Genomic DNA, 144179 nt, shown 5'->3' with positions numbered 1-144179 from the left:
GACAGACTGTAAGTTCCCGAGGTTGTGTTGTTACCGTATTGGTGGACTGTAAGTCTCCGAGGTTGTGTTGTTACCCTACTGACAGACTGTAAGTCCCCGAGGTTGTGTTTTTACCCTACTGACAGACTGTAAGTCCCCGAGGTTGTGTTGTTACCCTACTGACAGACTGTAAGTTCCCGAGGTTGTGTTGTTACCGTATTGGTGGACTGTAAGTCTCCGAGGTTGTGTTGTTACCCTACTGACAGACTGTAAGTTCCCGAGGTTGTGTTGTTACCGTATTGGTGAACTGTAAGTCCCCGAGGTTGTGTTGTTACCCTACTGGTGAACTGTAAGTCCCCGAGGTTGTGTTGTTACCCTACTGACAGACTGTAAGTCCCCGAGGTTGTGTTGTTACCCTACTGACAGACTGTAAGTCCCCGAGGTTGTGTTGTTATCCTACTGACAGACTGTAAGTCTCCGAGGTTGTGTTGTTACCCTACTGACAGACTGTAAGTCCCCGAGGTTGTGTTGTTACCCTACTGACAGACTGTAAGTCCCCGGGGTTGTGTTGTTACCCTATTGGTGGACTGTAAGTCCCCGAGGTTGCGTTGTTACCCTACTGACAGACTATAAGTCCCCGAGGTTGTGTTGTTACCTTACTGACAGACTGTATGTCCCCGAGGTTGTGTTGTTACCCTACTGACACACTGTAAGTCCCCGAGGTTGTGTTGTTACCCTACTGACAGACTGTAAGTCCCCGAGGTTGTGTTGTTACCCTACTGACAGACTGTAGGTCCCCGAGGTTGTGTTGTTACCCTACTGACAGACTGTAAGTCTCCGAGGTTGTGTTGTTACCCTACTGGTGGACTGTAAGTCCCCGAGGTTGTGTTGTTACCCTACTGACAGATTGTAAGTCCCCGATGTAGTGTTGTTACCCTACTGGTGAACTGTAAGTCTCCGAGGTTGTGTTGTTAACCTACTGACAGACTGTAAGTCTCCGAGGTTGTGTTGTTACCCTACTGACAGACTGTAAGTCCCCGAGGTTGTGTTGTTACCCTACTGACAGATTGTAAGTCTCCGAGGTTGTGTTGTTACCCTACTGACAGACTGTAAGTCCCCGAGGTTGTGTTGTTACCCTACTGACAGACTGTAAGTCCCCGAGGTTGTGTTGTTACCCTACTGGTGAACTGTAAGTCTCCGAGGTTGTGTTGTTACCCTACTGACAGACTGTAAGTCCCCGAGGTTGTGTTGTTACCTTACTGACAGACTGTAAGTCCCCGAGGTTGTGTTGTTACCTTACTGACAGACTGTAAGTCTCCGAGGATGTGTTGTTACCCTACTGACAGACTGTAAGTCCCCGAGGTTGTGTTGTTACCCTACTGACAGACTGTAAGTCCCTGAGGTTGTGTTGTTACCATACTAACAGACTGTAAGTCCCCGAGGTTGTGTTGTTACCCTACTGACAGACTGTAAGTCCCCGAGGTTGTGTTGTTACCATACTGACAGACTGTAAGTCCCCGAGGTTGTGTTGTTACCCTACTGACAGACTGTCAGTCCCTGAGGTTGTGTTGTTACCCTACTGACAGACTGAAGTCCCCGAGGTTGTGTTGTTACCCTACTGACAGACTGTAAGTCCTCGAGGTTGTGTTGTTACCCTACTGACAGACTGTAAGTCCCCGAGGTTGTGTTGTTACCCTACTGACAGACTGTAAGTCCTCGAGGTTGTGTTGTACCCTACTGACAGACTGTAAGTCCCCGAGGTTGTGTTGTTACCCTACTGACAGACTGTAAGTCCCCGAGGTTGTGTTGTTACCCTACTGACAGACTGTAAGTCCCCGAGGTTGTGTTGTTACCCTACTGACAGACTGTAAGTCCCCGGGGTTGTGTTGTTACCCTACTGACAGACTGTAAGTCCCCGAGGTTGTGTTGTTACCCTACTGACAGACTGTAAGTCCCCGGGGTTGTGTTGTTACCCTACTGACAGACTGTAAGTCCCCGAGGTTGTGTTGTTACCCTACTGACAGACTGTAAGTCCCCGAGGTTGTGTTGTTACCCTACTGACAGACTGTAAGTCCCCGAGGTTGTGTTGTTACCCTATTGGTGGGCTGTAAGTCTCCGAAGTTGTGTTGTTACCCTACTGACAGACTGTAAGTCCCCGAGCTTGTGTTGTTACCCTACTGACAGACTGCAGGTCCCCGAGGTTGTGTTGTTACCCTACTAACAGACTGTAAGTCTCCGAGGTTGTGTTGTTACCCTACTGGTGGACTGTAAGTCCCCGAGGTTGTGTTGTTACCCTACTGACAGATTGTAAGTCCCCGATGTAGTGTTGTTACCCTACTGGTGAACTGTAAGTCTCCGAGGTTGTGTTGTTAACCTACTGACAGATTGTAAGTCTCCGAGGTTGTGTTGTTACCCTACTGACAGACTGTAAGTCCCCGAGGTTGTGTTGTTACCCTACTGACAGATTGTAAGTCTCCGAGGTTGTGTTGTTACCCTACTGACAGACTGTAAGTCCCCGAGGTTGTGTTGTTACCCTACTGACAGACTGTAAGTCCCAGAGGTTGTGTTGTTACCCTACTGGTGAACTGTAAGACTCCGAGGTTGTGTTGTTACTCTACTGACAGACTGTAAGTCCCCGAGGTAGTGTTGTTACCCTACTGACAGACTGTAAGTCCCCGAGGTTGTGTTGTTACCCTACTGACAGACTGTAAGTCCCCGAGGTAGTGTTGTTACCCTACTGACAGACTGTAAGTCTCCGAGGTTGTGTTGTTACCCTACTGACAGACTGTAAGTCCCTGGGGTTGTGTTGTTACCCTATTGACAGACTGTAAGTCCCCGAGGTTGTGTTGTTACCTTACTGACAGACTGTAAGTCTCCGAGGATGTGTTGTTACCCTACTGACAGACTGTAAGTCTCCGAGGTTGTGTTGTTACCCTACTGACAGACTGTAAGTCCCCGAGGTTGTGTTGTTACCCTACTGACAGACTGTAAGTCCCCGAGGTTGTGTTGTTACCATACTGACAGACTGTAAGTCCCCGAGGTTGTGTTGTTACCCTACTGACAGACTGTAAGTCCCCGAGGTTGTGTTGTTACCATACTGACAGACTGTAAGTCCCCGAGGTTGTGTTGTTACCCTACTGACAGACTGTCAGTCCCCGAGGTTGTGTTGTTACCCTACTGACAGACTGTAAGTCCCCGAGGTTGTGTTGTTACCCTACTGACAGACTGTAAGTCCCCAAGGTTGTGTTGTTACCCTATTGGTGGGCTCTAAGTCTCCGAAGTTGTGTTGTTACCCTACTGACAGACTGTAAGTCCCCGAGCTTGTGTTGTTACCCTACTGACAGACTGTAAGTCCCCGAGGTTGTGTTGTTACCATACTGACAGACTGTAAGTCCCCGAGGTTGTGTTGTTACCCTACTGACAGACTGTAAGTCCCTGAGGTTGTGTTGTTACCATACTGACAGACTGTAAGTCCCCGAGGTTGTGTTGTTACCATACTGACAGACTGTAAGTTCCCGAGGTTGTGTTGTTACCCTACTGACAGACTGTAAGTCCCCGAGGTTGTGTTGTTACCCTACTGACAGACTGTAAGTCCCTGAGGTTGTGTTGTTACCCTACTGACAGACTGAAGTCCCCGAGGTTGTGTTGTTACCCTACTGACAGACTGTAAGTCCCCGAGGTTGTGTTGTTACCCTACTGACAGACTGTAAGTCCCCGAGGTTGTGTTGTTACCCCACTGACAGACTGTAAGTCCCCGGGGTTGTGTTGTTACCCTACTGACAGACTGTAAGTCCCCGAGGTTGTGATGTTACCCTACTGACAGACTGTAAGTCCCCGAGGTAGTGTTGTTACCCTACTGACAGACTGTAAGTCCCCGAGGTTGTGTTGTTATCCTACTGATAGACTGTAAGTCCCCGAGGTTGTGTTGTTACCCTACTGACAGACTGTAAGTCCCCGATATTGTGTTGTTACCCTACTGACAGACTGTAAGTCCCCGAGGTTGTGTTGCTTTCCTATTGGTGGGCTGTTAGTCCCCGAGGTTGTGTTGTTACCCTATTGGTGGGCTGTAAGTTCCCGAGGTTGTGTTGTTACCGTATTGGTGAACTGTAAGTCCCCGAGGTTGTGTTGTAACCCTACTGGTGAACTGTAAGTTCCCGAGGTTGTGTTGTTACCCTACTGACAGACTGTAAGTTCCCGAGGTTGTGTTGTTACCGTATTGGTGGACTGTAAGTCTCCGAGGTTGTGTTGTTACCCTACTGACAGACTGTAAGTCCCCGAGGTTGTGTTTTTACCCTACTGACAGACTGTAAGTCCCCGAGGTTGTGTTGTTACCCTACTGACAGACTGTAAGTTCCCGAGGTTGTGTTGTTACCGTATTGGTGGACTGTAAGTCTCCGAGGTTGTGTTGTTACCCTACTGACAGACTGTAAGTTCCAGAGGTTGTGTTGTTACCCTACTGGTGAACTGTAAGTCCCCGAGGTTGTGTTGTTACCCTACTGGTGGACTGTAAGTCCCCGAGGTTGTGTTGTTACCCTACTGACAGACTGTAAGTCCCCGAGGTTGTGTTGTTACCCTACTGACAGACTGTAAGTCCCCGAGGTTGTGTTGTTACCCTACTGACAGACTGTAAGTCTCCGAGGTTGTGTTGTTACCCTACTGACAGACTGTAAGTCCCCGAGGTTGTGTTGTTACCCTACTGACAGACTGTAAGTCCCCGGGGTTGTGTTGTTACCCTACTTGGGACTGTAAGTCCCCGAGGTTGCTGTTGTTACCCTACTGACAGACTATAAGTCCCCGAGGTTGTGTTGTTACCCTTACTGACAGACTGTAATGTCCCCGAGGTTGTGTTGTTACCCTACTGACACACTGTAAGTCCCCGAGGTTGTGTTGTTACCCTACTGACAGACTGTAAGTCCCCGAGGTTGTGTTGTTACCCTACTGACAGACTGTAGGTCCCCGAGGTTGTGTTGTTACCCTACTGACAGACTGTAAGTCTCCGAGGTTTTGTTGTTACCCTACTGGTGGACTGTAAGTCCCCGAGGTTGTGTTGTTACCCTACTGACAGATTGTAAGTCCCCGATGTAGTGTTGTTACCCTACTGGTGAACTGTAAGTCTCCGAGGTTGTGTTGTTAACCTACTGACAGATTGTAAGTCTCCGAGGTTGTGTTGTTACCCTACTGACAGACTGTAAGTCCCCGAGGTTGTGTTGTTACCCTACTGACAGACTGTAAGTCCCCGAGGTTGTGTTGTTACCCTACTGACAGACTGTAAGTCCCAGAGGTTGTGTTGTTACCCTACTGGTGAACTGTAAGACTCCGAGGTTGTGTTGTTACTCTACTGACAGACTGTAAGTCCCCGAGGTTGTGTTGCTTTCCTATTGGTGGGCTGTAAGTCCCCGAGGTTGTGTTGTTACCCTATTGGTGGGCTGTAAGTCTCCGAAGTTGTGCTGTTACCCTACTGACAGACTGTAAGTCCCCGAGCTTGTGTTGTTACCCCTACTGACAGACTGTAAGTCCCCGAGGTTGTGTTGTTACCCTACTGACAGACTGTAAGTCCCCGAGGTTGTGTTGTTACCCTACTGACAGACTGTAAGTCCCTGAGGTTGTGTTGTTACCATACTGACAGACTGTAAGTCCCCGAGGTTGTGTTGTTACCCTACTGACAGACTGTAAGTCCCCGAGGTTGTGTTGTTACCCTACTGACAGACTGTAAGTCCCCGAGGTTGTGTTGTTACCCTACTGACAGACTGTAAGTCCCCTGAGGTTGTGTTGTTACCCTACTGACAGACTGTAAGTCCCCGAGGTTGTGTTGTTACCCTACTGACAGACTGTAAGTCCCCGAGGTTGTGTTGTTACCCTACTGACAGACTGTAAGTCCCCGAGGTTGTGTTGTTACCCTACTGACAGACTGTAAGTCCCCGAGGTTGTGTTGTTACCCTACTGACAGACTGTAAGTCCCCGAGGTTGTGTTGTTACCCTACTGACAGACTGTAAGACCCGAGGTTGTGTTGTTACCCTACTGACAGACTGTAAGTCCCCGAGGTTGTGTTGTTACCCTACTGACAGACTGTAAGTCCCCGAGGTTGTGTTGTTACCCTACTGACAGACTGTAAGTCCCGAGGTTGTGTTGTTACCCTACTGACAGACTGTAAGTCCCCGAGGTTGTGTTGTTACCCTACTGACAGACTGTAAGTCCCCGAGGTTGTGTTGTTACCCTACTGACAGACTGTAAGTCCCGAGGTTGTGTTGTTACCCTACTGACAGACTGTAAGTCCCCGAGGTTGTGTTGTTACCCTACTGACAGACTGTAAGTCCCCGAGGTTGTGTTGTTACCCTACTGACAGACTGTAAGTCCCCGAGGTTGTGTTGTTACCCTACTGACAGACTGTAAGTCCCGAGGTTGTGTTGTTACTCTACTGACAGACTGTAAGTCCCCGAGGTTGTGTTGCTTTCCTATTGGTGGGCTGTAAGTCCCCGAGGTTGTGTTGTTACCCTATTGGTGGGCTGTAAGTCTCCGAAGTTGTGTTGTTACCCTACTGACAGACTGTAAGTCCCCGAGCTTGTGTTGTTACCCTACTGACAGACTGTAAGTCCCCGAGGTTGTGTTGTTACCATACTGACAGACTGTAAGTCCCCGAGGTTGTGTTGTTACCCTACTGACAGACTGTAAGTCCCCGAGGTTGTGTTGTTACCATACTGACAGACTGTAAGTCCCCCCCCCCCCGGAAGGTTTGTTTTGGTGTTTTTTTGTTTTAACCCAATACTGTTGGGGACCCGACTTGTAAGAGTTTTTTTCCCAGTTTGTGTTGTTAAACACCTTTGTGTTACCCCCTACTACCCAGAAAACTGTAAGTGTCCCCCCCCCCCCGAAGGTTGGTGTTTGTTGTATTTACCACCGCTACTGCAAAAACAGACACCACCTTTGTTTAAACCGCTACTGGACAAGACCTTGTAAAAGTCCCTGAAAAGGGCCCCCCCCCCCTGAAGGTGTGGGTGTGGGTTTTGTTTACACCCTAACCCCTAAACCTTTAAACCCCTACTGCCTTGACAGCTGAGGTCCCCCCCCCGGGAGGTTTTTTGTGGGGTTGGTGGTAGTTACCCATTACCCTACTAGACAGACCTTTTAAAAGTCCACCTCCCCCCCCCCCCCCCCGAGGTTGGGTTGGGGGTTTTGGTTTTTTTACCCAACCAACCCCTACTGAAAAACCCAGAACTGGGTAAGTCCCAAGTGCCCCCTCCCCCCCGGGTTTGTGTTTTTTACCGTTCAACACAACCCACCCACCACCCCTTTGTTTACCCACAATTTTTGGTTTAACCCCCCAGCCACCGCCCACCACCCCCTTGTTTTTTTTTTTTACCGCTATACCTGCGTTTTTTCCCACCACCTGACTAGCAAAAACCGCCTGTCAAGTCCACCCCCCGGAGGTTGTTTTTTTTTTGTTGTACCGGAGTGGGGTTGGGGGGGGGAGTAAGAGGGTGTGTAGCGGGGGTTGAGAGGGTGGAGGGAAGTGTGTGGTGTGGGGGGGGAGGGGCAGCGCGGGGGGTGGGGGCTGTGTCGATTGGGGGAAAGAGGGATGGGGTGGTAGTGGGGGGGGGTCGGGGGGGAGATCGAGATAGGGGTGAAGGAATACAGCGAGGGGATGGAGGATTGTAGATGAGTGGGGGATATCAGAGGATAGGGAAGAGTCGATAGCCTAGGAGGAGGAGGGAATAAGGATGTGGGTAGGGGGGTGGGTTCGGGGGAGGGACGAGTAGTTAAAGCGTGGGAGTGATCGGGTGGTGGAGGAGAAATGCTGAGGGATGCGTTTGATGTGTTTGGAAGGTTGTGTAGTTTGTTAAAGAAAGGCTTGAATAGGGGAGGTGGACGGTCGGTATCTGGGTAAGGGGTAAGTTGGGGGAGAATGGGATTGTGATTATATGGGTAAGCATGAGGGGGGTTGAGAAGGATGAGGGTATTCGTTGTGTGGGGGGGGGGGTGTGATTCATAGGCAAAGGCGAGTGACCGCTGGGAGAGGGAAGTGCGCGGAGTTCGACATAAGACAGTGGATTGAGAAGTAAGGGGTAGTCGGGAAAGGGTGCGGAAGGTCGTGTATGGGTGTTGGAGAGTGGGGATAAGGCTGGAGGTTTGAATGGAGGACTGGAGAAGGCGGTGGGTAGAGGTAGGGGGAGGTTGCGGGTATGGTGGTGATAGAACTAGAGTGGGTGACCAGCGAAGGGATGGGAGAGTTAGGGGGGGCGAAGTAGAGTGGTGGGATTTGGGGAATTTGGGAGTGAGTGGGGGGGGGTGCAGTAGGGGCAATAAGAGTGTGGGGGGGGGAAGAAGGGGAGGGTTTATGGGGGGGTTGAGGTGGAGGAGTGGTCAGAGGTGGGAGGAGCAAGTTGGAGTTGTGTGGGTTGGTGGGGTGTTGTGTGGAAAGAAAAACGAGTTTGTGGAGTTGAAAAACAGGTAGGAGAGGTGGAAGTTAGTTTGGTGATGGGGGGTTGGCGGGATGTAGGAGGTGATTGGGGGGGTTTGTGGGGGGCGTTTTGGGGTAATTGGGCTGGAGGTGGTGTGGGAAGTTGGAGGTTTGAAATGAGTTTGAAGATGTCGAAGATGAGATAGGGAGGAGGGAGATAGGTGAATGGCAGGGGGTGAGGTGGAGCTTGGCAAGCGGAGTATTGGTGTTGGGTTGGGACGGATAGATGTTTGACGAGGGGTGGTAGTAGGTATTGTAAGGGATCGAGGGATGGGTGGGTGGCAGGGAGGACGAGGGATGTGGTGTGGGGAAGGAGAAGGGTACGAGTTGAGGGAGTCGAGGTGAGTCTTTACTGGGGGATAATGTTTGAAGCGTTCGAGGAGGGAGTGGAGTGGAAGATTGTGAAACAGGCGGAGGGAAGTGAGGGTTGTCTGTAGGTGGGGGGGGGGGTGTGGAGGGGATGGGAAGTTGTGGTCAGATTTTAACATAGTGAAGGTGTACGAACGAGAGTTAAGGAGGGGTAGAGAGTGGTACGGTCGTAAGGGAGGGAGGGAGGTGAGGTGATGGGGTGTAGGGGGGGAGTGTGGGGCGTTGAGTGGACGGGGGTGTGATTGCTTGGGTACAGGAGGGGTAGGGGGTATCGTGGGTAGGAGTGGTTATGGGTTGTGGGACAGTGTGGGTGGGGAGATGGGGAGTGAGAGGGTAGTGGAAGAGGTTGTGGATTAGGAGTTTAAGGGGAGGTGAATTTATCGTGTCGTATTTTGGGTGGTGGAGAATGGGGGGGGGAGGGAGGGTAAGAGGAGTGGTGGGGAGTAATGGGGGAGGAGGGAGACGGGAGTAAATAGGTGAGTTTTTAATGAGGGTTGGATTGAGCACAGGGGAGCGTTGGGGTGGTGATATGGTAGGGGGTGAGAATTGTGCACGAAGGTTGGCGGTGGGTGGGGAGGAGGGTGAGGGGAAGTCGTAAGTAGTTGAGGTTAAGCGGGGAGATGGGGGAGACGGACGGGTAGTGGTAGTGTGGGAAGGGAGTGTTTGGAGGGATGCCAGTTACAGGGGGGGAGGAAGGGAAATACGGAGTTGTGATTGGGGGTGAGGAGAACGGAGGGGACGAGGGGGGTTGTGTGGGGAGTTTAGAGGAGAGGTGGGGGGCACGAGCTGAGGGGGAAAGTAAAGATATCGATGAGATTAGGGAGGGCTAGAATAGGGGGATAGGGCATTGAAGGAGTAATGGAAGTAGGTTCGTTTTGAGAGAGCGTTGCTCAGTGGGGTGCTCCTGGGGGGAGAGTGTTGGAGGATTGGGGGGTAGGACAAGGGAACCGGGAGGGGGAAACTAATAAGAGTGGAGAGATGTGGTGGATTTTGCGTTAAGGGGGGGTGGGGGATAGTGATGAGACGTGGTAGGTAAGTTTATTTGACCGCGAATGGTGAGAACCTGCAGTAAGTCCCCCCGAGGTTTGTTGTTTGTTTTTAACCGCCTCCTGGGACAGCTGGTCAAAAGTCCCCCCGAGGTGTTGTTGTTGGTTTACCCTACTGTAACCAGACTGTAAGTCCCCCCCGATGTTTGGGTGTTGTTACCCCACTGACAGACCTGTAATTCCCCCGAAGTTTGTGTTTGTTTACCCTAACCTGACAGAACCCTGTAAAAGTCCCCCCGAGGTTTTGTTGATGTGTAACCCTACTGACCGACTGTTAATTCCCCCCGAGGTAGTGGTTGTTTACCCTCTACTGACCCACAGCTGTAAAGTCCCGAGGTTTTTGTGGTTGTTGTTTTATCTACTGAATAGACTGTAAGTCCCCCGAGGTTTTGTGTTTACCCTACTGACAGAACTGTAAGATCCCCCGAGATTTGTGTCTGTTTACCCCTACTGACGACTGTAAGTCCCCCCCCCCCGAGGTTTGGGGTTTGCTTTTCCCTATTGGTGGGCTTGTTTAGTCCCCGAGGTTGTGTTGTTACCCTATTGGTGGGCTGTAAGTTCCCGAGGTTGTGTTGTTACCGTATTGGTGAACTGTAAGTCCCCGAGGTTGTGTTGTAACCATACTGGTGAACTGTCAGTTCCCGAGGTTGTGTTGTTACCCTACTGACAGACTGTAAGTTCCCGAGGTTGTGTTACTACCGTATTGGTGGACTGTAAGTCTCCGAGGTTGTGTTGTTACCCTACTGACAGACTGTAAGTCCCCGAGGTTGTGTTTTTACCCTACTGACAGACTGTAAGTCTCCGAGGTTGTGTTGTTACCCTACTGACAGACTGTAAGTTCCCGAGGTTGTGTTGTTACCGTATTGGTGAACTGTAAGTCCCCGAGGTTGTGTTGTTACCCTACTGGTGAACTGTAAGTCCCCGAGGTTGTGTTGTTACCCTACTGACAGACTGTAAGTCCCCGGATGTTTGTGTTTTTGTTTACCCCCCTAACTGACAAGACCTGTAGTCCCCGAGGTTATGTGTTGTTTCCTACTTCCTACTGACAGACTGTACGTCTCCGAGGTTGTGTGTTTTGTTTTTAACCCTACTGAACAGACTGTAAGTCGCCCCAGGTTGTTTGTTTGTTACCACCCTACTACCCCTAACTGACAGACCTGTAACCTGTCCCCCGGGTTTTTTGTTTGTTACCCTAGTTGTGGACTGTAAGTTCCCGAGGTTTTGCGTTGTTACCACCCTAACACTGACAGACTATAATTTCCCCGAGGTTTGTGTTGTTACCGTTTAAAGCCTTAACTGACAGAACTGTATGGTCCCCTGAGGTTTGTGGTTGTGGTTTACCCACTGGACACACTGTAATTCCCCCGAGGTTGGGTGTTTTGTTACCCTACTGACGCTGTAAGTCCCCCCGGGTTTTGTTGTTTGGTTTACCATACTGACCAGACCCTACTTGTAGGTCCCCGAGGTTGTGTTGTTACCATACTGACAGACTGTAAGTCCCCGAGGTTGTGTTGTTACCATACTGACAGACTGTAAGTCCCCGAGGTTGTGTTGTTACCCTACTGACAGACTGTAAGTCCCCGAGGTTGTGTTGTAACCCTACTGACAGACTGTAAGTCCCCGAGGTTGTGTTGTTACCATACTGACAGACTGTAAGTCCCCGAGGTTGTGTTGTTACCATACTGACAGACTGTAAGTCCCCGAGGTTGTGTTGTTACCCTACTGACAGACTGTAAGTCCCCGAGGTTGTGTTGTTACCCTACTGACAGACTGTAAGTCCCCGAGGTTGTGTTGTTACCCTACTGACAGACTGTAAGTCCCCGAGGTTGTGTTGTTACCCTACTGACAGACTGTAAGTCCCCGAGGTTGTGCTTGTACCCCTACTGACAGACTGTAAGTCCCCGAGGTTGTGTTGTTACCCTACTGACAGACTGTAAGTCCCCGAGGTTGTGTTGTTACCCTACTGACAGACTGTAAGTCCCCGGGGTTGTGTTGTTACCCTACTGACAGACTGTAAGTCCCCGAGGTTGTGATGTTACCCTACTGACAGACTGTAAGTCCCCGAGGTAGTGTTGTTACCCTACTGACAGACTGTAAGTCCCCGAGGTTGTGTTGTTATCCCTACTGATAGACTGTAAGTCCCCGAGGTTGTGTTGTTACCCTACTGACAGACTGTAAGTCCCCGAGATTGTGTTGTTACCCTACTGACAGACTGTAAGTCCCCGAGGTTGTGTTGCTTTCCTATTGGTGGGCTGTTAGTCCCCGAGGTTGTGTTGTTACCCTATTGGTGGGCTGTAAGTTCCCGAGGTTGTGTTGTTACCGTATTGGTGAACTGTAAGTCCCCGAGGTTGTGTTGTAACCCTACTGGTGAACTGTCAGTTCCCGAGGTGTGTTGTTACCCTACTGACAGACTGTAAGTTCCCGAGGTTGTGTTGTTACCGTATTGGTGGACTGTAAGTCTCCGAGGTTGTGTTGTTACCCTACTGACAGACTGTAAGTCCCCGAGGTTGTGTTTTTACCCTACTGACAGACTGTAAGTCCCCGAGGTTGTGTTGTTACCCTACTGACAGACTGTAAGTCCACGAGGTTGTGTTGTTATCTTATTGGTGGACTGTAAGTCCCCGAGGTTGTGTTGTTACCCTACTGACAGACTGTAAGTCCCCGAGGTTGTGTTGTTACCCTACTGACAGACTGTAAGTCCCCGAGGTTGTGTTGTTACCCTACTGACAGACTGTAAGTCCCCGAGGTTGTGTTGTTACCCTACTGATGAACTGTAAGTCCCCGAGGTTGTGTTGTTACCCTACTGACAGACTGTAAGTCCCCGAGGTTGTGTTGTTACCCTACTGACAGACTGTAAGTCCCCGAGGTTGTGTTGTTACCCTACTGACAGACTGTCAGTCCCCGAGGTTGTGTTGTTACCCTACTGACAGACTGTAAGTGCCCGAGGTTGTGTTGTTACCCTACTGACAGACTGTAAGTGCCCGAGGTTGTGTTGTTACCCTACTGACAGACTGTAAGTCCCCGAGGTTGTGTTGTTACCCTACTGACAGACTGTAAGTCCCGAGGTTGTGTTGTTACCCTACTGACAGACTGTAAGTTCCCGAGGTTGTGTTGTTACCCTACTGACAAACTGTAAGTCTCCGAGGTTGTGTTGTTACCCTACTGACAGACTGTAGGTCCCTGAGGTTGTGTTGTTACCCTACTGACAGACTGTAAGTCCCCGAGGTTGTGTTGTTACCATACTGACAGACTGTAAGTCCCCGAGGTTGTGTTGTTACCCTACTGACAGACTGTCAGTCCCTGAGGTTGTGTTGTTACCCTACTGACAGACTGAAGTCCCCGAGGTTGTGTTGTTACCATACTGACAGACTGTAAGTCCCCGAGGTTGTGTTGTTACCCTACTGACAGACTGTAAGTCCCCGAGGTTGTGTTGTTACCCCACTGACAGACTGTAAGTCCCCGGGGTTGTGTTGTTACCCTACTGACAGACTGTAAGTCCCCGAGGTTGTGATGTTACCCTACTGACAGACTGTAAGTCCCCGAGGTAGTGTTGTTACCCTACTGACAGACTGTAAGTCCCCGGGGTTGTGTTGTTACCCTACTGACAGACTGTAAGTCCCCGAGGTTGTGATGTTACCCTACTGACAGACTGTAAGTCCCCGAGGTAGTGTTGTTACCCTACTGACAGACTGTAAGTCCCCGAGGTTGTGTTGTTATCCTACTGATAGACTGTAAGTCCCCGAGGTTGTGTTGTTACCCTACTGACAGACTGTAAGTCCCCGAGATTGTGTTGTTACCCTACTGACAGACTGTAAGTCCCCGAGGTTGTGTTGCTTTCCTATTGGTGGGCTGTTAGTCCCCGAGGTTGTGTTGTTACCCTATTGGTGGGCTGTAAGTTCCCGAGGTTGTGTTGTTACCGTATTGGTGAACTGTAAGTCCCCGAGGTTGTGTTGTAACCCTACTGGTGAACTGTCAGTTCCCGAGGTTGTGTTGTTACCCTACTGACAGACTGTAAGTTCCCGAGGTTGTGTTGTTACCGTATTGGTGGACTGTAAGTCTCCGAGGTTGTGTTGTTACCCTACTGACAGACTGTAAGTCCCCGAGGTTGTGTTTTTACCCTACTGACAGACTGTAAGTCCCCGAGGTTGTGTTGTTACCCTACTGACAGACTGTAAGTTCCCGAGGTTGTGTTGTTACCGTATTGGTGGACTGTAAGTCTCCGAGGTTGTGTTGTTACCCTACTGACAGACTGTAAGTTCCCGAGGTTGTGTTGTTACCGTATTGGTGAACTGTAAGTCCCCGAGGTTGTGTTGTTACCCTACTGGTGAACTGTAAGTCCCCGAGGTTGTGTTGTTACCCTACTGACAGACTGTAAGTCCCCGAGGTTGTGTTGTTACCCTATTGGTGGGCTGTAAGTCTCCGAAGTTGTGTTGTTACCCTACTGACAGACTGTAAGTCCCCGAGCTTGTGTTGTTACCCTACTGACAGACTGTAAGTCCCCGAGGTTGTGTTGTTACCATACTGACAGACTGTAAGTCCCCGAGGTTGTGTTGTTACCCTACTGACAGACTGTAAGTCCCTGAGGTTGTGTTGTTACCATACTGACAGACTGTAAGTCCCCGAGGTTGTGTTGTTACCATACTGACAGACTGTAAGTTCCCGAGGTTGTGTTGTTACCCTACTGACAAACTGTAAGTCTCCGAGGTTGTGTTGTTACCCTACTGACAGACTGTAGGTCCCTGAGGTTGTGTTGTTACCCTACTGACAGACTGTAAGTCCCCGAGGTTGTGTTGTTACCATACTGACAGACTGTAAGTCCCCGAGGTTGTGTTGTTACCCTACTGACAGACTGTCAGTCCCTGAGGTTGTGTTGTTACCCTACTGACAGACTGAAGTCCCCGAGGTTGTGTTGTTACCATACTGACAGACTGTAAGTCCCCGAGGTTGTGTTGTTACCCTACTGACAGACTGTAAGTCCCCGAGGTTGTGTTGTTACCCCACTGACAGACTGTAAGTCCCCGGGGTTGTGTTGTTACCCTACTGACAGACTGTAAGTCCCCGAGGTTGTGATGTTACCCTACTGACAGACTGTAAGTCCCCGAGGTAGTGTTGTTACCCTACTGACAGACTGTAAGTCCCCGAGGTTGTGTTGTTTTCCTACTGATAGACTGTAAGTCCCCGAGGTTGTGTTGCTTTCCTATTGGTGGGCTGTAAGTCCCCGAGGTTGTGTTGTTACCCTATTGGTGGGCTGTAAGTTCCCGAGGTTGTGTTGTTACCGTATTGGTGAACTGTAAGTCCCCGAGGTTGTGTTGTAACCCTACTGGTGAACTGTAAGTTCCCGAGGTTGTGTTGTTACCGTATTGGTGAACTGTAAGTGCCCGAGGTTGTGTTGTTACCCTACTGACAGACTGTAAGTTCCCGAGGTTGTGTTGTTACCCTACTGACAGACTGTAAGTTCCCGAGGTTGTGTTGTTACCGTATTGGTTGACTGTAAGTCTCCGAGGTTGTGTTGTTACCCTACTGACAGACTGTAAGTCCCCGAGGTTGTGTTGTTACCCTACTGACAGACTGTAAGTCCCCGAGGTTGTGTTTTTACCCTACTGACAGACTGTAAGTTCCCGAGGTTGTGTTGTTACCGTATTGGTGAACTGTAAGTCCCCGAGGTTGTATTGTTACCCTACTTACAGACTGTAAGTTCCCGAGGTTGTGTTGTTACCGTATTGGTGAACTGTAAGTCCCCGAGGTTGTGTTGTTACCCTACTGGTGAACTGTAAGTCCCCGAGGTTGTGTTGTTACCCTACTGACAGACTGTAAGTCCCCGAGGTTGTGTTGTTACCCTACTGACAGACTGTAAGTCCCCGAGGTTGTGTTGTTACCCTACTGACAGACTGTAAGTCTCCGAGGTTGTGTTGTTACCCTACTGACAGACTGTAAGTCCCCGAGGTTGTGTTGTTACCCTACTGACAGACTGTAAGTCCCCGGGGTTGTGTTGTTACCCTATTGGTGGACTGTAAGTCCCCGAGGTTGCGTTGTTACCCTACTGACAGACTATAAGTCCCCGAGGTTGTGTTGTTACCTTACTGACAGACTGTATGTCCCCGAGGTTGTGTTGCTTTCCTATTGGTGGGCTGTAAGTCCCCGAGGTTGTGTTGTTACCCTATTGGTGGGCTGTAAGTTCCCGAGGTTGTGTTGTTACCGTATTGGTGAACTGTAAGTCCCCGAGGTTGTGTTGTAACCCTACTGGTGAACTGTAAGTTCCCGAGGTTGTGTTGTTACCGTATTGGTGAACTGTAAGTGCCCGAGGTTGTGTTGTTACCCTACTGACAGACTGTAAGTTCCCGAGGTTGTGTTGTTACCCTACTGACAGACTGTAAGTTCCCGAGGTTGTGATGTTACCGTATTGGTTGACTGTAAGTCTCCGAGGTTGTGTTGTTACCCTACTGACAGACTGTAAGTCCCCGAGGTTGTGTTGTTACCCTACTGACAGACTGTAAGTCCCCGAGGTTGTGTTGTTACCCTACTGACAGACTGTAAGTTCCCGAGGTTGTGTTGTTACCGTATTGGTGAACTGTAAGTCCCCGAGGTTGTATTGTTACCCTACTTACAGACTGTAAGTTCCCGAGGTTGTGTTGTTACCGTATTGGTGAACTGTAAGTCCCCGAGGTTGTGTTGTTACCCTACTGGTGAACTGTAAGTCCACGAGGTTGTGTTGTTACCCTACTGACAGACTGTAAGTCCCCGAGGTTGTGTTGTTACCCTACTGACAGACTGTAAGTCCCCGAGGTTGTGTTGTTATCCTACTGACAGACTGTAAGTCTCCGAGGTTGTGTTGTTACCCTACTGACAGACTGTAAGTCCCCGAGGTTGTGTTGTTACCCTACTGACAGACTGTAAGTCCCCGGGGTTGTGTTGTTACCCTATTGGTGGACTGTAAGTCCCCGAGGTTGCGTTGTTACCCTACTGACAGACTGTAAGTCCCCGAGGTTGTGTTGTTACCTTACTGACAGACTGTATGTCCCCGAGGTTGTGTTGTTACCCTACTGACACACTGTAAGTCCCCGAGGTTGTGTTGTTACCCTACTGACAGACTGTAAGTCCCCGAGGTTGTGTTGTTACCCTACTGACAGACTGTCAGTCCCTGAGGTTGTGTTGTTACCCTACTGACAGACTAAAGTCCCCGAGGTTGTGTTGTTACCCTACTGACAGACTGTAAGTTCCCGAGGTTGTGTTGTTACCCTACTGGTGAACTGTAAGTCCCCGAGGTTGTGTTGTTACCCTACTGGTGAACTGTAAGTCCCCGATGTGGTGTTGTAACCCTACTGACAGACTGTAAGTCCCCAAGGTTGTGTTGTTACCCTACTGACAGGCTGTAAGTCCCCGAGGTTGTGTTGTTACCCTACTGACAGACTGTAGGTCCCCGAGGTTGTGTTGTTACCCTACTGACAGACTGTAGGTCCCCGAGGTTGTGTTGTTACCCTATTGGTGAACTGTAAGTGCCCGAGGTTGTGTTGTTACCCTACTGACAGACTGTAAGTCCTCGAGGTTGTGTTGTTACCCTACTGACAGACTGTAAGTCCCCGAGGTTGTGTTGTTACCCTACTGACAGACTGTAAGTCCCCGAGGTTGTGTTGTTACCCTGGTGGACTTGGAGCTGAGACTCATCAGTGATCTAAGATCTGTGAGTGATCTATGACTCATCAGTGAGCTAAGATCTGTGAGTGATCTATGACTCATCATTGAGCTAAGGGTCATCATTGAACCAGAGAACAGTGAGATTAGATTCATCAGTGATGCCAATGAGAGAAGTCGTAAGTACGGTAATCCGGAATTCCCGTGGAAGAGATGGGGACTGAATAAATATCAAAATACAGAAGGGCCTCATTATAAAGAATTTCGAGAAATAAAAAAAAAAAATGTATTGTCGACACCGAATAAAACCTAATTGTAACATCCTCGGAAGAGTCAAACAGAAAATGTATTCGTTAGGACGACATGGCTCTTTGTTGTGTGATTTGTGTTAAAAGATAACACCTTTAGGTATGTTTGATGAGAAAATGTTGAAATATCTTCTGTAGTTCAAACATGCCATAATCTCGTGCTCAATGCTAAATGCCAAACGATAATGACATATAGTACATGTGTACGATAGTCTCTGGTACTGTAAATATTGTGTTATATAATACGACAGTCTCTGGCACTGTAAATATTGTGTTATATAATACGACAGTCTCTGGCACTGTCAATATAGTTTATATAATACGACAGTCTCTGGCACTGTCAATATAGTTTATATAATACGACAGTCTCTGGTACTGTAAATATAGTTTATATAATATGACAGTCTCTGGTACTGTAAATATAGTTTATATAATACGACAGTCTCTGGTACTGTAGATATCGTTTATATAATACGACAGTCTCTGGTACTGTAAATATAGTTTATATCATACGACAGTCTCTGGTACTGTAAATATAGTTTATATAATACGACAGTCTCTGGTACTGTTAATATAGTTTATATAATACGATAGTCTCTGGTACTGTAAATATAGTTTATATAATACGACAGTCTCTGGCACTGTCAATATAGTTTATATGATACGACAGTCTCTGGTACTGTAAATATAGTTTATATAATACGACAGTCTCTGGTACTGTAAATATAGTTTATATAATACGACAGTCTCTGGTACTGTAGATATCGTTTATATAATACGACAGTCTCTGGTACTGTAAATATAGTTTATATAATACGACAGTCTCTGGTACTGTTAATATAGTTTATATAATACGACACTCTCTGGTACTGTAAATATAGTTTATATAATACGACAGTCTCTGGTACTGTTAATATAATTTATATAATACGTCAGTCTCTGGTACTGTAAATATAGTTTATATAATACGACAGTCTCTGGTACTGTAAATAAAGTGTTATATAATACGACACTCTCTGGTACTGTAAATATAGTTTATATAATAAGACAGTCTCTGGTACTGTAAATATAGTTTATATAATACGATAGCCTCTGGTACTGTAAATATAGTTTATATAATACGACAGTCTCTGGTACTGTAAATATTGTGTTATATAATACGACATTCTCTGGTACTGTAAATATAGTTTATATAATACGACAGACTCTGGTACTGTAAATATAGTTCATATAATACGACAGTTTCTGGCCCTGTAAATATAGTTTATATGATACGATAGTCTCTGGTACTGTTAATATAGTTTATATAATACGATAGTCTCTGGTACTGTAAATATTGTGTTATATAAAACGTCAGTCTCTGGTACTGTTAATATAGTTTATATAATACGATAGTCTCTGGCCCTGTAAATATAGTTTATATGATACGATAGTCTCTGGTACTGTCCATATAGTTTATATAATACGACAGTCTCTGGTACTGTAAATATAGTTTATATAATACGACAGTCTCTGGCACTGTAAATAAAGTGTTATATAATACGACAGTCTCTGGTACTGTTGATATAGTTTATATAATACGACAGTCTCTGGTACTGTAAATATAGTTTATATAATAAGACAGTCTCTGGTACTGTTAATATAATTTACATAATACGTCAGTCTCTGGTACTGTAAATATAGTTTATATAATACGACAGTCTCTGGTACTGTAAATAAAGTGTTATATAATACGACACTCTCTGGTACTGTAAATATAGTTTATATAATAAGACAGTCTCTGGTACTGTAAATATAGTTTATATAATACGATAGCCTCTGGTACTGTAAATATAGTTTATATAATACGACAGTCTCTGGTACTGTAAATATTGTGTTATATAATACGACATTCTCTGGTACTGTAAATATAGTTTATATAATACGACAGACTCTGGTACTGTAAATATAGTTCATATAATACGACAGTTTCTGGCCCTGTAAATATAGTTTATATGATACGATAGTCTCTGGTACTGTAAATATAGTTTATATAATACGATAGTCTCTGGTACTGTAAATATTGTGTTATATAATACGTCAGTCTCTGGTACTGTAAATATAGTTTATATAATACGATAGTCTCTGGCCCTGTAAATATAGTTTATATGATACGATAGTCTCTGGTACTGTCCATATAGTGTATAATACGACAGTCTCTGGTACTGTAAATATAGTTTATATAATACGACAGTCTCTGGCACTGTAAATAAAGTGTTATATAATACGACAGTCTCTGGCACTGTAAATATAGTTTTATATAATACGACAGTCTCTGGCACTGTAAATATAGTTTATATAATACGACAGTCTCTGGTACTGTAAATATAGTTTATATAATACGATAGTCTCTGGCACTGTAAATATAGTTTATATAATACGACAGTCTCTGGTACTGTAAATATAGTTTATATAATACGATAGTCTCTGGTACTGTAAATATAGTTTATATAATACGACAGTCTCTGGTACTGTAAATATAGTTTATATAATACGACAGTCTCTGGTACTGTAAATATAGTTTATATAATACGACAGTCTCTGGCACTGTAAATATAGTTTATATAATACGACAGTCTCTGGTACTGTAAATATAGTTTATATAATACGATAGTCTCTGGCACTGTAAATATAGTTTATATAATACGACAGTCTCTGGTACTGTAAATATAGTTTATATAATACGACAGTCTCTGGTACTATAAATATAGTTTATATAATACGACAGTCTCTGGTACTGTAAATATAGTTTATATAATACTATATAGTCTCTGGTACTGTAAATATAGTTTATATAATACGACAGACTCTGGTACTGTAAATATAGTTTATATAATACGACAGTCTCAGGCACTGTAAATATAGTTTCATGAATCACGATGGCCCGCAGTAGAAAATAGGATGATACTGTATATACACGTATTTTTAGTCTGTAAATGCCCTCTTGATTATAAAAAAAAATACTTATCATTTTAACTTCCATTAAATAAAACGATATATCGTCCAAGTCAAAGGCCCTGGGGGTGCTTCCATCAGAACCAGCAAGAATGAATATTCAAAGATATAATGTTTTGCAAAATTGTTGTAAAAAAATAAGTTTATATTTGAAATTAGCATGTTCTTGTTTATCTTGCGAATAGAGCTTGGGCATACAGATTGGCTTATTTCTGTGTTGACTTGCTAGGCTGGATCGATATTGAGATTTTACAATGATCTGATGCCTGTACATTCATAAATCTGGTATGAATCACCAGTATAACTGTTCCGGAGTGTATAGCGTTGATGTTCATTTTATGGCTCTTATCCATTGCGTTAATCACAAAATGATAGCCTAAACGGAATATAACTAGTTATCCGTTCTCAAATTCACTATCCTTACTAGTGTGGAGTGTATATCAACACCGATTCGCAGACAGAGTGAAAGTCGTGATTAGATTACAGAAATCGAAATTGGACTCAATATCGATGGTTGATTTCACACCCACGCCCTACCTGGCGGTGTTGCAGTACTATCGAGTCTGTTGACAGACACTTACAATTTGAGGTATAATGTAGATTATATATTCTTACCTATCGTCTAATTAGATATTTAGAAGGAGCGTACACCTGTACGAGTAACAGATAACGGGGGTATGTTCCTTACATTTCCTACCTTAATTGCACTTAGTACAGGTATGTCTTACTGACCAGGTGTGTTCTTACTGACCAGGTGTGTGTGACAGGACTGTGTCTAGACAGGCCTAGCGGGACATCACTGGATACCTCAACCATACCTCAAATGGTCAACAAAATATGGAAAAGTCCTATCAAGTACATTTTGAGTTCAGGAATTAGCAAAATGCCAGACTAGCAATCAGAAAGACCATAAGGGTACCAGCATTATCGTATCACTGCATTTCTCCTGTATCATATTGTTGTATTGCTTTGCTGCAGACTTTAAACATGTAAGGTTTAAAACATGTTGTCGTGTTGTAATTCTTGAACATATTAAAAGATGGTAGTTTTGCTCTGTAATCATGATTTCTATAACGGAAATTGACACGATTGTTAAAAGGCCAATGGTTCAACAGACTAGATTTATATTGGTCCTAGAGACTAGTGGTTCCACAGACGAGTCGTGACAGTGCTGAGAATTGTTCAGAGGTATGTTAAACCACAGAAAAAAAATAACATTATATACAGCTGATCTGTTTCCCTATTTTGTGTGTGTTCCGAGGATACTTTTCGCTCTATAACACACGAGGTGTGGATGAGGACTAGATATACCGTATGAGGATACTCTATAATACACGTGGTGTGGTGAGGACTAGATATACCGTATGAGGATACTCTATAATACACGTGGTGTTGATGAGGACTAGATATACCGTATGAGGATACTCTATGATACACGTGGTGTGGATGAGGACTAGATATACTCTATAATACACGAGGTGTGGATGAGGACTAGATATACCGTATGAGGATATGACCAGAAGTAGCCACAGGTAATGTAGTTTTATATATATCATTATATACATGTATATAAGTGAGACCAAAAGTCACTGTCAAATTGATATGAACAAGATATTATTGGTTTACGTGTCTGTATCTCTCATTGATTTTTATTGCATGTAAAGATTTATATTGAGTGTATTTTTTTTCTAAATAAGAAACACGGCTCCAAGCTTTGTTTGCTGTGGTTCGAATCTCCCATCTTACACGATGATTGGCATGATGTTGATATCTGGTAAGAGTCACAATTACCACATCGTAAACTAGAATATTGTCATAGGTATCCTAGCCATCCTCTGTACCAGGTCCTGCCCTGGGTATCCTAGCCATCCTCTGTACCAGGTCCTGCCCTGGGTATCCTAGCCATCCTCTGTACCAGGTCCTGCCCTGGGTATCCTATCCATCCTCTGTACCAGGTCCTGTCCTGGGTATCCTAGTCATCCTCTGTACCAGGTCCTGCCCTGGGTATCCTAGTCATCCTCTGTACCAGGTCCTACCCTGGGTATCCTATCCATCCTCTGTACCAGGTCCTGCCCTGGGTATCCTATCCATCCTCTGTACCAGGTCCTGCCCTGTGTATCCTATCCATCCTCTGTACCAGGTCCTGCCCTGGGTATCCTAGCCATCCTCTGTACCAGGTCCTACCCTGGGTATCCTATCCATCCTCTGTACCAGGTCCTGTCCTGGGTATCCTAGCCATCCTCTGTACCAGGTCCTGACCTGGGTATCCTATCCATCCTCTCTACCAGGTCCTGCCCTGGGTATCCTATCCATCCTCTCTACCAGGTCCTGTCCTGGGTATCCTAGCCATCCTCTGTACCAGGTCCTGTCCTGGGTATCCTAGCCATCCTCTGTACCAGGTTATGTCCTGGGTATCCTAGCCATCCTCTGTACCAGGTCCTACCCTGGGTATCCTATCCATCCTCTGTACCAGGTCCTGTCCTGGGTATCCTAGCCATCCTCTGTACCAGGTCCTGTCCTGGGTATCCTAGCCATCCTCTATACCAGGTCATGTCCTGGGTATCCTAGCCATCCTCTGTACCAGGTCCTGTCCTGGGTATCCTAGCCATCCTCTATACCAGGTCCTGTCCTGGGTATCCTAGCCATCCTCTGTACCAGGTCCTGTCCTGGGTATCCTAGCCATCCTCTATACCAGGTCATGTCCTGGGTATCCTAGCCATCCTCTGTACCAGGTCCTGTCCTGGGTATCCTTTCCATCCTCTATACCATGTCCTGTCCTGGGTATCATATCCATCCTCTGTACCAGGTCCTGTCCTGGGTATCCTAGCCATCCTCTGTACCAGGTCATGTCCTGGGTATCCTATCCATCCTCTGTACCAGGTCCTGTCCTGGGTATCCTAGCCATCCTCTGTACCAGGTCATGTCCTGGGTATCCTAGCCATCCTCTGTACCAGGTCCTGCCCTGGGTATCCTAGCCATCCTCTGTACCAGGTCCTGACCTGGGTATCCTAGTCATCCTCTGTACCAGGTCCTGCCCTGGGTATCCTAGTCATCCTCTATACCAGGACCTGCCCTGTGTATCCTAGACATCCTCTGTACCAGGTCCTGTCCTGGGTACCCTAGCCATCCTCTATACCAGGTCCTGACCTGGGTATCCTAGCCATCCTCTGTACCAGGTCCTGTCCTGGGTACCCTAGCCATCCTCTATACCAGGTCCTGCCCTGTGTATCCTAGATATCCTCTGTACCAGGTCCTGTCCTGGGTACCCTAGCCATCCTCTGTACCAGGTCCTGCCCTGTGTATCCTAGACATCCTCTGTACCAGGTCCTGTCCTGGGTACCCTAGCCATCCTCTATACCAGGTCCTGACCTGGGTATCCTAGCCATCCTCTGTACCAGGTCCTGCCCTGTGTGTCCTAGCCATCCTCTGTACCCGTTCCTGTCCTGGGTATCCTAGCCTTCCTCTGTACCAGGTCCTGTCCTGGGTATCCTAGCCTTCCTCTGTACCAGGTCCTGCCCTGGGTATCCTAGCCATCCTCTGTACCAGGTCCTGATCTGGGTATCCTATCCATCCTCTGTACCAGGTCCTGCCCTGTGTGTCCTAGTCATCCTCTGTACCAGGTCCTGACCTGGGTATCCTATCCATCCTCTGTACCAGGTCCTGTCATGGGTATCCTAGCCATCCTCTGTACCGGGTCCTGTCATGGGTATCCTAGCCATCCTCTGTACCAGGTCCTGTCCTGGGTACCCTATCCATCCTCTATACCAGGTCCTGCCCTGTGTGTCCTAGTCATCCTCTGTACCAGGTCCTGTCCTGGGTATCCTAGACATCCTCTGTACCAGGTCCTACCCTGGGTATCCTATCCATCCTCTGTACCAGGTCCTGCCCTGGGTATCCTAGCCATCCTCTGTACCGGGTCATGTCCTGGGTATCCTAGCCATCCTCTGTACCAGGTCATGTTCTGGGTATCCTATCCATCCTCTGTAACATGTCCTGCCCTAGGTATCCTATCCATCCTCTGTACCAGGTCCTGTCCTGGGTATCCTAGCCATCCTATGTACCAGGTCCTGTCCTGGGTATCCTAGCCATCCTCTGTACCAGGTCCTGTCCTGGGTATCCTAGCCATCCTCTGTACCAGGTCCTGTCCTGGGTATCCTAGTCATCCTCCGTACCGGGTCCTGTCCTGGGTATCCTAGCCATCCTCTGTACCAGGTCCTGACCTGGGTATCCTAGCCATCCTCTGTACCAGGTCCTGTCCTGGGTATCCTAGCCATCCTCTGTACCAGGTCCTGCCCTGGGTATCCTATCCATCCGCTGCATCAGGTCCTGCCCTGGGTATCCTATCCATCCGCTGTATCAGGTCCTGCCCTGGGTATCCTAGCCATCCTCTGTACCAGGACCTGCCCTTAGTATCCTAGCCATCCTCTGTACCAGTTCCTGTCCTGTGTGTCCTAGCCATCCTCTGTACCAGTTCCTGTCCTGGGTATCCTAGCCACCCTCTGTACCAGGTCCTGCCCTGGGTATCCTATCCATCCTCTGTACCAGGTCCTGCCCTGGGTATCCTAGCCATCCTCTGTACCTGGTCCTGTTCTGGGTATCCTAGCCATCCTCTGTAACATGTCCTGCCCTAGGTATCCTATCCATCCTCTGTACAAGTTCCTGCCCTGGGTATTCTAGCCATCCTGTGTACCAGGTCCTGCCCTGAGTATCCTAGCCACCCTCTATACTAGGTCCTGCCCTGGGTATCCTAGCCATCCTCTATACCAGTTCCTGCCCTGGGGCACCTTGATATGTACGAATATCGAGCAGGCCTTGCATTATTTACAGCTAGACACTTATTTCCTGATTGGACGGACCAACTTATATCTCTGCAGCACTTTTTGATGCTATTGAGCTTTATTATATAGCCCTACGTAACACCAGTTTCTGGCTGTAATGTTATCGTCTAGATGCTTTGTTGTAATCATGCAGTCATGATGTTTAAAAAAGTTAAAATGTTACCATGCTGTAAACCAAGGGGTACTGTCTTGTAATTACATAGTTGCTATTCTGTAATTAAGGGATTACGGTGTTGTAGTTATATAATTACTGTGCTGTAATTAAGGGTTACGGTGTTGTAGTTATATATTTACTGTGTTGTAATTATATAATTACTCTGCTGTAATTAAGGGTTACGGTGTTGTAGTTATATAATTACTATTCTGTAATTAAGGGTTACGGTGTTGTAGTTATATATTTACTGTGCTGTAATTAAGAGTTACGGTGTTGTAGTTATATATTTACTGTGTTGTAATTAAGGAATACTGTGTTGTAATTATATAATTACTGTGCTGTAATTAAGGATTACGGTGTTGTAGTTATATAATTACTGTGTTGTAATTAAGGATTACTGTGTTGTAGTTATATATTTACTGTGTTGTAATTAAGGAATACTGTGTTGTAATTATATAATTACTGTGCTGTAATTAAGGATTACGGTGTTGTAGTTATATAATTACTGTGCTGTAATTAAGGGTTACGGTGTTGTAGTTATATATTTACTGTGTTGTAATTATATAATTACTGTGCTGTAATTAAGGATTACGGTGTTGTAGTTATATAATTACTCTGCTGTAATTAAGGATTACTGTGTTGTAATTATATAATTACTCTGCTGTAATTAAGGGTTACGGTGTTGTAGTTATATAATTACTATTCTGTAATTAAGGGTTACGGTGTTGTAGTTATATAATTACTGTGCTGTAATTAAGAGTTACGGTGTTGTAGTTATATATTTACTGTGTTGTAATTAAGGAATACTGTGTTGTAATTATATAATTACTGTGCTGTAATTAAGGATTACGGTGTTGTAGTTATATAATTACTGTGTTGTAATTAAGGATTACTGTGTTGTAATTATATAATTACTGTGCTGTAATTAAGGATTACTGTGTTGTAATTATATAATTACTCTGCTGTAATTAAGGGTTACGGTGTTGTAATTATATAATTACTATGCTGTAATTAAGCGGTTACGGTGTTGTAATTATATAATTACTGTGTTGTAATTAAGGATTACTGTGTTGTAATTATATAATAACTATGCTGTAATTAAGGGGTTACTGCATGTGTTGTTACTCTGCTTTAAAATACAGATATATTTATCATGATATAATTACAACTCTGCAATAATTGTTTGAAAATGATATAAGTATAGCTATGCTGTAATATAAGATATTTAGTTAATACGATGACATTATAACTACACCTATATATTTTCAATACAAGAGTTACGTTTCTGTAACGTTAAATCACTGTAATTAGTAACTCTGGTGTGGGCTCTCCCTGACATATATTACTGTACCAAGTATTCCCTCAGGATCCGGAGGTGTGTTTTCAACACCAATCGTAGACTCGTTGCTATATACAGAAAAGCTGAAATAAATAGAATAATTTCATCAGAGAGTATTGATCTCCGAGCGAAAAATTAATCAAGGCTACGTCTGATAGCATCTACATTAAATTCTCTCAAGGTATATTGTGATACTCGGCTCAGGTAGGCTGGTGCGAATTCTCTAAAGATTCGGGATACATTTATTACAGTCGTTTAATGTCTTGTAATTAATATAAAGCTGTGAAATGAACTGATCCAATATCTCATCCAGGACCACTGTACACGTCATACTGTCCAACAATGGGAACACCTGTCCATTTCTTTTGTCCTCATGTCCATTGATGGACATTCCAGGTATACAATAGTACCTTACCTGGTGTCGTAGTATCTAGTGGATAGTTCAATACCTTCTCCCCCAGTCATGATTTGTAAGATGCGACTAAATTCGTTGTCTTGTCTTGTCCAGACTATTTGCCCGTCGGTACTGCGTCACTGTTGGCTTGTTACCCATGTGAAGAAGGCAATGGGTTCTGTTTTCAAGTCGCGTCATACCAAAACGTTTCAAAGCGGTACCGTGCACCCTGATTGGCACCCTGCAATAAATGGGATTAACGGGAATTCGTTATATTGTCGAGAAGTAGACCGGGTTGGACACGCGAACGTGACAGCCACTTCAGTTCAAGAACACTACAAACAGTCTGAATGTCGGCCCTAGTCACAGAGATACCTTCCTCTCCCAAACTTCTATGTGTCCTGAGGTCATTTTATACACCAACTGCCCCGCTTGAATGTTCCATACCAGGAAGTTGTTAGGACTGAAATTCCGTGAAAACAATATTTCAGAATACAGTAGTCGACTTCCTAAGGAAACTTGTTTATAACGCTTTACCTAGAATTACAGTGATATCACACAATAGTGTAACCTAATAAAAACTCTACGTCAAGATGAAGCCTCTGAGAATGAGATGGTAAATTGTCTGGTTTGGTGACTAGATAGAGAATTCTATAAGACTTGAGAACCAATAGTCCCTACGTTAACAAGTTCTCGACACTGCGGGGCTAACCAAAGGCATCACGTCAATATGATCACGGGAGCACGGCAGTTCATGCTTCTCCATGTTTATGACAATGACCATGAATTTTAATGCTGATAACTATTCCTCCATGGATAATTTCCTGGAATAATATCGTCTGCCGGAAGTTATGATTTTAATGTTTGTCAAGTACGAATGCTGATAGTGAAATTTATAGGCGAATCCGATGTTCAACTATCGTCGGAGAAAAGAGGATTAAACATGCTGTAGGTTCGGAAAATTGACATAAAACTCGGAGGTTTTTAATGCAGGAATGATGATCTCTCGTCAACGAAAGAGGTAGGTGAGTTGTTACGAGGGGGAGAGGGCAGTACGGTACAGGTAGGTGAGTTATTACGAGGGGGAGAGGGCAGTACGATACAGGAAAGGTTGGTTGTAACGAGGGGGAGAGGGCAGTACGATACAGGAAGGTGGGTTGTAACGAGGGGGGGAGGGCAGTACGATACAGGAAGGTGGGTTGTAACGAGGGGGAGAGGACAGTACGGTACAGGAAGGTGAGTGGTTACGAGGGGGAGAGGGCAGTACGGTACAGGAAGGTGGGTTGTAACGAGGGGGAGAGGGCAGTACGGTACAGGTAGGTGAGTGGTTACGAGGGGGAGAGAGTAGTACGGTACAGAAAGGTGGGTTGTAACGAGGGGGAGAGGACAGTACGGTACAGGAAGGTGGGTTGTAACGAGGGGGAGAGGACAGTACGGTACAGAAAGATGGGTTGTAACGAGGGGGAGAGGACAGTACGGTACAGGAAGGTGGGTTGTAACGAGGGGGAGAGGACAGTACGGTACAGGAAGGTGGGTTGTTACGAGGGGGAGAGGGCAGTACAATACAGGACGGTGATTTGTAACGAGGGGGAGAGGACAGTACGGTACAGGTAGGTGAGTTGTAACGAGGGGGAGAGGGACAGTACGGTACAGGAAGGTGGGTTGTAACGAGGGGGAGAGGGCAGTACGGTACAGGAAGGTGGGTTGTTACGAGGGGGAGAGGGCAGTACGGTACAGGAAGGTGAGTTGTTACGAGGGGGAGAGGGCAGTACGGTACAGGAAGGTGGGTTGTAACGAGGGGGAGAGGGCAGTACGGTACAGGAAGGTGGGTTGTAACGAGGGGGAGAGGGCAGTACGGTACAGGAAGGTGGATTGTTACGAGGGGGAGAGGGCAGTACGGTACAGGAAGGTGGGTTGTAACGAGGGGGAGAGGGCAGTACGGTACAGGAAGTTGGGTTGTTAATGAGGGGGAGAGGGCAGTACGGTACAGGAAGGTTGGTGTTGTAACGAGGGGGAGAGGCAGTACGGTACAGGAAGGTGAGTTGTTACGAGGGAGAGATGGCAGTACGGTACAGGAAGATGGGTGGTTACGAGGGGGAGAGGACAGTACGGTACAGGAAGGTGAGTGGTTACGAGAGGGAGAGGGCAGTACGGTACAGGTAGGTAAGTGGTTACGAGGGGGAGAGGGCAGTACGGTACAGGAAGGTGGGTTGTAACGAGGGGGAGAGGGCAGTACGGTACAGGACGGTGAGTGGTTACGAGAGGGAGAGGGCAGTACGGTACAGGTAGGTAAGTGGTTACGAGGGGGAGAGGGCAGTACGGTACAGGAAGGTGGGTTGTAACGAGGGGGAGAGGGCAGTACGGTACAGGAAGGTGAGTGGTTACGAGGGGGAGAGGACAGTACGGTACAGGAAGGTGGATTGTAACGATGGGGAGAGGGCAGTACGGTACAGGTAGGTGAGTGGTTACGAGGGGGAGAGGACAGTACGGTACAGGTAGGTGAGTGGTTACGAGGGAGAGAGGGCAGTACGGTACAGAAAAGTGGGTTGTAACGAGGGGGAGAGGGCAGTACGGTACAGGTAGGTGAGTGGTTACGAGGGGGAGAGAGTAGTACGGTACAGAAAGGTGGGTTGTAACGAGGGGGAGAAAGGAGTACGAGGAAGGAAGTGGGGGTTTGTGGGGAGGAGAGGAGTCGGAGAAGGTTTTTGGGGGGGGAAAGGGGAAAGGGTAGGGGTGGGTTGTAAGGGGGGGAAGGGAGGTTTACAAAGGAGGGTTGTTGAGGGGGAAGGGAACAAGGCGGGTTTGGAAGAGGGGGGAGGCAGTAAGGTAGGAAGGGGTTGGGAAAAAGGGGGGGGGGACGAAAGGTAAAGGAAAGGGGGGGGAACAGGGGGAAGTGCGACGGGACAGGAAGGTGGTTTAAAGGGGGAGAGGGCATACGGTAAAAGGGGAGGGTTGGGGGGAGAGGGGCCCCGGTAAGGTGGGTGAAGGGGGGGAGGAAACGGTACAGGAGGGGGCAATAAGAAAGGGAGGGGGAGGGCAAGACGGGACAGGAGGGGAGTTGTACGAGGGGAAGGCAGTACGGTACAGGAGGTGGGGGTAAAAGGGGGAGGGCAAGGACAGGGGGGTTTGGGTGAAAGGGGGCGAGGGCAGGAGTAAGGGAAATAAAGGGAGTTTGACGGGGGAGGGAGTACGTACAGGAAGGTGGTGTTAGAGGGAAAGGGGGAGAGGAAAGGGGAGATGGGGGTAGAGGGGGAGCAGTACGGTACAGGAAAGGAGGGACAGAGGGGAGAGGGGTAAGGTATAGGTAAGGAGGTAGAGGGGAGAAGGCGTACGGACGAAGGGTTTTTGTTCAAGGGGGAGGGGTTAGAGGGAGGTTGTTACGGAGGGGGGGTAACGGTAGGAATTGGAAAGGGGGGGGGCAGTATCAGGAAGGGGTGTTGGGAAGGAGAGGGGTGGAAGGGGAGGGGTGGTTGAAAGGGGACGGACCGTAGGGGTGGTAAGAGGGAGAGGAGTAGAAGGGAAGGTGGGGGGTCGAGGGGAAGGGACGTAGGTAAGGGGTTGGGTGGTTTACGAGGGGAAGAGGGAGAGAGGGGAAGGGACGGGAAATGGGTGTTTAAAGAGGGGAGGGAAGCGGAAAGGGAAGGGGAGTTTGAACAGGGGGAGGGAGTTCGGAAGGGGAAATGGTAGGGGGAGAGGGGGAAGTGGTGAAAGGGGGTTTAACCGGGGGGGGGCAGTAGGGGGTTTGGGAGGTTTGGGGGAAAAGGGGGACGGAGGGGTATTTTACAGGGGGAGGGGGTACGGTAAGAAGGGGATGTACGGAAGGGGGGAAAGGGGGGAAAAAAAGGAGGTGGTTGTAACGGGGGAGAAAGGAAATACGGTACAGGGGTGGGTTTAGAGGGGGGAGAGGGCAGAGTGGGGGTAAGGGAGGGTGGGGTTGGGAAAAGGGGGCAGAGAGTCGGTACGGGAAGGTGGGTGTACAGGGGGAGAGGGTGGAAGGAGGGGGTTGTAACGGGGGAGGGAGGGAGTAAGGAAGGGGGTTTTGGGGGAAGGGGAGAGGAGGGAAAGAGGGAGAGGGGAAGAAGGGGGGGGAAAGGGGGGGAGGGAAAGGGGGGTTTTTTTTAACGAGGAGGGAGGGAGTACGTACAGGACGGTTGGTTGTACGAGGGGGAGGGGGGCAGTACGGTACAGGAAGGGGTTTTTAAGGGGGGAGAGGGGTACGAAGGGGTGGTGTAACGGGGGGGATGGGGTACGGAGGGGGGGGGGGAAAGGGGTGGGAGGGGGGGGAAAGGAAAGGTTAAGAAGGGTTTTCGGGAGGGCAAGAAATACCGGGAAGGAGGTGGGGTTGGGAAGGGGGAGGAGGGGGTAGTTTCCGGAAAGGGCTTTTAAAATAGGTGATTGTTTAAAAGGGGGAGAGGGAGTACGGTACAGGGGGGGTTGAGAGGAGGAGCTTACGTAAGGGGGGGTTGAAGAGGGGGGAGGGCAGTCGTACGGAAGGGGTGTAAAGAGGGGAAGGAGGGACAGTAGGTGAAGAGGGGGAGGGGGAGGAAGGGGGGGTGTACAGGGGGGGGTGTTAAGGGGGGGGGGGGGCCGGTACAGGAGGAATGGTTACGGGGGAAGGGGAAGGGAGTAAGACGGGGGAAAGGGGGGCGGTACAGGGGGAAGGGGAAGGGGGTAAGGACGGGGGGGTTTGAAAGAGGGGGAGAGGGCAGTACGGTACGAAGGTGGTGTAAAGAGGGGGAAGGACAATAAGGAAGGGGGGGTTTTGAAGAGGGGGAGAGGGAAAAGGGGGACAGAAGGGGGGTTTTTCCCAGGGGGAGGGGGGAAAAGAGGTAAGAATACAGGACGGGATTGAACGAGGGGGAGGGGTACGGAGGGGGAGGGGTTGTAAAGGGGGGGGGGACAGGGAAGGAGGTGGGTAGGGGTTGGGTTTAAGGGGGGAGGGGAAGGTACAGGAAGGGGGTTTTTGGGGGGGAGGGGCCGGGGGCAGGAGGTGGGTTAAAGGGGGGGGAGGGCAGTCGGACAGGAAGGTGGGTTGTAACGAGGGGGAGGAGGGCGCAGGAAGGGTGGGTTAAGAGGGGGAGAGGCAACGGCAGAAAGGTAAAGGTTTTGTACGAGGGGGGGAGTGGTAAGAGGGGGGGTTTTAACAGGGGGGGGGTTTTAAAGGGAAGGCTTTTTAAGGGAATGTAGGAGGGGGAGGGGTACATGAAGTGATGTTGGGGGAGGGGAGGAGAAGGGACGGAATGGGTGTTAACGAGGGGGAGGGAAAACCCGGGAAGGGATGTTACGAGGGGGAGAGGGCAGTTAAAGGAGGGAGGTAAGGTGGGGGGGGAGGGAAGGGGGGGAGAAGGTAAGGGGGAGGGGGTTGTAAGAGGGGGAGGGGGTAAAAGGAGGGGGTGAGGGGGGGAGGGGGACGAGGGGGAGAAGGCAGGTAGGAAAGGGGGACGAGGGGGGAGGAAGGGCAGTTCGACGGAAGGGTTGTAAGAGGGGGGAGGGGGAGGGGCAAAAAGGTAAGGGGGTTGGAGGGGGAGAGGCAGTACGGTACGGAGGTGGTTGTTAACGGGGGAGAGGAGTCGGTAAGGAGGTGAGGGGTTGAGGGGAGAGGACAGTACGGTACAGGAGGTGAGTGGTACGAGGGGAGAGGCATACGGTAAAGAAGGTTTGGGGGGGGGGAGAAGGGGGAGGAAGTGGTTGGAAGGGGAGGGGGGGAAGAGGGGGGAGAGGGAAGGGGGGGTACAGGAAGGAGGGGGAGGGGGAGGGGGTACGGGGCAGAAAGGGTGGGTTTGTAACGAGGGGGAGAGGGGTACGGGACGGAAAGGGGGTTTGGTCGAGGGGGAGGGCCAGTACGGTTCAGGAAAGGGGATTTACGAGGGGGGAGGGCGTACGGGGAGTAAAGGTAGGGGTTAAGGGGGAAAGGGGGAGGGAGGGAGGGAGGGGGGTGGGGGGGAAGGGCAGAAAGTCGGTACAGGAGGTGGGTGGGAGGGGGGAGGGACAGTACGTTTCAGGGGGGTTTGTACGGGAGGGGGAGGAAGGAAGGAGGTCGGGAGGGGGGTACGGGGAGAAGGGGGGAAAGGAAAGGGAGTGTAAGGGAAAGGGGGGAAGGGGAAAGGGTAGGACGGGGTGGTGGTAAAAGGGGGGGGAGGCAGTACGTACAGGGTGGTTGTAACGAGGGGGAGGGGAGGAGGAGTAAGAGTGGGTTGAGAGGGGGGAGAGGGAGGAGAGGGGTTTAAGGGGGGGGTAAGAGGGGAGGAGGGTGAAGGGGATTGGACGAGGGGGAGAGGCAGTACGGTTGGAAGGGGGTTGGGAACGGGGGGGGGGGGCAGTACGGTACAGGAAGGTGGGTTTGTACGGGGGAGGGCAGGGCAGTACGGTAGGGGATTTGTTTCGAGGGGGAGGGCAGTAACGTAAGGAAGGGGTTGTAAGAGGGGGAGAGGGAAGTGGTTAAGGTGGAATAAAGGGGGTTTTTACGAGGGGGGGGAGGGAATGGTAAGGATTGTAGGGGAAGGAGAGCGTACGGGAAGGGAGTTTAGAGGGGGGGGAGAGGAAGGGGGCGGTAAGGGGGAGGGGAGGGAGGGGCGGAGGGTAGAAGGAGGTGGAGTGTTTACGAGGGGAGGGTTTCGGACGGGGGGTGGGGGGGGAGGGCATACGGTACAGGACGTTTTTGGTTGGGGGGAGAGGGCGTACGGAGGGGTTGGTGTACGAGAGGGAGGGAGGCGGACAGACGGTGGTAAGGGGGGAGGGGGAGAGGGAGAGGGTAAGGTACAGGGGGGGTAAGGGGGGGAGGGTACGGTGGGGGGGGGGTTTACAGGGGGGGGACAGGAAGGTGGAGGTGGTTGAAGAGGGGAGAGGGGGAGAAAGGGGGGAAGGGGAAGGGGGGGGAAAGGGGCAGGAGGTGTGTAAGAAGGGGGGGGGGCAGGACGGGACAGGAAGGGGATTGTAAGAGGGGGGAGGGAGGTAAGGGTAGGAGGGGGGGTAACGAGGGGGAGGGGACGGTACAGGAAGGTAGTTGGTGAGGGGGGGAGGGGGAGTAGGGAGTGGGTTTTTTAAAGGGGGGAGGGGAAGACGGTACAGGAAGTAGGTAAGGAGGGGCGAGGAAGGGAGAGGGAAAGAAGGGGGGAGAGAGGGAGGGGTAGTAAGGGGGGGGTAACGGGGGGAGGGAGGGTTGAGGGGGGGGGGTTAACGAGGGGAGGGGGTACGGGGGGAGGGGTAAGGGGGGAAATGGTTAAAGGGAGGGGGTGTACAGGGGGGAGGTGTGGGTAAAGGAGGGAGTGGTTACGGGGGGGGGGGGGGGGGAAACGTACAGGAAAGGGTTGTAAGGGGGGGGGAGGGACAAATACGGTACAGGAAGGGGGTTGAAGGGGGGGAGGGAAGTGGGAAGGAAGTGGGTTGTAAAGGGGGGAGGGAATGGTACAGGGGGGTGGGTTACGAGGGGGAGGAAGTAGGGGGAGGAAGGGGGTTGTTGGGGGGGGAGGCATAGGTTAAAAGGCGGTTTGTAAAGGGGGGGAGAGGGAACGGTACAGGAAATGGGTTTGAAAAGGGGGGAGAGAGGACAAGAAGGGTTGGAAGGGGGAGAGTGGAGGGGGGTTAAAGGGGGAGGGGTACGGAGGAGGGGATTTTAAAAAGGGGGAGGTTTAAAAAGGGGGAGTGGAAAGGGGAAAGGGGTGTTTAAAGGGGGATGGGTACGGTAAAAGGGGGGGAGGAGGGGGGAAGGGGCAGTACGGTACAGGAAAGGGGGTTGGTTTGAGGGGGGGGGAGGGCAGACGGACAGGAAAGGGGGGTGGTTGTAAGGGGGGGGAAAGGGGAGGAAAGTAGGTGGAGGTTGGTTAAGGGGAGGGCGACGGTACGGAAGGAGGTTTGGGGGGAGGGGTGGAGTAGTACGGAAAGGGGTGGTTACGAGGGGGGAGGGCAGTCGGATAGGAAGGGGGTGGTACGAGGGGGAGGGGCATACGGTACAGGAGGTGTGAGAGGGGGGAGGAGGGGAGTGGCCGGGGGGAGGGAAGGAGGGGGGGGGAGAGGGGAGGGCGTAGGCAGGAGAGGGTTTAGGGGAGGGGGGAGTAGGTAAGGGGAGGTAATTGGGAAAGAGGGGGATAGGGAGTAGGTAAGGGGGAAAGGGAGGGGTTTGGGAAAGGAGGGGGTGGCGGGAAGGGGAAGGTAGGGGAAGGAGGGAGGGGCAGAGTAAGGAGGGATTGTAAAGGGGAGGGGAAGGCGGGTATTTTAAAGGGGTGTTCGGGGACGGAGGTTGTAGGTCAGGTGAGGGTACGAGGGGGGGGAGTAAGGAAAAGGGGGTTAAGGTGGGGGGGGAGTACGAGGAGGTGGGTTTGAACGAGGGGGAGAGGAAGTACGGTAAAAGGGAAAGGGTTGGTGAGGGGGAGAAGGAGGTCGAAGGGAGAGGGGGTGAGGGGGGAGAAGGGGGAAGTAAAGTAGGAGGGGGTTCGGGGGGGGGGAGAGGAGTGGTCAGGTGGGTTGTTGGGGAGGGAGTACGGTAAGGAAGGGGTTGGGTTGTCGAGGGAAGAGGGCGTTTCGATAAAGGAAGGTGGGGGTTGTTAGGGGGGAAGGGGGGGTACAGGGGGGGGGTTGTTAACAGGGGGGGAGGGAGTCGTTCAGGAAGGGGTTTTGGGGGAGGGGGGGGAAGGACGGTACAGGAAGGGTGGTTTTTGAAAAGGGGGGGGAAAGGGGAGTGGTACAGGAAAGGGGGGTTTACGAGGGGGAGGGGATGGGAAGGACGGTGGTTTTTGGGAACAGGGGAAGGGCGAAAGGGCAGGAAGGTGGTTGAGTGGGGGGGGGAGAGGAAGGAAGGTGGGTTGTAACGAGGGGGAGGAGGCAGGAGGTGAAAGGGGGGGGGGTGGAAGGAAGGGGAGAGGTCAGGGGGGGAGGAGGTCGAAGGGGGGGGTGTGTGGAAGGGGAGAGGGGGAGGGGAGTGGGACAGGAGGGGGTTGTAAGAGGGGGGGGGGGAGGGTGGCGGGGTGGTGGAGGGATGGGCAGGTTGAGGGGTTTGGGCGGGGGGAGGGACGTGGGATAAAATGGATGGGTTTTAGGGGGGAGGGGGGTCGGTACAGGAGGTGGTTGAGAGGAGAGGGGAAAGAGGTAAGGAAGGGGGTGGTAGGGGGGGGAGGGTACAGGGGGGGGAAAAGTGGAGAGGGGAAGGGCAGGAAGGGGGTGGTTAAGAGGGGGAGAGGCAGTACGGTAAAGGGGTGGTTTCAGGGGAAGGAAGGGAGTTTGGGGAAAGGGGGGGTTGGGGGCGGGGGGGTGGGGGGGGAGGGAAGTCGGGAAAGGAGGGGGGGGTGAGGGGGAGAGGGCAGTTTGGGGAAGGGGAACCCCGGGGGAGAGGGCAGTACGTTTAAAGGAGGTGGGTTTTTTGGGGGAGGGGAGGGGGAAAAAAAGGGGGGGGTTTTCGAGGGGGGGGGGGAAAGTAGGGGGGGGAAGGGGGGTAACGAGGGGGAGAGGGGAGGAAGGACGGGGGGGGTGTAAAGGGGGGGGGGGGCGCGGAAGGGTGGGGAAAAAGGGGGGGGGGATGTTAAGGGGGGGAGGGGTAAAGGGGGGAAATGGAGTTGGTACAGGGGGGGGCCCCAGGGGGGGGGGGTTGGGGAAAGGAAATACGGGGGGGGGGAGGGGAGAGTACAAAGGTGGTTTGTAAGGGGGGGAGGGGGAAGGAAGTACTTTTAAAGGTGGTTGGGGAGGGGGGGAGGGGGGTACAGGAAAGGGGGGTTTTTGGGAGAGGGGGCATACGGAAGGTGGGGGTTGTAAAAGGGGGGGGAGGGCAGACGTAAGGAAGGGGGTTTGAGGGGGGGGGGGGGAAAGAGGGGGGGGGGGAGGGGGGGAAGGGGGAAAAAAAGGGGGGGGGTTTGTAAGAGGGGGGAGAGGGGGGGTTTTGGACAGGAGGTGGTGGGGACGAGGGGGAAGGGGGGGTTAAAAAAAGGGGGTTTTTAACGAGGGGGGGGACAGTACGGTAAGGAAGGTGGGTTGGAAAAAAAAGGGGGGGTCGGAAGGGGTGGGGTTTTTGGGAAAAGGGGGGGAGGGGTACGGGGAAGGGGGGTGGGTTTGGGGACGAGGGGGGGGGGCGCGGACAGGAAAGGGTTTTGGGGGGGGGAGGCAGTTTCAAAAATGTGACCTGTGTGGTTACGAGGGGGAGAGGACAGTACGGTACAGGAAGGTGGGTTGTAACGAGGGGGAGAGGGCAGTACGGTACAGGAAGGTGGGTGGTTACGAGGGGGAGAGGGCAGTACGGTACAGGAAGGTGAGTGGTTACGAGGGGGAGAGGGCAGTACGGTACAGGAAGGTGAGTGGTTACGAGGGGGAGAGGGCAGTACGGTACAGGAAGGTGGGTTGTTACGAGGGGGAGATGGCAGTACGGTACAGGAAGGTGGGTTGTAACGAGGGGGAGAGGACAGTACGATACAGGAAGGTGGGTTGTAATAAGGGGGAGAGGGCAGTACAATACAGGAAGGTTGGTTGTAAGGAGGGGGAGAGGGCAGTACGGTACAGGAAGGTGGGTTGTAACGAGGGGGAGAGGGCTGTACGGTACAGGAAGGTGGGTTGTAATAAGGGGCAAAATTTATAATATGTTCGTGTTAGTAATATCATCGCCCGGTCCATTATCTGAATGTTATTGAGAACCTTTTGTTTTCTCCATAAATTATCATCACCTTTACGTGTTGAAGTACAGTACATGTTTTGTATAAGGTCCTGTGAGGAATTTATCATCTAGGGCAGTGGGACACATTCTCTGACGACAGAGCTCAGACCACTGGCCGTGTCAGATTTGTTATACCATTAGTTAGAGTGGTTCGCCGGCTGGACTATTGGATACAATATTTTTGTTCTGAAATATCATCCAAGCTTTCAGACTTCAAGTTTGGCGGAGCTCCCGTCTAATTTAAATCCGAATTGCGATCTTATTGAACTCCGATGTATCGGCCAAACAGACGGAAACCTAAAAGCATGTCGGTGGTCATATGGAGTTGTAAGGAAGCTCTTGTTTCTGGTCCTTACAGACGATAACTTCTATCAATCAGACATATGTATCACGTGCTAGCGAACATAGGGTCGACAATCTTGTTTTGTTTTATCGAGGCTTACAATTACGACTGGGTATCATTGTCTAGCACGATAAGTGACCGTTTTCCTGAGTCCTGTGTCTGGTATTTATTGAGTTATGACGACAGATAATGACCGAAATCTGAAGCCAAACTCTATCACAGCATATCTGTCTGATCGCAGTTCTCTGTTCTGTTACGGTTTTATTTTAATCTTATTTCTACTTGCTGATATTATTAAGAAGTTACATTTGTATTATCATTTTCTTGTATTTTTTATTAGCCCACCATCATCAGATGGTGGGCTATTCAAATCGCCCTGCGTCCGTCCGTCCGTCCGTCCGTCCGTCCGTAAACAATTCTTGTTATCGCTAATCCTCAGAAAGTACTGAAGGGATCTTTCTCAAATTTCATATGTAGGTTCCCCTTGGTGCCTAGTTATGCATATTGCATTTTGAGACCAATCGGAAAACAAGATGGCCGACAGGCAGCCATCTTGGATTTTGACAATTGAAGTTTGTTATCGCTATTTCTCAGAAAGTACTGAAGGGATCTTTCTCAAATTTCATATGTAGGTTCCTCTTGGTGTCTAGTTATGCATATTGCATTTTGAGACCGATCGGAAAACAAGATGGCCGACAGACAGCCATCTTGGATTTTGACAATTGATGTTTGTTATCGCTATTTCTCAGAAAGTAATGAAGGGATCTTTCTCAAATTTCATATGCAGGTTCCCCTCGGTGCCTAGTTATGCATATTGCATTTTGAGACTGATCAGAAAACAACATGGCCGACAGGCAGCCATCTTGGATTTTGACAATTGAAGTTTGTTATCGCTATTTCTCAGAAAGTAATGAAGGGATCTTTCTGAAATTTCATATGCAGGTTCCCCTCGGTGCTTAGTTATGCATAATACATTTTGAGACTAATCAGAAAGCAACATGGCCGACAGGCAGCCATCTTGGATTTTGACAGTTGAAGTTTGTTATCGCTGTTTCTCAGAAAGTACTGAAGGGATCTTTCTCAAATTTCATATGTAGGTTCCTCTTGGTGCCTAGTTATGCATATTGCATTTTGAGACTGATCAGAAAACAACATGGCCGACAGGCAGCCATCTTGGATTTTGACAATTGAAGTTTGTTATCGCTATTTCTCAGAAAGCACTGAAGGGATCTTTCTGAAATTTCATTTGCAGGTTCCCCTCGGTGCCTAGTTATGCATATTGCATTTTGTAGCTAATCAGAAAACAAGATGGCCGACAGGCAGCCATCTTGGATTTTGACAATTGAAGTTTGTTATCGCTATTTCTTAGAAAGTACTGAAGGGATCTTTCTCAAATTTCATATGTAGGTTCCCCTCAGTGCCTAGTTTTTCATATTGGGACCAATCCGAAAACAACATGGCCGACAGACAGCCATTATTGCTAAATCTTAAATTTTATATATAGGTTCCCCTTGTTTGAAAAGTACTAGAGGGCTGTTTCTGAATTTACACAGATTAGTAAGACTTAGAGGAAGGGAAAAGTAGAGAAAAGATCAATCTGACATAGAACCTATAAAGATCATTCAATGGTGGGCGCCAAGATCCCTCTGGGATCTCTTGTTATTATTTATTTTATCTTTGTCTGTCTTTTTATATTGTTATCTTTTTATTTTCATCAATATGAACTTATGGCTTTGTAATGTCAGAACCAAACAATATTGTATAAGGGTATCACAGAGTCGCGTCCGTTATCACTCTAAGTTATCACAACCATACTAAGCTAGCTAATGCCCTGGTACGGGTTTACGTATGGTCGTGTAGTTCTAGTCGTACGAAAGTACAATATATTTATCATTGATTAAAAACACACTTGTTAAACACACCCGTACGTGTTAATACAAAAACACGTGTTACACAGACCTGTGTTAATACTAAAACAGGTGTTACACAGACCTGTGTTAATACTAAAACACGTGTTACACAGACCTGTGTTAATACAAAAACACGTGTTACACAGACCTGTGTTAATACAAAAACACGTGTTACACAGACCTGTGTTAATACAAAAACACGTGTTACACAGACATGTATTAATACAAAAACACGTGTTACACAGACCTGTGTTAATACAAAAACACGTGTTACACAGACATGTATTAATACGAAAACACGTGTTACACAGACCTGTGTTAATACAAAAACACGTGTTACACAGACCTGTGTTAATACTAAAACACGTGTTACACAGACCTGTGTTAATACTAATTTGGGCATTAGTGGTTCATAGAAGAGCTACAATTATATGGATAATTTTACGACATGATAATTATATTGTCTGAGTTGTCCCTTTTAAACGTCACATCTTTCTACTACTATATGTATCAATACAGGTCAGAGCAGTTAAACATATGAAGTGTCAGGGAGGAGCGGGAACCCAGCCCCGTAGCCTGGCTACATATCGTGACAGTTGTTCACGACTACATAACGTCAGAAATGTAGTTACACCCTTACAATGTCAAAAATGCGTGTCGCCGTCACATAATTGTTCATTCTCGTGATTCTAATACCTTTATCAGTTGTTATTCCAAGTGAATATCCGAGTTGCTTTGGAAAGTCCGTCTAAGTATTAGGTGTATTTCCGTGTGTATTTGCGGAACATAAAGGGTTAAAGACCTATTCTTAATGCTTTGGTCACAACCCCTAAATTAGGCTTAGGATGTACTCCCGGCATGATTTTTAGCCATTTTGGCCTGGTCCCCGGCCGGACACCAGACATGGTCGGCCGGTGGCCGGAGCTCTCAGGCAGCATCGGGGAGGTGTCCGAAGAGTTTTAACTCGAAGTTAAAATTTCTCCGGTGTCCCGTAGAGTTTCATAATCGGCCACATATCCTTCACACATCGTTTAAGTATCGTCCGATATCCTGCCGGGAATCGAGCGGTAATCACACCGCCCGACAATCGCCCGACATTCGGCCGGGCCTGGTACAAGCATCGTTCGTTGTCCGTAGGATACTCGGGCGATATTACGGTACGATGTCCGGTGAATAGGCCGGTTATCGCCCGGACATCATAGGATAATCGGCCGATTAGTATTAGGTGTTCGTTCGGTATTCACTGCCTCGCCGGCTCCCAAAATAAATCTCTTTAGAAACAGACGTCGTACGATTACCAGACGGCCTCCGGACGGTGCCATTTATGTAAAAGATGTGTGACAAATTTTTGACCGGTGTTGTCCGATGTCGGAAAAATGGCCAAAACCAGCGGTGTACTTCCGATTACCCCCCGGATACCGGCCGATCTTTGTGACCATAACATTAAACATCGATTTCAAGACAAACACATAGAAAAGGTTTAAGACGTATTCTTTAAACATCAAACCCAAGACAAACACATAGAAAAGGTTTAAGACGTATTCTTTAAACATCGAACTCAAGACTGACTGTAGCTTGACGTCACCACCAAGAGCGGTTACGTCATCACATTTGTACAGCGCGTCCTTATTTGTGTCACACATTTCTCGTACCATGGTGATGGCGCGGTAGCTATGTTTGCCAACATCAAACTTTGTAGATATCGTTGCACACCACTGAATGACAATCACTTCGTTGAAAATGATTCCATTCTACGTCAGGCTCTCAGATATAACATGGCGTACTCTGACATTAAATTCCTCAAATAGAACCTTTGATGTCGCAACTTAAGGATTTCTGATACAGAAACTGGGATTTGTTTACATGTCTAAAATTCATTTAAAAAATGTTAAAAGTGACTTCATGCCGTGTGGGATATGGGTACTTGAGATATTGTAACATACTGTGTCACACAGATGTATCCTACCTTATCTATACCGGGGACTGGAAGTGATTCTCACTAAAACATACACTTGGTGCAACGTTGGACGATACTGATAGCAACGCAAACAAGGCATTTCATCATCGGCTACCCTATGTTGACAGACAGGACCATTGTATGAGGGTCGGAAAGGCCAAGGCTGGTCGTTTTACAGCATCGATCTAGTTTTATATTCCAATGCATGAAGTGAGTTTATGTATGTGTGTATTGGGTTGTCTCCACATAGGATAGCGTTTTCAAGTGTTTATTTAACAAAAGCAATATTTTAAACATCGTACCCGCCGTAGGGGACGCCGATGCGTGGAGGGGTTACATCTGACCGATCCCGGAAATAACGGCGAGCCTGTCATGAGACCGAGTATCCGTGTTTTATATCGAAATACAATCACTAGTTAAGTGTTCAGGGTAAATTAACATACAGAGTTTGAGTGGCGCGCCTTGTTCTGGTGTACTGGTTGGTTTCAAGGATTCTGCAGTAATACTAGTCATCGTATCAATGTTTAAATACGGCAGCGTTAATATTGAAATCAGTCAGAGTCAATGTTCGAATAAGGAATCGTCAATGCTTAAATAAAACAGCGTCAATGTTCAAATAAGGCAGCGTCTATTTTCAAATAAAGCGGCGTCAATGACCAAATAAGACAGCATCGATGTTCAAATGAGGCAACGTCAAAATTTAAATAAGACAGCGCCAATGCTAAAAAAAATGCAGCGTCAATTATTAAGCAGGTCAGTTTTAATGTTCAAATAAGACAGCGTCAATGTTTAAGTAAGTCAGTGTCAATGTTCAAACAAAACAGCGTCAATATTCAAATATGACAGCGTCAATGTTCAGATACATGTAAGCAGCGTTAATATTCAAATAAGACAGTATCAATGCCCGAGTATGCCAGGGTCAATGCGCAAATAAAACAGTGTCAATGTTTAAATCAGGCAGCGTCAATTTTCAAATAAGACAGCGTCAATGCTCAAATATGGTAGTGTCAATATAGAAGGGAATTGACACTTAGATCCCTGATGAATCAATTAGGCAGGCGCTAGATAATGTATGTATTTTTTCAACATAAGTCGAAAAAAACATCTACTGTATCAAGTGTTGCCACTATTCATTACAATCTACATGTAGAGTTGTCATGCAAATATTCCGTACAAAAGGCCATGATATCATAACACGATAAGAGTCAAAACGATTCACTACCACAGTATATCTATAGCAGTATAGCCAGTGGATTAACTACCACAGTATAGCTAGTGGATTAACTACCACAGCATAGCCAGTGGATTAACTACCACAGTATAGCCAGTGGATTAACTACCACAGTATAGCTAGTGGATTAACTACCACAGTATAGCCAGTGGATTAACTACCACAGTATAGCTAATGGATTAACTACCACAGTATAGCTAGTGGATTAACTACCACAGTATAGCCAGTGGATTAACTACCACAGTACAGCCAGTGGATTAACTACCACAGTATAGCTAGTGGATTAACTACCACAGTATAGCCAGTGGATTAACTACCACAATATAGCTAGTGGATTAACTACCACAGTATAGCTAGTGGATTAACTACCACAGTATAGCCAGTGGATTAACTACCACAGTACAGCCAGTGGATTAACTACCACAGTATAGCTAGTGGATTAACTACCACAGTATAGCCAGTGGATTAACTACCACAGTATAGCTAGTGGATTAACTACCACAGTATAGCCAGTGGATTAACTACCACAGTATAGTTAGTGGATTAACTACCAGAGTATAGCCAGTGGATTAACTACCACAGTACAGCCAGTGGATTAACTACCACAGTATTACCAGTGGATTAACTACCACAGTATAGCTAGTGGATTAACTACCAAAGTATAACTAGTGGATTAACTACCACAGTATAGCTAGTGGATTAACTACCACAGTATAGCCAGTGGATTAACTACCACAGTATAGCTAGTGGATTAACTACCAAAGTATAACTAGTGGATTAACTACCACAGTATAGCTAGTGGATTAACTACCACAGTATAGCCAGTGGATTAACTACCACAGTATAGTTAGTGGATTAACTACCAGAGTATAGCCAGTGGATTAACTACCACAGTACAGCCAGTGGATTAACTACCACAGTATTACCAGTGGATTAACTACCACAGTATAGCTAGTGGATTAACTACCAAAGTATAACTAGTGGATTAACTACCACAGTATAGCTAGTGGATTAACTACCACAGTATAGCCAGTGGATTAACTACCACAGTATAGCTAGTGGATTAACTACCAAAGTATAACTAGTGGATTAACTACCACAGTATAGCTAGTGGATTAACTACCACAGTATAGCCAGTGGATTAACTACCACAGTATAGCTAGTGGATTAACTACCACAGTATAGCTATACCAGTATAGCTAGTGGATTAACTACCACAATATAGCTAGTGGATTAACTACCACAGTATAGCCAGTGGATTAACTACCACAGTATAGCTAGTGGATTAACTACCACAGTATTACCAGTGGATTAACTACCACAGTATAGCTAGTGGATTAACTACCACAGTGTAGTCAGTGGATTAACTACCAAAGTATAGCCAGTGGATTAACTACCACAGTATAGCCAGTGGATTAACTACCAAAGTATAGCTAGTGGATTAACTACCAAAGTATAGCTAGTGGATTAACTACCACAGTATAGCTAGTGGATTAACTACCACAGTATAGCTAGTGGATTAACTACCACAGTATTACCAGTGGATTAACTACCACAGTATAGCTAGTGGATTAACTACCAAAGTATAACTAGTGGATTAACTACCACAGTATAGCTAGTGGATTAACTACCACAGTATAGCCAGTGGATTAACTACCACAGTATAGCTAGTGGATTAACTACCACAGTATAGCTATACCAGTATAGCTAGTGGATTAACTACCACAATATAGCTAGTGGATTAACTACCACAGTATAGCTAGTGGATCTACTTCCACAATATAGCTAGTGTCGAACAGTGCAAAGATTAAGTTTTAAGGAAATATTCAAAATATACGTTAATAAATTAATGACAGGCGAAAGAGACATCCAATACAATACCTGATTAGGTTTTATCTCATTATCCGCTATTGTTCTGTCGGGAGTCATACACTTAAAATATACTAGGTGGAGTCTCAATAACTCATGTTTACACTTAACAATGACATGTAGGTGTACGTTTTTGTTCACCGCAAAATAATTAATGATCATACACTTCGAACAGATATTTTGTGGACTTGATTTCGTACACGTATCAAAAAAAATGTGTCACTACTTCCGTATTAGTGGACAGTGGTTAACGTAGATTGTATTCCCTAAACGTAGACATTTACAACCATCATCAGTACAATAAAACACTCCACAACAGGTATTCTACAATAGATATTCTAAAATAGATATTAAACAATTGATATTCCACAGTAGACATTCCACAAAAGACATTCCACAATAGATATTCCACAAAAGACAATCCACAATAGAGAGTCAACAATAGACATTCCACAAAAGACATTCCACAAAAGATATTCCACAAATGACAATCCACAATAGATAATCCACAATAGACATTCCACAATAGGAATTCCACAATAGATATTCCACAATAGGTATTCCACATTAGACATTCTACAATAGACATTCCACAAAAGACACACCACAGTAGACATTCCACAATAGACATTCCACAATAGACATTCCACAATAGACATTCCACTATAGACATTCCACAATAGAGATTCCACAATAGATATTCCACAATAGATATTCCACAATTAAATTTCATAATATAGACTCCATAAATGGAAGGAGTAGAACTGAAAAAATGGTCTCTGTCACATAGAGATTATAAAATGTTTTTGTCACATACAAAGTACAAAATGTTTCTGTCACATACAAATTATAAACTATTTCTGTCACATACAAAGTATAAAGTGTCTCTGTCACATACACATTATAAAATATTTTTGTCACATACAAATTATAAATGTGTCTGTCACATACAAAGTACAAATGTTTCTGTCACATACAAAGTATAATGTTTCTGTCACATACAAATTATGAATGTTTCTGTCACAAACAAAGTATAAATGTTTCTGTCACATACAAAGTATAAATGTTTCTGTCACATACAAAGTATAAAATGTTTCTGTCACATAGAGATAAAGTGTTTCTGTCACATACAAAGTATAAATGTTTCTGTCACATACAAAGTATAAATGTTTCTGTCACACACAAAGTACAAAATATTTCTGTCACATACAAAGTAGAAATGTTTCTGTCACATACAAATTATAAATGTTTCTGTCACATACAAAGTACAAATATTTCTGTCACATACAAAGTAGAAATGTTTCTGTCACATACAAATTATAAATATTTCTGTCACATACAAAGTATAAATGTTTCTGTCACATACAAATTATAAATGTTTCTGTCACATACAAAGTAGAAATGTTTCTGTCACATACAAAGTATCAATGTTTCTGTCACATACAAATTATAAATGTTTCTGTCACATACAAAGTATCAATGTTTCTGTCACATACAAAGTATAAATGTTTCTGTCACATACAAAGTATAAATATTTCTGTCATATACAAATTATAAATGTTTCTGTCACATACAAAGTATAAATGTTTCTGTCACATACAAATTATAAATTTTTCTGTCACATACAAAGTATAAAATGTTTCTGTCACATACAAATTATAAATGTTTCTGTCACATACAAAGTAGAAATGTTTCTGTCACATACAAAGTAGAAATGTTTCTGTCACATACAAAGTAAAAATGTTTCTGTCACATACAAATTATAAATGTTTCTGTCACATACAAAGTATCAATGTTTCTGTCACATACAAAGTATAAATGTTTCTGTCACATACAAATTATAAATGTTTCTGTCACATACAAAGTATATAGAGGATATTGAATGGTTTCCCGTTTAATATAACATATCATTCACGAGTATGACTGAATATCGATATTTTCACGAGTGCGAAGCACGAGTGAAAAATATCGAAATATTCTGTCATACGAGTGAAATATATGTTATATTTAACGGGAAACCATTCAATTTTCTTTTTATTGCATTTCATAAACTTAAAAACAAAATAAAAAACATCGAAAAATTAATAGTGTCAAAAAGTGCGAGAATCAGTAATGACGTCATCTATTTGTGACGTTACTCCACGTCAACTTAATGGCGCCATTTTGAAAGGACTGATCAACGCAATTGAAGCGTTTTCTGCTGTTATAGGAGAATCTGTGCATGACTAGCTAACGTCAAGTGAGTATTTTGTCAAAAACTAGTCTGAAAACTTCAGAAATACAGCAAAATAACCAATTTATCTACATTTGTATCTGCGGTTCGATTGGAAAAACCGGCAAGTTTCAACGAGGTGAATGCAAAGGTACGGTTTCATTGGTCAAAAACGGAAAACTTATATTTTCACTGCAAAACTTTTATTTTCACTGCAAAATCTGATATTTTCACTGCTCATCGCTGCAGTGAAAATATAAGTTTTATTAGGTCGATAAATTTCTATATTTCACTGGCAAAAATGCAATAAAAATGTTTCTGTCACATACAAATTATAAGTATGACGTCAGTGTCAGTAGTCTGTATGACGTCGGTGTCACTTCTCTGTATGACGTCAGTGTCAGTGCCAGTTCTCTGTATGACGTCAGTGTCAGTACTCTGTATGACGTCAGTGTCAGTACTCAGTATGACGTCAGTGATAGCATGACGTCACTATCAATGGCCTGTGAGACAGTGTAACGTCGTCGAATTTGTTGATACACGATGCAAAAAAAAAGTTTTTAGAGTCGTGTTTTACAAGGCATCTTGAGCTCAGTAGAGCTATTTCTAATAGAATAGCGCGAATTGATTAAAGGGAATCGATCAAATGTCATGCAAATGTAAGGCTCATGCGGAATATGAATCAATTAAAGAGACGATTTCGTCTAATAAAGATAAATGGTATGTGCCAATAAGGCAAACAAAATTTATAGCATAAATGGTAATATAGCATGATATAAAAACAACCAACATTTATGAGTTAATATAAGAAATTTACAGAATAAAAAAAATTACCCACACAAAATATAATAAGCAAAAAGCAGTAAAAGCACATATAGAAATTGAAAGCTCGAATGACAAGTGGTATGGTCAGTCCCTACAGACCAAGTCCTTCAGGCTGCAATTTATGGAGCACTAAAGCGAAAAACAATATACAAATCAGTCTAACATCAATAAATAGGGATGCAGACCGTGTAGTCACTTCTGAAAACATAGACAGATTACGTTAGTTCAACTTAGTCAGTATATATTCAAGAGAAATCCTGTGTAGCATTTTAAAAATCTTCACAGACCAGACATTTTAGTCTCTTAAAATGTATCATATCAATAGCTGACTGAGAGATGAGACATAGTCACTCTTCATAGATCTCACGCTCCGGGATCTTTTCCATCTTTCTCACATTTTTCAAGTTAGTTAAGTGATAATTACAGAGTTTGTATGATTTGACATATAAGAATATATTTTTAATAAAGATGTTCAAAAATAGAGGCCCTATAAGTAAACCCTGAACCTCGATTTGAAGTACACAAGACTATAAATAGTTTGTTTTCGGGGATCTCCGATATAAATTGACTGGGGTGAATTCCTGCCGTTTATGGCAGCAATCAGAAGTGCCTTATAGCAGATTGCACTGAAATCTGCTACTGGTTCCAACGTTATCGCCCCGACCCTCATAAAACATTTAGCCCAATGGACTTCGTTCTCCCGCTACCAAAATCGGGCACCGCGCCGAGAGGCCCGCAACAAGACCATCGACCACGCGAGAACTTCTGTCACGGCGGTCTCCGATTCCAAAAATAACCGAGGCCATTTCGTTGCAGCATTACGTATGTTTGTATAACCGTGAGATAGATATCGACCCAGCGCCATTCTGTGAGCTCTTTACGACAAAAAGGTAGCTTGACTTTCAATACAGCGCGAAAATGCCAAATCATCCGAACAAAACAAGAGAGAGAGCAGACAGTAAATCTAAGGGGTGGTGTGGTAGACAAGAGGGGTCCAGTCGACATGTCACTTGTGTGGTTAAATCGAACCATTGATGATTCATACCAAACTACAACGTCTCAATTACACTGACGATTTACTTTAAACAATACAAATAAAGGTGGGGTTTCAAAATGGCATTGGAAGCGAATACGATAGCTTTTATGTGCTATTGGTAGCTTACGAAGTCTTAGTTTACAATTGGGCATTTAAGTCCAAACATGGACATACGCAAGAAGGAAAAAAGTATGGTTTTGAGAGAAAATGGCGCAATATCTTCTCTTCGATTTTTTTTTATAATAACATGTAAGATATCATGTATACAAAGAAAGAAGTTTATATCTCAGAATGTATCACTTTATATAGCTGTACCGTCCTTATCTACTGGTAATAGTCTCGGTCTACCACTTTATATAGCTGTACCGTACTTATCTACCGGTAATAGTCTCTACCACTTTATATAGCTGTACCGTACTTATCTACCGGTAATAGTCTCTACCACTTTATATAGCTGTACCGTCCTTATCTACCGGTAATAGTCTCTACCACTTTATATAGCTGTACCGTCCTTATCTACCGGTAATAGTCTCGGTCTACCACTTTATATAGCTGTACCGTCCTTATCTACCGGTAATAGTCTCGGTCTACCACTTTATATAGCTGTACCGTCCTTATCTACCGGTAATAGTCTCGGTCTACCACTTTATATAGCTGTACCGTCCTTATCTACCGGTAATAGTCTCGGTCTACCACTTTATATAGCTGTACCGTCCTTATCTACCGGTAATAGTCTCGGTCTAACATTTTATATAGCTGTACCGTCCTTATCTACCGGTAATAGTCTCGGTCTATCACTTTATATAGCTGTACCGTCCTTATCTACCGGTAATAGTCTCTACCACTTTATATAGCTGTACCGTCCTTATCTACCGGTAATAGTCTCGGTCTACCACTTTATATAGCTGTACCGTCCTTATCTACCGGTAATAGTCTCGGTCTACCACTTTATATAGCTGTACCGTCCTTATCTACCGGTAATAGTCTCGGTCTACCACTTTATATAGCTGTACCGTCCTTATCTACCGGTAATAGTCTCGGTCTACCACTTTATATAGCTGTACCGTCCTTATCTACCGGTAATAGTCTCGGTCTACCACTTTATATAGCTGTACCGTCCTTATCTACCGGTAATAGTCTCGGTCTAACATTTTATATAGCTGTACCGTCCTTATCTACCGGTAATAGTCTCGGTCTATCACTTTATATAGCTGTACCGTCCTTATCTACCGGTAATAGTCTCTACCACTTTATATAGCTGTACCGTCCTTATCTACCGGTAATAGTCTCGGTCTACCACTTTATATAGCTGTACCGTACTTATCTACCTGTAATAGTCTCGGTCTACCACATTATATAGCTGTACCGTCCTTATCTACTGGTAATAGTCTCGGTCTACCACTTTATATAGCTGTACCGTCCTTATCTACCGGTAATAGTCTCGGTCTACCACTTTATATAGCTGTACCGTCCTTATATACCGGTAATAGTCTCTACCACTTTATATAGCTGTACCGTCCTTATCTACCGGTAATAGTCTCGGTCTACCACTTTATATAACTGTACCGTCCTTATCTACCGGTAATAGTCTCGGTCTACCACTTTATATAGCTGTACCGTCCTTATCTACCGGTAATAGTCTCGGTCTATCACTTTATATAACTGTACCGTCCTTATCTACCGGTAATAGTCTCGGTCTACCACTTTATATAGCTGTACCGTCCTTATCTACCGGTAATAGTCTCTACCACTTTATATAGCTGTACCGTCCTTATCTACCGGTAATAGTCTCGGTCTACCACTTTATATAGCTGTACCGTCCTTATCTACCGGTAATAGTCTCGGTCTACCACTTTATATAGCTGTACCGTCCTTATCTACCGGTAATAGTCTCAGTCTACCACTTTATATAGCTGTACCGTACTTATCTACCGGTAATAGTCTCGGTCTACCACTTTATATAGCTGTACCGTCCTTATCTACCGGTAATAGTCTCGGTCTACCACTTTATATAGCTGTACCGTCCTTATCTACCGGTAATAGTCTCGGTCTACCACTTTATATAGCTGTACCGTCCTTATCTACCGGTAATAGTCTCGGTCTACCACTTTATATAGCTGTACCGTCCTTATCTACCGGTAATAGTCTCGGTCTACCACTTTATATAGCTGTACCGTCCTTATCTACCGGTAATAGTCTCGGTCTACCACATTATATAGCTGTACCGTACTTATCTACCGGTAATAGTCTCTACCACTTTATATAACTGTACCGTCCTTATCTACCGGTAATAGTCTCGGTCTACCACTTTATATAGCTGTACCGTACTTATCTACCGGTAATAGTCTCTACCACTTTATATAGCTGTACCGTCCTTATCTACCGGTAATAGTCTCGGTCTACCACTTTATATAGTGTACCGTCCTTATCTACCGGTAATAGTCTCTACCACTTTCTATAGCTGTACCGTCCTTATCTACCGGTAATAGTCTCGGTCTACCACTTTATATAGCTGTACCGTCCTTATCTACCGGTAATAGTCTCGGTCTACCACTTTATATAGCTGTACCGTACTTATCTACCGGTAATAGTCTCGGTCTACCACTTTATATAGCTGTACCGTCCTTATCTACCGGTAATAGTCTCGGTCTACCACTTTATATAGCTGTACCGTCCTTATCTACCGGTAATAGTCTCTACCACTTTATATAGCTGTACCGACCTTATCTACCGGTAATAGTCTCGGTCTACCACTTTATATAGCTGTACCGTCCTTATCTACCGGTAATAGTCTCGGTCTACCACATTATATAGCTGTACCGTCCTTATCTACCGGTAATAGTCTCTACCACTTTATATAGCTGTACCGTCCTTATCTACCGGTAATAGTCTCTACCACTTTATATAGCTGTACCGTCCTTATCTACCGGTAATAGTCTCGGTCTACCACTTTATATAGCTGTACCGTCCTTATCTACCGGTAATAGTCTCTACCACTTTATATAACTGTACCGTACTTATCTACCGGTAATAATCTCGGTCTACCACTTTATATAGCTGTACCGTCCTTATCTACCGGTAATAGTCTCGGTCTACCACTTTATATAGCTGTACCGTCCTTATCTACCGGTAATAGTCTCTACCACTTTATATAGCTGTACCGTCCTTATCTACCGGTAATAGTCTCGGTCTACCACTTTATATAGCTGTATCGTCCTTATTTACCGGTAATAGTCTCGGTCTACCACTTTATATAGCTGTACCGTCCTTATCTACCGGTAATAGTCTCGGTCTACCACATTATATAGCTGTACCGTCCTTATATACCGGTAATAGTCTCTACCACTTTATATAGCTGTACCGTCCTTATCTACCGGTAATAGTCTCGGTCTACCACTTTATATAGCTGTACCGTCCTTATCTACCGGTAATAGTCTCGGTCTACCACTTTATATAGCTGTACCGTCCTTATCTACCGGTAATAGTCTCTACCACTTTATATAGCTGTACCGTCCTTATCTACCGGTAATAGTCTCGGTCTACCACTTTATATAGCTGTACCGTCCTTATCTACCGGTAATAGTCTCTACCACTTTATATAGCTGTACTGTCCTTATCTACCGGTAATAGTCTCGGTCTACCACTTTATATAGCTGTACCGTCCTTATCTACCGGTAATAGTCTCGGTCTACCACTTTATAAAGCTGTACCGTACTTATATACCGGTAATAGTCTCGGTCTACCACTTTATATAGCTGTACCGTCCTTATCTACCAGTAATAGTCTCTACCACTTGATATAGCTGTACCGTCCTTATCTACCGGTAATAGTCTCTACCACTTTTTATAGCTGTACTGTCCTTATCTACCGGTAATAGTCTCGGTCTACCACTTTATATAGCTGTACCGTCCTTATCTACCGGTAATAGTCTCTACCACTTTATATAGCTGTACCGTACTTATATACCGGTAATAGTCTCGGTCTACCACTTTATATATCTGTACCGTACTTATATACCGGTAATAGTCTCTACCACTTTATATAGCTGTACCGTCCTTATCTACCGGTAATAGTCTCGGTCTACCACTTTATATAGCTGTACCGTACTTATCTACCGGTAATAGTCTCTACCACTTTATATAGCTGTACCGTCCTTATCTACCGGTAATAGTCTCGGTCTACCACTTTATACAGCTGTACCGTCCTTATCTACCGGTAATAGTCTCGGTCTACCACTTTATATAGCTGTACCGTCCTTATCTACCGGTAATAGTCTCGGTCTATCACTTTATATAACTGTACCGTCCTTATCTACCGGTAATAGTCTCGGTCTACCACTTTATATAGCTGTACCGTCCTTATCTACCGGTAATAGTCTCGGTCTACCACATTATATAGCTGTACCGTCCTTATCTACCGGTAATAGTCTCTACCACTTTATATAGCTGTACCGTCCTTATCTACCGGTAATAGTCTCGGTCTACCACTTTATATAGCTGTACCGTACTTATCTACCGGTAATAGTCTCTACCACTTTATATAGCTGTACCGTCCTTATCTATAGGTAATAGTCTCGGTCTACCACTTTATACAGCTGTACCGACCTTATCTACCGGTAATAGTCTCGGTCTACCACTTTATATAGCTGTACCGTACTTATCTACCGGTAATAGTCTCGGTCTACCACTTTATATAGCTGTACCGTCCTTATCTACCGGTAATAGTCTCTACCACTTTATATAGCTGTACCGTACTTATCTACCGGTAATAGTCTCGGTCTACCACTTTATATAGCTGTACCGTACTTATCTACCGGTAATAGTCTCTACCACTTTATATAACTGTACCGTCCTTATCTACCGGTAATAGTCTCGGTCTATCACTTTATATAACTGTACCGTCCTTATCTACCGGTAATAGTCTCGGTCTACCACTTTATATAGCTGTACCGTCCTTATCTACCGGTAATAGTCTCGGTCTACCACTTTATATAGCTGTACCGTCCTTATCTACCGGTAATTTTCTCGGTCTACCACTTTATATAGCTGTACCGTACTTATCTACAGGTAATAGTCTCGGTTTACCACTTTATATAGCTGTACCGTCCTTATCTACCGGTAATAGTCTCGGTCTACCACTTTATATAGCTGTACCGTCCTTATCTACCGGTAATAGTCTCGGTCTACCACTTTATATAGCTGTACCGTCCTTATCTACCGGTAATAGTCTCGGTCTACCACTTTATATAGCTGTACCGTCCTTATATACCGGTAATAGTCTCTACCACTTTATATAGCTGTACCGTCCTTATATACCGGTAATAGTCTCTACCACTTTATATAGCTGTACCGTCCTTATCTACCGGTAATAGTCTCGGTCTACCACTTTATATAGCTGTACCGACCTTATCTACCGGTAATAGTCTCGGTCTACCACTTTATATAACTGTACCGTCCTTATCTACTGGTAATAGTCTCGGTCTACCACTTTATATAGCTGTACCGTCCTTATCTACCGGTAATAGTCTCGGTCTACCACTGTATATAGCTGTACCGTCCTTATCTACCGGTAATAGTCTCGGTCTACCACTTTATATAGCTGTACCGTCCTTATCTACCGGTAATAGTCTCGGTCTACCACTTTATATAGCTGTACCGTCCTTATCTACCGGTAATAGTCTCGGTCTACCACTTTATATAGCTGTACCGTCCTTATCTACCGGTAATAGTCTCGGTCTACCACTTTATATAGCTGTACCGTCCTTATCTACCGGTAATAGTCTCTACCACTTTATATAGCTGTACCGTCCTTATCTACCGGTAATAGTCTCGGTCTACCACTTTATATAGCTGTACCGTACTTATCTACCGGTAATAGTCTCTACCACTTTATATAGCTGTACCGACCTTATCTACCGGTAATAGTCTCGGTCTACCACTTTATATAGCTGTACCGTACTTATCTACCGGTAATAGTCTCGGTCTACCACTTTATATAGCTGTACCGTACTTATCTACCGGTAATAGTCTCTACCACTTTATATAGCTGTACCGTCCTTATCTACCGGTAATAGTCTCGGTCTACCACTTTATATAGCTGTACCGTACTTATATACCGGTAATAGTCTCTACCACTTTATATAGCTGTACCGTACTTATCTACCGGTAATAGTCTCTACCACTTTATATAGCTGTACCGACCTTATCTACCGGTAATAGTCTCTACCACTTTATATAGCTGTACCGTACTTATCTACCGGTAATAGTCTCGGTCTACCACTTTATATAGCTGTACCGTCCTTATCTACCGGTAATAGTCTCGGTCTACCACTTTATATAGCTGTACCGTCCTTATCTACCGGTAATAGTCTCGGTCTACCACTTTATATAGCTGTACCGTCCTTATCTACCGGTAATAGTCTCGGTCTACCACTTTATATAGCTGTACCGTCCTTATCTACCGGTAATAGTCTCTACCACTTTATATAGCTGTACCGTACTTATCTACCGGTAATAGTCTCTACCACTTTATATAGCTGTACCGACCTTATCTACCGGTAATAGTCTCGGTCTACCACTTTATATAGCTGTACCGTCCTTATCTACCGGTAATAGTCTCTACCACTTTATATAGCTGTACCGTCCTTATCTACCGGTAATAGTCTCGGTCTACCACTTTATATAGCTGTACCGACCTTATCTACCGGTAATAGTCTCGGTCTACCACTTTATATAGCTGTACCGTACTTATCTACCGGTAATATTCTCGGTCTACCACTTTATATAACTGTACCGTCCTTATCTACCGGTAATAGTCTCGGTCTACCACTTTATATAGCTGTACCGTACTTATCTACCGGTAATAGTCTCGGTCTACCACTTTATATAGCTGTACCGTCCTTATCTACCGGTAATAGTCTCGGTCTACCACTTTATATAGCTGTACCGTCCTTATCTACCGGTAATAGTCTCGGTCTACCACTTTATATAACTGTACCGTCCTTATCTACCGGTAATAGTCTCTACCACTTTATATAGCTGTACCGTCCTTATCTACCGGTAATAGTCTCGGTCTACCACTTTATATAGCTGTACCGTCCTTATCTACAGGTAATAGTCTCGGTCTAACACATTTTACGAATAAAGAATCCCTCGTGGCGTTTAAAACTTTTATTCAGATATGGACATTATGTGTTTGTTGCTAGCTTGACTAGAATGCCCTCCAGCTCAGTAGGTGTATTACAACTTCTGCTAATGCACAAAAATGATATTTTTCACCGTAATAGCAAAGATAAAATTTTCAGCTTCAGGGTTAGATGACAATTAAATACAATTCAAGAAATGTAAATTCATTGGCAACTGTTTTTGCTCAGCAAGTTTATTACTGAAAATGTAAAGTGTAAAAAAGTGTAAATCGAACATCTTTGTTTGTAAGTCATTTCAAGTTATAGCTTCACAGTTTAAATTCATCTCTTATCTCGTTCAACATACATTAACAGGTAAGGCTGATTTGGTATATAGGTGTGTTTTAAAAACATCAAAAGGATATTGATTTGTAAACAAAATCGTATTTCGATCTCAAACTGATAAACCAGAAACTAAAGTATAAATCATAATAACAGATTTGCAGACCTGATCAACAATGATCACAACACTTCATCAATGTCAAGGTGGAATCGGAGTCTGGGAAAGGTCTTTGTTACCATTGGAACCTACGCTTGTTACCTGTTCTGAAAAATACTTCAATCTAATCGCTCACGTATGGACCAACAAGTCGGCGAAGACTGTACGTTCCAAAAAATATGTCCATGGTATATTGCAAGAACAAGCCACCAATAAAATATTGTCTAGATATTTAACCACTTACATATCAACCTCGTTATACTGTAGTACAGCGATTCAACTCCCTCCTGGTTAGTTACAGGAAGGGTCGACACTTAGAGATTGAATATTAGGTACACGTTAATACCTATGGTAACAGGAAGGGTCGACACTTAGAGATTGAATATTAGGTACACGTTAATACCTGTGGTAACAGGGAAGGTCGACACTTAGAGATTGAATATTAGGTACACGTTAATCGCTATGGTTACAGGAAGGGTCGACACTTAGAGATTGAATATTAGGTACACGTTAATACCTATGGTTACAGGAAGGGTCGACACTTAGAGATTGAATATTAGGTACACGTTAATACCTATGGTAACAGGGAAGGTCGACACTTAGAGATTGAATATTAGGTACACGTTAATACCTATGGTAACAGGGAAGGTCGACACTTAGAGATTGAATATTAGGTACACGTTAATCGCTATGGTAACAGGGAAGGTCGACACTTAGATATTGAATATTAGGTACACGTTAATACCTATGGTTACAGGAAGGGTCGACACTTAGAGATTGAATATTAGGTACACGTTAATACCTATGGTAACAGGGAAGGTCGACACTTAGAGATTGAATATTAGGTACACGTTAATACCTATAGTAACAGGAAGGGTCGACACTTAGAGATTGAATATTAGGTACACGTTAATCGCTATGGTAACAGGGAAGGTCGACACTTAGAGATTGAATATTAGGTACACGTTAATACCTATGGTTACAGGAAGGGTCGACACTTAGAGATTGAATATTAGGTACACGTTAATCGCTATGGTAACAGGGAAGGTCGACACTTAGAGATTGAATATTAGGTACACGTTAATACCTATGGTTACAGGAAGGGTCGACACTTAGAGATTGAATATTAGGTACACGTTAATCGCTATGGTAACAGGGAAGGTCGACACTTAGAGATTGAATATTAGGTACACGTTAATACCTATGGTTACAGGAAGGGTCGACACTTAGAGATTGAATATTAGGTACACGTTAATACCTATAGTAACAGGAAGGGTCGACACTTAGAGATTGAATATTAGGTACACGTTAATCGCTATGGTAACAGGGAAGGTCGACACTTAGAGATTGAATATTAGGTACACGTTAATACCTATGGTTACAGGAAGGGTCGACACTTAGAGATTGAATATTAGGTACACGTTAATCGCTATGGTAACAGGGAAGGTCGACACTTAGAGATTGAATATTAGGTACACGTTAATACCTATGGTTACAGGAAGGGTCGACACTTAGAGATTGAATATTAGGTACACGTTAATCGCTATGGTTACAGGAAGGGTCGACACTTAGAGATTGAATATTAGGTACACGTTAATCGCTATGGTAACAGGAAAGGTCGACACTTAGAGATTGAATATTAGGTACACGTTAATACCTATGGTAACATGAAGGGTCGACACTTAGAGATTGAATATTAGGTACACGTTAATCGCTATGGTTACAGGAAGGGTCGACACTTAGAGATTGAATATTAGGTACACGTTAATACCTATGGTTACAGGGAAGGTCGACACTTAGATATTGAATATTAGGTACACGTTAATACCTATAGTTACAGGAAGGGTCGACACTTAGAGATTGAATATTAGGTACACGTTAATACCTATAGTTACAGGAAGGGTCGACACTTAGAGATTGAATATTAGGTACACGTTAATACCTATGGTTACAGGAAGGATCGACACTTAGAGATTGAATATTAGGTACACGTTAATCGCTATGGTAACAGGGAAGGTCGACACTTAGAGATTGAATATTAGGTACACGTTAATACCTATGGTTACAGGAAGGATCGACACTTAGAGATTGAATATTAGGTACACGTTAATCGCTATGGTAACAGGGAAGGTCGACACTTAGAGATTGAATATTAGGTACACGTTAATACCTATGGTTACAGGAAGGTCGACACTTAGAGATTGAATATTAGGTACACGTTAATACCTATGGTTACAGGAAGGTCGACACTTAGAGATTGAATATTAGGTACACGTTAATACCTATGGTTACAGGAAGGGTCGACACTTAGAGATTGAATATTAGGTACACGTTAATACCTATGGTAACAGGAAGGGTCGACACTTAGAGATTGAATATTAGGTACACGTTAATACCTATGGTAACAGGAAGGGTCGACACTTAGAGATTGAATATTAGGTACACGTTAATCACTATGGTAACAGGAAGGGTCGACACTTAGAGATTGAATATTAGGTACACGTTAATACCTATGGTTACAGGAAAGGTCGACACTTAGAGATTGAATATTAGGTACACGTTAATACCTATGGTTACAGGAAGGGTCGACACTTAGAGATTGAATATTAGGTACACGTTAATCGCTATGGTAACAGGGAAGGTCGACACTTAGAGATTGAATATTAGGTACACGTTAATCACTATGGTAACAGGAAGGGTCGACACTTAGAGATTGAATATTAGGTACACGTTAATACCTATGGTAACAGGAAGGGTCGACACTTAGAGATTGAATATTAGGTACACGTTAATACCTATGGTTACAGGAAGGGTCGACACTTAGAGATTGAATATTAGGTACACGTTAATCGCTATGGTAACAGGGAAGGTCGACACTTAGAGATTGAATATTAGGTACACGTTAATCGCTATGGTAACAGGGAAGGTCGACACTTAGAGATTGAATATTAGGTACACGTTAATACCTATGGTTACAGGAAGGATCGACACTTAGAGATTGAATATTAGGTACACGTTAATACCTATGGTTACAGGAAGGGTCGACACTTAGAGATTGAATATTAGGTACACGTTAATACCTATGGTAACAGGAAGGGTCGACACTTAGAGATTGAATATTAGGTACACGTTAATACCTATGGTTACAGGAAGGATCGACACTTAGAGATTGAATATTAGGTACACGTTAATAACTGTGGTAACAGGAAGGGTTGACACTTAGAGATTGAATATTAGGTACACGTTAATACCTATGGTTACAGGAAAGGTCGACACTTAGAGATTGAATATTAGGTACACGTTAATACCTATGGTTACAGGAAGGGTCGACACTTAGAGATTGAATATTAGGTACACGTTAATCGCTATGGTAACAGGGAAGGTCGACACTTAGAGATTGAATATTAGGTACACGTTAATCACTATGGTAACAGGAAGGGTCGACACTTAGAGATTGAATATTAGGTACACGTTAATACCTATGGTAACAGGAAGGGTCGACACTTAGAGATTGAATATTAGGTACACGTTAATACCTATGGTAACAGGAAGGGTCGACACTTAGAGATTGAATATTAGGTACACGTTAATCGCTATGGTAACAGGGAAGGTCGACACTTAGAGATTGAATATTAGGTACACGTTAATCGCTATGGTAACAGGGAAGGTCGACACTTAGATATTGAATATTAGGTACACGTTAATACCTATGGTTACAGGAAGGATCGACACTTAGAGATTGAATATTAGGTACACGTTAATACCTATGGTTACAGGAAGGGTCGACACTTAGAGATTGAATATTAGGTACACGTTAATACCTGTGGTAACAGGAAGGGTCGACACTTAGAGATTGAATATTAGGTACACGTTAATACCTATGGTTACAGGAAGGATCGACACTTAGAGATTGAATATTAGGTACACGTTAATAACTGTGGTAACAGGAAGGGTTGACACTTAGAGATTGAATATTAGGTACACGTTAATACCTATGGTTACAGGAAAGGTCGACACTTAGAGATTGAATATTAGGTACACGTTAATACCTATGGTTACAGGAAGGGTCGACACTTAGAGATTGAATATTAGGTACACGTTAATCGCTATGGTAACAGGGAAGGTCGACACTTAGAGATTGAATATTAGGTACACGTTAATCGCTATGGTAACAGGAAGGGTCGACACTTAGAGATTGAATATTAGGTACACGTTAATACCTATGGTAACAGGAAGGGTCGACACTTAGAGATTGAATATTAGGTACACGTTAATACCTATGGTAACAGGAAGGGTCGACACTTAGAGATTGAATATTAGGTACACGTTAATCGCTATGGTAACAGGGAAGGTCGACACTTAGAGATTGAATATTAGGTACACGTTAATCGCTATGGTAACAGGGAAGGTCGACACTTAGATATTGAATATTAGGTACACGTTAATACCTATGGTTACAGGAAGGATCGACACTTAGAGATTGAATATTAGGTACACGTTAATACCTATGGTTACAGGAAGGGTCGACACTTAGAGATTGAATATTAGGTACACGTTAATACCTGTGGTAACAGGAAGGGTCGACACTTAGAGATTGAATATTAGGTACACGTTAATACCTATGGTTACAGGAAGGATCGACACTTAGAGATTGAATATTAGGTACACGTTAATAACTGTGGTAACAGGAAGGGTTGACACTTAGAGATTGAATATTAGGTACACGTTAATCGCTATGGTAACAGGAAAGGTCGACACCGAGGGATTACAGTGTATACCGCATTCCATATAGATATACACTTTGTCTAGTTAGTTTGTACAAAAAACATCAGAGTAAACGGTCATGTACACTTTGTCAATTTAGTTTGTACGACATCAGAGTAAACTGTCATGTACACTTTGTCAAGTTTGTCTGTACAACATCAGATTGAACAGCCATGTACACATTGTCAAGTTAGTTTGTACAACATCAGAGTAAACGGTCATGTACACATTGTCAAGTTAGTTTGTACAACATCAGAGTAAACGGTCATTTACACTTTGTCAAGTTAGTCTGTACAACATCAGAGTAAACGGTCATGTACACATTGTCAAGTTAGTTTGTACAACATCAGAGTAAACGGTCATGTACACATTGTCAAGTTAGTCTGTACAACATCAGAGTAAACGGTCATTTACACTTTGTCAAGTTAGTTTGTACAACATCAGAGTAAACGGTCATGTACACATTGTCAAGTTAGTTTGTACAACATCAGAGTAAACGGTCATGTACACTTTGTCAAGTTTGTCTGTACAACATCAGATTGAACAGCCATGTACACATTGTCAAGTTTGTCTGTACAACATCAGAGTAAACGGTCATGTACACATTGTCAAGTTTGTCTGTACAACATCAGAGTAAACGGTCATGTACACTTTGTCAAGTTTGTCTATACAACATCAGATTGAACAGCCATGTACACATTGTCAAGTTAGTTTGTACAACATCAGAGTAAACGGTAATTTACACTTTGTCAAGTTAGTCTGTACAACATCAGAGTAAACGGTCACGTACACTTTGTCAAGTTTGTCTGTACAACATCAGAGTAAACGGTAATTTACACTTTGTCATGTTTGTCTGTACAACATCAGAGTAAACGGTCATGTACACTTTGTCAAGTTTGTCTGTACAACATCAGAGTAAACGGTCATTTACACTTTGTCAAGCTTGTCTGTACAACATCAGAGTAAACGGTCATGTACACTTTGTCAAGCTTGTCTGTACAACATCAGAGTAAACGGTCATGTACACTTTGTCAAGTTTGTCTGTACAACACCTTCCAAGAGATGCAATGTAATTATAAGTTATTGTCATTTGACGGTCGACATATCGTGGAGATGTGATGAATACCGACAGGTTTATATTACAGACATGTCATTCTGTAATGGATTTTGATATCGGCTGGTAGATCTGTAATACGCCACTTTATCATCTACCCTGTGTAAACGTTGTCAGTAACTTCCTTGATTACAAAATGAAATTACATTTCCTTTGTACGGTTACATTTAAAAACGCAACAGAGTCAATGTTATGTTGACTACTGACGATACAACAGTTTAAAACTATTAACTTAAATTGTCAGTATTAACGTCTATGATGCTTAACGAACGTCGTTATGAATTCATACTGGTAGAAAGTACTCGGATAGATTAGATTCTTATTTAACGTTTTAGGGATCTTCATTACAAAACTCATCGATATCTATTACTTCTTGTAAAGAACCGTCAACACGGCATTTAATTACCAATGCTTCACAAGCAATAACGCAGTTCTGAGCTACATATACAAGATGTAGTCTTCGTCAGGACAAAAAAAAACAATGTCATCGGCAATGTCATCAGCAATGTCATCGGCAATGTCATCAGCAATGTCATCAGCAATGTCATCGGCAATGACATCGGCAATATCATCAGCAATGTCATCGGCAATGTCATCAGCAATGTCATCAGCAATATCATCAGCAATGACATCGGCAATATCATCAGCAATGACATCGGCAATATCATCAGCAATGTCATCAGCAATGTCATCGGCAATGTCATCTGTAATGTCATCAGCAATGACATCGGCAATGTCATCAGCAATGTCATCAGCAATGTCATCGGCAATGTCATCGGCAATGACATCAGCAATGTCATCAGCAATGTCATCGGCAATGTCAACAGCAATGTCAACAGCAATGTCATCGGCAATGTCATATGTAATGTCATCGGCAATGTCATCAGCAATGTCATCAGCAATGTCATCAGCAATGTCAACAGCAATGTCAACAGCAATGTCATCGGCAATGTCATCTGTAATGTCATCGGCAATGTCATCAGCAATGTCATCAGCAATGTCATCGGCAATGTCATCGGCAATGTCATCAGCAATGTCATCGGCAATGTCAACAGCAATGTCATCAGCAATGTCATCGGCAATGTCATCAGCAATGTCATCAGCAATGTCATCAGCAATGTCATCGGCAATGTCAATAGCAATTTCATCGGCAATGTCAACAGCAATGTCATCAGAAATGTCATCAGCAATGTCATCGGCAATGTCATCAGCAATGTCATCGGCAATGTCAACAGCAATGTCATCAGCAATGTCATCGGCAATGTCATCAGCAATGTCATCGGCAATGTCATCAGCAATGTCATCAGCAATGTCATCGGCAATGTCATCGGCAATGTCAACAGCAATGTCATCAGCAATGTCATCGGCAATGTCATCGGCAATGTCATCAGCAATGTCATCGGCAATGTCATCAGCAATGTCATCGGCAGTGTCATCAGCAATGTCATCGGCAATGTCATCAGCAATGTCATCAGCAATGTCATCAGCAATGTCCTCGGCAATGTCATCGGCAATGTCATCAGCAATGACATCAGCAATGTCATCAGCAATGTCATCGGCAATGTCATCGGAAATGTCATCAGCAATGTCATCGGCAATGTCAACAGCAATGCCATCGGCAATATCATCAGCAATGACATCGGCAATGTCATCAGCAATGTCATCAGCAATGTCATCGGCAATGTCATTGGCAATGTCAACAGCAATGTCATCGGCAATGTCAACAGCAATGTCATCAGCAATGTCATCGGCAATGTCAACAGCAATGTCATCGGCAATGTCAACAGCAATGTCATCGGCAATGTCAACAGCAATGTCATCGGCAATGTCATCAGCAATGTCATCAGCAATGTCACCGGCAATGTCATCAGCAATGTCATCAGCAATGTCATCGGCAATGTCAACAGCAATGTCATCGGCAATGTCATCAGCAATGTCATCGGCAATGTCATCAGCAATGTCATCAGCAATGTCATCGGCAATGTCATCAGCAATGTCAACAGCAATGTCATCAGCGTACATTTGTACGGAGATGATATACGATTAATCTCATTTCAAACAATTAGGTATAATAGCTTTCGAAAGAGTGTATATTTCATTCAACTTTATTGGTACTTTTTAACTACAAATATAATGTGATGCCTAAACATGGTTAAACATGAATAATATATATATATATAGGAAGAGTTGGGAGAGACGATGTCCCCTAGTTGTATATACCTAGGAGTTAACATCTGATATAGTTTACATGATATCATACTATATTTATAGTTATAATACAATGACTTTATAACATTCCAGGAGTATCTATTTACACCTAAGTTCTCTGGAAACATCTATACGTGATTTTATTTTTGTCAATAGAAAATTGTTTACTCGTCCGATCACATGATTACTGTATTGTAATAAGTATGTTAAACTACTGATGTGAAGCAAAAACCAGACGAAAACTAGGACGATCAACAAATACCAACTCAGGGTTTACAGTAAGGTATTTTCCTGAAAATATTTCACTACTTGGAGATATATAATTAGGTCCTAAAACTGGCACGCTTGATCATCCGACCAGTCAGGGTTGGGGTGGTTTGGTGTGTTTGATTGGTATATGTATTATTTGTATATGTGTTATTGGTATGAGTTTTATATAATATACTAATGTAGACCGTTAAAGTGTGGACACACGGAACAAAGTTTTACATAATATACTAATGTAGACTGTTAAAGTGTCGACACACGGAACAAAGTTTATATAATATACTAATGTAGACTGTTAAAGTGTCGACACACGGAACAAAGTTTATATAATATACTAATGTAGACTGTTAAAGTGTCGACACACGGAACAAAGTTTTATATAATATACTAATGTAGACTGTTAAAGTGTGGACACACGGAACAAAGTTTATATAATATACTAATGTAGACTGTTAAAGTGTCGACACACGACAAAAGTTTATATAATATACTAATGTAGACTGTTAAAGTGTGGACACACGGAACAAAGTTCATATAATATACTAATGTAGACTGTTAAAGTGTCGACACACGGAACAAAGTTTATATAATATACTGATGTAGACTGTTAAAGTGTCGACACACAGAACAAAGTTTATATAATATACTCATGTAGACTGTTTAAGTGTCGACACACAGAACAAAGTTTATATAATATACTAATGTAGACTGTTAAAGTGTCGACACACGGAACAAAGTTTATATAATATACTAATGTAGACTGTTAAAGTGTGGACACACGGAACAAAGTTTATATAATATACTAATGTAGACTGTTAAAGTGTCGACACACGGAACAAAGTTTATATAATATACTAATGTAGACTGTTAAAGTGTCGACACACGAACAAAGTTTATATAATATACTAATGTAGACTGTTAAAGTGTCGACACACGGAACAAAGTTTATATAATATACTAATGTAGACTGTTAAAGTGTCGGACACACGGAACAAAGTTTATATAATATACTAATGTAGACTGTTAAAGTGTGGACACACGGAACAAAGTTTTATATAATATACTAATGTAGACTGTTAAAGTGTCGACACACGGAACAAAGTTTATATAATATACTAATGTAGACTGTTAAAGTGTCGACACACGGAACAAAGTTTATATAATATACTAATGTAGACTGTTAAAGTGTGGACACACGGAACAAAGTTTATATAATATACTAATGTAGACTGTTAAAGTGTCGACACACGGAACAAAGTTTATATAATATACTAATGTAGACTGTTAAAGTGTGGACACACGGAACAAAGTTTATATAATATACTAATGTAGACTGTTAAAGTGTGGACACACGGAACAAAGTTTTATATAATATACTAATGTAGACTGTTAAAGTGTCGACACACGGAACAAAGTTTATATAATATACTAATGTAGACTGTTAAAGTGTCGACACACGACACAAAGTTTATATAATATACTAATGTAGACTGTTAAAGTGTCGACACACGGAACAAAGTTTATATAATATACTAATGTAGACTGTTAAAGTGTCGACACACGGAACAAAGTTTATATAATATACTAATGTAGACTGTTAAAGTGTCGACACACGGAACAAAGTTTATATAATATACTAATGTAGACTGTTAAAGTGTCGACACACGGAACAAAGTTTATATAATATACTAATGTAGACTGTTAAAGTGTCGACACACGGAACAAAGTTTATATAATATACTAATGTAGACTGTTAAAGTGTCGACACACGGAACAAAGTTTATATAATATACTAATGTAGACTGTTAAAGTGTCGACACACGGAACAAAGTTTATATAATATACTAATGTAGACTGTTAAAGTGTCGACACACCGAACAAAGTTTTATATAATATACTAATGTAGACTGTTAAAGTGTCGACACACAGAACAAAGTTTGATATAATATACTAATGTAGACTGTTAAAGTGTCGACACACAGGAACAAAGTTTATATAATATACTAATGTAGACTGTTAAAGTGTCGACACACGGAACAAAGTTTATATAATATACTAATGTAGACTGTTAAAGTGTCGACACACGGAACAAAGTTTTATATAATATACTAATGTAGACTGTTAAAGTGTGGACACACGGAACAAAGTTTTATATAATATACTAATGTAGACTGTTAAAGTGTGGACACACGGAACAAAGTTTATATAATATACTAATGTAGACTGTTAAAGTGTGAACACACGGAACAAAGTTTTATATAATATTCTGATGTAGACTGTTAAAGTGTGAACACACGGAACAAAGTTTTATATAATATACTAATGTAGACTGTTAAAGTGTCGACACACGGAACAAAGTTTATATAATATACTGATGTAGACTGTTAAAGTGTCGACACACAGAACAAAGTTTGATATAATATACTGATGTAGACTGTTAAAGTGTCGACACACAGAACAAAGTTTGATATAATATACTAATGTAGACTGTTAAAGTGTCGACACACGGAACAAAGTTTTATATAATATACTAATGTAGACTGTTAAAGTGTCGACACACGGAACAAAGTTTATATAATATACTAATGTAGACTGTTAAAGTGTCGACACACGGAACAAAGTTTTATATAATATACTAATGTAGACTGTTAAAGTGTCGACACACGGAACAAAGTTTATATAATATACTAATGTAGACTGTTAAAGTGTGAACACACGGAACAAAGTTTTATATAATATACTGATGTAGACTGTTAAAGTGTGAACACACGGAACAAAGTTTTATATAATATACTAATGTAGACTGTTAAAGTGTCGACACACGGAACAAAGTTTATATAATATACTGATGTAGACTGTTAAAGTGTCGACACACAGAACAAAGTTTGATATAATATACTGATGTAGACTGTTAAAGTGTCGACACACAGAACAAAGTTTGATATAATATACTAATGTAGACTGTTAAAGTGTCGACACACGGAACAAAGTTTATATAATATACTGATGTAGACTGTTAAAGTGTCGACACACGGAACAAAGTTTATATAATATACTGATGTAGACTGTTAAAGTGTCGACACACGGAACAAAGTTTATATAATATACTAATGTAGACTGTTAAAGTGTGGACACACGGAACAAAGTTTGATATAATATACTAATGTAGACTGTTAAAGTGTGGACACACGGAACATAGTTTATATAATATACTAATGTAGACTGTTAAAGTGTCGACACACGGAACAAAGTTTATATAATATACTAATGTAGACTGTTAAAGTGTCGACACACGGAACAAAGTTTTATATAATATACTAATGTAGACTGTTAAAGTGTCGACACACGGAACAAAGTTTATATAATATACTAATGTAGACTGTTAAAGTGTCGACACACGGAACAAAGTTTTATATAATATACTAATGTAGACTGTTAAAGTGTGGACACACAGAACAAAGTTTATATAATATACTAATGTAGACTGTTAAAGTGTGGACACACGGAACAAAGTTTATATAATATACTAATGTAGACTGTTAAAGTGTCGACACACCGAACAAAGTTTTATATAATATACTAATGTAGACTGTTAAAGTGTCGACACACAGAACAAAGTTTGATATAATATACTGATGTAGACTGTTAAAGTGTCGACACACAGAACAAAGTTTGATATAATATACTAATGTAGACTGTTAAAGTGTCGACACACGGAACAAAGTTTATATAATATACTAATGTAGACTGTTAAAGTGTGGACACACGGAACAAAGTTTTATATAATATACTAATGTAGACTGTTAAAGTGTGGACACACGGAACAAAGTTTTATATAATATACTAATGTAGACTGTTAAAGTGTCGAGACACGGAACAAAGTTTATATAATATACTAATGTACACTGTTAAAGTGTGGACACACGGAACAAAGTTTACATAATATACTAATGTAGACCGTTAAAGTGTCGACACACGGAACAAAGTTTATATAATATACTAATGTAGACTGTTAAAGTGTCGACACACGGAACAAAGTTTATATAATATACTAATGTAGACTGTTAAAGTGTGGACACACGGAACAAAGTTTTATATAATATACTAATGTAGACTGTTAAAGTGTGGACACACGGAACAAAGTTTATATAATATACTGACGTAGACTGTTAAAGTGTCGACACACGGAACAAAGTTTATATAATATACTGATGTAGACTGTTAAAGTGTCGAAACACGGAACAAAGTTTTATATAATATACTAATGTAGACTGTTAAAGTGTCGACACACGGAACAAAGTTTATATAATATACTAATGTAGACTGTTAAAGTGTCGACACACGGAACAAAGTTTATATAATATACTAATGTAGACTGTTAAAGTGTCGACACACGGAACAAAGTTTATATAATATACTAATGTAGACTGATAAAGTGTCGACACACGGAACAAAGTTTATATAATATACTAATGTAGACTGTTAAAGTGTGGACACACGGAACAAAGTTTATATAATATACTAATGTAGACTGTTAAAGTGTCGACACACGGAACAAAGTTTTATATAATATACTAATGTAGACTGTTAAAGTGTCGACACACAGAACAAAGTTTATATAATATACTAATGTAGACTGTTAAAGTGTCGACACACAGAACAAAGTTTTATATAATATGTCCTAATGTAGCGTCAAGAACTGAAACACTCCGAATGAAGTCTTCAATAACAACAGCTGACAATCATGTAATGTAATGTTCCCGTAAGTTATTCTGTGTCATTTTAACCTCAATATACGCCAGAAAACTACAGTGCTAACGTATACCAGTGACTTCCCGGAAGTGAACGATGAACACCGCCCCGGGAAACACTTAGAGTATTAATATCTTACGTACGATCTAATTGATAGATCATTGATGACTAGGGATCTAGTGTGACGTAAGTGGTCCGTAACTCCCTGTCATTCAACCTCGGTACGAAACGTCATTATGACTCCGCGTGACAGACACGTGAGTAGATTGATTCATCCCGAGCATTCCAAACATGGCGCACGTCAACAAAACCACGCTTACATTCCTGTGTTGAATATTTACAGAGTTACATGTAAAATAATTTTATATCTCAAAACAATAATTTACCGATGGTGCTGACTGGTGTTCGTGTAGCTGTCTATATGTAAGCAGTCGTGTAACAACGGACGATTTTGAAGAAAAACAAATCTTCCCGCCACCCACAAAGTCAAACATTGTATTTACAATATATCCGACTCATGTCTGCAGCACCAGATTCATTTTCCAGGTTTCAAGCCGTCTAGCATTGTTAAGGCATTAAACCTTTACGGCGCCAATAAAATCCCGACGTATATTTGTAACAACACTAACATCGGGTCTTACCAGCTTTGTGACATACGAGGGCTGATTGATATGTTGTGAGCCTCATATTGAAAAGGATTTGGATTTTGCCGGACATATTTTGTTTTCAACATACTCTCCTTCAGTATCTATACACTTTTGCCAGGGGTGTTTAAGGGCCTCAATGCCATTTTTTATCAAACTCATTTTCTTGGCAGTTTAGGGTGCCTGAAATAGCTGCTTTCAGTTCAGGAAATAGATGAAAGTCTGATGGAGCGAGATCAGGTGAATAAGGCGGATGCTCAATCAATTTAAAGCCACAATCGTGAATGGCAGCCATGGCAATGACAGACTCTTTCACCTTAACCCTATATATAGCTAATTACCATAACCGATTTTGTCCATTTTGCAAAAGCCGCTTGTCTTGTTTACTTGAGAGTGCTACCTCGTCGATATAAACTAACCAAATGAGACCAGTCCTTGGGTAAACGGCCCTATATAGTCAGAGAATAGTAGGACTTAAAAAGAACATCCTTGAGTGCCTCCTTCAATACGAGGCTCACAACATATCAACCACCCCTCGTATGATAGTTGTTAGACTAAGTGTGCGGTTTTTGACAGTTGTTTGCCTATAAACTAGACTTTGTGACAATTGACAGTTGCTGGGCAAAATGGGGTTGGTTGGTTTAAATGTTTTTCATCTCCTACCACGGCGATAGCTATGTTCAGACGACGTGAGGGAGCCGCGGGATCCGGTGCCTGTGTCTCTCATGAGAAGCTGGCCATGGTACCCCGTCCGTTCGGAACGGACATGGTGGGCGCGGCATCTAAGGTCGAACACCATATGAATTAAAGTACGATTTGTGACAGGTGATAGTTGTCCGATGGTATCTTTGAATTTTTTGGTACCAGAGACCACACTATAATATTAAAATCTCAGATGGTATATGTGCCCTGTATACATTCGATAATGTGTACCACTAAAATAGTGAAAGGTAGAGAAATCACCTGTAACCTATCCTTACTGCTCCATCATTGTGGACGAGGAAGGTGAGTTGTGCTGACTTCCTGATACCCGATATGGGAGTATGTAGAGCTCATATGATCACGTCTAACCACCACGGGATCGATTTCATACCGAGTACGATTCTTATGACTCGGCCAAGCATTTCGACCAACAAAAAGTGATTTATGGTGACATTTACAACAAACATGCTGTATTATCGATTTTATTTAGACCTTTTTAAAATATCTCGCTTACAAGATCGATCGCGACTGACCGTTTTTTGTAATCGATCCCTGAGTTTGATGGTTTTAATGTGGGATATACGAACTTGATTGACTAAATATGTATATATTGTTAATGTTATGTATTTACCTCGCTATGTCATCATACACATGGGTAAATCTTCGATTCAAAATGTGGCATACTTTGCTTTGATTGTTTGGATATGAAGACAATAAACGTCAAAGATTATGCCACTGATTCCCACGCTTTCTCGGCGCATATACCTTTCTAGGCGCATATATTTTCTCGGCGCATATACCTTTCTCGGCGCATATATCTTTCTCGGCGCATATATCTTTCTCGGCGCATCTATCTTTCTAAGCGCATGTATTTTTAGTTTTTCGTCGTACAAATGAAGTAAATAATAGATGAAAATTGACTGCATGTGCTCCCTTGAAATATCATGTCTTACAAGATATTTTAATTTATTTCTGTGAATTTCTGTGATATTTCACGGGAAACTGTTCAATATCCTTAGTATTTTCTTCGTGGGTGATATTTACTGCAGTAGTTAAGGTAATTTTTAAATGGGTCATAATTTTTATGAAAACTTTTATTATATTAACAAAAATCCATAAGTAAAAAATCTTACTTTGTCGAACTCTTTACGCCCTGACCTTAAATTACTGGATATTATGATTGACAAGGCATCGTGAAAAATATAGTATAAGTTATCATTGTATAATGTGTATCAAAACATTTAGTGAATGAGGAGATTCCGTTCTGTTGGTATAATTATAAGTTTCCAAAATCTATGTCAAGTTCTATTGCAAACTTCCATATTATTGTTCTCACTGTGTAAACATACAGTTAGCCAAAAATTCCCAAGAGAAAACAGATTCTGTCATCTCTGACTTTATGTGGAAAATGGGGGACGTTTTTTTATAACTTGTCAAATATGCACTTATTTTGATATCAATGTGCGATTCTATGTTTACTTGAATGTGTCAGGTAGTGTACAGATTCTGTGTTTACTTGAATGTGTCAGGTAGTGTACAGATTCTATGTTTACTTGAATGTGTCAGGTAGTGTACAGATTCTGTGTTTACTTGAATGGGTCAGGTAGTGTACAGATGTTTGTTCTTTCAATTTACGTACGTTATCGATACACTCACTAAAAACATTCCCACACGTGTACCTCTCACCAAAAGTACAATATTAAGGAATATCTACATGTGTTTCAAGAGAGTTTGGTTTAGTATTATTTAGTATCCTATCAACACCTTAGGTCATTTAAGGACGCCTTTTAACGTCCTATCAACAGCTTTTGTCATTTAAGGACGGCCTTTTAACGTCCTATCAACAGTTTTTGTCATTTGAGGACGGCCTTTTAACGTCCTATCAACACCTTAGGTCATTTAAGGACGGCCTTTTAACGTCCTATCAACACCTTAGGTCATTTAAGGACGGCCTTTTAACGTCCTATCAACAGTTTTTGTCATTTGAGGACGGCCTTTTAACGTCCTATCAACAGTTTTTGTCATTTGAGGACGGCCTCTCCTGTGTTTGTTTAGCGTCCTATCAACAGATTTTGTCTTTTAAGGACGGCCTCCCCTGTGTATTGTTTCATATCCTAACAATAGCTATTGTCATTTAAGGACGGATTCACATTTGCGAGATACTACGTCTGGGAATGTGTATGTGTTTTGTGTGTGAAACTGTGGTATGTTCATGTTTGTCTCCTTGTAATAGAGCGAAACTTGATTTCGACTTTATAGTGCTACCTCTCTGAAGCATACTGCCAAAATCCAACCCGGTTACATTATACTGACCACAGGAACTTGAGAATCTGTTACAGTCTGCATGTATTTGGACCTTCCCTAGTGTGTATAGCATATTTTGATACGTTTTTTGGGGACTAGATCAAAATTCGGTAAAAATGACAGTGTCAAGGGAGACATAATGAAGCAGAGATACATGTCTTACCCCAAATTCAGTCGCATCTTACTTTCACGCAATGGTTGCGCCCTACTTACAGTGAAGGTATCAATGGAGAGGAGCTGCAATATAAAAAGCAAGTCCAAGAATGGAACCCGACACTTCCGAACTGTAATCCAAACCTGACCATTGTATAATCCGGCTCAGTCCTGTCTACACATGTATGTATTTATATTGTAGACAGCTAAACCATGCTTGTATAGTTAATATCTGATGATCAGTGAGCTCATTACTTTTGATGTGCATTTTAAACACCAAGCGTGACGCAATCTGTCCTATACTTTGTTAATGAGGAGAAACCGTCACCAATCTTGTAATGTGACATATATCGTTATAACACTGTCACAGTCTATACGCCAACGCTACGTCTACTATTTATGGACAGATGTGAAATTGACATATATATTTATAACTTAAAGAAATCGGAACACGACATGTGACCCACAATTCACAAGAGCCCGCGGCAGTTGTGAAACTATACTTTGCAGGCGTGTCGTGTTTTGGAAATTCACGATGGTATTTGAAGTTGATCAGGGCGATTCGTCCCTCGGAGGACAGATATGACGTTACTCGATATTATATAACTGGACATGTAATTCTCAGCCATTCTTCAACACTGCGTCATCGTATATAACGTTCCGGATTTTAATATCGGTATTCCGACTCGCGGTTTAGTGTGTACCGACAGGTAACGACACAGACGACAAACTGCCAAAGGTGTACAGCGATGTTGACTTGTTTACAGATCTGTGTAGTGATCAGTACAATCATACTTACTAGTATTGGTGATTATTCGGGATAATCTTGTGAAGGGTCACTATTTGGGATATATGTTCATAATTGTGGTAAGTTTGTATGTGTAATACGTCTATGTTTTTAATTAGTATACACAAAGATAAACATATAAGCAATGAAAAATGCAAGTTATGTGTCCTGTAACATATACTGGTTGTATATGTCCGTGGAGAATGTCAAGTGTTTTAAAAGGTTATTTGTTTTGCTATAAAGCAGCCTATTTCGATATAAGTGCATTTTCCTCTGTGTATACAATGTAATGTAGCTCACCTGTGTATTGTGTTATATGTAAATTATCCCAGAAATCGTGTGTTTTTGTGTACGATGTAAGTGTCCTTGTATCCTCTCAGCTCAACGTACATGTATGTAGAAACCGGACAAATCGAGATAAACGACTAAATGTTACAGCATGGTGTACAGACATCAGCTTTAATGAATTAGTTGTACGGAGTTTCCTCTCTATAGTACGTACAATACATGTACATGTACCTACTTCAACCGCTTGAATGATTATGTCATTCCATGTCAGAATACATCCACCTTCCACGGAACGACCTCAAGTCCCTATCCTAGTTAGACAGAACGACCTCATGTCCCTATCCTACATAGTTAGACAGAACGACCTCAAGTCCCTATCCTAGTTAGACAGAACGACCTCAAGTCCCTATCCTAGTTAGACAGAACGACCTCAAGTCCCTACCCTAGTTAGACAGAACGACCTCAAGTCCCTATCCTAGTTAGACAGAACGACCTCAAGTCCCTATCCTAGTTAGACAGAACGACCTCAAGTCCTTATCCTAGTTAGACGGAACGACCTCAAGTCCCTATCCTAGTTAGACGGAACGACCTCAAGTCCTTATCCTAGTTAGACAGAACGACCTCAAGTCCCTATCCTAGTTAGACAGAACGACCTCAAGTCCCTATCCTAGTTAGACAGAACGACCTCATGTCCCTATCCTAGTTAGACAGAACGACCTCATGTCCCTATCCTAGTTAGACAGAACGACCTCATGTCCCTATCCTAGTTAGACAGAACGACCTCAAGTCCCTATCCTAGTTAGACAGAACGACCTCAAGTCCCTATCCTAGTTAGACAGAACGACCTCAAGTCACTATCCTAGTTAGACAGAACGACCTCAAGTCCCTATCCTAGTTAGACAGAACGACCTCAAGTCCCTATCCTAGTTAGACAGAACGACCTCATGTCCCTATCCTAGTTAGACAGAACGACCTCATGTCCCTATCCTAGTTAGACAGAACGACCTCATGTCCCTATCCTAGTTAGACAGAACGACCTCAAGTCCCTATCCTAGTTAGACAGAACGACCTCAAGTCCCTATCCTAGTTAGACAGAACGACCTCAAGTCCTTATTCTAGTTAGGAACATACAGAGGAATTAACAGATTTAACATTTAAACAGAGGATTAGAATTTAAGTCCGTCGTTTTTACTGTATCTGTCAAATTGACAATTATGAATCATGCTAGGACTCACAGCGATATGGATGTAATTAAAATATTGCCTTCGTTCCTTTCGCATGTTAAACCCCCTCGATATTTTAGGACACCCGATCCCTGTTTCTCGATATTTGGTAACCTCCCTCTACTTTTACTAGTATGTTTACGTTGATATAATATAAGTATGTAGGTACGTGAGCCTGCATACCTGTCCGTCTATTTGTGTAGATAAATGTCCGTCCATTCGTCCGTCTGTATAATTATTAGAATTATGCACGTCCTTATACACGTAGTCCAATTTGTAAATTGCTCATAAAACTTCAGGATAACAAGCGTGTCACAAGTCCAACAGGTGACGAATATTAAAGTTGCATGACTTAAATCTCTGAGATGGATAAATGCAGTTGTATATGCTTATGTAACGGAGTACAGGGAAATTCTCGTTGCTATTCACCAGCTCCCTATATTCACCAGCTACCTTCATTCATCTGCTTCCTGTATTCAATAGTTCCCTATACATTGTATTCACCTGCTCCCTGTATTTACCATTTCTCTATTTGAACCAGCTCCATATATTAACCATCTCCCGATATTCACTAGCTCCCAATATTCATCAGTTCCATATATTCACCAGTTCCCTATATTCATCAGCTCCCCTTATTCACCAGTTCCCTATATTCACCAGTTCCCTGTATTAACCAGTTCCCTGTATTCACAAGTTCCCTATATTCACCATCTCCCTATATTCACCAGCTCCCTATATTCACCAGCTCCCTATATTCATCAGTTCCCTATATTCACCAGTTCCCTGTATTAACCAGTTCCCTGTATTCATCAGCTTCCTGTATTCATCAGCTCCCTGTATTCACCAGCTCCCTATATTCATCAGTTCCCTATATTCATCAATTCCCTATATTCATCAGTTCCCTATATTCACCAGTTCCCTATATTCACCAGTTCCCTATATTCATCAGCTTCCTGTATTCATCAGCTTCCTGTATTCATCAGCTCCCTATATTCACCAGCTCCCTATATTCATCAGCTCCCTATATTCATCAGTTCCCTATATTCACCAGCTCCCTATATTCACCAGTTCCCTATATTCATCAGCTCCCTATATTCATCAGCTCCCTGTATTCATCAGTTCCCTATATTCACCAGTTCCCTATATTCACTAGCTCCCTATATTCATCAGTTCCCTATATTCATCAGTTCCCTATATTCATCAGTTCCCTATATTCATCAGCTTCCTGTATTCATCAGCTTCCTGTATTCACCAGCTCCCTGTATTCACCAGCTCCCTATATTCACCAGCTCCCTGTATTCATCAGTTCCCTATATTCACCAGTTCCCTGTATTCATCAGCTTCCTGTATTCATCAGCTTCCTGTATTCACCAGCTCCCTGTATTCACCAGCTCCCTATATTCATCAGCTCCCTGTATTCACCAAGTTTTCTATATCTGTTGTAAGGTAATCTTACACGTGTTTGACATCTAAACGTACAAACTATGTATCTGTTTTACACACAATAATGTTATACACCATGACTTGAAGCCTAGGTTGAACTCGTTTATGATAATGTTATGTACAATGCAGCGTGCCCGCTCTACGGAATGCTGCTCATGTTGATGTAACACTGTTCAAATCTAAACCGAACATTTCAATATCAATCTGTAAAGGACGACACCAGTAACTAAAAATTAATATCAGTCCATAAAACGGATCATTATTAGAGGGGTAAATGAGTTTAATCAAAAGATAGGTATCTGCTTTTACACAATAAAAGCATGTTAAAATATCAAACACAATCATGATTTTATAAGAAAAAGTCGTATAATCGTTTGCTGGATATCCCTGTAGTAGTCAATTGTAATTCAGTCTAGAACAGCTGTATCATATATCGTTACTGACGTAATACAAACTCATTGTGTTAGGCATGCACGATTGGGAAATATACACGGAAGAAAATTAAATAAAAACAAAATTATTTCACTCCACCTGTGACACAGAGACTCGTTTTTTTAATGGTCGTATGATGTTTAACTTAGGGACTCGGTTTTCAGTTATCTTCAAATCCAAATATAGTTCTGTATTTGTAACTAATGTGACGACTCAGAAAACATCTCATAAACATTTCTGCATTGAAAAAAAAACCATCTGATAACAATACATAATGTATCTATCAGAGAATGTAAAGTTGACGGATCCTATTTACCACATAACCATGAATTAATCAAGTAATACAACTGTCATATTGTCTTGTTTTATTGATACAAAATCAATTTCGGAAGAAACAAATTGATCGGAAGCTGACAATTTAATCAACACACCGTTAATCTGAAGATTCTTTACTTCCATCCCGTATTTATAAACAAGTGGAAGGAGATCTAGAGTAGACTGAAAGAATAAAGTGAGGGTAAATACTTTTGTCTTCGGTGTAATATATGTTGGATAAGTTATTTTATAATTGTAATTGACCAATATACATTGAATTATGATTAGGATTTAGACACTGTAAAAGATGACGTCACTGTGATGTTGAATTGTGAATAAATTTGCAAAAAATGCTTACAGTTGACATGACTACGGTACGAAATAGTGTACAATGTATAGACGACACCTTGTCATCAAGACATCCCTTCGTATATTTAAACGGGTCGTTGACACAGGTTAAGGATCTATATCTAGCCCAGAACGTTACATACATCATTGATTAAGCTATTATCGCCTCAGTTCTCATTCCCCTGTGTATCAATCACCATTCTTTAGGGTATTCTATACGAAATGACACATAATTATGTTGGACCATTAAATGTGAAAACAAAATATGTCCGTACCAGAGGGAAGACAATAGGTCTGATTACCCTAGTCTCCCAATCGGTGTTATAAGAAGTCCGGTCGTCAGTACCGGCGTCGTTATCCCCATCAGGTCAGTACATCAGTACATCAGGTCAGTACATCAGTACCAACGTCATTATCCCCATCAGGTCAGTACATAAGTACATCAGTACCAACGTCATTATCCCCATCAGGTCAGTACATCAGTACATCAGTACCAACGTCATTATCCCCATCAGGTCAGTACATCAGTACATCAGTACCAACGTCATTATCCCCATCAGGTCAGTACATAAGTACATCAGTACCAACGTCATTATCCCCATCAGGTCAGTACATAAGTACATCAGTACCAACGTCATTATCCCCATCAGGTCAGTACATCAGTACATCAGTACCGGCGTCATTATCCCCATCAGGTCAGTACATCAGTACATCAGTACATCAGTACCAACGTCATTATCCCCATCAGGTCAGTACATAAGTACATCAGTACCAACGTCATTATCCCCATCAGGTCAGTACATCAGTACCGGCGTCATTATCCCCATTAGGTCAGTACATCAGTACCAACGTCATTATCCTCATCAGGTCAGTACATCAGTACATCAGTACCGGCGTCATTATCCTCATCAGGTCAGTACATCAGTACATCAGTACCAACGTCATTATCCCCATCAGGTCAGTACATAAGTACATCAGTACCAACGTCATTATCCCCATCAGGTCAGTACATAAGTACATCAGTACCAACGTCATTATCCTCATCAGGTCAGTACATCAGTACATCAGTACCAACGTCATTATCCTCATCAGGTCAGTACATCAGTACCGGCGTCATTATCCTCATCAGGTCAGTACATCAGTACCGGCGTCATTATCCCCATCAGGTCAGTACATCAGTACCGGCGTCGTTATCCCCATCAGGTCAGTACATCAGTACCAACGTCATTATCCCCATCAGGTCAGTACATAAGTACATCAGTACATCAGTACATCAGTACCGGCGTCATTATCCTCATCAGGTCAGTACATCAGTACCAACGTCATTATCCTCATCAGGTCAGTACATCAGTACATCAGTACCAACGTCATTATCCCCATCAGGTCAGTACATCAGTACATCAGTACCAACGTCATTATCCTCATCAGGTCAGTACATCAGTACATCAGTACCGGCGTCATTATCTTCATCACGTCGGGATACGAGAGGAGAGTAAGGCGGGATACGAGAGGAGAGTAAGGCGAGATACGAGAGGGGAGTAAGAGGGGATACGAGAGGAGAGTAAGGCGGGATACGAGAGGAGAGTAAGGCGGGGTATGAGAGGAGAGTAAGGCGGGATACGAGAGGAGAGTTAGGCGGGGTACGAGAGTAGAGTAAGGCGGGATACGAGAGGAGAGTAAGGCGGGATACGAGAGGAGAGTAAGGCAAGATACGAGAGTAGAGTAAGGCGGGGTACAAGAGGAGAGTAAGGCGGGATACGAGAGGAGAGTAAGGCGGGGTACGAAAGTAGAGTAAGGCGGGGTACGAGAGGAGAGTAAGGCGGGATACGAGAGGGGAGTAAGGCGGGGTACGAGAGGAGAGTAAGGCGGGATACGAGAGTAGAGTAAGGCGGGGTACGAGAGGAGAGTAAGGCGGGGTACGAGAGGAGAGTAAGGCGTGATACGAGAGTAGAGTAAGGCGTGATACAAGAGGAGAGTAAGGCGGGGTACGAGAGGAGAGTAAGGCGTGATACAAGAGGAAAGTAAGGCGGGATACGAGAGTAGAGTAAGGCGGGGTACAAGAGGAGAGTAAGGCGAGATACGAGAGTAGAGTAAGGCGGGGTACGAGAGGAGAGTAAGGCGGAGTACGAGAGTAGAGTAAGGCGGGGTACGAGAGGAGAGTAAGGCGGGGTACGAGAGGGGAGTAAGGCGGGATACGAGAGGAGAGTAAGGCGTGATACAAGAGGAGAGTAAGGCGGGGTACGAGAGGAGAGTAAGGCGGGATACAAGAGGAAAGTAAGGCGGGATACGAGAGTATAGTAAGGCGGGGTACAAGAGGAGAGTAAGGCAAGATACGAGAGTAGAGTAAGGCGGGGTACGAGAGGAGAGTAAGGCGGGGTACGGGAGTAGAGTAAGGCGGGATACGAGAGTAGAGGAAGGCGGGGTACGAGAGGAGAGTAAGGCGGGATACGAGAGTAGAGTAAGGCGGGATACGAGAGGAGAGTAAGACAGGATACGAGAGGAGAGTAAGGCGGGATACGAGAGGAGAGTAAGGCGTGATACAAGAGGAAAGTAAGGCGGAATACGAGAGTAGAGTAAGGCGGGATACGAGAGGAGAGTAAGGCGGGATACGAGAGGAGAGTAAGGCGAGATACGAGAGGGGAGTAAGGCGGGGTACGAGAGGAGAGTAAGGCGGGATACGAGAGGAGAGTAAGGCGGGATACAAGAGGAGAGTAAGGCGGGATACGAGAGGAGAGTAAGGCGGGATACGAGAGGAGAGTAAGGCGGGATACGAGAGGAGAGTAAGGCAAGATACGAGAGGAGAGTAAGGCGGGATACGAGAGGAGAGTAAGGCAAGATACGAGAGGAGAGTAAGGCGGGATACGAGAGGAGAGTAAGGCGGGATACGAGAGGAGAGTAAGGCAAGATACGAGAGGAGAGTAAGGCGGGATACGAGAGGAGAGTAAGGCGGGATACGAGAGTAGAGTAAGTCAGTACCGGCGTCATTATCCCCATCAGGTCAGTACATCAGTACCGGCGTCATTATCCCCATCAGGTTAGTACATCAGTACATCAGTACATCAGTACCGGCGTCATTATCCTCATCAGGTCAGTACATCAGTACATCAGTACCGGCGTCATTATCCCCATCAGGTCAGTACATCAGTACCGACGTCATCATCCCCATCAGGTCAGTACATCAGTACCACCGTCATTATCCTCATCAGGTCAGTACATCAGTACATCAGTACATCAGTACATCAGTACCGACGTCATCATCTCCATCAGGTCAGTACATCAGTACCGGCGTCATTATCCTCATCACGTCAGAACATCAGTACATCAGTACCGGCGTCATTATCCCCATCACGTCAGTACATCAGTACAGCCGTCATTATCCCCATCAGGTCAGTACATCAGTACCGACGTCATTATCCTCATCACGTCAGTACATCAGTACCGACGTCATTATCCTCATCAGGGCAGTACATCAGTACCGACGTCATTATCCCCATCAGGTCAGTACATCAGTACCGACGTCATTATTCTCATCAGGTCAGTACATCAGTACATCAGTACATCAGTACATCAGTACCGACGTCATTATCCTCATCAGGTCAGTACATCAGTACATCAGTACATCAGTACCGGCGTCATTATCCCCATCAGGTCAGTACATCAGTACCGACGTCATCATCCCCATCAGGTCAGTACATCAGTACCAACGTCATTATCCCCATCAGGTCAGTACATCAGTACCGACGTCATTATCCCCATCAGGTCAGTACATCAGTACCGGCGTCATTATCCCCATCAGGTCAGTACATCAGTACCGGCGTCATTATCCCCATCAGGTCAGTACATCAGTACATCAGTACATCAGTACCGGCGTCATTATCCTCATCAGGTCAGTACATCAGTACCGGCGTCATTATCCTCATCAGGTCAGTACATCAGTACCGGCGTCATTATCCCCATCAGGTCAGTACATCAGTACATCAGTACCGACGTCATTATCCCCATCAGGTCAGTACATCAGTACCGGCGTCATTATCCCCATCAGGTCAGTACATCAGTACATCAGTACATCAGTACCGGCGTCATTATCCCCCTCAGGTCAGTACATCAGTACCGGCGTCATTATCCCCATCAGGTCAGTACACCAGTACCGACGTCATTATCCTCGTCACGTCAGTACATCAGTACATCAGTACCGGCGTCATTATCCCCATCAGGTCAGTACATCAGTACATCAGTACATCAGTACATCAGTACCGGCGTCATTATCCCCATCAGGTCAGTACACCAGTACCGACGTCATTATCCTCGTCACGTCAGTACATCAGTACATCAGTACCGGCGTCGTTATCCTCGTCAGGTCAGTACATCAGTACCGACGTCATTATCCTCGTCACGTCAGTACATCAGTACATCAGTACCGGCGTCATTATCCTCGTCAGGTCAGTACATCAGTACCGACGTCATTATCCTCGTCACGTCAGTACATCAGTACCGGCGTCATTATCCTCGTCAGGTCAGTACATCAGTACCGGCGTCATTATCTTCATCACGTCAGTACATCAGTACATCAGTACCGGCGTCATTATCCTCGTCAGGTCAGTACATCAGTACCGACGTCTTTATCCTCGTCACGTCAGTACATCAGTACCGGCGTCATTATCCTCATCAGGTCAGTACATCAGTACATCAGTACCGGCGTCATTATCCTCATCAGGTCAGTACATCAGTACCGGCGTCATTATCCTCATCACGTCAGTACATCAGTACATCAGTACCGGCGTCGTTATCCTCGTCAGGTCAGTACATCAGTACATCAGTACCGACGTCATTATCCTCGTCACGTCAGTACATCAGTACCGACGTCATCATCCCCATCAGGTCAGTACATCAGTACCGACGTCATTATCCTCGTCACGTCAGTACATCAGTACATCAGTACCGGCGTCGTTATCCTCGTCAGGTCAGTACATCAGTACCGACGTCATTATCCTCGTCAGGTCAGTACATCAGTACATCAGTACATCAGTACCGACGTCATTATCCCCATCAGGTCAGTACATCAGTACATCAGTACATCAGTACCGACGTCATTATCCTCGTCACGTCAGTACATCAGTACCGACGTCATCATCCCCATCAGGTCAGTACATTAGTACCGACGTCATTATCCCCATCAGGTCAGTACATCAGTACCGCCGTCATTATCCCCATCAGGTCAGTACATCAGTACCGCCGTCATTATCCCCATCAGGTCAGTACATCAGTACCGGCGTCATTATCCTCATCAGGTCAGTACATCAGTACATCAGTACCGGCGTCATTATCCTCATCACGTCAGTACATCAGTACATCAGTACCGGCGTCATTATCCTCATCAGGTCAGTACATCAGTACATCAGTACCGGCGTCATTATCCTCATCACGTCAGTACATCAGTACATCAGTACCAACGTCGTTATCCTCATCAGGTCAGTACATCAGTACCGGCGTCATTATCCTCATCACGTCAGTACATCAGTACATCAGTACCAACGTCATTATCCTCATCAGGTCAGTACATCCGTACATCAGTACCGACGTCATTATCCCCATCAGGTCAGTACATCAGTACCGGCGTCATTATCCCCATCAGGTCAGTACATCAGTACATCAGTACCAACGTCATTATCCTCATCAGGTCAGTACATCAGTACATCAGTACCGGCGTCATTATCCTCATCACGTCAGTACATCAGTACCGGCGTCATTATTAGGCGGGATACGAGAGGAAAGTAAGGCGGGATACGAGAGGAGAGTAAGGCGGGATACGAGAGGAGAGTAAGGCGGGATACGAGAGGAGAGTAAGGCGGGATACAAGAGGAAAGTAAGGCGAGATACGAGAGGAGAGTAAGGCGGGATACAAGAGGAAAGTAAGGCGGGATACAAGAGGAAAGTAAGGCGGAGTACGAGAGGAGAGTAAGGCGGAGTACGAGAGGAGAGTAAGGCGGGATACGAGAGGAGAGTAAGGCGAGATACGAGAGGGGAGTAAGACAGGATACGAGAGGGGAGTAAGGCGGGATACGAGAGGAGAGTAAGTCGGGATACGAGAGGGGAGTAAGGCGGGGTACGAGAGGGGAGTAAGACAGGATACGAGAGGAGAGTAAGGCGGGATACGAGAGGGGAGTAAGACAGGATACGAGAGGGGAGTAAGGCGGGGTACGAGAAAAGTTTGAGCGTCGATTGCAGGGGATTTCATTATGTACGAATAGCATTGTCGTTTTTAAAAATATTTAATATGCTTGACAATTTAAATGTTGATAATAAACGAATATTTACATAATAACGTTGACAGAGATTATTGATATCCTTGGAGAGTGTTTTGTCCGCTGTAGCGATAATCTCATTAATATGACAATAACTTATGAAAGGATGTTGTTGTCAGAAACGAAATGAGCTAACTCGTTAACATACAGCGTATTAAATGTTGAGGCGTTAAACCTCAACTTTAGCGCGAGACCAGCAGCTTAACGCGTAAATCATATCGCGTTAAATGTAAACATTAATGGCGTTAGGTTATCAAAAATATCTAACGCGATGAACACCCTCTTAAATTTAACATGATAAGTGTTGTAGATACATGTTATATTTAACATGTTAAAATGGTCAGTAGATCGCCATCAAGTTTGTTGTTGCATACATTTCGCTAAAGCTGAAATGGCTGGCAAAACAAGCGCTCGGTTTCTCAGGGAAATTGAAACATCGATTGATTACTGCTATGTTTTATTGAAATATCTGATATTTGTTAGAAATGTTTTTAAAAGCTTGATCAACACTTGGAATAAGTATTTACAGAAAATTCTCTGTTTTAACGAACAATGACCAGGTTTAATACCAGATTAGTCCACCAGCTAATTTATATATACATTGTACAATGTATCATTAAAATATGCATTGCACTTGAGAAAAAAAAAACACATGCATGCGTTTTGCGATATTTCCAAAGATTTTGATAGGGCTTGACATAAAGACTTTTTCGTTAAATTAAATCCGTCTGGTATTTCAGGTGAACTATATTCTTGGTTAGAAATTTATCTTTCTTTCTAATGCGGTAAATGTTAAAGTATTGGTTTATATTCGTTTTTACTATGCTTGTCTTTTCCCATCAACAGTTCCTGTTCTGTATAGTTATTTACTATATCGTAACTGGTTATCAAACTATACTTACTGTGCTGTGTATATTTCATTTGGTCATCAAACTACACTTATTATACATTATCTAATTTAATTGGCTATTAAGCTGCACTAACTGTACTGTATAAACATTATATACTATGATTTAATTGTTTAATAAGCTACCCTAGTAGTACTCTATATACATTGTACTATGATGTAATGGATTATTGTACCACACTTACTGTACTACATACATGTATATGTATAATACCGTTTAATTGATAACTAAACTCCACTAAATGTATCCTAAACTAATCAGTATGTTAAACTGAAATAACTAATATAAAGAGAATACAATTTACCTGTAATTAGTATGGTATAGTTCACGTTTTAAGGGTAGTTAACACAACTAGGTCTGGATTAGCGTGGTATTGTTTACTCCTGACTGTCATTAACAGGTATGGCTAATTATAGAACAATAAACCTCTAACCTACGTCACCGGCTTCTGGTCACTCAGACACTAATGTGTCCCCGACTGTCAGGAGATACCTATACACACTATAGATACGCGGACTGGTTAATAATTTAATCCAGGGAAATTAATTATTCACGCTGTAGGTAAGTTCACAGTAAACTTTAATATCCCTTCCTAAATCAAAGTGGATTGGATTAACAATGATTATCCTACTAATGTCTGGTCTATACGATAGACAGCAGATATCTGCAATATTATAGGATATATTGTACAAAGATCCGCGATGACTTCAGAGTGTATGATTTATCTACTACTGGTGACTTTACATGATAGGTTTTATCTACTACTGGTGACTTTACATGATAGGTTTTATCTACTACTGGTGACTTTACATGATAGGTTTTATCTACTACTGGTGACTTTACAGGATAGGTTTTATCTACTACTGGTGACTTTACAGGGTAGGTTTTATCTACTACTGGTGACCTTACAGGGTAGGTTTTATCTACTACTGGTGACTTTACATGATAGGTTTTATCTACTACTGGTGACTTTACAGGGTAGGTTTTATCTACTACTGGTGACTTTACAGGATAGGTTTTATCTACTACTTGTGACTTTACAGGGTAGGTTTTATCTACTACTGGTGACTGTACAGGGTAGGTTTTATCTACTACTTGTGACTGTACAGGGTAGGTTTTATCTACTACTGGTGACTGTACATGGTAGGTTTTATCTACTACTGGTGACTGTACAGGGTAGGTTTATCTACTATAGGTGACTGTACAGGGTAGGTTTTATCTACTACTGGTGACTGTACAGGGTAGGTTTTATCTACTACTGGTGACTGTACAGGGTAGGTTTTATCTACTACTGGTGACTGTACAGGGTAGGTTTTATCTACTACTGGTGACTTTACAGGATAGGTTTTATCTACTACTTGTGACTTTACAGGGTAGGTTTTATCTACTACTTGTGACTGTACAGGGTAGGTTTTATCTACTACTGGTGACTGTACAGGGTAGGTTTTATCTACTACTTGTGACTTTACAGGGTAGGTTTTATTTAATACAAGTTATTTGTGACACACATGAGAGTGATATGTATTTAGCTCCTTTGTAACACGTGTCCCGCATATCTTTCGAAATCTACTAAAACTGTGCAGATGATAACAAATCCTAGGCAGTATTACGTAATTAAATGTAATAGGTCCGTTTACCAGTTTAAATATTTTATCACATACTGGCTTATTATTTTTTATATATCCAATAAAACTGCCCTCATCAAGGAATCATCTCTGATACTTTTAAAGCTTCTCGTTTACACATTTTATTATTACATTTTTTTTAAATTATGTGTGATGTCAAGATGAAAATGAATGCATGCTCATTCTTTTTCATGCCAGAGTTCCTTATGTAAATAACTGTCGGAGACATATATATACAGTACATGTACCTTTTCACTCGGGACTAACGTGTGCCTTGAGTGAAGAATTGTAAAATGTCCAACGTAATCATAGATGTGTTAAATGCTATAAAATATATGTTGTGTAAAGGATAAATACGACGTTAGGCTATAACATGGCGAGAATAAGACGCGAACAGTTCGGATGTTAGACGTTCTGGATTAACGTGATGATAGCAATGTATGTAAGGTCTACTTATAGTAGTGAGGAGTTCTGTCTCATGGACATGTGAACAGTTGACGTGTTTTATTTATTTATTTATATATTTAACGGGTTTTACGTCTGTTATTACGACCTGACGTGTTCAAATTCAAATTCAAATTTCTTTATTGCATTTAGCTTTACAGCTCATTTGCATTGTACAGATGTAATAGTACAAAATTCAGTTGGCGTACATACGGGACACTGCACATATAATTATATCAATTATTTAGAGAATGGACAACATCATTACATCAGAGATTTTCTCAAATTATTTGCGTCGTACACAAATTTACTTTAAAGATTTAGCTCTTTTACATTTGTTGTGCTTAACAGTTGGACAAGCTTAAATACACATGGCTTTTTCCAATAATATTTTTTTTTATAAATTTCTGCCTTAGATATTGATAAACTGGATATACAAGGAAAAAATGGAATTCATCCTCAAGATCACGATCACAAAATTTACAGATACGTTCACTCCTAACTATATTAGAATAACGTCCTGACTCAATACACAAGTTATGTGCTGATAACCTCATTTTTGTCAATACAATACGATTTTTCTTTGGTATATATTTAGTCAAATAACTTTGTAATACAACATCACTTATCAAGTGTCGATATAAATGGCACTTAGGCGAGTTTTCTGAAAATAACAGATAATTCTTGTTCACTCCGTGTGTTTATATAATAACGCATGTTGATCTGTGACATGTAAAAATGGATAGTATATATCTTACCCTATTGTTTATGTAGTTAGATCTCTTTACGTCATTGAGCGCGCGAGACCAGGATCAGGTACAATATCAGTAATTAACTGTCAACATATGAAAGAAAACACCTGACAGCATTACAGACTGTTAATGAATTAATTAGACACTGCTGATCCGTGTTAGAGTGATGCTAATTACAAAATTGTTGTCAATACCGACGGTAATGTCCGCGTTAATCACACATAAAACGGGACAGGGGTCTTATCAAAGAGCTTTACACATTGTCCCGGAGGAAACTTGTAATCTGTATAACGTTTACGAGTTCATTAACATTGTTTGTACGGACAAACTCTCAACCTATCAGCATCGAGTTCAAAACAAATTTCAATTTTAGCTTAAATATATTTTGATTTCAAAATTACACAAATATTATGGACGCGTTCTTCCTGTTTGAGCGGTAGTTTTATAGCAATATAACTGTTTATCGGTGTCCTGTAAAACGTACATTGTTGGTAAAAGCCAGATTAAGTAAAATAAAATGCAGGTGAGATAGTTAACGAACGTAGGTCTAATGAAATAGAAATAGGTCAAATTCAGCGAAGTAGTAGGTCACATTCAGCGAAGTAGTAGGTCACATTCAGCGAAGTAGTAGGTCACATTCAGCGAAGTAGTATGTCAAACTAAGCAAATTAACGTAGGTCAAATTCGGAAAAAGTAGACGAAATAAGGAAGAAATAGTAGGCGGAATTCAGGAAAACATAAAGAGGAATTCAGGAAAACATGAAGTGGAATTTAGGAAAATATGAAATGGAATTCGTGAAAACATAGAATGGAATTCAGGAAAATATGAAGTGGAATTCAGATAAAATAATAAAGGCGATTTTAGGAAAAAATAAAGCTGAATTCAGGAAAAATACAGTCGTGTTCTGCATCTGCGTGATTGAGTAGCGCGCCTATCTTTGGATCAATTATCCGAATCTGGGTAACTCGAACAATCGTCTTCACCAAACCGGACGGATCCTATTAAAATATCAAAAACATCTTCCTTGAACGAGAAATACTTCTAAAGAATGACTCGTGATTCTTTGCGGTGAATTTCCGTATCATTGTGGTTCGAGGCTGTGAATTAACAAAACGCCGGAAGACATCTGTCAGTTGACATTTTGTTCATTTTTCATACAATATACATATCTACTATCACAATATTTGTTAGTTTCGTTTTCCTCAAGATCAGTTTTTCAGTCTAAAGCAATTCTATATGCTAGATACTATCTCACTAACCGATTTTAGATATGACAAGAATCAACATATCTATTGTAGGTTTTGAGAATCTCCAATTCGTCGTCCTAGTTACTTAGATAAAGCCCGTTTATATACTTATTTTTGACGACGCACCATTTTATTCTGCCTATATAAGTAATCTAGGTCTGACAATACGTCAACTTTAGGTATTTTAAGTCAGGCGGCACGTCCACTGCAACTCGCCTATACAAATATTTCAAATCTAACGACATGTCCCTTTTAGTCCGTCTCTATAAGTATGTTAAGTCAAGCGACACGTCCACCTTAGCCGCCTATAAGTATCTAATAAGTTTGAAGACACGTCCACCTTAGCCGCCTATAAGTATCTAATAAGTTTGAAGACACGTCCACCTTAGCCGCCTATACGTATCTAATAAGTTTGAAGAAACGTCCACCTTAGTCCGCCTATACGTATCTAATAAGTTTGAAGACACGTCCACCTTAGTCCGCCTATAAGTATCTAATAAGTTTGAAGACACGTCCACCTTAGTCCGCCTATACGTATCTAATAAGTTTGAAGACACGTCCACCTTAGTCCGCCTATACGTATCTAATAAGTTTGAAGACACGTCCACCTTAGTCCGCCTATACGTATCTAATAAGTTTGAAGACACGTCCACCTTAGCCGCCTATAAGTATCTAATAAGTTTGAAGACACGTCCACCTTAGTCCGCCTATACGTATCTAATAAGTTTGAAGACACGTCCACCTTAGTCCGCCTATAAGTATCTAATAAGTTTGAAGACACGTCCACCTTAGTCCGCCTATAAGATTCTTATCATTTTGAAGACACATTCACCTTAGTTCATTTAAGTTTTTATCATTATATCAGTGTTTATCTGTTGAGTGGTGTTTAAAAGCTGATTCTGTAGTCGTGTGTGTTTACTGTCCTGTCAAATACACCAGTGGGGATACACTTTATATAAATTACCCCCGACGTTTTAATACGCGTTCTTTATTCGTGTTTTTGACAACCGCAAATACCCTAATCTATCATGTCTCCCGGAGCCTGACTTTACTGGACACAGGCCGATTTATGGGGGTCGTAATTCACCGTTTGTTGTAGGGTCAGTCGGGGTGCCCGGGGGGTAGCTGTCACTCTACTAGATATTTGGTTATAACGGGAGGTTACTTCAATCGTACCGCTAATTCATCATTACATACAGACACATACATGTATGTATAGATAACACTCACCACTATAACTCAGTGATATAATTAAATTGAATACGTAAGTACGAAATGGATGAATATCATTGTTTTAGATTGTCTGTCACTCTGACTAGGAACTGTATTACATAGTCGTCTATTAGTCCGATCTCCGACACATTTAAGTGTGGAGTTCGTGTGATATAAAATCACACATACATGTAGTACCGAAATCACGTGATATAAATTACACATACATGTAGTACCGAAATCACGTGATATAAATTACACATACATGTAGTTCCGAAATCACGTGATATAAATTACACATACATGTAGTACCGAAATCACGTGATATAAATTACACATACATGTAGTACCGAAATCGTAATTCCTTCCGGCAAACAAGACTTCGTCAGTCGACTGTCAGATTAAACTTTGTAATTCAACAATTTATGTATTCTGATACGACAATTTATGTATTCTGATACAACTGTTTATGTATTCTGATACAACAATTTATGTATTCTGATACAACAATTTATGTATTCTGATACGACAATTTATGTATTCTGATACAACTGTTTATGTATTCTGATACAACAATTTATGTATTCTGATACAACAATTTATGTATTCTGATACGACAATTTATGTATTCTGATACGACAATTTAGGTAATATTGATACACGTCTGTATTCTGATACGACAATTTAGGTAATATTGATACACGTCTGTATTCTGATACGACAATTTAGGTAATATTGATACACGTCTGTATGCCCTGATCATTTAGAATACTGAGATATTCGCGTAGTGATTTGACTTCTGAAGTCGATAAAAACAAATCAGGATGAACTGGATGTCCTGCAATAGCCATTATGTCAAATACAAATAATGCCAACTAGTATTCGCAAATATGGCATTATACTGTTTACGGCCTGGTAAATGTTTATGTTATAGAATGTAGTATAAATCTAGAGCTTTATATTTTAATTTTGCCAGAAGGTCTAAAACATACATGATATATTGTACAATGATAGCTGGAAATTGGTAAAGCGTTCCTGTAATGGAGAGATCGTATCTATGTAGGACAAAGACAGTACCTATGTTTGTATGGGTTTGTGCTTTTATTGATATAGAAAACATTCGTACATTTTTAATATTCTCTGAAACTATCTTCGGTTTCCGAATACTATCAAATATTCTTAGTAATTAAGTACAACTAATGTGATTTAAATGATATATCTTTGTACCGCTCTTCATTGTATCCTAAAGCAGAAATAGCCCAGTCTCATTGTTAACTTACAGTGGTATTGCTACCTATTGTTTATAATGTCCATGTCTCGTATGAATCTATCTGAGTGTCAAATAAAGGTCTGACATGACATAGGTATATAGGATTACATTTGGCTACCAAGATAAGTTAGTGCAGGGAACATATAATAATTAGTTAATGTAGAGAACATACCGTGATTAGTTAGTGTAACATAACATGATTAGTTAGTGTAACATACCGTGATTAATTAGTGTAACATACCGTGATTAGTTAGTGTAACATATCATGATTAGTTAGTGTAACATACCATGATTAGTTAGTGTAACATACCGTGATTAGTTAGTGTAGAGAACATACCATGATTAGTTAGTGTAACATACCATGATTAGTTAGTGTAACATACCATGATTAGTTAGTGTAACATACCGTGATTAGTTAGTGTAACATACCGTGATTAGTTAGTGTAGAGAACATACCGTGATTAGTTAGTGTAACATACCATGATTAGTTAGTGTAACATACCGTGATTAGTTAGTGTCACATACCATGATAAGTTAGTGTAACATACCATGATTAGTTAGTGTAACATACCATGATTAGTTAGTGTAACATACCGTGATTAGTTAGTGTAACATACCGTGATTAGTTAGTGTAACATACCATGATTAGTTAGTGTAACATACCATGATTAGTTAGTGTAACATACCGTGATTAGTTAGTGTAGAGAACATACCGTGATTAGTTAGTGTAACATACCATGATTAGTTAGTGTAACATACCGTGATTAGTTAGTGTAACATACCGTGATTAGTTAGTGTAGAGAACATACCGTGATTAGTTAGTGTAACATACCGTGATTAGTTAGTGTAACATACCGTGATTAGTTAGTGTAACATACCATGATTAGTTAGTGTAACATACCGTGATTAGTTAGTGTAGAGAACATACCGTGATTAGTTAGTGTAACATATCATGATTAGTTAGTGTAACATACCATGATTAGTTAGTGTAGAGAACATACCGTGATTAGTTAGTGTAACATACCATGATAAGTTAGTGTAACATACCATGATTAGTTAGTGTAACATACCGTGATTAGTTAGTGTAACATACCGTGATTAGTTAGTGTAGAGAACATACCGTGATTAGTTAGTGTAACATACCGTGATTAGTTAGTGTAACATACCGTGATTAGTAAGTGTAACATACCATGATTAGTTAGTGTAACATACCGTGATTAGTTAGTGTAGAGAACATACCATGATTAGTTAGTGTAACATACCATGATTAGTTAGTGTAACATACCATGATTAGTTAGTGTAACATACCGTGATTAGTTAGTGTAACATACCGTGATTAGTTAGTGTAGAGAACATACCGTGATTAGTTAGTGTAACATACCATGATTAGTTAGTGTAACATACCGTGATTAGTTAGTGTAACATACCATGATAAGTTAGTGTAACATACCATGATTAGTTAGTGTAACATACCATGATTAGTTAGTGTAACATACCGTGATTAGTTAGTGTAACATACCGTGATTAGTTAGTGTAACATACCATGATTAGTTAGTGTAACATACCATGATTAGTTAGTGTAACATACCGTGATTAGTTAGTGTAGAGAACATACCGTGATTAGTTAGTGTAACATACCATGATTAGTTAGTGTAACATACCGTGATTAGTTAGTGTAACATACCGTGATTAGTTAGTGTAGAGAACATACCGTGATTAGTTAGTGTAACATACCGTGATTAGTTAGTGTAACATACCGTGATTAGTAAGTGTAACATACCATGATTAGTTAGTGTAACATACCGTGATTAGTTAGTGTAGAGAACATACCGTGATTAGTTAGTGTAACATATCATGATTAGTTAGTGTAACATACCATGATTAGTTAGTGTAGAGAACATACCGTGATTAGTTAGTGTAACATACCATGATAAGTTAGTGTAACATACCATGATTAGTTAGTGTAACATACCGTGATTAGTTAGTGTAACATACCGTGATTAGTTAGTGTAGAGAACATACCGTGATTAGTTAGTGTAACATACCGTGATTAGTTAGTGTAACATACCGTGATTAGTAAGTGTAACATACCATGATTAGTTAGTGTAACATACCGTGATTAATTAGTGTAACATACCATGATTAGTTAGTGTAGAGAACATACCGTGATTAGTAAGTGTAACATACCATGATTAGTTAGTGTAACATACCATGATTAGTTAGTGTAACATACCGTGATTAGTTAGTGTAGAGAACATACCGTGATTAGTAAGTGTAACATACCGTGATTAGTTAGTGTATCATACCGTGATTAGTTAGTGTAACATACCGTGATTAGTTAGTGTATCATACCGTGATTAGTTAGTGTAACATACCGTGATTAGTTAGTGTAACATACCATGATTAGTTAGTGTAACATACCATGATTAGTTAGTGTAACATACCGTGATTAGTTAGTGTAACATACCATGATTAGTTAGTGTAACATACCATGATTAGTTAGTGTAGAGAACATACCGTGATTAGTTAGTGTAACATACCGTGATTAGTTAGTGTAGAGAACATACCGTGATTAGTTAGTGTAACATACCATGATTAGTTAGTGTAACATACCATGATAAGTTAGTGTAACATACCATGATTAGTTAGTGTAACATACCGTGATTAGTTAGTGTAACATACCGTGATTAGTTAGTGTAACATACCGTGATTAGTAAGTGTAACATACCATGATTAGTTAGTGTAACATACCGTGATTAATTAGTGTAACATACCGTGATTAGTAAGTGTAACATACCATGATTAGTTAGTGTAGAGAACATACCGTGATTAGTAAGTGTAACATACCATGATTAGTTAGTGTAACATACCATGATTAGTTAGTGTAGAGAACATACCGTGATTAGTAAGTGTAACATACCATGATTAGTTAGTGTAACATACCATGATTAGTTAGTGTAACATACCATGATTAGTTAGTGTAACATACCGTGATTAGTTAGAGTAGAGAACATACCGTGATTAGTTAGTGTAACATACCATGATTAGTTAGTGTAACATACCATGATTAGTTAGTGTAACATACCATGATTAGTTAGTGTAACATACCATGATTAGTTAGTGTATCATACCGTGATTAGTTAGTGTAGAGAACATACCGTGATTAGTAAGTGTAACATACCGTGATTAGTTAGTGTAGAGAACATACCGTGATTAGTTAGTGTAGAGAACATACCGTGATTAGTTAGTGTAACATACCATGATTAGTTAGTGTAACATACCATGATTAGTTAGTGTAACATACCGTGATTAGTTAGTGTAACATACCATGATTAGTTAGTGTAACATACCATGATTAGTTAGTGTAGAGAACATACCATGATTAGTTAGTGTAACATACCATGATTAGTTAGTGTAGAGAACATACCGTGATTAGTTAGTGTAACATACCATGATAAGTTAGTGTAACATACCATGATTAGTTAGTGTAACATACCGTGATTAGTTAGTGTAACATACCATGATTAGTTAGTGTAACATACCATGATTAGTTAGTGTAACATACCATGATTAGTTAGTGTATCATACCGTGATTAGTTAGTGTAGAGAACATACCGTGATTAGTAAGTGTAACATACCATGATTAGTTAGTATAACATACCATGATTAGTTAGTGTAACATACCGTGATTAGTTAGTGTAACATACCGTGATTAGTTAGTGTAACATACCGTGATTAGTTAGTGTATCATACCGTGATTAGTTAGTGTAGAGAACATACCGTGATTAGTAAGTGTAACATACCATGATTAGTTAGTATAACATACCATGATTAGTTAGTGTAACATACCGTGATTAGTTAGTGTAACATACCGTGATTAGTTAGTGTAACATACCATGATTAGTTAGTGTAGAGAACATACCGTGATTAGTAAGTGTAACATACCATGATTAGTTAGTGTACATACCATGATTAGTTAGTGTAGAGAACATACCGTGATTAGTTAGTGTAACATACCATGATAAGTTAGTGTAACATACCATGATAAGTTAGTGTAACATACCATGATTAGTTAGTGTAACATACCGTGATTAGTTAGTGTAACATACCGTGATTAGTTAGTGTAGAGAACATACCGTGATTAGTTAGTGTAACATACCGTGATTAGTTAGTGTAACATACCGTGATTAGTAAGTGTAACATACCATGATTAGTTAGTGTAACATACCGTGATTAATTAGTGTAACATACCATGATTAGTTAGTGTAGAGAACATACCGTGATTAGTAAGTGTAACATACCATGATTAGTTAGTGTAACATACCATGATTAGTTAGTGTAACATACCGTGATTAGTTAGTGTAGAGAACATACCGTGATTAGTAAGTGTAACATACCGTGATTAGTTAGTGTATCATACCGTGATTAGTTAGTGTAACATACCGTGATTAGTTAGTGTATCATACCGTGATTAGTTAGTGTAACATACCGTGATTAGTTAGTGTAACATACCATGATTAGTTAGTGTAACATACCATGATTAGTTAGTGTAACATACCGTGATTAGTTAGTGTAACATACCATGATTAGTTAGTGTAACATACCATGATTAGTTAGTGTAGAGAACATACCGTGATTAGTTAGTGTAACATACCGTGATTAGTTAGTGTAGAGAACATACCGTGATTAGTTAGTGTAACATACCATGATTAGTTAGTGTAACATACCATGATAAGTTAGTGTAACATACCATGATTAGTTAGTGTAACATACCGTGATTAGTTAGTGTAACATACCGTGATTAGTTAGTGTAACATACCGTGATTAGTAAGTGTAACATACCATGATTAGTTAGTGTAACATACCGTGATTAATTAGTGTAACATACCGTGATTAGTAAGTGTAACATACTATGATTAGTTAGTGTAGAGAACATACCGTGATTAGTAAGTGTAACATACCATGATTAGTTAGTGTAACATACCATGATTAGTTAGTGTAGAGAACATACCGTGATTAGTAAGTGTAACATACCATGATTAGTTAGTGTAACATACCATGATTAGTTAGTGTAACATACCATGATTAGTTAGTGTAACATACCGTGATTAGTTAGAGTAGAGAACATACCGTGATTAGTTAGTGTAACATACCATGATTAGTTAGTGTAACATACCATGATTAGTTAGTGTAACATACCATGATTAGTTAGTGTAACATACCATGATTAGTTAGTGTATCATACCGTGATTAGTTAGTGTAGAGAACATACCGTGATTAGTAAGTGTAACATACCGTGATTAGTTAGTGTAGAGAACATACCGTGATTAGTTAGTGTAGAGAACATACCGTGATTAGTTAGTGTAACATACCATGATTAGTTAGTGTAACATACCATGATTAGTTAGTGTAACATACCGTGATTAGTTAGTGTAACATACCATGATTAGTTAGTGTAACATACCATGATTAGTTAGTGTAGAGAACATACCGTGATTAGTTAGTGTAACATACCATGATTAGTTAGTGTAACATACCATGATTAGTTAGTGTAGAGAACATACCGTGATTAGTTAGTGTAACATACCATGATAAGTTAGTGTAACATACCATGATTAGTTAGTGTAACATACCGTGATTAGTTAGTGTAACATACCATGATTAGTTAGTGTAACATACCATGATTAGTTAGTGTAACATACCATGATTAGTTAGTGTATCATACCGTGATTAGTTAGTGTAGAGAACATACCGTGATTAGTAAGTGTAACATACCATGATTAGTTAGTATAACATACCATGATTAGTTAGTGTAACATACCGTGATTAGTTAGTGTAACATACCGTGATTAGTTAGTGTAACATACCGTGATTAGTTAGTGTATCATACCGTGATTAGTTAGTGTAGAGAACATACCGTGATTAGTTAGTGTATCATACCGTGATTAGTTAGTGTAGAGAACATACCGTGATTAGTAAGTGTAACATACCATGATTAGTTAGTATAACATACCATGATTAGTTAGTGTAACATACCGTGATTAGTTAGTGTAACATACCGTGATTAGTTAGTGTAACATACCATGATTAGTTAGTGTAGAGAACATACCGTGATTAGTAAGTGTAACATACCATGATTAGTTAGTGTAACATACCATGATTAGTTAGTGTAGAGAACATACCGTGATTAGTTAGTGTAACATACCATGATAAGTTAGTGTAACATACCATGATTAGTTAGTGTAGAGAACATACCGTGATTAGTAAGTGTAACATACCATGATTAGTTAGTGTAACATACCATGATTAGTTAGTGTAGAGAACATACCGTGATTAGTTAGTGTAACATACCATGATAAGTTAGTGTAACATACCATGATAAGTTAGTGTAACATACCATGATTAGTTAGTGTAACATACCGTGATTAGTTAGTGTAACATACCGTGATTAGTTAGTGTAGAGAACATACCGTGATTAGTTAGTGTAACATACCGTGATTAGTTAGTGTAACATACCGTGATTAGTAAGTGTAACATACCATGATTAGTTAGTGTAACATACCGTGATTAATTAGTGTAACATACCATGATTAGTTAGTGTAGAGAACATACCGTGATTAGTAAGTGTAACATACCATGATTAGTTAGTGTAACATACCATGATTAGTTAGTGTAACATACCGTGATTAGTTAGTGTAGAGAACATACCGTGATTAGTAAGTGTAACATACCGTGATTAGTTAGTGTATCATACCGTGATTAGTTAGTGTAACATACCGTGATTAGTTAGTGTATCATACCGTGATTAGTTAGTGTAACATACCGTGATTAGTTAGTGTAACATACCATGATTAGTTAGTGTAACATACCATGATTAGTTAGTGTAACATACCGTGATTAGTTAGTGTAACATACCATGATTAGTTAGTGTAACATACCATGATTAGTTAGTGTAGAGAACATACCGTGATTAGTTAGTGTAACATACCGTGATTAGTTAGTGTAGAGAACATACCGTGATTAGTTAGTGTAACATACCATGATTAGTTAGTGTAACATACCATGATAAGTTAGTGTAACATACCATGATTAGTTAGTGTAACATACCGTGATTAGTTAGTGTAACATACCGTGATTAGTTAGTGTAACATACCGTGATTAGTAAGTGTAACATACCATGATTAGTTAGTGTAACATACCGTGATTAATTAGTGTAACATACCGTGATTAGTAAGTGTAACATACCATGATTAGTTAGTGTAGAGAACATACCGTGATTAGTAAGTGTAACATACCATGATTAGTTAGTGTAACATACCATGATTAGTTAGTGTAGAGAACATACCGTGATTAGTAAGTGTAACATACCATGATTAGTTAGTGTAACATACCATGATTAGTTAGTGTAACATACCATGATTAGTTAGTGTAACATACCGTGATTAGTTAGAGTAGAGAACATACCGTGATTAGTTAGTGTAACATACCATGATTAGTTAGTGTAACATACCATGATTAGTTAGTGTAACATACCATGATTAGTTAGTGTAACATACCATGATTAGTTAGTGTATCATACCGTGATTAGTTAGTGTAGAGAACATACCGTGATTAGTAAGTGTAACATACCGTGATTAGTTAGTGTAGAGAACATACCGTGATTAGTTAGTGTAGAGAACATACCGTGATTAGTTAGTGTAACATACCATGATTAGTTAGTGTAACATACCATGATTAGTTAGTGTAACATACCGTGATTAGTTAGTGTAACATACCATGATTAGTTAGTGTAACATACCATGATTAGTTAGTGTAGAGAACATACCGTGATTAGTTAGTGTAACATACCATGATTAGTTAGTGTAACATACCATGATTAGTTAGTGTAGAGAACATACCGTGATTAGTTAGTGTAACATACCATGATAAGTTAGTGTAACATACCATGATTAGTTAGTGTAACATACCGTGATTAGTTAGTGTAACATACCATGATTAGTTAGTGTAACATACCATGATTAGTTAGTGTAACATACCATGATTAGTTAGTGTATCATACCGTGATTAGTTAGTGTAGAGAACATACCGTGATTAGTAAGTGTAACATACCATGATTAGTTAGTATAACATACCATGATTAGTTAGTGTAACATACCGTGATTAGTTAGTGTAACATACCGTGATTAGTTAGTGTAACATACCGTGATTAGTTAGTGTATCATACCGTGATTAGTTAGTGTAGAGAACATACCGTGATTAGTTAGTGTATCATACCGTGATTAGTTAGTGTAGAGAACATACCGTGATTAGTAAGTGTAACATACCATGATTAGTTAGTATAACATACCATGATTAGTTAGTGTAACATACCGTGATTAGTTAGTGTAACATACCGTGATTAGTTAGTGTAACATACCATGATTAGTTAGTGTAGAGAACATACCGTGATTAGTAAGTGTAACATACCATGATTAGTTAGTGTAACATACCATGATTAGTTAGTGTAGAGAACATACCGTGATTAGTTAGTGTAACATACCATGATAAGTTAGTGTAACATACCATGATTAGTTAGTGTAACATACCGTGATTAGTTAGTGTAACATACCATGATAAGTTAGTGTAACATACCATGATAAGTTAGTGTAACATACCATGATTAGTTAGTGTAACATACCATGATTAGTTAGTGTAACATACCGTGATTAGTTAGTGTAACATACCATGATTAGTTAGTGTAACATACCGTGATTAGTTAGTGTAACATACCGTGATTAGTTAGTGTAACATACCGTGATTAGTTAGTGTAACATACCATGATTAGTTAGTGTAACATACCATGATTAGTTAGTGTAACATACCATGATTAGTTAGTGTAACATACCATGATTAGTTAGTGTAACATACCGTGATAAGTTAGTGTAACATACCATGATTAGTTAGTGTAACATACCGTGATTAGTTAGTGTAACATATCATGATTAGTTAGTGTAACATACCATGATTAGTTAGTGTAACATAACATGATTAGTTAGTGTAACATACCATGATTAGTTAGTGTAACATACCATGATTAGTTAGTGTAACATACCGTGATTAGTTAGTGTAACATACCATGATTAGTTAGTGTAACATACCATGATTAGTTAGTGTAACATACCATGATTAGTTAGTGTAACATACCATGATTAGTTAGTGTAACATACCATGATTAGTTAGTGTAACATACCATGATTAGTTAGTGTAACATACCGTGATTAGTTAGTGTAACATACCGTGATTAGTTAGTGTAACATACCGTGATTAGTTAGTGTAACATACCGTGATTAGTTAGTGTAACATACCATGATTAGTTAGTGTAACATACCGTGATTAGTTAGTGTAACATACCGTGATTAGTTAGTGTAACATACCGTGATTAGTTAGTGTAACATACCATGATTAGTTAGTGTAGAGAACATACCATGATTAGTTAGTGTAACATACCGTGATTAGTTAGTGTAACATACCGTGATTAGTTAGTGTAGAGAACATACCGTGATTAGTTAGTGTAACATACCATGATAAGTTAGTGTAACATACCATGATTAGTTAGTGTAACATACCGTGATTAGTTAGTGTAACATACCATGATTAGTTAGTGTAACATACCATGATTAGTTAGTGTAACATACCATGATTAGTTAGTGTAACATACCGTGATTAGTTAGTGTAACATACCATGATAAGTTAGTGTAACATACCATGATTAGTTAGTGTAACATACCGTGATTAGTTAGTGTAACATATCATGATTAGTTAGTGTAACATACCATGATTAGTTAGTGTAACATAACATGATTAGTTAGTGTAACATACCATGATTAGTTAGTGTAACATACCATGATTAGTTAGTGTAACATACCGTGATTAGTTAGTGTAACATACCATGATTAGTTAGTGTAACATACCATGATTAGTTAGTGTAACATACCATGATTAGTTAGTGTAACATACCATGATTAGTTAGTGTAACATACCGTGATTAGTTAGTGTAACATACCGTGATTAGTTAGTGTAACATACCGTGATTAGTTAGTGTAACATACCGTGATTAGTTAGTAGTTAGTGTAACATACCATGATTAGTTAGTGTAACATACCGTGATTAGTTAGTGTAACATACCATGATTAGTTAGTGTAACATACCATGATTAGTTAGTGTAACATACCATGATTAGTTAGTGTAACATACCATGATTAGTTAGTGTAACATACCATGATTAGTTAGTGTAACATACCGTGATTAGTTAGTGTAACATACCGTGATTAGTTAGTGTAACATACCGTGATTAGTTAGTGTAACATACCGTGATTAGTTAGTGTAACATACCGTGATTAGTTAGTGTAACATACCATGATTAGTTAGTGTAACATACCATGATTAGTTAGTGTAACATACCGTGATTAGTTAGTGTAACATACCGTGATTAGTTAGTGTAACATACCATGATTAGTTAGTGTAACATACCGTGATTAGTTAGTGTAGAGAACATACCGTGATTAGTTAGAGTAGAGAACATACACGTGTAACATGATTCGTAATAGTGCAGGGAACATATACATGTACATTATCTCTACGGACGGAGGACTGATAATCAAGTTTCGTTTGATAATATATAGGGTTATACATACTTTGATTCCATGTATGGATTATCAATACAATTACAAACTTTGATCACAAGTCCGTGATACAATTGTAACTATACCTTTGTAATATAAATATATGTAATGAATTACACCGATGGACCTGGTAGTTTATGAGATGGGGTTAAAGACGGTCATTCCTCTACATTTGTTTTTCTATACGTAAGAAAAGTCCGGGGGCTGAAGGTCTATATAAGGGAGAGGTCCCCAGAGGCTGGAGTTGTATATAGAGGAGATAGACCCTTACAGGGAGTGATCTCTGTGAGGTGTGAGTCGTGACTTACGGACGACAGGATGACGCGCGACTATAAAGTCCATCTGGAGGTAGAAAGTGACGCGTATGTCACAAACACTTATCTTGACCAGATGATAGTAGCAAGATTGATGTGCGGTTTACTTGGCTCTTTTCACGTCAGTGTTTATACATGTTTTAAATACTACACCAAGGAAGCCATACCTCGACATCAACCTTTGACATGGGATTGGGGTCTGGGTTGGCGACGGGAGGGGTGATAGGATTGAGGAGGACCGGGCAGTACCCTAAGATCTCTATATAATATCTATGATATTTACAGTAACTTTATCGGTACGACACATATATTTTGTACATCTAGATACATGTACAACCCTGAAGAATAGTCGTAAGATGTTTTTCCACTCACAACCGACATTTAGTTTACCTATCCCAGCCCCTACCAGTTTGATGTTGCAGCACTCCCCAGTAAGTTGTGGATATTTTACCACGTGGTTAATGTAATATGTAGCAACCGAGAGACCACGTGATTTTATGTAATATACCGGAAGAGACCACGTGATACGTGTAATACATCAGAAGTGACCACGTGATTTATCTAACTAGCCGATGGAGACTACGTGATTAATCTTGGTAATCGGTACAAGCCACTTGACGTAAACTTGTAGACGGTTTAAGTATGATTTGTATGTAACTTGTGTGAGAAGGAGAACCAGGCGTGGGATGATTGTTTTTCGTGGCAGACTTCTGCTGTGGAACCATAATTACATAACAATCAATATGTCTACATATTGGTGCTCGTCTTCTGTCTTATAATTACACGCGGTGATGCTATTTTCATTAGCAGATTTTTAAGACTTAGCCTATGCCTTTAGGCTGTGGGACTAGGGGCGAAACTTACAGCCATTGATTTCTACCATTGATCGTAACATAGCACTGGAAAATATCCACTGCACTTTACATTAGTTGGAATATAAATGTCTAAACTCACAGCAACTGCGCGAGCGTTATAACTAAAATGGAAGTTAGACTGCAGATGTGTTGCAGAATTAGTGTTGTGATGTTATTTTCTTTGTACGCCAGGATTCTATGGATTAAAGGGACGTAGGCATGTCTGGCCGTGCGACCTCCTATCTGTTTGGACAGGCCCCACCCCCCGGGCAGTACGGGACACCCTACCAACCCAACATCAAGTCATCATGGGAGGAGATCTCTCTAGCTCACATCAAGGTATGTGTTGTTTAAGCTTGCTCTTTCCACAACCAAATTAGTTTCATTTTTATTGTAACGAAAGATTAAAGATTAAAGTAATTACAACATTTCTTAGAAATATGATATAGTAAACATGATGGAGGCCAATGTATTGAGTGGACGCTCTGACAGTTAAAAGGTTTATCATATTTATATAAGAAGCTAAAAGGTTTATCATATTTATATAAGAAGCTAAAATGTTTATCATATTAATACAAGATACACCTGATGAAGTGAATATCATTTGACATTAAGTATTCTTCATTCAACCCAAGGCTACTCTTAATTAAATCCTTAATTGGATGATATACTGATCTGTTCCCCTGAGGAAATTATGATAATTATATATGTATATCAATTACTCTATCTCCTCACCACCCCCGCCATGACACCAACCAACCTTTCAATCATGAGATAAAATGTCGGTTTATATAAAATGACTTATGAGACTTTTTCTGAGAGAAGTATTTTAACGTTGTGTAGGAGACGTTCCGCAGTCTACAGATCGAGGATATGTACCAGTGTTACTGTGCGATGATGAAGAGGACTCTCGTCGTCGCCCTCCTCACTTTAACCATCAGCGTCTGTATCAGCGTAATCACCTACCATCTAATTGTATGCGAGGTAATTTCTGTTAAGTTTTTTTAAATTTTATTTTTAAATAATGCAATATACAAACATAAAGGTAAAACAAACACGTGGTCTCGTGCATGCAACATGAGCGATTTGTTTCTTCTCAATCATTTTAAGGTCTCCCTCAAGTTAAGATGAGTTGTCTCTCTCAAGTTAAGATGAGTTGTCTCCCTCAAGTTAAGATGAGTTGTCTTCCCCAAGTTAAGATGAGTTGTCTTCCCCAAGTTAAGATGAGTTGTCTCCCCCAAGTTAAGGTTAGTTGTCTCCCCTAGGTTAAGATGAATTGTCTCCCTCAAGTAAAGATCAGTTGTCTCCTCCAAGTTAAGATGAGTTGTCTCCCCCAAGTTTAGATGAGTTGTCTCCCCCAAGTTTAGATGAGTTGTCTCCCCCAAGTTAAGATGAGTTGTCTCCCCCAAGTTCAGGTTAGTTGTATCCCCCAAGTTCAGATGAGTTGTCTCCCCCAAGTTTAGATGAGTTGTCTCCCCCAAGTTAAGATGAGTTGTCTTCTCCAAGTTAAGATGAGTTGTCTCCCTAAAGTTATGATGAGTTGTCTCCCCCAAGTTATGATGAGTTGTCTCCCCCAAGTTAAGATGAGTTGTCTCCCCCAAGTTAAGATGAGTTGTCTCCCCCAAGTTATGATGAGTTGTCTCCCCCAAGTTATGATGAGTTGTCCCCCCAAGTTGAGATTAGTTGTCTCCCCCAAGTTATGATGAGTTGTCCCCCCAAGTTGAGATTAGTTGTCTCCCCCAGGTTAAGATGAGATTAAGATGAGTTGTCTCCCCCCCAAGTTAATGTTAGTTGTATCCCCCAAGTTAAGGTTAGTTGTATCCCCCAAGGTAAGATGAGTTGTCTCCCCAAGTTAAGATGAGTTGTCTCCCCAAGTTAAGATGAGTTGTCTCCCCCCAAGTTAAGATGAGTTGTCTCCCCAAAGTTAAGATGAGTTGTCTCCCCAAGTTAAGATGAGTTGTCTCCCCCAAGTTATGATGAGTTGTCTCCCCCAAGTTAAGAGGGGGTTGTCTCTCCCAAGTTAAGGTGAGTTGTCTCCCCCAAGTTATGATGAGTTGTCTCCCCCAAGTTAAGGTTAGTTTTCTCCCCCAAGTTAAGGTTAGTTGTCTCCCCTAAGTTATTGTTAGTTGTCTACCCCAAGTTAAGGTTAGTTGTCTCCCCCAAGTTAAGATGAGTTGTCTCCCCCAAGTTAAGGTTAGTTGTCTACCCCAAGTTAAGGTTAGTTGTCTTCCCCAAGTTAAGATGAGTTGTCTCCCCAAAGTTATGATGAGTTGTCTCCCCCAAGTTATGATGAGTTGTCTCCCCCAAGTTAAGATGAGTTGTCTCCCCCAAGTTAAGATGAGTTGTCTCCCCCAAGTTATGATGAGTTGTCTCCCCCAAGTTATGATGAGTTGTCCCCCCAAGTTGAGATTAGTTGTCTCCCCCAGGTTAAGATGAGATTAAGATGAGTTGTCTCCCCCCCCCCCCCCCCAAGTTAATGTTAGTTGTATCCCCCAAGTTAAGGTTAGTTGTATCCCCCAAGGTAAGATGAGTTGTCTCCCCAAGTTAAGATGAGTTGTCTCCCCAAGTTAAGATGAGTTGTCTCCCCCCAAGTTAAGATGAGTTGTCTCCCCAAAGTTCAGATGAGTTGTCTCCCCCAAGTTAAGATGAGTTGTCTCCCCCAAGTTAAGGTTAGTTGTCTCCCCCAAGTTAAGGTGAGTTGTCTCCCCCAAGTTAATGCTAGTTGTCTCCCCCAAGTTAAGATGAGTTGTCTCCCCCAAGTTAAGATGAGTTGTCTCCACCAAGTTAAGATTTGTTGTCTCCCCCAAATTAAGATGAGTTGTCTCCCCCAAGTTAAGATGAGTTGTCTCCCCCAAGTTAAGATGAGTTGTCTCCCCCAAGTTATGATGAGTTGTCTCCCCCAAGTTAAGATGAGTTGTCTCCCCCAAGTTAAGGTGAGTTGTCTCCCCCAAGTTAAGATGAGTTGTCTCCCCCAAGTTAAGATGAGTTGTCTCCCCCAAGTTAAGCTAAGTTGTCTCCCCCAAGTTATGATGAGTTGTCTCCCCAAAGTTAAGATGAGTTGTCTCCCCCAAGTTATGATGAGTTGTCTCCCTCAAGTTAAGATTAGTTGTCTCCCCCAGGTTAAGATGAGATTAAGGTGAGTTGTCTCCCCCAAGTTAAGATGAGTTGTCTCCCCCAAGTTAAGATGAGTTGTCTCCCCCAAGTTAAGATGAGTTGTCTCCCCCAAGTTAAGGTTAGTTGTCTCCCCCAAGTTATGATGAGTTGTCTCCCCCAAGTTATGATGAGTTGTCTCCCCCAAGTTAAGATGAGTTGTCTCCCCCAAGTTAAGATGAGTTGTCTCCCCCATATTGAGATTAGTTGTCTCCCCCAGGTTAAGGTGAGTTGTCTCCCCCAGGTTAAGATGTGTTTTCTCCCCCAAATAAAGATGTGTTGTCTCCCCCAGGTTAAGATGAGTTATCTCCCCCAAGTTAAGATTAGTTGTCTCCCCCAGATTGAGATTAGTTGTCTCCCCCAGGTTAAGGTGAGTTGTCTCCCCCAGGTTAAGATGTGTTGTCTCCCCCAAGTTGAGATGAGATTAAGGTTAGTTGTCTCCCCCAGGTTAAGGTGAGTTGTCTCCCCCAGGTTAAGATGTGTTGTCTCCCCCAAGTTGAGATGAGATTAAGGTGAGTTGTCTCCCCCAGGTTAAGATGAGTTGTCTCCCCCAAGTTGAGATTAATTGTCTCCCCCAAGTGGAGATTAGTTGTCTCCCCCAGGTTAAGATGAGATTAAGGTTAGTTGTCTCCCCTAAGTTAAGGTTAGTTGTCTCCCCTAAGTTATTGTTAGTTGTCTCCCCTAAGTTATTGTTAGTTGTCTCCCCTAATGTAAGATGAGTTGTCTCCCCTAAGTTAAGGTTAGTTGTCTCCCCTAAGTTATTGTTAGTTGTCTCCAAACCTTAGAGTGAGAGGACATTGTGTTATGTGCTGTATTTCCGACTGTCTGTCCGACTGTATGTCCGGCTGTCTGTCTGGCTGTCTGTATGTCTGTCTGTACGTCTGTCCGACTGTCTGTCCGGCTGTCTGTATGTCCGTCTGTACGCCTGCTGTCTGTACGTCTGTTTGTCCTGCTGTTTGTATGTCTGTCCGACTGTCTGTCCAACTGTCTGTCCAATTGTTTGTCCGGCTGTCTATTTGTCTGTCTGCGCGTCTGTCTGTACGTCTGTTTGTCCTGTTGTCTGTACGTCTGTCTGTACGTCTGTCAATTTGTTTTCCGTACAATAACTTCTGTTTTTGGTGGTCGATCATGCCCATATTTTGTACATATGTTACTTGTGTAAATGTTCTTTTTATGTTTATGGGCCAAGATGATGTGACCTACATGTACGACTACAGTATAATTAGTCACCCTTTAGTTTCCATTCTGTTCTTGTTGGCCTATTTCGTCCACAACTGGTACATACGTAGCCTGTGGAAGGAACGCATGGGGTTATCTTTTTTTCTGAATTTTAGATCAAATGCCATACATGTATATTCCAAATTAATGTCCCAGAATGTTGCTTACTAAAGCAGAAATATAGGTACTTTTGCGTATTTGGTTGTTGCAGACGTTCACAGACACATCCACACAGGTACACATAGCCACATTGGGCTGTGGTGTTCTCGGAATGCTGGGAATCATGCTGGTCGTGGTTATAGAGAAACTCTACCTCAAGTGTCCGTCCGTCATCTCTGTCATCACCTGGCTCCTACTCCTGACTGTCATCAACATTTACTACAACGTGCCGGGGGAACACCGCGAACCACCTGACGACATCGCCGTGGTGTTCTACACCACCCTGGTGTGTCACATGATGTTACCACTGTCTAAACGCTGGTCTCTCTGTCTCGGTATTCTCACCACACTCCTAGAGACCACTACTGTAGGATTTCTCACCAAAGATAAAGATTTTCTTTTCCCCCAGGTAATACGGGACATCATTTTTTTTACCTACATGTATTTATCAATGTGCATATAAGCACTATCTATACTTACTCTGTTCAAACCCTTACTACACAATACTGTTACATAATCATCAATTTGTTAATACGTAGTCGATATACGTATGCTGTATATATGTTACACTGTGTATAAGGTAGTCGACATAAGTATACTGTATATATGTTACACTGTGTATAAGGTAGTCGACATAAGTATGCTGTATATATGTTACACTGTGTATAAGGTAGTCGACATAAGTATGCTGTATATATGTTACACTGTGTATAAGGTAGTCGACATAAGTATACTGTATATATGTTACACTGTGTATAAGGTAGTCGACATAAGTATGCTGTATATATGTTACACTGTGTATAAGGTAGTCGACATAAGTATACTGTATATATGTTACACTGTGTATAAGGTAGTCGACATAAGTATACTGTATATATGTTACACTGTGTATAAGGTAGTCGACATAAGTATACTGTATATATGTTACACTGTGTATAAGGTAGTCGACATAAGTATACTGTATATATGTTACACTGTGTATAAGGTAGTCGACATAAGTATACTGTATATATGTTACACTGTGTATAAGGTAGTCGACATAAGTATACTGTATATATGTTACACTGTGTATAAGGTAGTCGACATAAGTATACTGTATATATGTTACACTGTGTATAAGGTAGTCGACATACGTATACTGTATATATGTTACACTGTGTATAAGGTAGTCGACATAAGTATACTGTATATATGTTACACTGTGTATAAGGTAGTCGACATAAGTATACTGTATATATGTTACACTGTGTATAAGGTAGTCGACATAAGTATACTGTATATATGTTACACTGTGTATAAGGTAGTCGACATAAGTATACTGTATATATGTTACACTGTGTATAAGGTAGTCGACATAAGTATACTGTATATATGTTACACTGTGTATAAGGTAGTCGACATAAGTATACTGTATATATGTTACACTGTGTATAAGGTAGTCGACATAAGTATGCTGTATATATGTTACACTGTGTATAAGGTAGTCGACATAAGTATGCTGTATATATGTTACACTGTGTATAAGGTAGTCGACATAAGTATGCTGTATATATGTTACACTGTGTATAAGGTAGTCGACATAAGTATACTGTATATATGTTACACTGTGTATAAGGTAGTCGACATAAGTATACTGTATATATGTTACACTGTGTATAAGGTAGTCGACATAAGTATGCTGTATATATGTTACACTGTGTATAAGGTAGTCGACATAAGTATACTGTATATATGTTACACTGTGTATAAGGTAGTCGACATAAGTATACTGTATATATGTTACACTGTGTATAAGGTAGTCGACATAAGTATACTGTATATATGTTACACTGTGTATAAGGTAGTCGACATAAGTATACTGTATATATGTTACACTGTGTATAAGGTAGTCGACATAAGTATACTGTATATATGTTACACTGTGTATAAGGTAGTCGACATAAGTATACTGTATATATGTTACACTGTGTATAAGGTAGTCGACATAAGTATACTGTATATATGTTACACTGTGTATAAGGTAGTCGACATAAGTATACTGTATATATGTTACACTGTGTATAAGGTAGTCGACATAAGTATACTGTATATATGTTACACTGATGTATAAGGTAGTCGACATAAGTATGCTGTATATATGTTACACTGTGTATAAGGTAGTCGACATAAGTATGCTGTATATATGTTACACTGTGTATAAGGTAGTCGACATAAGTATGCTGTATATATGTTACACTGTGTATAAGGTAGTCGACATAAGTATACTGTATATATGTTACACTGTGTATAAGGTAGTCGACATAAGTATACTGTATATATGTTACACTGTGTATAAGGTAGTCGACATAAGTATACTGTATATATGTTACACTGTGTATAAGGTAGTCGACATAAGTATACTGTATATATGTTACACTGTGTATAAGGTAGTCGACATAAGTATGCTGTATATATGTTACACTGTGTATAAGGTAGTCGACATAAGTATGCTGTATATATGTTACACTGTGTATAAGGTAGTCGACATAAGTATGCTGTATATATGTTACACTGTGTATAAGGTAGTCGACATAAGTATACTGTATATATGTTACACTGTGTATAAGGTAGTCGACATAAGTATACTGTATATATGTTACACTGTGTATAAGGTAGTCGACATAAGTATACTGTATATATGTTACACTGTGTATAAGGTAGTTAACTCCTATTTTGTGTTGTGATTGCCTGTAACACATTTGACTCTTTTCGTCCACACAGATCGCCTGTAACACATTTGACTCTTTTCGTCCACACAGATCGCCTGTAACATATTTGACACTTTTCGTCCCCACAGATTGCCTGTAACATATTTGACACTTTTCGTCCCCACAGATTGCCTGTAACATATTTGACACTTTTCGTCCCCACAGATCGCCTGTAACATATTTGACACTTTTCGTCCCCACAGATTGCCTGTAGAACATTTGATACTTTTCGTCCCCACAGATTGCCTGTAACATATTTGACACTTTTCGTCCCCACAGATTGCCTGTAACATATTTGACACTTTTCGTCCCCACAGATTGCCTGTAACATATTTGACACTTTTCGTCCACACAGATCGCCTGTAACACATTTGACACTTTTCGTCCACACAGATTGCCTGTAACACATTTGATACTTTTCGTCCACACAGATCGCCTGTAACACATTTGACACTTTTCGTCCACACAGATCGCCTGTAACACATTTGATACTTTTCGTCCCCACAGATCGCCTGTAACACATTTGACTATTTTCGTCCCCACAGATCGCCTGTAACACATTTGACTATTTTCGTCCACACAGATCGCCTGTAACACATTTGACACTTTTCGTCCCCACAGATCGCCTGTAACACATTTGATACTTTTCGTCCCCACAGATCGCCTGTAACACATTTGACTATTTCGTCCCCACAGATCGCCTGTAACACATTTGATACTTTTCGTCCCCACAGATCGCCTGTAACACATTTGACTCTTTTCGTCCCCACAGATCGCCTGTAGAACATTTGACTATTTTCGTCCCCACAGATCGCCTGTAACACATTTGACACTTTTCGTCCCCACAGATCGCCTGTAACACATTTGACTCTTTTCGTCCCCACAGATTGCCTGTAACACATTTGACACTTTTCGTCCCCACAGATCGCCTGTAAAACATTTGACTATTTTCGTCCCCACAAATCGCCTGTAACACATTTGACACTTTTCGTCCCCACAGATCGCCTGTAAAACATTTGACTATTTTCGTCCCCACAAATCGCCTGTAACACATTTGACACTTTTCGTCCCCACAGATCGCCTGTAGAACATTTGACTCTTTTCGTCCCCACATATCGCCTGTAGAACATTTGACTATTTTCGTCCCCACAAATCGCCTGTAAAATATTTGATACTTTTCGTCCCCACAGATCGCCTGTAACACATTTGACACTTTTCGTCCACACAGATTGCCTGTAACACATTTGACTATTTTCGTCCCCACAGATCGCCTGTAACACATTTGATACTTTTCGTCCCCACAGATCGCCTGTAACACATTTGATACTTTTCGTCCCCACAGATCGCCTGTAACACATTTGATACTTTTCGTCCCCACAGATCGCCTGTAACACATTTGATACTTTTCGTCCCCACAGATCGCCTGTAAAACATTTGACTCTCCTTTTCGTCCCCACAGATCGCCTGTAACCTAGTGATCCTACTCTGTGGTAATATGGTCGGACTATACCACAAATACCTCACGGATATTACTCACAGAAACACCTTCCTGGAGGCGCGCAACTCCATCCAGTCCATGGTCAAGTTGGAACGGGAAAAACACCAACAGGTCAGTGCAGTTAATCGATATTTAATTTCAACCTTGGAACATAATTGTACTCCATTACCGTATCCATTAACGTTTATTGAAGTCGTGTATACATAAAATTAGGGCTCAGTAACTCTGCCAGATATATTTATAAATGTCATAAGCTATTATCCCTTTCTTCTTTTTTTTAAATATTTTGATGATACAATTTAATACAGGTCGTAATAACCAAGATTGATAACTGATCAGGCCGTGACCTTTTGATCTCTTTCCCAGGAGGAATTACTGAACAGCTGTATGCCTCCTGAACTTGTCGAGAAGATGAAGGAAGGTATCACGAAAACAGTCCTGAGTAAACGACCCAAGCCTTCACCATTCCACGACCTGTATGTACAGCAGCACTCCAACATCAGGTACTATAATATACTCCAATATCAGGTACAACCATACTCCAATATCAGGTACCACAATACTCCAATATCAGGTACCACAATACTCCAATATAACCATACTCCAATATCAGGTACAACCATACTCCAATATCGGGTACCACCATACTCCAATATCACAATACTCAAACATCCGGTACCACAATACTCCAATATCAGGTACCACAATACTCCAATATCACAATACTCCGATATCCGGTACCACAATACTCCAATATCACAATACTCCAATATCAGGTACCACAATACTCCAATATCGGGTACCACAATCCTACAATATCACAATACTCCAACATCAGGTACCACGATACTTCATTACCACCATACTCCAATATCAGGTACCACAATACTCCAATATCAGGTATCACAATACTCCAATATCACAATACTCCAATATCAGGTACCACAATACTCCAATATCACAATACTCCAATATCAGGTACTACAATACTCCAATATCAGGTACTACAATACTCCAATATCGGGTACCACAATACTCCAAAACCAGGTATAACAATACTCCAAAACCAGGTACCACAATACTCCAATATCAGGTACCACAATACTCCAATATCACAATACTCCAATATCGGGTACCACAATACTCCAATATCAGGTACTACACTACTCCAATATCAGGTATCACAATACTCCAATATCAGGTATCACAATACTCCAATATCGGGTACCACAATACTCCAATTTTTGGCACCACAATACTCCAATATCCGGTACCACAATACTCCAATATAGGGTACCACCATACTCCAATATCGGGTACCACGATACTTCAATACCACAATACTCCAATATCAGGTATCACAATACTCCAACATCAGGTACCACAATATTCCAATATCCGGTACCACAATACTCAAATATCCGATACCACAATACTCAAATATCGGAAACCACAATACTCGAACATCAAGTACCACAATACTCCAATATCAGGTAATACAATATTTCAATCCCATTTCTTGATTTTGATTACAACAAAATACCTATATTGAATTGCCCGCTATTGTTTGTTACCCTCTGCTTGTCTTCGAACGAACGTAAAGGATATACCAAATAACCAGCCAGATAACCCAGTCAAAAATAGGCAACCCAGCCTAAAACAGGTAACCCAGTCAAAAAACGGTAAACCAGTCAAAACATGTAACCCAACCTAAAACAGGTAACCCAGTCAAAATATGTAACCCAACCTAAAACAGATAACCCAGTCAAAAATAGGCAACCCAGCCTAAAACAGGTAACCCAGTCAAAAATAGGCAACCCAGTCAAAAACAGGTAACCCAGTCAAAAATAGGTAACCCAGCCTAAAACAGGTAACCCAGTCAAAACATGTAACCCAGCCTAAAACAGGTAACCCAGTCAAAAATAGGTAACCCAGCCTAAAACAGGTAACCCAGTCAAAACAGGTAACCCAGTCAAAAATAGGTAACCCAGTCAAAAATAGGTAACCCAGCCTAAAACATGTAACCCAGTCAAAACATGTAACCCAGCCTAAAACAGGTAACCCAGTCAAAAATAGGAACCCAGCCTAAAACAGGTTACCCAGTCAAAACATGTAACCCAGCCTAAAACAGGTAACCCAGTCAAAAATAGGTAACCCAGTTTAAGAATTTTGCTATGGTCCTTTACACCAAGTCTTTTGTAAGATTGGATAAACAACATTTGTTGTATCGTGTCTTGTAACGATCTAACCGTGATATTTTAAACATCCACAAAGCCCGCCTGTAAACCTCAGTAAAAAAAACATCCACAAAGCCCGCCTGTAAACCTGAGCAAAAAACATCCACAAAGCCCGCCTGTAAACCTCAGCAAAAAACATCCACAAAGCCCGCCTGTAAACCTCAGCAAAAAAACGAAAAGAGAACATGGTACTTATGTGAAAGTTTGACTTTATAACCATCTCGTATGACCGATTCATCTCGCTTTAATGCTACAATCAATACCAAACGTGTAGCTGTGCTGATGGCTGTAACCGGCGGTTATACAGATTGTGTGGCTGTAACCGGCGGTTATACAGATTGTGTGGCTGTAACCGGCGGTTATACAGATTGTGTGGCTGTAACCGGCCATTATACAGATTGTGTGGCTGTAACCGGCGGTTATACAGATTGTGTGGCTGTAACCGGCGGTTATACAGATTGTGTGGCTGTAACCGGCGGTTATACAGATTGTGTGGCTGTAACCGGCGGTTATACAGATTGTGTGGCTGTAACCGGCGGTTATACAGATTGTGTGGCTGTAACCGGCGGTTATACAGATTGTGTGGCTGTAACCGGCGATTATACAGATTGTGTGGCTGTAACCGGCGGTTATACAGATTGTGTGGCTGTAACCGGCGATTATACAGATTGTGTGGCTGTAACCGGCGGTTATACAGATTGTGTGGCTGTAACCGGCGGTTATACAGATTGTGTGGCTGTAACCGGCGGTTATACAGATTGTGTGGCTGTAACCGGCCATTATACAGATTGTGTGGCTGTAACCGGCGGTTATACAGATTGTGTGGCTGTAACCGGCGGTTATACAGATTGTGTGGCTGTAACCGGCCATTATACAGATTGTGTGGCTGTAACCGGCCATTATACAGATTGTGTGGCTGTAACCGGCCATTATACAGATTGTGTGGCTGTAACCGGCCATTATACAGATTGTGTGGCTGTAACCGGCGGTTATACAGATTGTGTTGCTGTAACCGGCCATTATACAGATTGTGTGGCTGTAACCGGCGGTTATACAGATTGTGTGGCTGTAACCGGCCATTATACAGATTGTGTGGCTGTAACCGGCGGTTATACAGATTGTGTGGCTGTAACCGGCGGTTATACAGATTGTGTGGCTGTAACCGGCCATTATACATATTGTGTGGCTGTAACCGGCCATTATACAGATTGTGTGGCTGTAACCGGCGATTATACAGATTGTGTGGCTGTAACCGGCGATTATACAGATTGTGTGGCTGTAACCGGTGGTTATACAGATTGTGTGGCTGTAACCGGCCATTATACAGATTGTGTGGCTGTAACCGGCCATTATACAGATTGTGTGGCTGTAACCGGCCGTTATACAGATTGTGTGGCTGTAACCGGCGGTTATACAGATTGTGTGGCTGTAACCGGCCATTATACAGATTGTGTGGCTGTAACCGGCCATTATACAGATTGTGTGGCTGTAACCGGCCATTATACAGATTGTGTGGCTGTAACCGGCCATTATACAGATTGTGTGGCTGTAACCAGCGGTTATACAGATTGTGTGGCTGTAACCGGCCGTTATACAGATTGTGTGGCTTTAGACGGCCATTATACAGATTCTGTGGCTGTAACCGGCCATTATACAGATTCTGTGGCTGTAACCGGCCATTATACAGATTCTGTGGCTGTAACCGGCCATTATACAGATTGTGTTGCTGTAACCGGCGGTTATACAGATTGTGTGGCTGTAACCGGCCATTATACAGATTGTGTGGCTGTAGACGGCCATTATACAGATTGTGTGGCTGTAACCGGCGGTTATACAGATTGTGTGGCTGTAACCGGCGATTATACAGATTGTGTTGCTGTAACCGGCGATTATACAGATTGTGTTGCTGTAGACGGCGAGCTGCGGGCAAATAATGTCCTTTATTAGTATGAAATATTAATAGTCACCGCAGTGCCTGCATCAAATGTCGTTTTAACATTTGGTAAAACACAAGTAGCCAAGTATGTATAAATGGCCAAATAACAACACAATATATTTTTCAGCTATTGGGAATAACTATGTATTTCTGGATTGAATGGAAGTAAGGGTTCTGAGATTGAGGTCACTGTACAATGGCACATTGACTAATCATATGTCTGTAGTTGACACATAGATCAGATGTTGACAATACTTGGCCCCGTACAGTATGGTATATGTTGATAAAACACGTTGATTGCTATCCGCCAGTTTTACAGATCCTGTAAATGTTGGACTTATCAAGACTACATTCTAGGCTTACATGTACATGCTTTGTAATTCCAACATTGACAGGTTAGGTTCAGCATTAAGTAGGCTTCAGATGACCAGTGGCCGACTTTGGCCAATCACATCTGATGACCAGTGACCATCGTCAGTCACTCAATTTTGATGACCGTTGACAGTTCTGGTCCTGCTGAATGATTCCAGAATATTTACCTGACAAATAAGCTAATCTCTGTCAGATGTAATTCGCAAAAATAATGTGGCTTATGGAAGGTCCGAATGTCTCATTTCCGTTTAGACCACACACAGGAATACTGGCGAAGGAAGGACACGGTGTAATAGAACGACAGTTGGAGCTGCCAATTGCTTGTTTTAGCTGTGAAGGAAGAAAACAATCACCTCATTCACGAAATCGATTTTGCCTCAAGCCCTTCTATATTTGTTTTGTCCAAAACAATTGGCTTACGACGTGTGAAGAAAACCGTAATTCTAAATCAAAATTGATGGGTTGAGGAAGAAATATAAACAATAGAAAGATTAACGAAGGGACCATTATAAAAGTAGTAGGAAAATAGGACCAGGTGTTTCGGAATGGTAAGCGACGACGTCAAGGGCAACAGCCATGTAAATCAAGTTCGGTTCAAAGTATTGTCATGTCAAAACCACGATATTCAATGAAGCCAGCAATGTCATCAAGATTAACCCCCGAGAGATGATGAAGGCTCTGGGAAGGTTAAGTTATATAACCCAGCCAATGACTCCTGGTCTTATAGCACCTTTACTTTCAGTATCATGTATGTTGTCATTAATTATTATATAAAAATCGTTATCATGTACATGTGTGTGTTGTATAATTCTTATATTTATTCGGTATTCTGTATGGTATTCGAATTCCATTTCAGTTTTCTGTTGATGGTATTCAAATTCTATTTCAGGATCCTGTATGGTATTCAAATTCCATTTCAGTACTATTTATGGTGTTCAGCATTCTGTATGGTATTCGAATTCCAGTTTAGTCTTCTCTATGGTATTCGAATTCCATTTTAGTCTTCAAAATGGTATTCGAAATCCATTTCAGTACTGTTGATGGTATTCAAATTTTATTTCAGCATTCTGTATGGTTTCTAAATACAATTTAAGTAATCTGTATGGTTTTGACATTCCATTTCAGTATTCTGTATGGTATTTAAATTAAATTTCAGTCATCTGTATGGTTTTGACATTCCATTTCAGTATTCTGTATGCCGATATAGTGAACTTCACACCCCTAGCTTCAGAATGCACAGCCTCAGAATTGGTGAAGATGTTAAATGAACTGTTTGGGAGGTTTGATCAGCTGGCAGAGGTAAGTAAAGTCGTCAACAGACACTGACACTGGCCCGTCTTACACTGGTGACGTCACGTGGTAGATCATATCGAATCTTAACCCCACTAATATAATGATGACTTAGGGTTTGAGTAGTTTAACGTCAATATCAATGGTAACCTCATAACCATGTACGAGGGCTGATTGATAAATTGTGAGCCTCGTATTGAAGAAGATACTAAAGGATGTTATTTTTTAAGTCCTACTATTCGTTGACTATATAGGGCCATGTACCCGAAGGACTGGTCTCATTTTGGTAAGTTTATATCGACGAGGTATCACTCTAAAGTAGATAAACAAGCGGCTTTTGCAAAATGGACAAAATCGGTTAGGGTTAGGGTAAGGGTGAAGGCGTCTGTCATTGACATGTCTGCCATTCACGATTGTGGCTTTAAATTGATTGAGCATCCGCCTTATCCATCTGATCTCACGCCATCAGATTTTCATCTATTTCCAAAACTGAAAACAGGCAACCTAACCCTAACATGCATTTGCTGACTTTCTGAACAGCCAAGAAAAGGAGTTATGTGAAAGTGGCATTAAGGCCCTTAAACACCGCTGGCAAAAGTGTTCAGATACTGAAGGGGATTATGTTGAAAAATGATATAATATGTCCGACAAAATTCGAATCCTTCAATATGAGGCTCACAACTTATCAATCAGCCCTCATATATCAAACTACAACATTACAGGACCAGTAAAATACCTCACACATCATATCTTCTACTACAGTTAAAATTAATGTATAACCGGAAGTGTCCATTATCCTTCTGAACAGAGTACACGGTTCTGGGCTACATTGTGAAGTCACTCGAGTGATAGTACATACATATGTAAGAAAATGTGTATCTGGGGTAATGTCTCAATGGCTACTCCTCTTCACATGTCATTGGATGTAGAGGATATTAAATCTCAAACAAAGAACACGTAATACTTAATGTTTATAAAGTCCATGTTTAAGTGTAGGAATATAACTAATGGCTACACTACACGTAATACTAAACGTTTATAAAGACCATGTTTAAGTGTAGGAATACTTAATGTTTATTTAGTCCATGTTTTACTGTAGGAATACAAAACGTTTATAAAGTACATGTTTTACTGTAGGAATACTAAACGTTTATAAAGTCCATGTTTAAGTGTAGGAATACTAAACGTTTATAAAGTACATGTTTAAGTGTAGGAATACTTAACGTTTATATAGCCCATGTTTAAGTGTAGGAATACTTAACGTTTATAAAGTACATGTTTAAGTGTAGGAATACTAAACGTTTATAAAGTCCATGTTTAAGTGTAGGAATACTAAACGTTTATATAGTCCATGTTTAAGTGTAGGAATACTAAACGTTTATAAAGTACATGTTTAAGTGTAGGAATACTAAACGTTTATATAGTCCATGTTTAAGTGTAGGAATACTAAACGTTTATAAAGTATATGTTTAAGTGTAGGAATACTAAACGTTTATAAAGTCCATGTTTTACTGTAGGAATACTAAACGTTTATATAGTCCATGTTTAAGTGTAGGAATACTAAACGTTTATATAGTACATGTTTTACTGTAGGAATACTAAACGTTTATAAAGTCCATGTTTTACTGTAGGAATACTAAATGTTTATAAAGTACATGTTTAAGTGTAGGAATACTAAACGTTTATATAGTCCATGTTTAAGTGTAGGAATACTAAACGTTTATAAAGTACATGTTTATCTGTACGAATATAACCAATGGCTATTGTCTCTAAAAGGATAATACACATCTTGTGTAAAATGTGTACAAATCAGCCTCATTTATCTAAATAATCTCAGACCTCGTGTTCTATGACATGGGTATCATCTCTCAGTTAGTATCTCACACCACCACATTCACGCCGACGATGTGTGTTGTTTACAGAATACTTGTGGCTCTTTCTTCCATCTACCTTGGACATTTATGTGATGGCTTGGCACCTGCTAAGGAGTCTATATTTAAAGGATAAATATATTTAATGATATTCCTATCCAAGGCTCACCTTTTCAAGGCAAGGTCATGTAATCATTCCTGTCCAAAGTTGACAGGTGCGGTATAATGGCATCCCGCTGTGATACGACGACACATTCTCGTCCTTAATTAATTTATTAGTGTTAGTATTATTTATAAATTCCGTATGTTAAGTACAACGCTAGATAGATGTGATGGTGTTCACACAGGCCTTGGCCTCACTCATTTTAATGTCTTTAATTACGTAAGCAATGGTTATTTTTTTCATCTAGGCATAATGCTTAATGGCTACAGGTTTTGCAACAACTGAAATAAAACAAAAAGTTAAATGATATACCTTTGGTTTCATCATAGTAGTGTGCAATGAATTTAAACGCGACAGACAACATATTTTGAATATTTGTAACACAAATACGTAATTCAACACGCAGCTTTGTGTTGACTTTGTAGTAGTAAAAGTACAACTTAGGATACATATACAACATTTAATATAGGATGTAACCAAGCATGTTGACGCTATCTAGTTCTAAATTTGAAGTCGTTGGTACTGTTTCAAAACCAGGACTAGGTTAACATATGTAGCATTGTGTAAAAACAAATAAAACTGGGATCAACACAACTAGACATTGAACCACCACAACTTGACCTTGAACCAACACAACTAGACATTTGACCAACACAGCCAGACCTTGAACCAACACAACTAGACATTGGACCAACACAGCCAGACCTTGGACCCACACAACTAGACATTGGACCAACACAGCCAGACCTTGGACCAATGCTGTTGATGGCAGACCTTGACTGGGTGTTGATGGTATTTGCTGACTAACTTCGACGTTATATGCTGTGACATTATTATTGACCTCCGCCTACACTTGGTAACCTTTGACCTTCAGCCTGACATGTTTGACCTTGTTATTGTTGCAGAAGAATCAGTGTATGCGGATTAAGATCCTTGGTGACTGTTATTACTGTGTATGTGGACTGCCCATTCCCAACCCTAACCACGCTATCAACTGTGTCAGCATGGGTCTCAAGATGATCGAGGCCATCCGAGATGTGCGAGAGGCCACAGGTGTCAACGTCGACATGAGGATTGGCATTCACAGCGGCATGGTGCTGAGCGGGGTGCTTGGTCTGTCCAAGTGGCAATATGACGTCTGGTCAGATGACGTCACGCTGGCGAATCACATGGAGTCAGGTGGCTTTCCTGGGTAAGTTGTGGTGTTTGTTGAGGCCGGTTTGGGCAGCTTTTGGTGTTCAATACACTTGTGTTTAATCATCTGTAAAGTTTGTTGAAAGAAGAACATAATTTTTCACGTTTTAGAAAGTTTACTTCGCTTTCTCAGCGACAAATCGTTATGAATATCTAGATATAATTTTAGCATGGTAAGTCATTACTCTGCTACATGTGTGTATCACTTTGGGGACTACAGTGTGGTTCGGTACAATGGACTGTGGATTGTCGTTCAATATGACGTACAAGCCGGTCCTATACATCAACATCTGGACAATTCGAAATTCTTTGTGCCTCCCGTAAAACAATATTTATTTTTCTTTTGTTTTTCAGAAAAGTTCATATAACAGAGAGTACACTGCGTTTTCTCTCAGAGGAGTTTAAGGTTGAACCAGGATACGGAGCCTGTAGAAATTCCTACCTCTCTGATCATAATGTTCAAACTTTCTTCATCGTACCTAAAACTAGAGAGGTTTGTTTATTCTACAATTGAAGTTTACTTCTTGTTTTGTGATAACATACACCAGTTGAAATGTTTTGGTGTTAAATTAAGTACTCAAAGAGATTTTAAAATGATTTTAAGTAAGTAAGTAATAGATAACCGGAATGACTTTGGTATCTCATAACCAGTGTATATTCAAAACTGGCTGTAATATACCAATTCATATTCATACTCTCCCACACGAAGGACCTATTTCACAATAATCAGAATATATTTTTAAAGCTTTGTGACAGGTTAATGTGATTTTAACGTACGAAACTGTTTATTTGACTGACTAGAAAAAGTAATGAATGACAAGTTATAGAATTAAAGAACTAGTTTAATTGATTGCTTTATTGTTTTTAGTTCGACGAGGGAAGAAAGATACGTTCGAGATTTGAGAGTTCCCTTCGTGCCTCTCTGCGTGTGTCTAAGTATCTAGAGGGCTGGAATGTTGACAAACCATTCGCCAATCTCCGTGTCAGCACAATGGCCACCAAGCTCCTCAGCGTCACTGTAAGTCAGAGCTCTATATACACGGGTGGTATTGTAAGAACGACAAAGTATTAATAATGCATGATTGAGACAATGACATTTGAGGTTGGTCATGTGGCACAGTGGTAACACGCTTGCCTTTTACCTAGGTGACCGGGGTTCGATTTCCCGATTAGACGTGAAAAGATATGGGGGTTAATTACCTGCCGGACTACGTGGGTTTTCTACGGGTATTCCGGTTTCCTCCCGCAGTATGACCCCTCTCACGCTTACATCCGGGCCAAAAAGAATGATCAATATAAGATGGAGTAGCGTGTGTCTCAATTGTTGTAAGATAAAGTACAGTTAATATATAATGAAATTCAGTATGACTTAAAGGAAGGCATGGTTCATACCAGTTTTCAGATAAAGCTTTTCACACAAAAAAAGCTCAATGAATTTAGATATGCCGAGTATATTTATAAAGTATGTGGATATGAATACCTGATTCGGTGGTACTTGTGTAGAGAGGTTTAGTGTGAGGCACGCTGTATGTGGTCTAATGTGTCGGCTAGTTATCATAATTGTACCAAAATACATATTTAACTTAATTTCATTCTAATTATACAATGTGATGTATATATAATACTATATATGAACAACATTTTACAGACATGCGGGTACAGTAACTTGTAAAAAAAAATCATCATCATTGGGGTTTTTTTTGTTTTTTTTTAATCTATTATTATTATTTGCGGTCATATGTATATTTAATCATTTATATTTTACAGGAGAAGACGGATTATAAGTTTTTAACTTGTGTCCGATCCCATTTGTAAATTTGCAAATAAAATGTTTAAATCAAATCAAATAGCTGATGGCCAGTGTCTGGTGAGGAGTTTGATAGTATTTAATGGTGTACATTTGTTTTACACAGCTCATTCCTGTAAGTACAGGTAATAGGTTCTTGTTATTGATTAACAATACTAACAGCACCCCCTATGTCACTGCTTACAGGGGAGACAACTCACATTTTGTAGTAGTACATAGTTAGTATTGATTAACAATACTAACAGCACCCCCATCTCACTGCTTAAAGGGGAGACAACTCACATTTTGTAGCAGTACATATATCTAGTGTTTGTTTTTCATCATTTAACAATTTGGTTTGGTGCTGGACAATGCTTTGCATTTATATATATGATTAATGCATTTTGCTGCAATGGTTTAGTTTCCCTCGCGTAGCACGATATATTTATACCATGGTGTTGCGACCGCCATCATTTCGTCGTCAACTTCCTTCGATTTCTTTTAAATAGCCATACAACCACATCGGGATGTAGATTTTGTCTGAATGAACTCAAGGACCATCTTCATCTGAAGACGAAATCTTCAACCACTTTCTCAAGAATATCACTTCCGGTCCATAGACTGGTCTCATGCACTTTTGAATCGCAATGCCTCTTATATAGGGTCGAGAACAAATTTTTCTGTGTAAGCATTGCCAATTAGTTTGTTTCTTATTTATGGATTGACGGTTTACCGTTTCTATCGGAATATACTGTATATAGATTAATCATATGTTGTCACATGTTTACTGTACAGTTTTTACGACTTTTAAAGAAAAGTATTCACAGTTTTTGAAGTATGATGACTGATCGATATAGAGATTAAACGCGTCTGTTAGACATAGTCCTGATAAACGGTACGTGACGCGGTACAGTACTCTTTCTCAGCCAACTGTTTTAGGATTGTCACAAGTCTTCGATAACCTTGTGGAGTTGTGGAAGATATAACATGGGTTGTGTTGTTGAGTAACTGCTCTAGACTGCTTATACACTATACATGTATTGCATCATATAAATAATTTATAATTGTTAAGGCCAGCAGTGCTTTTAGTTCGGAAACAGTTGTAGTGATGAACTTCTAATTTGCTCCCTGCATAATAACTCACTGTATTAAAACATACTGTCCCACTCACTCCTATAGAAATATCGTACAAACAATGCGTGTCTGCAGAGTTGCAGCTCAAGCAACGAAAAAACCTGGATATGTTGACTAAGACTTCCCCTAAAATTGTCACATTAGCACCAACACCTACAGTCCCAACAACAACTGTCCTGCAGGTAGGGCCTAAGAACTTTAGCTGTTTCGTCCTATTTTATGATCAATAAGTCCTCCTAGTGTCTTCCTTCACAGTGCCTCACTACTTTTTACTTCTGATTAATATTCGTCCCTACGAGGACGGCTTTGGATTCTGCCCCGGGCCAAGATAACATATACTATAACATTATTTCTGCCCTCTGCCTGACATGCAGAGTTAAAGTTGGCGGTAGGGACTAATTCTCATGTTGTCCGTGTAATGTGACTGGGTGAGATGTCACTCTATTCTGTCAACGTGTGGTATTTCTTAGTGAGGACACTGCGTCCGCCATTTACATCAAAAGCCTATGAATATTATTTGCACCGAATGTGTGATTTTGTTGATGGGAATGTGCTATAGAATATAGTGCTTGTACAATGTATGGAGTGATTAGATGTTTGTGGAGCTCGGCCAAAATAAACAACACCAGAATATTAATGCTTCACTAATTTATCACTATGCCAAATCACTTCAATGTACCAAATCATTTCACTATACAATATCACTTCATTGTAGCAAATCACTATTACTAAACCCATTTCACTTGGTATAGTAACACATCACTATAGCACTTTCACAGTTACTATAGTAACACATCACTATGGCAATGTCAAAGTTACTATAGTAACACCTCAATATAGCAATGTCACAGTTACTATAGTAACACCTCACTATAGCACTGTCAAAGTTACTATAGTAACACATCACTCTATAAATATAACAGTAACTATAGTAACACCTCAATATAGCAATGTCACAGTTACTATAGTAACACCTCAATATAGCAATGTCAAAGTAACTATAGTAACACCTCAATATAGCAATGTCACAGTAACTATAGTAACACCTCAATATAGCAATGTCACAGTAACTATAGTAACACCTCAATATAGTAATGTCACAGTTACTATAGTAACACCTCAAATAGCAATGTCACAGTAACTATAGTAACACCTCAATATAGTAATGTCACAGTTACTATAGTAACACCTCAATATAGTAATGTCACAGTAACTATAGTAACACCTCAATATAGCAATGTCACAGTTACTATAGTAACACCTCAATATAGTAATGTCCTAGTTACCTTAGTAACACCTCAATATAGCAATGTCACAGTAACTATAGTAACACCTCAATATAGTTATGTCACAGTTACAATAGTAACACCTCAATATAGTAATGTCACAGTTACTATAGTAACACCTCAATATAGTAATGTCCTAGTTACTATAGCAATGTCACATTACCATCGTAGCCATCGTAACACCTCATCGAATATAAATCATAGTTATTAAAGCAATGTATATGTTTTATAGTGACACTGTTTATTGCCAATGCTATTAGCTTAGTTTTTGATGTCATATTACAATAAATGTCACAATTATCTTTTGATATGACTAAACAGATTAACGTTAACATATCTGTAGGTTATACATTTTTCCTATAAAAAGTGGTATTCATTATGTAAAACGATGATTATCAAAGAATGTAGATGTCATGTATAAACGTTTTGATGGTACATTTTTGTACGTTGTAGCTGTTGAATAGTATTGTTTCGTATGTAATGGTTGTCACTGTTTCAGTAATACTATAACTGATAATTTGATACAGAACTGGTATGTGGTACCGCGTATTAACATACATATATAATAGTTACTGTGGTTACAGAACATTGTTATACCGCTTGTTGTTGTAGAGCTTGGCATTTCTTGATTCTAACTTGGTCCTCAACTCCATCGTCGATGACCAAAGGTAGGTATCTCTGTGAATGTTGTCAACAGTAAGAACCGAGGTGAGATTATGTCGTATCGTGACAGCAGTCGTCTGTACGTCAACAAGTTCTCTTACTGGAATTTAACTTAATTTGATTGGAAGCATCACTTGGACAGTGGGGATTTATTTCATATAAATGGTAGGGCTTGAGCTTAGTTGGAAGAGGGGCTTACTATCACCGACCTCCATGGGTATCACTCATATCTGCATTCTTAAGGGAAGAGGATATATATGTAAGTATACAAATGGTGGGAGTGATCCCCGGAGTCTGAGGAACGTGGTCCAATAGGGGAAATACAGCAAATGCTTTGAAATCATACTTCTTTTGTAGGCTTGAAAGGATTTGGTCGATATCTGGTATGACTAATTTTAACGGAAACGGAACAGTGAGTCTGGCCTTGAAATATTGCATTTAAAATAATGGAATGGCAGGATTCTATGCGAATTTGGTCTGAACTGTCCTTGGGTAAGGGGAAATCAATTTTACTGAAACTGTAAGTCTGTGACCCCGTGGTCCTTAAGCACTGGGTCCAATTGGGAAAATTTATCAAATTCATCAATCTACTTCTTCTTTTGTAGGAATGACAGAATGTTGTCCAGATTACATATTTGGGCATCATTGGGCAAAGAGAAATCAATTTTGTATAACGACAGGACTGGTCCCCTGTAGCCCTATTGATAATAGCTATATATTTTCTTTTCTTTTCATCTGTACGAATAACAGGAGTATATCCAAATTTAGTGTAAGTCATCCTTGGTGGAAAGGGAATGTGATTTCGTCTTAATTTGGCCTGAATCCTTTTTGAGGAAGGGGAATACATTTTGTATGAAAGGTGGGTCTGTCTTCTCATGGGTTGGAGAGGCAGTGCCTAAAAGCGATGTTGAAGATAAACCATTTAAACCTCTTCGTCGGGATGGCCTGATTGATTTTTTTATTTGGTGTCGATGATTATTGGCTGAAGGTGATCCAATATTTTATAAAAGACGAAACCGTCTCACAAGGAGTGCAACAAGAAGTTAATGGAGTTTAACAGAAAGCCTATTTAATAGAGGCGTAGGGGCAAGTCCCAATAAAGGAAGTCAAAGTTGTGGTTATTAATGTTTATGTTTTTTGTTTTTAATTTCCTTTTATCTTCTTTGGAACCATAAAGCTTAATGTTAGGTTAAGGCAAGTGTTAACAGTAAAGTATGGTACTGACTGGCAGACTGAGGAATATATAATTTACAATATTACTTCAATGATAATGGTTTGTCACTGAATTACCAGGTGAGCAATACAGGCCCCCTGAGGTCGAAATGATATTGTAATGTTTTGTCTGTAGTAAACATTAACAATGATTAATAAGAACTGTTTTGATAGGACTAAAATAACCACAATCTGGTGATTTCTAGTCAAGCAGGGGTTTAACTCCCGTTTTATCCTCAGCGTGGTGGCCATGAGTCAGCAGTTCCAAGGAGAGGTCAATGCGGAGTTAGCAAGGAAGTCCAAGGATCTAGGAAAGAAAAGGTATACTATATAGTCAAACATGTCAATAATATAATTACAAAACGTCAGCTAGGTTTACAATGACAGTCCTTTTTGATATCGCAAATACTGTTGAAAAACCTATATCATTCGCGCGAATGACTTAATTTTGTTGAGAATTTTAGGAATATGTTTGGTCACCATCATTTTCACATTAGGAATAGTCCTTGTACGGGACACCGGGTGTTTTCCTTGTACGGGGCACTTGATGTTGTTTTTTTTGTACAGGACACCGGGTGTTTTTCTTGTACGGGGCACCGGGTGTTTTCCTTGTACGGGGCACTTGATGTTTTTTTTTTTGTACAGGACACCGGGTGTTTTTCTTGTACGGGGCACCGGGTGTTTTCCTTGTACGGGGCACTTGATGTTGTTTTTTTTGTACAGGACACCGGGTGTTTTTCTTGTACGGGGCACCGGGTGTTTTCCTTGTACGGGACACTAGATGTTTTTCTTGTACAGGACACCGGGTGTTTTTCTTGTACGGTACACCGGGTGTTTTCCTTGTACGGGACACTAGATGTTTTTCTTATACGGGACACCGGGTGTTTTTCTTGTCACTTGAGAACGCGATATTTCCTCGTTGTTTTATTATCGTATTTGTATGATTTCACATATAATACTCTATTAACATAATATCGACAATTATTTCATTGTGTAATATTTGTTTGGCAGTTCCTGGAAGTCTGAGGGAGATTTTAACTGGCTACTACTGACGTTTAAAAATGGGATGGAAAAGGAGTACTCCAAGAGACCAAATCCCTCCTTCAGGATCGGTGTACTGTGTATCGCCGGTATCTTTGTAGCTGTACAAGTCATACAGGTCATCCTGTCTTTAGGGTAGGTCATGGGTCATCCTGTCTTTAGGGTAGGTCATATGTTATCCTGTCTTTTAATGTAGGTCATAGGCCATAAAGGTCGTCCTCTCTTTAGGGTAGGTCACAGACCATACAGGTCATCATGTCTTTAGGGTAGATCATAGGTCATACAGGTGTACCTTTATAGTATGTGTTATTTAAACATAGGGGATATTGAATAGTTTAATATATCATTTATTACGAGTATGACACATTGTCTATATTTTTCATGAACGAAAAGTATTAGTTTATCCTGTCAGGAGAGTGATATGTGTTGTAGTTAAAGGAAATCATGCATTTATCTATTTATTTCATTTCGTAAAGACGAAAAAAGGAGGATGAAAAATGAGGCGTCGAAAATGGCGAGAATAGATAGCAAACACTTTACAGCGTAGCCTTATGACGTCACGCTTGACAACAAGCGGCACCGTCTTAAGTGAGCTGTTCAATGTAGTTTTAACATTTACTGCCCTTACATTATAAGTTGTACTTGATTAAATGTTGTTTAATGAGTAATTTAAAAGTGCATCAAAATAACCACTTTCACTAACTTCGTTTCACTTGGATCCGAAACGAAAATTCGGCAGATTTCATTAAAAAAAAGACACTGTTCTGATTGGTTAGAGACAAATGTTGGATCATAACTAGTGATGATGAAAGCGTTTTATCAAGTTCAACATTTCTGGCATTTCACTAGTAAAATGTTATAATATACAATTAAGGAACTTCGTGTTGATTTTGGTATATAAACCAGGACACACAATGTTCAAGGTATGATGAAACGTTTAAGGTATGATGAAACGTTTAAGGTATGATAAAATGTTTAAGGTATGATAAAACGACACTTAAATTTTCATTTTCATTCCTTAATATTCACCATAGCTTTGAAAATACTGCATCTTCGATAAAAATCATATTGCATTCTCGCGCAACTTGACGATATGTGTCCAACAAATCACAGAAAACTCTCACGAACGTGAAATACCATGTTTTATCACTGTTGATGAGTGTTATTGAATGTTAAATGGAATATCACGTGATCGCGTGTAGATCAAACAGCGTCTGACTGAAAATGTTATGAAATATTGTATTAAAAGAGATATACGTTTAATATTTTATTGAGTATAGTATTTTGTTACCATGCAGTAACATAAGAATATAATGTATGCATTTGTACATGTTTTCGTGTTAGGGTATATGTATGCGAACCCTTGTAGGTATGCAAGTGTGAGCAAACGACAGGATAATATTCGGCCTAATGCCATTATGTAAACTCAAGTAACGGGAGAGTGGTGTGAATAGGAGAAGATAAATGAAAAATGATGCATTCTCGCTTTTGAATGTGGATGAGTAAAAAACTCATTCGAGAAGATATTGTAAAATGTGGACGGCATTGATAAAAAGTTCATAAAAGTATAAAAAAAAAAAAAAAAAATGATGCCAGAATGGTTTATGTTGCCTTATTCGTGTTTCAGGGTCTTACACGACACCTGGTATGGAAGTGTTAGCGTTGGCTTAGCGTTCTTTTTATCTGTGATATTTATCTGCTTCATCGGAGACTACCTGGTAAGTTACCATGGTAACATAGATTGTTGCCAATGATGTTATTTGAATATGATGTATATGTTATTTATAACCAATCCGCTATATTTCTGTTGGTATTACATCATCAATACCATATCAGACGATTCTCCCTAAATGTCGGGTGTGATATAGCATCACTAACAATGGTTCTACATTGACACCATTGATTAATGGAGAATTATTTTAAAAAAAACTTCGCTTGTGAACAGAGAACTGTACTGTAATATGTGTGTGTGTCTTTTAGCCATGAAGCATGCTATTTTATAATTTTCATCTTTCGATATTTGTTTTTTACTCTTGATTTTTATTACCAGATTTAGTGTAATAAGAAGTATGGTGGTTCATTTTAGTTGGGTGTATCTCATGACATCTCCCTTTATCTGTCAGTACCTGTATCTATATGTAGAACACGACTGGTATTGTAACGACACCATGATAGAGAATTGGTAACTCTTTTGCAACGTCGCTCCTGACGCCTTTCTGAAATTGACCAACAAACTAATGGGAAACACAGACAAAAGGATCCTACCACTGCGTATGCTAGCGAGCCAATCAAAGTAGACTTATTATGTATGCCCATGTGCAACCCCCCACAATATGGCTGGTACAGCGACCAATTAAATTGTTATAAAGTCAGGATAAAACATATATATTTCAGATCTCCGAAGACAAAGGGGTGATCATCGGAATATTAGCCCACTTGTCTGGCCTGACCAAGAGGAGTGCTCTGGTGCGGGTCATACTGGCCATTCTGTGTGTGGCCGTAGTATGTGTGTCCACCGTCATCAATGTGGTCAGTATTTTTCTCCTATATTTAACCTCTTATAAATCACTGATATTTTTTAACTGCATCTTAAGGTTACAAGAAAAAGCACTCATATCATTATAACAGCCTCATTGTATATCTTTTGTCTACCTATTATTGACATTTCTACCTATTATTGACATTTCTACCTATTATTGACATTTCTCAATATTATTGACATATCCCAATATTATTGACATATCTACATATTATTGATATATCTACCTATTATTGACATATCTACCTATTATTGACATATCTACCTATGATTGACATATCTAACTATCATCGACATATCTACCTATTATTGACATATCTCAATATTATTGAAATATCTACCAATTATTGCCATATCTACCTATTATTGACATATCTACCTGTTATTGACATATCTACCTATTATTGCCATATCTATCTATTATTGACATTTCTACATATTATTGACATTTCTACCTATTATTGACATATCTAACTATCATCGACATATCTACCTATTATTGCCATATCTACCTATTATTGACATTTCTACGTATTATTGACATTTCTACCTATTATTGACATATCTAACTATCATCGACATATCTACCTATTATTGACATATCTACCTATTATTGACATATCTACCTATTATTGACATATCTACCTATTATCGTCATATCTACCTGTTATTGACATATCTACTATTATTGACATATCAGCTATTGTTTACATGTCTACATATCATTGGAATGTGAAGTATACATGGGGTTTCAACAAGTGATGTTAGATTTTTACCTTTGTGATCTCAGTCTAAGCATGCCTGTCTGATTTCAGGTGGACTATGAGAACTGTGATAACTGTATGCTGACGGCCAACGAATCTCTGGCCAATGCTACAGAAAAGGTGATATTTCATGGAGCACCTGTGGTGAGTGGCAATTTTATACCTGTACTTTTGTCAATATATAACATTGTTGACTAGCTTTTTTATGTTTGCCTTGATGCTATGTAATTTTCCATTTCTGTTTGTGGGTACAGAATCATTCTGATATTGTCAGTCTTATGACATACACTACCATACGTTTATATCTATTTTACAGTACTGGACACACATCGGTCCCCTTGGCCTAAATGTTATATATAAGTCACTACCGTACGTTTATATCTATTTTACAGTACTGGACACACATCAGCCTCCTTGGCCTTGCGTCCACGTGTGTCTTTCTGCAGATTGGCTACCTCATCAAAATGGCTATCATGCTGGTTGTCATGGTGACATACAATCTGGTGTTCCACCTAATACCAGTGTTTGGGACAGATTTACATATGCAGTAAGTTTTGCTGTTACCATAACTAGCGTGTGTATAACATGATTGTTCTAATGGTATGCTAGTTTTTATATTCCTTTTAAGGTCTTGTTAGTGTATTTGTCTTGTTTCATGTTTGATAACGGAAATGCATTTTTACGTTAATTGGTCTGTGACCGCTGTTAGGATGATTTTCAAAACAAATGACGGTAGCCTCTTAATTATGTGAGGTTTAGGAGGAGATTAAATCTAAAGTGAGATGAACAACCATTCTATATCTGTGTGACAGCTTGTCTAATGCCAGCCCAAAACAAGTAAAACAAATTGGGTAATAAGAAAACCTAGATAGTATATTTTAAGCAAATTTCATTCATGTAAATTTGATAGACACGTTATAGAACTTCCTTCTGTCTTCTCCCGGACAATTCATCATACCTATTGTATATAGGAGTTGAAGTGTTGACAGAGAGGCAATAACTCGGAGTTCACAATTCCCTTTCTAATTGACTTTATACATTCAGTGTTTTCGGCGTGTATTCATCATTTTCGAGTATCTATAAGAGAACATTACATACTAAATACCTATTAACTTATCACAGATTCAGCAGTGTGCCTCCTCTGGATATAGCCATCACAACATCACTCTTATTGGCTGTCCTCTACCTGACCTTATTCTTCCTTGACCGACAGGTAAGTCTAAGTCACATGTACCCTCTGTCCTCTACCTGACCTTATTCTTCCTTGACCGACAGGTAAGTCTAAGTCACACCTACTTTCTGTCCTCTACCTGACCTATTTTTCCCTGACCGACAGGTAAGTCTAATTCACATCTACTCTCTGACATATACCTGAGCTAATTCCTTGATTGACAGGTAAGTCTAATTCACATCTACTCTCTGTCCTCTACCTGACCTTATTCTTCCGTGACCGACAGATAAGTCAAAGCCGCACCTACGGGCTATCCTCTACTTGTTAACCGACCTGTTCAGAACGTAGACTTAATAATGATTAAATTCAAGATGCTTTGTCGTTTCGGTATTTGGACATATTTTCTTCAGATATAAAAAAAAATCAGTACATGTAGGTACTATTAATTGTTGTTAAACAAACAGCACTACGTCTAAGACATCTCTTGTGTTTTGTCTTGCGTGCGACGGTATTGGAGCGACACAAATATGTTACTTTTCCGGCGGCGGCTAAGGCGACGTCAAGATTTGTGGTAAACTCCATGTTGCTCAATAATGACAATATCATTATCACCAAACCTGTTTTATAACTATATACACAAGCCAGAGCATCTCAACGCATGGTTTCTATAATGAGAATTGACGATTAATCGGACTTAATATGAAACAAATGTTACTTTTTCCGTCTAGCTGGGAATTAAGCGCGACACTGTTTATGTGTAATTCTTGTACCTAGCAATGCATTCAGTGCCCGGATGCAATGTAACTACCTAAACATCAAACTGTGTTTTGGGGTGTCAAGTGTCAGCGGGAGCATTTTTATCCTATCGACATTTTCTTGTTATAATTATCTTAAAGTACGAAACGACTGTTGACGCTAGCTTTACTTCTTTTAATTGTATTTGACGGAGTAGCATGGATAACGACCCCGATCATAATTGTTTTTGTTTTGTTTAATAAATATTATTATCAAGCTTTCAAAATGACAATGGAGAGCTTGACAGTTCAAATTAATCGACCAATTTTCAACTGACAATACGTCTAAATCCATTCAGCCATCGAAAATTGTATTTAAAAAACGAACGTAAACTTGTAGTTAATAGATATAGATAAACTGTTTCTATGATACATAAACGAGTTACCGAAACATATTATTACAAAGTATCGAAACATCGTTCTGATGTACGGAAACGTCCTGCTGAAGAACCGAAAAATCATCCTGAAGTACCGAAACGTCTTCTTCTTTTTTTAGTCCAAATCAGTATTACGTTACCTTTTATGATTTTCTGACTATCTAGTTTGATTTTCTGACCGTATCTAGTTTGATTTTCTGACCGTATTTAGTTTGATTTTCTGACCGTATTTGGTTTGATTTTCTGACTATCTAATTTGATTTTCTGACTGTATTTAGTTTGATTTTCTGACTGTATTTAGTTTGATTTTCTGACTGTATTTGGTTTGATTTTCTGACTATCTAGTTTGATTTTCTGACTGTATTTAGTTTGATTTTCTGACTGGATTTAGTTTGATTTTCTGACTGTATTTGGTTTGATTTTCTGACTCTATTTGGTTTGATTTTCTGACCGTATTTGGTTTGATTTTCTGACCGTATTTAGTTTGATTTTCTGACTGTATTTGGTTTGTTGTTGTTTCTAGGTAGAGTATACTAACAGACTAGATTTCTTGTGGAGGCGACAGTTCAACGAGGACACAGAAAATGTCAAGGTCACAGCAGAGGTCAACAAACAATTACTACAGAATATTCTCCCGCAGCACGTGGCCGATTACTTCATCAGAAGTAACCGTAAAGACGACGTGAGTATACAGATTGTGTATACAGTATATGTCTGATATAGTAGAATTTACAAATAATGAAATCATAGTTACCAATTGATATGTTTAGTGTCTCTTTATGTATATCGATTATTGCTGTATACCTTTTGCTGTCTATTGGATTTTCACCCTGTACCCTTTACAACTTGGCTCAGTAATGATATATCAAAGATTGGTAATACAAAAAGGTAGTTTTCACATACAGAGCATGGATGTACAGTGAGACATGAGTTTTAATACTTATATATCACCAACAGGACATGTACAGTGAGACATGAATGTTAATACTTATTTTATATCCACAGGACATGTACAGTGAGACATGAGTTTTAATACTTATTTTATATCCACAGGATATGTACAGTGAGACATGAGTTTTGATACTTATTTTATCATCCACAGGACATGTACAGTGAGACATGAGTTTTGATATTTATTTAATATCCACAGGACATGTACAGTGAGACATGAGTTTTGATATTTATTTAATATCCACAGGACATGTACAGTGAGACATGAGTTTTAATACATATTTTTACTCCACAGGACATGTACAGTGAGACATGAGTGTTAATACTTATTATATATCCACAGGACATGTACAGTGAGACATACGGGTGTGTGTCTGTCATGTTTGCGTCGATACCCAATTTCCAGGACTTTTACCAGCAGAGTGCGGCCAATCGAAACGGTCTGGAATGTATCCGAGTTCTAAACGAGATCATCGCTGAGTTCGACCAGGTAAATAGTAGCCTTACAACATTTAACGTTTGTATATCGATTCCTCTAAGATGATTGTTTTACCTTTAGTTATACACGTAATGATTGTGGTACAATCCCATCATTCACAGAATTGTCACCCGTTTTACCTGTTTAAGATTTCTCTGTAAACTCTTAAATTGGGGTTTGACAAATAGCACGTGCTTGAATTCCGAAACGAGAGTGAACTGGAACTTCTTTTATACAACTCGTCTATGTTTGTATGTGTATGATGGGCGAAAAAATAATCGCGTTGTTTACTATTCTTGATTGCCTAACCGCCAGTAGAGCTTTGTGTCAGACCTATCTGTATCACGTGACCAATTTACCTTGTTTATCCCCAGCTGCTGTACCTGACAGAGTTCTCCACGGTTGAGAAGATAAAGACTATAGGAAGTACATATATGGCAGCCACTGGTCTACAGCCGGGCCGTGAGAATATCATGGATCCTACAGAGAGACGAAATAACATAGTTACCATGACAACATTTGCTTTACGTATGATGAAGAGACTTGACGAGATCAACACGCATACACTCAACCAATTTAAACTCAGGATAGGTGAGGCAATATTGATAAATTACAGTTTTCAAGGTTGTCATTATTAAATTGCTATTTACAGGGGAAGGATTAGTCATGGAGGTAAAATGTTATGATTACGCCAGTAGTTTGTCCGTCTACTGTGGCGATGTCCCATTCCATTTATTTGTTTTCCCATGCAGTGGCTTTATTTCTCCTGAGTCTATGAGACTGCTATTTTATACGGAATGTCTCTGGTTATTTCATAATCCATTCAGAATTTGTTAATGGTTTATCAGACTCCTTGAAGAATTGATAATTGGTCTATCAGACTCCTTGAAGAATTAATCATTGGTCCATCAGACTCCATTCAGAATTTGTAATTGGTCCATCATTTCATTGAATGAGTTTATAATTACGATTCAACTCAAGTCTTTGGGAACGTTTTGTATTATCAAAAAGAAGTGGAAACAAAAATTCCATGCAACAATTGTTGGATTTGAAAAGGTGACGAGTCACTGTCATTGTTAACGTAAAATTCCCAATTTAGGCATAATGACGAAACAACCATAAACTAGTCCGAAAGTTTGAGTTTGGTTACTTTTGAATCAGTGATCCATAACAATTACCTTTCTTACACAACATTTCTATTATAACACCAGATGCCTTTTTGGTGAATGGTAGTAATGTGGTGACAAATATAGGTAGGGACCGCGGTGGCCGAGTGGTTAAGGTGTACCGACACTTTATCACTAGCCCTCCACCAATGTGGTGACAAATATAGGTTTCTAATGTGTCTTTATACAGGTGTAAACCATGGACCGGTTATAGCTGGTGTTATAGGAGCCAGAAAACCACAGTATGATATCTGGGGGGACACAGTCAATGTTGCCAGTCGCATGGACAGCTCAGGAGAAATGGGGAAAATACAGGTACGTTGCTGAGGGTAATTTGTAAAATACAGGTTTGTATTCTGAGGTAAATCTGTAAAATACAGCTATGTATTCTTGGATAATTTGTAAAATACAGGTTTGTTTGCTGAGGTTAATCTGTAAAGCACAGGTTTGTATGATGATGTTAATCTGTGAAATACGGGTTTGCATGTTATAGTTTCTGACGGGGGTGGGAAAACATAGTTATGGGAAGAGTGTGTTAGTGATGAAGAATGTATACTCATCATATTGTGATTTTCCAACTATATCTAGTAATTTGTTTCGATCCCATTATTTGGTAAATTTATTTTTATGATTACTTTATTATGCCAACAATATTAGGAAGTCATGCTTCTGTTAATTAGACTGTATTTACATTTAGGTCCCAGAGATCACAGCTCAGTTCCTTTTTGATAAGGGATTCAACATCCAGAAAAAAGGTCTAACAAAAGTCAAAGGTAAAGACCCAATGACAACTTTCTTTGTGTTGCCAAAAGTTGACTCACCAGATTCTGTGACTCCAATGTGACCTTCGTGACAGTCAACACAAGGTCAAATCTGCGCTATTGGTGCTGTCTTTGATGCAGTTCAGGTTGCACGTGCCATATCTGTAGAACTGATGCGCATGCATCACCTCGCCCTACATGACCTGATTCACGTGTCGCACATGCGAGTGTTAAGGACCTGAGGCACACCTGTATATGATGGAGTACTGTGTACTGCTTAGTATCGATGGTCTGTCGCCAACTGAAATGGCATTTCTTCGTGACAGCACTACATAGACAATATTACTGAGGATGAGCGGTCTCGGTACAACAAACCCATCAATGACAACGGAAAGGAACAATGACGAGAGATTCTACATCAAATGCTGGAATTCCTCACCACATTGTCATTTGGGAGAGACACTTGGAACTTATTTTCATAATTGTATCAATAAATAATGTATACATTGCCTGGTTACAAGAACTGATCTTCATCATCAGTGTATATGTATAATATACATGTTTACTACTTTATCAATAATATCTGAAGAATTATAGTAAAATATGATGACATTGGTTTTAATCATTAAAATATATACAGGTGTATACCGATTACAACAATGATCAATTTACTCGAGTGTTGATAATTAAACTTTCCCTATCATGAGATATGGACCTACCTCCTTAACATGGTAACTAAAGCCTTGTCTCCTTTGTTGTGGTACCAATATACCTGTAAATGTCACTCCTCACATTAAATCATAATTAATGCTGAAGTTGTGAGACGAACTCTACACTGACTAGTGAATATGTAGGGTTCAGTTTTATATATTGACGCTTCAAGGTTGTCCTTCCCTAAAAGTGAAGGTGTAAGGTTGAATTATATATATAAGAACAGTGTAGCTGTAGGGTAATATTATTTTGACAGTTTCGTTGTGTAATTATTGGGTATAATTTGATTTGCTCCGTTTGTTGTATGTTTTGAATGATAGCGAGGATGACTGTCAAGGTGAAATATGTCTCTGCAGATCATAACATTATATATATTACATGTATAAAAAGGATTTAACTAACAATCATCTGACTTGTGATAATAACCATGTTGCCATATGAAATATGTTTTGACATACAAGTTTCCATGTCCTCTGAATTCAGTTTATGAGTGCCTCGCTCGCTGTGTGGGTTGGATTGTTTATTGAAATATATGATGATCAGATCATTATTGTTTATAAACACACTCTCTAGGTCATTTAAACATGTCGCGTGTGAGAGAGTACCAATGCGTGCATGTATATAAGTAAATTATGTGAAAAATGTGTAAGCACCACCGCTGTCATATCAAGACATATATGTTTATATAAATACGTCTACAAATGCTTCACCTTCGCGATATATTTAAGATTTTTGAAATTGTGTGATCTAGTCTAGGGCTGAATGTTGTATCAACTGCGTCGTCAGTTAAGGTAGAGGAATGTGATTAATGGAACAGCTGGCCTACATTTGTGTCCTGACTGGTTGTTCTCTGTTGACCGTGTGTAACCTGACTGACTGTACTATGTTGACCCTGTGTGACCTGACTGACTGTACTATGTTGACCCTTTGTGACCTGACGGGCTGTACTATGTTGACCCTTTGTGACCTGACGGGCTGTACTATGTTGACCCTTTGTGACCTGACGGGCTGTACTATGTTGACCCTTTGTGACCTGACTGGCTGTACTATGTTGACCCTGTGTGACCTGACTGGCTGTACTATGTTGACCCTGTGTAACCTGACTGGCTGTACTATGTTGACCCTTTGTGAACTGACGGGCTGTACTATGTTGACCATTTGTGACCGGACTGACTGTACTATGTTGACCCTGTGTGACCTGACTGGCTGTACTATGTTGACCCTTTGTGACCTGACTGGCTGTACTATGTTGACCCTTTGTGACCTGACGGGCTGTACTATGTTGACCCTTTGTGACCTGACGGGCTGTACTATGTTGACCCTTTGTGACCTGACGGGCTGTACTATGTTGACCCTTTGTGACCTGACGGGCTGTACTATGTTGACCCTTTGTGACCTGACATACTGTAATGTTTACCTTGTCTGTCATGGATGAATCTTTCATTATTGCTCCTAGAGAGACGACTTATATACGTAAATCCAGTAACATCACATCGATTTGTTAAGGTATTCTGTAATAACATGGCGGGCTCTAGCTGGTCCTATTGTGATACCTGTGCCTAATTAGGTCTTAACCGATATAGATGGTTCTAAGTTAAGATATTTGGAGCTTCAGACCAGTCAAGGAGGCGATTTTTCTCCTATGTTAGTGTCACAAAATATGGCACATGTACTAGGAAATCCGGTAATTACAATGTATGTAAAGTCCGTGCGGTAGTTGTATCACAAATTTAAAAAAAAAACCTGACTATACAGAAAATTGAGATACTCTGTTGGGTTTTAATGGGTATATCATCCCGATTAAGTGTGTACCTTAAATGATTTGTGTTATTGTTTTGTACCATGAATGATTTGTGTTATTGTTGTTTTTGAACAACGTACTTATGTCGGAGCCTTCTGGAATTGGCTGTCAGATTTTACAGTAAAATAACAAAACGCTGTTTACATTCAATGACAGCTACAGTATGTCCACGAGTATTTCAGGGTCCATGTTATAGTATGATTTTGTAATATTTTAACTAAATGTTTGTTTTATGTCTACATTATGTTTATACTGGGTGTGCATATGATATGGACTACAGTTTTGGTAAAGTGTCATACAATTGGATAAGATTGGTTGGGAATTAACGATAGAACTTTGTAGTGGTGTCGATATCGGATGGGAAAGTTATCTATATATGTAGTGGTGTCGATATCGGATGGGTAAGTTATTTATATATGTAGTGTCAATATCGGAACGGTTACTTGACGGCACCCGATGTATATCGTTGCTCCGCTTCATTACTTCGATATCATTCATGATATTTCCCACCGTAATATTTTTTTTTAATTTCTTAACCAAATGTGTTGCTATATTTTAATTAAAACTATATAATTTACTTACACAATGACAAGACTAAATCACTAGGTCTCGATAAAACTAAAGCTTATATAATAATTTTCTGATTATGTTTAGATATTATATATATCGCATTATTGAATTTAAATAATGAACACGGTTTTATAAATATTATCATTATCGTTCAATGACATTTATGTTGCCAGCATATTCATCAAAAGACCATGTTTCTTGAATTATTGTAAAGGCTAATGAAGGTTATGTAGTTATGTGATCGATGTTTGGCATCGAACTTTCTAATTGGTCAATTGTATAGAGAGATGTGTGTTCTGTAGTTAGGCTGGAAGAGTGTTATTTTTCATTACAATGCATTCGCTTGTAAACATGTAATATTTCGTGTGGAGAGATACAAAATGATGTATTCCCTGATCTGATAGGGAGTGTTACGTATAATATTGTACACTTTAATTTCCCTGATCTGATTGGAGTGTTACGTATAATATTGTACACTTTAATTTCCCTGATCTGATAGGGAGTGTTACGTATAATATTGTACACTTTAATTTCCCTGATCTGATTGGGAATGTTACGTATAATATTGTACACTTTAATTTCCCTGATCTGATTGGAGTGTTACGTATAATATTGTACACTTTAATTTCCCTGATCTGATTGGAGTGTTACGTATAATATTGTACACTTTAATTTCCCTGATCTGATAGGGAGTGTTACGTATAATATTGTACACTTTAATTTCCCTGATCTGATTGGAGTGTTACGTATAATATTGTACACTTTAATTTCCATGATCTGATTGGAGTGTTACGTATAATATTGTACACTTTGATTTCCCTGATCTGATTGGGAGTGTTACTATAATATTGTACACTTTAATTTCCCTGATCTGATTGAGAGTGTTACGTATAATATTGTACACTTTAATTTCCCGGATCTGATTGGGAATGTTACTATAACATTGTACACTTTAATTTCCCTGATCTGATTGGAGTGTTACGTATAATATTGTACACTTTAATTTCCCTGATCTGATTGGGAGTATTACTATAATATTGTACACTTTAATTTCCCGGATCTGATTGGGAATGTTACTATAATATTGTACACTTTAATTTCCCTGATCTGATTGAGAGTGTTACGTATAATATTGTACACTTTAATTTCCCGGATCTGATTGGGAATGATACTATAATATTGTACACTTTAATTTCCCTGATCTGATTGGAGTGTTACGTATAATATTGTACACTTTAATTTCCCTGATCTGATTGGGAGTGTTACGTATAATATTGTACACTTTAATTTCCCTGATCTGATTGGGAGTATTACTATAATATTGTACACTTTAATTTCCCTGATCTGATTGAAGTGTTACGTATAATATTGTACACTTTAATTTCCCTGATCTGATTGGGAGTGTTACGTATAATATTGTAAACTTTGATTTCCCTGATCTGATTGGGAGTATTACTATAATATTGTACACTTTAATTTCCCTGATCTGATTGGGAGTATTACTATAATATTGTACACTTTAATTTCCCTGATCTGATAGGGAGTTTAACGTATAATATTGTACACTTTAATTTCCCTGATCTGATTGGGAGTATTACTATAATATTGTACACTTTAATTTCCCTGATCTGATTGGGGGTATTACGTATATATTGTACACTTTAATTTCCCTGATCTGATTGGGAGTGTTACGTATAATATTGTACACTTTAATTTCCCTGATCTGATTGGGAGTGTTACGTATAATATTGTACACTTTAATTTCCCTGATCTGATTGGGAATGTTATGTACACAATTACACACTAAGTGATAGTCTAGATAAGTCTAGTGTTTATCTTCATCGTGATATATGTGTGCTTACATCATTGTATAGTCTCAATTTGAAACTTAAAGGAACATCAACTACATTTTCATCACGACGTTGTCTAGCACTGAGACAATATACAGGTCTACAGATCGTTATAAGATTTGCAGGCCCGACATAGTTTCGTCGTTGTGTAATTGGTGATATCTGTCTGTGATACTGGGACGCCTCTAAGCCTGGGTACTTGCCATATATAGTTTGTAATACTTATTTGTATATGAGACAAAATCAGCAGCGATTTCATATACAGATGTATTTGATGTTTTGGTGTATAATATGCGGTATTTCACCGAGGTGTCTCTGTGTATCTTTGTGACATTAATATAAAATTTCCCAGTTCAAAGTGGAGATGTTATCAATATATACGGTAACATAGGTGTGTGTTGATTATGATGGTATATATTTATTATCTCAGATGTCGCTGTATGTTTTATATTTACTGTCTAATGGCATATGCTATTAGTTTATAGATATTGTTATATAGATATACTGTCTGACACTTTAGACGGTATATGTTATATAGATACTGTCTGACACGTTAGACGGTATATGTTATATAGATACTGTCTCGACACTTTAGACGGTATATGTTATATAGATATACTGTCTGACACGTTAGACGGTATATGTTATATAGATACTGTCTGACACTTTAGACAGTATATGTTATATAGATATACTGTCTGACACGTTAGACCGTATATGTTATATAGATATACTGTCTGACACGTTAGACGGTATATGTTATATAGATATACTGTCTGACACGTTAGACGGTATATGTTATATAGATATACTG

The 144179-nt window shown here is 40.9% G+C and overlaps 3 protein-coding genes across 4 annotated transcripts; 1 reads left to right on the top strand and 2 right to left on the bottom strand.

Annotated features, from left to right (window-relative positions):
- Positions 1–28581: 28581 nt before the first annotated feature.
- On the bottom strand, positions 28582–30441 carry LOC117338616 (extensin-like). Its single transcript, XM_033899973.1, has one exon. The coding sequence runs from the start codon at positions 30439–30441 to the stop codon at positions 28582–28584; it is 1860 nt and encodes a 619-aa protein (XP_033755864.1).
- A 33016-nt stretch (positions 30442–63457) lies between these two features.
- On the bottom strand, positions 63458–65041 carry LOC117338614 (coiled-coil domain-containing protein 1-like). The gene has a single exon (XM_033899972.1). The coding sequence runs from the start codon at positions 65039–65041 to the stop codon at positions 63458–63460; it is 1584 nt and encodes a 527-aa protein (XP_033755863.1).
- Positions 65042–74751: 9710 nt separating this feature from the next.
- On the top strand, positions 74752–143954 carry LOC117337564 (adenylate cyclase type 2-like). 2 transcript variants are annotated; one of them, XM_033898599.1, is made up of 24 exons: positions 74752–74916; positions 104668–104814; positions 105319–105459; positions 109055–109411; positions 113209–113358; positions 113614–113750; positions 118980–119091; positions 122022–122308; positions 122665–122803; positions 123179–123328; positions 124224–124232; positions 127129–127184; positions 128632–128712; positions 129403–129567; positions 131060–131150; positions 131827–131961; positions 132787–132879; positions 133128–133282; positions 133858–133948; positions 135601–135759; positions 136372–136518; positions 136881–137097; positions 137863–137987; positions 138370–143954. In XM_033898599.1, the coding sequence occupies exons 2-24, from the start codon at positions 104695–104697 to the stop codon at positions 138514–138516; spliced, it is 3264 nt and encodes a 1087-aa protein (XP_033754490.1). In that variant the 5' UTR covers positions 74752–74916; positions 104668–104694; the 3' UTR covers positions 138517–143954. The 2 variants fall into 2 exon arrangements, with proteins under 2 accessions (XP_033754490.1, XP_033754491.1); XM_033898600.1 differs by lacking the exon at positions 124224–124232.
- The last annotated feature ends 225 nt before the right edge of the window (positions 143955–144179 follow it).

Source organism: Pecten maximus, chromosome 11, assembly GCF_902652985.1.
Source record: "Pecten maximus chromosome 11, xPecMax1.1, whole genome shotgun sequence".
Taxonomy (NCBI): Eukaryota; Metazoa; Mollusca; class Bivalvia; order Pectinida; family Pectinidae; genus Pecten; species Pecten maximus.
The sequence above is the reverse complement of the archived record's forward strand: the minus strand, read 5'-3'. Positions and strand labels throughout refer to the sequence as shown.

Excerpts from the sequence above, each read along its gene's own strand:
- LOC117338616 (XM_033899973.1), bottom strand. The coding sequence starts at position 30,441 with ATGCCCTCTCCCCCTTTAAACCACCTTCCTGTCCCGTCGCACTTCCCC.
- LOC117338614 (XM_033899972.1), bottom strand. The coding sequence starts at position 65,041 with ATGTACGCTGATGACATTGCTGTTGACATTGCTGATGACATTGCCGAT.
- LOC117337564 (XM_033898599.1), top strand. The coding sequence starts at position 104,695 with ATGTCTGGCCGTGCGACCTCCTATCTGTTTGGACAGGCCCCACCCCCC. Across the intron at positions 128,713-129,402 it reads AAGGATCTAGGAAAGAAAAG|TTCCTGGAAGTCTGAGGGAG; the intron begins GTATACTATATA and ends TTTGTTTGGCAG. Across the intron at positions 135,760-136,371 it reads GAAGTAACCGTAAAGACGAC|GACATGTACAGTGAGACATA; the intron begins GTGAGTATACAG and ends ATATATCCACAG.